This window comes from Molothrus ater, chromosome 3 (assembly GCF_012460135.2).
Source record: "Molothrus ater isolate BHLD 08-10-18 breed brown headed cowbird chromosome 3, BPBGC_Mater_1.1, whole genome shotgun sequence".
In the NCBI taxonomy this organism is placed as follows: domain Eukaryota; kingdom Metazoa; phylum Chordata; class Aves; order Passeriformes; family Icteridae; genus Molothrus; species Molothrus ater.
In genome coordinates, this window is record NC_050480.2 from 17,896,207 (window position 1) to 18,012,462 (window position 116,256).

Here is a 116,256-nt window from a genome sequence, read left to right on the forward strand (position 1 = left end):
TAAAAGTTCTCTCTCCAGTGGGCATATGATTCTAAAGAGAAGTGAAATTAAAAGAAAAAAAACAAAACAAAACAAAACAAAAAAACCCACCAAAAACCACCAAAAAATTTAAAAGAAACCCCACAGAGAATAACTAGAATAACTAATGGGAATAAATTCCACTGCTTTGACCACAGAATTACTTTTGCAAATCCTGGGACCTAATGTGCAACAGAATTATCATAAGACAGGTGGTTCTGTGTAATGGAAATAATTTCAGTTTTGGTATTTCACCCAGCAATACAGCCAGGCCTGTGAAGTGTCCTATCTTAGCTGGAGCACTTACTGAGTCTGACCACTGGTTTATACAGTAGGAGCCAGAAAGTGACAAATTCAACTCTCCAATTCTGAAATTAGGAAAAAGCAGAAACGCCAAGGAAATGAGACACTCAGCAGCTGGTTGGTGACAGAGATGAAAAATGAACAACTTTCAATCACTCACAGCACATGTTATGCAGAAAAAGACTGAGCTCTCAGTTTTGCTTTGGAGGTTGTGTCACTTCCAATCTTTCCTGTTAGACTCAAGCATGGCTTAAGGTGGCGATTTGCATGTGGATGAATGAAACTTCTCCTTTCAGTGATTGTATTTCTGTCATGGTTTTCCCTAGTTGAGAGAGAAAACAGCTTTTGGGAAGATATATTGCCCTTCTAAATATCCCCATTCTGTAAACCATTACACTCAGACTGACATTTTCTTTTCAAAAAAATGGAGGGAAAAGGAAAAGGTAGGGGAGGCAACAGTATTAACACTGATTTGCATTTTCAACTGTCAGCCCAGCGGCTGGAAAATTTGGTTCATACAGTTTAGCTAGCCAGAAGCCACACAGGCCCATGCCAATTTTGGGGATGCTTTTTCTCAACTACCATGAAAATGTCCAGCAAAAGCATAATTTGAATATCCCTTCAAAACATGTCCAGAAAACTTGTCTTGCATAGTACTTTACCCAATCCAGTGGTTCCCCTCACTTTCTTCAGGCATACCAGTAAACAAAAATGTGTAACCAAGAGTAGTTTAGGACAATATTAAGTATCTCATAGGAGATTACTGCAGCAGCATATCAACTAGAATAAAAGTATTCTTCTTTTATTAGTTCAGTTGATCTGTAAAGTAAATCTACCTTCTTTATGAATACTGACCAACACTTTATTCTGCAACAAAAATATGGAACCTGGAGTGCAAGAATTAAGAAAATCACTATTTTTAATGTTCAACTACTTGCTTTGCTGAATATAGGTAAATTTTACATGTTCCAGTTAGCCAAAGTTCTTTATGTTTCCACTTGGTTACTTTGAGGAGTGAGAAAAAAAAAATAAAATCTACATTTGCCCAGACCAAAAGAGGCAGGCTGGTTTAGGGACATCAGGATATTGAATTCCTTTGTAATGGCCCAAGCAGGAAGTTTCCCATGTTCAGAAGTCATCAGCTAATGACAGCTCCAAGACCCATGCATCAGAAAACAAGAGCTTCAGTTAATGGGAATCAGATGACAAGCTCCAGCAATCCCTCTAGATTAAATAAAGCAATAGATGCCACTGAGGTCATGTTCTTCCTCACAAAACTCCTTTCTCTTCCATGAGTGTGTTTTTTTCTCTACTTCACATTAAATCTTGCTGTCTGGGCAAAGGGAGGGGATGTGTTGTGCCACAAGTGGGTAAGAATTCACTCTTAGCCTATTACTTTAATCAGACATATATTGGAACAACAGTAATCAGTGTTTAGTTGTTGAGACAGTTTTTTGGGTCATATTCTGAAACTTCACTCATATTTGCAAAAGCACGTTGTGAGAAAAACATTGTATTCTTTATTGATCTTCAACACTCTGTACCCCAAGATGTCTTTTGTCACTCAAAAAAGTCCATGTCATTTCTGTCAGAGCTTTCTCCACTATCTCCATGTTCCTGTAGATAAACCAGTAAAACATTTATTAAATAAAGGGCAACTAATGTCGGTGTCTTCTGTTAGGAGCACTTAAAAAATTATAATTGTCCCAGTGCTTCCACTGGGACAATTTTTTTTATATTAACCCTAACCCTAACCCTAACCCTTTACCTTGCACTGAGACTCCATCACATAAGGCTGATTTATGGCTGTAGCTTACATGGTGAATAGTGACAAGACATTTGCAGTATCAGAAGCCAGAAAACACTGTTGAAATAAATCTTGAAAAGTAATAGTGTGGAAACACCATCAGCAAATCTGCTGTTACATTTTAGAAATGAACCAGTTTTGCTTTAGCAGCAAAGAGCTGCAAGAAGCTGTATTAGAGCAGGGAGGGTGAGCTGCAATCACCTCTGGCTCATGTTTCAAGAGCCCGAACTCCTGTGCTAGCCTTTTCCTCTCAAGTTACTCTGTCCACTAAGCAAGCCTGCTGTTAAATAGGCTTATGTATCAAAGGTTCAAATTTATGTCTTGTTAAACAGAAATAAGAACAGAATTTTATGGACAAGAATCAAGCTCAGGGGAAAGATCTCAGATTATGCTGCCACAGCTGAGGTCCTGTTCTAAAATTCAGTTGTATCACACCTAAAACTTGGAAAACTACACTGCTAGTTTTAGATATCACTTTTCCAAAGCAGACATTCACTTTAAAGCACAAACTGGCTGAAGCTGACACTTCAGGCTTTCAGGGAAGTTGTGTTGTTGCACCTAAATTGCAAGAGTCCATGTGTGATTCTTCTCTAAAGTTAAACTGGCTAACTTGAACTTCAAATACAGGTTCAGACAGTTTCAAGTTTCCACAACTTTTTGGACCCCTTCATTGATAGGTAATGAAAACTGAATTTAAATTTACAAAGTCCATAAGCTGTTATCTTCACATTAAAAAAAAAAATCCCATCTTTTCTGTAGAATTTTATTGCTAGAAAAACTCTACCACACATTTCATGCATCCTTAGTTAGAAAATTTCACTCAGCTGATCATCCATGAGGTGTTTCCTCAAGAAGTCCTGGGACTTACCTTGGATCATCTGAATGTCCTGTACAGCACCATTGTTGCAACCATCAGTAACCAGTCTAGCAGCATAACAAAGCAGGGCAGGTTGTTTTCTTACTGGCAGGAATAAGTAAAGGGTTAATTGGAGTTACCTCACATTATCCCAACAGCCAACACCACTAATAGAACCAGGAGTGTTGCAACAGAACCACACACTTTAGGGACTTTCAGAGAACTGGTGACAAGAAAAAGGTTTAGAGATGAAAAAGGTTTTGGGAAGAGTTTTGTGTTATCTACATTCCCAAAGGTCCTTTATGGTTAGAAAAAGTTAATCCTGTACAGTGTCATGAAGTTAGTCACCCATCAAAAAACTTTCACCTAACTCTTGGATCAGGCTGAATTTGGGTTATTGCCTATTGCAAAGATGCACATAAAGGCTCAACTATTTTCTGTTTCATGTGGCTTTGTAGTATGTCCAAGGACCCTCAAATGCTCTTCTCTGCACAGCCAGTGTGGTTGTCCTCATTAACTTTCTCTCCACACCATGTCCAGTTTTTTGCCATGGCTGTTGCTGAGGAATGGCACCCCTGCCTCTTCCTGGGCACCATCCTACTGAGAAATCTTGTGGGTTTGTGTCCCTCTCCCCCAACACACACTTGGGCAGGTGCCTGCGACAGCAGAGTGTCCAGGAGCCCCAGGAAGGCCTTATTTGCAATGCAAGGTTAGAACACACCGAGTTTAACTTCACATTCCAGTGTTGTTCATGGAAAGTGGAAATGAGGGGAATAGACCAACATTTATTTATGGCAATCTTGTATCTCACAGGGTGATAGATTTTCATGGTTATATTGAGATTACTTTCTTACAGCCACATTGATTGCCACAGAATAATTTCTTATTTGTATTCCTGTAATCAGGCCAGGAAGAATCAAATGTTCCATTTAAACAATTTTTTTTTCCAGTCAGTGGTAAATTTTTCATGCTCTTCTAGGTCTGAGTTCTGGATTAACTGTAAATGAGTAAAATAAAATTGTGAGGGAAGAGAAAAGAAAAATATCTGCTTTCTTTATATCAACTCATTCACATTAATACCAGTTGTGGCTGAGACTTTTTTGCAACATGCAGGGGGAGCTTTTTCAGGCCAGGTCCCTCAGCAGTTCTGTGCATACTCAGCACTGGTTTCAAAACTTTTCATTGGCATTCAAGAGTCTGTTAAATTTATCTCATTTTATTAGTATTTATTTATTAACAATTTGCAAAATCAATTGTTCCTGCACTCTAACTATGCATTATTTACCTTATCCAAAAGAAAAGCTGGACTGATTAAATCCTAAGGAAGGTTTCCTCCTATAGCACCATTTAAAACTGCAGCCCCAGTGCAGGTTTCAATCTAATGCACTATTTTTCCTTGAAACCTGCCTGCACATACATCCCAACTCTGTGTGGCAGTGAGGAGCAGTCTGAAGGTTATTGCTGTAGCTATGGATTATCAATATCATGGCCACAAATGCAATTTCTGTTTGTTTTTTAAAGCACCCAAACCTCCTTTTACTTAGTTATTATTTCTGTTGTGGTTATCTCTAGACGATATTAAAAACAGACAAAGTGCATCCATTGGGTAGAAAGAGCCAAGTCTGTGTAAAATTGTAAATGAGAACTCCCCACAACTGAACGAGCATAGGGGCACACAATTATTTGTGTTTTGGAATTCCTGCAGTAGGTGGATGCCCTTGGTTACCTCCACAGGCTGTGCTGCCCATGTGCACTTGGTCAGGATGTTTTCTGAGATGATGGAGGGGAAGAGGTGAAACACAGTGACAGTCCTTGATGGCTCATTTCAGATGAGACTGTTACTCACTCAGTAACTGTCATATTTACCTGAAACTCTCTCCAGAAAGTGTTTTCTTACCAAGATTTTTTTCTTTCAGCAGGAGACAGAAGAGATTGTGGAAGCTGCAGGGAGATTTTGTAACTGCCTTGCCAGCAGAAAGGTTTTTCCATTAAGAGTTACAGCATGGAGATTTTTAAAGCTGTGTTGCCAGAAGCAAATGGTTTGAATTTAAATGTGTGGCATTGAGTTCAACATTTTCTCTTTTCTCTGTTCATTAATTTCCTCTTATATTCCTAAGGAGCTACCATGTATTACAGTACTTTTCACAGGAATTCAGGTAATGTGATTTTAAGCTTTATGTGGATTCTTTTTCTGGTCAATTCATTAACATTTAAAAGTTTCTGCAGTTTGAAGGAGCAAGAAAGTCCTTAGTCAGGCTGACTAAACCTGGTGATACATGGCTCAAATTTAAAAAACCTGGCAAGAATGACAACCTTTCTTGGTCCACCCTTGATTAGAATCATCCTATTCTGATTTTTCTGCAAGCGCTTTCTGCCACACTGTTTGCAAACTGTGAAGTTTGCAAACTTCATACCATACCTAACATACCACATATTGCTGTCTATCTGTGTGATAACCATGGTTTTCTGTTGTTTTCATCCACAAAGGCTGCATCTGGGCACGCAAAAGCTCCTTTGTGGGTACAGTAAAATGTAACCTTTGGAAAAAGCTGATGGGCTGATACTGTGCAATGTAGTCTGAATTGTATTGATAGAGTTTGTATCATTTGAACAAAAGAAAATAGCTAATTTTACAAATCATCAAGGGTTGTAAATCCTGGTGATAATCCCTTCAGACACCACCAGTAAGTATTAAAAGAAGGAGAAAAAATAGCTAAGTGCCAGCTTTGTTGCTTGGGTACTGACTGCATTCCAGGTAATCCATCCTTAAAGTAAGTTGATCGATCATATTAAAATTTTTTAAAAAGGAAAGAAAAAACGTTAACTTCCTAAGGAATTAAATTTTTGCAATTCAAACTGTCCCAAACCAGAGATACAGACTCCAACTGTGAACTATGGAAACAAGAAGAAAGCTTTAATTTTGAGCATAAAATCAAGTTAATCTGTGAAGTTGCACCACACACAGTTCTGTACCATTCAGCTTGCTATATGATCTACCACCTTGCAATGAAAACCTGTAGCCTCTTTTAATTGATCTCCTCAGACTGGCCAGACTCAGCTAATATATTCTTCACTTTAAATAATCTTACCATTGGCGGCAGGTTTTGATAGACTAGTTAGTGTATGCAACAGCCATACACTGAGTTGGGTAAGAACCAAGTCTTGGAGATATATCACCTGTGTCCTGTTTGCCAGTTTGCCAAACCAAACAAGACAAAAATGGCAAAGTTCCACGTTTTATCCCACAAATTCACAACTCCATGACTGAGCTCTCCAGATGAACCTCAGTTGTGTCATTAAATGTGGCTAGAGGAAGGCTCACTTGGCAGTCTTTGGGAGTACCACAATTCCTGTATTTGTAACTGTCTCCATTTTTAATATTGATGTTTTCCTGTGTGGAGATTTCTTGTCATACTCGTGATTTTTTCTAAATATCCACAGCTAAAGCTCCTGTTTCCTGCCGCAGTCCTGATCTGCAGATGCTGCTTGTGTCCCATCATTCAGATGTTGTTTGCACAGGGCACTGCTATCATGATTTATTCCTGCTTGGCAGCTCAGCACCACACAGCCACTCACGCACTTCCTAGCCCTGGGGGAGAGAATCAGAAAAGTAAAAACACTGGTGGGTTGAGATAAAAGCAGTTTAACTAAATTAAAACAAAACAAAACTAAAACAAAAACCAACCAAACAAAAAACCCAAACCAAACCAAAAAAAAAAAAAAAAAAAACCCACAAAGAAGAGGGAGAAAAAAACCTTGAAACCCAAGAAAAACAACAAACTGATGCCCAGCCAGTTTCTGAGCCAAGGGAGCTCCTGCCAACCTCCATCCCCATGGTTTGATTGCTGAGCATGGCATCACATGCTGTGGGAAATCCCTCTGGTCACTGGGGGTCAGTTGCTCTGCTGTGTCCCCTCACAGCCTCCTGTGCACCCCCAGCTCGCTGGGACATGCTGGCAGGGCAGTGTGCAGAGGAGAGAAGACTTTGGTTCACATTTCCAGCTGCCCAAGGCCTCATTGTCCACCTCACGGCCTTTTCCCCAAAGCCATGAGCAGGCAGCTGATGGACACAACTTTGGCCAGCAGTGGATCTGTCTTGGGGCTGGCTGGAACAGGCTCTGGCCAAAATGAGGGTAGCTGCTGCTCACAGAAGCTGCCTTCCCACTTCAAATCCTTGCCATAAAAACCCAGCCCACGACCCCGGAGAAACCCCACAGAAATGTAGACAGTTTCTCCTTCCCAAAGGGCAGATGCCCTGGAGAGGCTGTCAGGCCCTGGGACAGAGCAGCTGCTGGGACACAGGGCAAGAGATCTTCTCTGTTTGTCAGTGCTCCTGCTCCATGGCCTTGGTGATGAGCTCAATGGAGAGGTAGCTGTTCTCCTAGTCACAAGCATGCACAGACTCCTGGATGCCCCCCTGTCGTAATTACAGAGATGTTCCACATGAAATGATGTAGAAGATGTAACTTGTGACACCTCTTCCCATTTTAAAACTGCAGTGCTTTCTTGAGTGCACACTGTCTGTGCTGGGCAGCTGTGTGGAAAAACTGCAGGAAAACATGAGGTCTTCTGCCCCTTGGTGGCCATCACTCCAGCAGGGTCCTGTGGGAATTTTTTACCCATTCGAGAGGGCTCTGTTGGTGCTGTTATGCACATTTTGACAATGTTTGGGGAGAAAGTATTAACTAAGTGGTGCTGGCAGAAACTGGGAAAGCACAGCCAGCAGATGAGAGGGTCCGGGTGTCACAGAGGACAAGGTCCTTGACCCTGAGATTTGAGAGCAACTCAACAAAGCAAGGGCAGCCTTACATTCCAGAGGCCATCAACATGGACATTGCAAACGAGTCCTTCTTTGGGAAAGCCAGACAGAAAGACTGGAGGCATGAAACAAAATTATGAAAGACCACCACATGGCTCTGAGAGACAGCTGGGACTCCTGGAGACAGCAGCAGATGCATGTCTGGTTCAGACAGGGAAGACTGAGCCTGTTGTGGTAGAGAGGCTTCATCCAGAATATCAGAGAAGTGATTCCCAAATAACCCCCTTGACATAGTATAATAGAACATCCCACAACGTCACAGACCTTGGCAAGGACTGGGATTTTGGACAGCCATAAGAAATTCTCCCTAATTACTTTCTTTTTTTCTAAACAAGAATTTGGAAAGCCCATCTCCTCTCTTCCTGCCTCAGGACTTCACATGCTTCATTGTAGCTACTACTTCCATAAATATCCAATTCATGGATCTCCCTTATTTAAGTCTTCCTATAAGCAAGGATTAAGTATTCTCTATAATAACAAAGTTGCATTAAATTGCAGAAAGTAATAATCAAGACAGAGCCTCTTTCTTGCTACTCTGTGTAAAATTTTAAATAATGAAATAAACATGATATTTGAAAATTGTTTATTTTAAATGGCATTCTGAAACTTGTGGCTATATACAAATTTTCCAACTATGAAACTTAAGATTGCATGGTGACTGTCTTCAGAAAGTAAGGCTGCTCAGTCAGTGATCTCAGAGCTGATTACATTGAAGTGGGATTACTCGGAATACAGGATGGCTTCTGGAAGCTTGTAATCCATGAAGACATCAACACCAAAGGAGGGAGGCCTTCCATACATAAAAAGCGGATCAAGGATACCCTGGGTTGCCACGGGACCTTTGCAGAATTTGAGAGCATCACCAGCATGGAAAGGTCTGAGACAAGCCAAGGGTCACTGTGGAAAGGCCTCTACACTGCACTCACAACTTGGGAGACAGGTACACACTCCAGAGGCTTTTCCATGCCAGTCTTACTCACTGTGCTTTATTCCTCCCTCAACTGGACCAGTGACAGGAAAAAAACACAGAAAAAGGAAAACCAGCTTATGCTACTATGGTAATTTAAGAGTGATCTTTAGAGACAGAATCTTTTTAGGGCTAATTAACAGGCATGAACAGGATTTATGTTAATGCTGAAACATCAGTTTAGATACCAGACACAGGGGTGGGATGAAATGTTTCACCCCACAGCCAACAGATAGAAAGTCTTCACCTCCTGGAATTACCATGGAAGACAGATGAGCTACTGCCTCCTCTCATGCTCCCCAATACTAAAGGCAGAGATATGCTTCATGAGTTTGAAGCACAGACAGACAATTAAAAATACATTTTAGTAATGTTTCCCATTAAAACCTTACCCATAGCACAGTACTAAAATGTGCAACAAAATGACAGGAGTATTTACAAGCATATTGTATTGTACCAAATTTGCAAGACAAGAAAATTTTAAAGTGCAAAGTTGTCTCTATTCTACTATTCTATTCCACACAGATGCAGGGATCCATTTTCCTGCTCGACAACTACCATTGTTACAGACACAGCATGGCTCCATGCTGAACATCTAAGTGACCAAACACCATCCCTAGGCTGACAGGCAAAACTCCTCTACCAAATCCAGTGAGAGGCAGACATTAGCATCCAAGGGCCAGGTTTAGTCCCTCAGCTGTATGTCACATGCTGGATGGAAAGTAACTACTGAAAACTCAGGAACATGAAACATGGAGGAAGTGTATTTAAATACATGGAGGAAGGTATTTAAGTGGAAATCCTACAAAAAGCTTCATGGTTTGGTTTACAGTATATTAAAGACAATCACTGCTTTCCTTAAAGCACAAAACAGAGGGCCCAGCACTCTGTGTTTTATTAGGCTGCAGTTCTGTCCTGCTTCAGATGGGGCACAAATTTTTAAAGATTATTTACACCAACAAGATTTGCAGGCTTAGCCATGAGAGCCTCTAAAACCAGAGAGAGGCCATAAAAACAGGCTCTTGCAGCAAGAGAATATTAAAAAGTCACCATTCAAAATACTTCACTCATAAAAATTACTAGAGGGAGCTATAATAGAAGGAACATGGCTGCTGGGTTTCCAGATTAACAGAAACTCCCAGTTCATTCACTCATATTCTTAAGCATATTGGACAGTTAATCTACATCTTATTTACAGTAATTCCTGCTACTACCCAACAAAACCAGAAGAGAAAGCTGCTCATTGCCTCACAGCTCTCTCTACTTTGCAAACTAAACAGTCTCCAGCTTCTTATTTTTTGGCAAAACCATCCAATGTTTGCCACAGGATTTCAGCTACAAATAAACAAAGTTTGTCTTGAAAAGCAACACATGTTAAGTGTATTAATTTGTTCCATTATTCTATTTTTAAACTACTACATCATATTTACTGAAACAGCTATGGCACAAGAGATTACACAGCTAGGCTTAAGTAATGTCATCATCTGACACAATTCACTTGGTTATACCCCAAACTATTTACAGTGAACTTGATTCAGACAAACAGCTCGGTTTCAGAAAGCGTGCAAAGAATTCCAAGTCCATAAAATAATATTTCCTACCAAAATGTTTAGGAATGATTTAGTCATGATTTGTTAATTTGATTGTAAGATATTCCTCTAAAGGAACCCACCCATGGGTAAAAGCTGAATTGGAAATGAGTCCCAGGACCTACAAGTGCATTAGCAAATGAGGGTAAGACTGCGCTACAGTTTGTAGCAGGTGGAAGGGAAAATGAAGGGAGGAGGGAAAGCAGAATCTAGTCTGCACAGAAGGAAAACTATTTCAGTTGAAATGTGTATATATTGACAAAGAATTCTGAAAAACAATGAGTAGCTAAAAAAATTGTGATTGTGTAACTGAGTTAACTGTATCTTGATCCTTAAAGGGGGCAGGCTGAACAAATGTTGATGACTACAACTGGAATACAGTTTTAGAATTAAAATCTATATAAGAAAACTAACTCCACACTCTACTCTGGCAAAACCTAGGCTGGTATTTTAACAATGCAAGAAGTCTAATGAGTCAGCCGATCAAGTTAGAAACAGATTTGAGTAACTCTTCATGAAACATACACCAGGTCCCCACGCAGCACCAGAAGAAATGGAGCCATTTCAGGTATGTATTCTTCTTGATACTCATTATCCTCTAGGCCCCTGCAGAACAGTAACTTCTTCCAAAGAAATTCAGCTCACTTTACACTTAGTTTTATGTACAGAACTGACAGAAAGAAAAATCCATCGTGGGACACAAGGAGGTTTGCATTTGATCAACCCATAATAGCCAGCATTAAAAGACTCTTTGCCTTTTGCATCAACAAATTTTGTAATTTGGTCCAGTATCTCAGGAAGAGTCTTGAGTTCCTTATTAATCTCCTTGGCAGCTTTTGTTGCAGAGGCCTTCAAGGAGTTACACACTTGCTCTCTAAGCTAAGTGTCTCCAAGCCCCATTAAGCATTTTAGAAGCAGTGAATCACAGCACAGTATAAGGTGAACAAAGAGTACAAAGCGAGCAATGTGTTCACAGTTTACATCACAGTAAGTGCATTGGCCATCATGTTTGCTGGAAGGGTGAACACTGTCAGGCTGCTCAGTTTCTTTCTCAGGCCAAGAGAGGCGCAGCAACTGGTACCCAGGGATTGCAAGGCTCTAACTTCAACACATGCATCATATACCTTTGCATTTGCAATGAATCAGAAAGATGTTTTTGTTGTCAAGGGCGTTTTGCAGTGCTCAGCACTAAAGAATGCTGTCACATTTTCCACAGCAGGCAGAAATGGAAGCAAGTTCTACAAAATCCTTTCTTTCTCAGCCTTGACTGGGCTTGGCTTCTCACAAGTTTTCTTCAGAAAGAGCTGATTTTAGTGCAATACTGCAAAACCTGAGAAGCACACTGTTTATACAGGGCATAAAAGAAATCTAGAGCTTGGCTTCCCAGCTGTGCCATCAGCTATTCAGCTCATCTTTCCTCCCTGTTCTCCTGATAGCTTCTTATAGACACCACCCAGATGGAAACTGAGCAACTTACTTCCAAATCCATTACCTTATCATGACAGTTTCAGGAATTCCAGTGCCAGGAGATTAGAACTGCCTGCAGCCTTCGAACTTAACAAAGATTTGAAGATTCAGAAACTCTGCACAAATGACACAGGGATGCTTTGCTTTTAAGCACTTCCATATTGCTTGCTGTATTACTTTCACATACACTTTGATACTAAAGGATTTGGATTAAAGGACAGACAAAGCTAAGGTACTTTACTACAAATTCTGATATAAAACCCCTAATCTATAGAGGAAAGAACAGAGACTAATAGTTTCAGAACATAAATTGTGCTCCTGTTATGCAGAACTTGAGGTTTCTCAAGTCCTGTGCAAGTCCTGTGAAATACCATACGACTGTTATAATCCAAACCCAGATTTTCTTCTCTCACTACAATTCGGTGAATTCAGACACAACAAAGGGCTAAGCCTGAATGACAAAACTTGAATAAATATAACTGTTCATGCAAACTTCTGTTTGCAGAATTGGACATGATACAGCATATAAGGTAATGGAAAAACCCTCAAGCATTACAATCATGATACTTCCTTTGCTATTTGTGGGTAAAACTAAACCCACAAAAAGAAACTCCCTAGAGGCACAATAGGAACATTTAAGCTCACTAATTCTATGATGTCCTACTGAAACCAAAAATAAGTCAGATATAAATAACCACCTAGAAATCCACCACAATCTTAAGGAAGATAGACACATATTAACAAAGGTAAATTCAATTAGCCTTGTAAATGAAAAGAGGAGAATCAAAAAAAGGAGATCAGAACAAAAGCCCCAGAGTCCTATGAATAGAGTTTCAAAGTGAATTCAAAGCACTTATGGCATTTAAGAAATCTGGCATCCACTGTCTTTTTGAGGTTTTATATTTGGTTCCTTCAGAGGTTTTACTTCTTCATCTGGTTTTGGTTTAGCCTGCAAACAAGAAGAAAAAAAAACCCAACTAAATACCAGAAGTACAAACCACTGTGTCTGCACAGTATTTATGCACAGCTAACTTTACATGTTATAATCTAATAGTCTCCTCTCTTTTCAAGGCTGAAGACTTTGAGTAAGCGCCAAGCAAGAGGGAAATGACAATTGTTCTCTGTTTCAGCATATTTAAATGAATCCTTTTCTAAAATATAATCTTTCTCTAGCATGCTGCAACGTTACAGGACTTGGTAAAAAATGAGCTGATTTTCCAGATGCTGGCAGTGTGGCAGAGGTTAATTGACTTGCCCCTGCCACAACAGAAGGATGAGTTTAGGTGGTAGCCTTATGTCTGCTTCCTACACTGAGCTGGAGAATGTTATGGAAGAGCCAAACTAACTCTGTATGATACACAGAATAAGGCCAGAGGGAAAGAACAGCACATGGGATTATCTTACAATGTCCTCCTTTGGCCTCTTGGTGAGATCAAATGCTGCAACTGTTTCAGGAGTCCAGTGTGTGTTTAAAGCTGGAAACTCAAAAGGAACAGGCTCTACTAAGCCATAGTTTGCTTTCAATTCCAGCTGGGGAGCCTCTGCTGGCACCTTCTGGAAATAGCTGGAACAGAATACAGAAATGTATTTAAAATACAGTGCACCATCTCTGCAAGTCTTGTTTGCAATTCTAAACAAAACAATCTGGGTTTTCACAGTGGCAAGCACTGCTGCTCTCTTCCATTTCATTAAGGCACTGCCTAACATGCATTCTGCCAGCAAGGTTCACAAGAACAAAAGAAACTCCTTGCTAGTATCGTTGTTTGTTCCCTAATCGTGTGGTGTGTTTTCTCCGACTTATTATCCATTATTCCCAGTGCTTTAATGAGAAGAGCATCTTTAGTCCAAAAAAACCCTTCAAAATAAAAATGAGGATTTAAAGTACTTTCCAAAGACGAAGAGGACACTTCTTTTCCTAAACAGTCCTAATGTGCCATAGTGGATGATGGCAACACAGCAGCCCCCCAAAGACTGGCTACAGGGCAAAGCCTGACTCAGGGTGTCCCTCTGCCCTTGGCAGGGTAGCAGGAGCTCACACACTGACACACTCTACCTCACTTCCTGTGCTGCCAGAACTCTTCCAAAACAGTCACTGCTTTCTCTTTCCAAGTTTTGTTCTAGAGGGACAGGGACGTGCTGAAATCTCCAGTATGCTTTTGTTGTAAGCTCTGACAAGGGGTATTTGAACCAGAGCAGAGCATTTCTATTTCTATTTGCAGTTCACTGTACTTGATCATCCTTTCCATTTAGTCAGTTGCCCTACTATGTAGGTCTTTAAATATTATAAAAATTAAAATAACAAACCTATTATGAAAGGCTAAATCGTAATAGGATGGGAGAAATAAATGAGGAAAAGAACTCTAATGTCAAACTAATCTTGATTATTTTCAACTGAAATAAAAAATTGGTATTTCCAAACCCTTTTTGGAAGGACATTAATGAACAGAAAGCCCTATTCACAATATTAACTATACTTGGACTGGTAAAGCTCCTAGCACCCTAAGCATGATCTTCACTGAAGGCAGTACTGTGTTTTGACTTCCCTGCTTGCAAAGCAGAATTGGCTACTGGTCTTCTCTACTTGCCCCTCTGTCCTCTTTTGCCTACTAGATCTCAGGAGACAGGAAGAGAGCATTAGAGCAACACAGCAACTTCTGCAGATTTTGTCCTGTGCAGAAGGAAAAGTTACCAGGTGCCTGAGGAATGAGGGAAGAAAACTGCTCAACCTCTCCATATGTCAGTCCAGCCCAACTTGCTGAACCGGCACAGGACACAGAGTGGGACAGCACAGACCCACTGCAAATCTGCCAAGAGAAAATTATAGAATTGCAAATTTATCTTTAAGTTACATGCCATGCTCTAAAGGAATATAACAACCGGAGAGTAAAATTTACCATCCCATCCTGAAATTAAGGCAAAAGAGGTAATAACACTTCATGTAGAGTGCTGTACCAACCACGAATTACTTACATAAATCCATTCTCTCTCTGGCATTTTTCTAATGTGCTCTTAATCAAACTTCCTAATTTCCTAAAGAAAAGATGTCCAGAAGGTTTGGCAGTAGTCCCAGGCCCTTTGGTTTCTCCATATTCTTTGCACAATGCTTCAGCCTTGGTAAAAACTTTGCAAGAAAGAAAGGAAATAAAAATTATTTACATGACCCTCTTAAATCATGGTTCTCCCCTACAGTGCTTCACTCTTAGAAGACACCAGAATCCAGTCAGGCCTCTTTCTTCTTAGAAACAAAACCAAACCAGTTCAAAGACAGCCAAGATTTACTGCATCCAACAAGTGACTAGGAACAGGAAAAGAAAAAGATAGTTTTTTGGGTGGGAAGATGCAGGAAAGCATTCTTATGTGTGGGGCAAAATGCAACAATAAGCCTAAGAACTGTGCCACATGGTAGGGAAAAACAGAGGGCATGAAGGTGTCCACACACAGCTGATGCCCCAAACCAAACAAGAATAACTGATATGGAGTGGGAGAAGAAGCACTCTTCTCTGAACAGCTGAACAGTATTTGTTTTACTCCAAGAAATCCAACTTAGTTTGTTCTTAATAATTTTCCAATTTATTTTTAAAACTAATATTAAAGTTTCCACTTTGAAGATTTGAGCATTTTTTATACATTGCAGTAAAGTTATGCAGTGCAGGCCAATGGGGTTCAAATAGCTTTGAAGAGAGAAGACTGGGCAGAAGACCTTGAACTACTGCAAACTTCCCTGAATATACCTTTCAAATGAATAGAAAATAAATAAGTTACTGAAATCTGTTTAAAAATAAACAAGCAAGATCTAGATTTACTATTTAACCTCCAAAGCAGAAATGGCTGCACTACTCTAACATATAGACCACAAAACAGGATGACCAGATCCTTATGGGTTTTTATACTGTATACTGCAGGCAGCTCAAAGCCAGTCTTTAAGCCAGGCTAAGAAGTGAAGATGAAAATTTCCTGCAGAAATGTTATGAAAGACAGTATTTGGTAAGACCATTAAAAAAAAATAAAAATACACTGTCTCTATTCAAAGATGTGCTGGATTTCCATCAGGTGACAGATAAAATCTTTATGGGAGAGCAAATTAACACAATACAGCAAAACAGAACAGGCATGGCACCATCAGACCCTGTACTCCAGTCTCAACCACACTTACATTTTTCTGATTCCTGCAGAGATCTGATTGCTTCCCCACATTTATCACTCGCCAGTAAAGTCTGGCCATGGTAACAGTATGCCTGATGGAAGAGGACAAAATCATTACCAACATCCCTGGGCACTTCCTGCACCAATCCCCTCCTCCTGCTCCCTACAGGAGCTGCAGCTCTTTGAAGCTGCCATTCCCTGCAAATAGGTGACAGCTGGGGAATCCAAGTCAAAGCAGCATTCGCTGAGCCATTAATGCAGTTCAACATGAACACTGCAAACCAGAACCATGAACACTTAGTATGAAAGGAGCTGTCTCAGCTCTAGCCAAGAGTAACTGAGCTGCACAGAGCTGTTTGACCTGAAGCACTGCTACACAGGCCATTCCAAGCTCTCACCGCAGCAGTGTGCAGCATCAAGCCCCAGCACAGAAAGAGAATGAACCCCAGGCAAGTTTACAAAGCTAAGACTGAAAACTAAAACTACCTGAACACCCAAAAACTCCATCTGCAACAAACATCACTGAATCTGGTGAGGTGATGAGGTGTTCTGCTGTCCGAGATATTTTGTCATAGTCCAAATAACTTTTCCACCCCCAAAAAGTCGATTGTGCTTGAAGGTGGTATTGTATTCCAGTGAAAACTGAATTGCCTATTATCTATTATCAGGAGCTGAGTTTAACTAGTACACACAACAGGAGAAGGAACAATCCCATCAACAAATGCCCATCTTGCCCCCCTTCCTTTAGTGTCTGTTCTCACACTACAAATCTATCTAAATCTACCACTGCCCAGATCACTCAAATTTAAAAAAAGGAGAAGTACCACAACTCTTACCCTCCCTCACCTCTCAAACCTGCTAATAAGGCAAGCAGATTTTAGTTACAGGTTCAGCCTAAGAGAAAGACAAATATGTAAACTGCTTAGCTTGGGCCTTTTGTACAGTATAAAAAAGATTACATGCTGTGGCAGGCTACAAGACACGGCAAATTGAGCAGCTGAGGATCTCAAGGGCACTGCAGTACTTGCCAGAAGATCCATCAGGCAAATAGGGACAGCTCTTGGAATGGTACCTTTTGGTACTTAATGCAGTTTCATTCAGGGCCTTCATAAAGATTCTCAGCTCTGAACTGCGCCTAGGATCAGACTGTGATGTAGATAACAGAGAGCACCATTATGCTCAACCTGAATGGCTTCAATTAAAGATCTGTGATCAGAACAAATCCACACTGCTGCAATTTCATTTGGCTCCACAAAAACAGTTCAAATGTCACTGACACTGCACAATTCCTCTTCACAGTATGCAAAGAAAGCCAAGGCAATACTTAGCCCCCATTCCCTATGCAGCCCTTGGCAGCCAGACAACAAGCTGTGACTGCTGCCACCCAAAGTACTTACGTAGGCCATATAGAAACAGCTCTTCAAGTTTAAGTACTTCCTCCATTTACCTGCATAGGTTGGATCTAAACTAGATAATGTTTGATCTGTGAACACATAGGTAAATAATTCTTAAGACATTTCCTAAAAGAAAAACCCCAAACACATTAAAAGACCAGAATTCTTGAACTTAGCACTAGATCCTAACTCTAAAGTATCCAGAAACAAGGGACAAAAATTCCTCCTGCAAAAGCACAGAAAAACCCTGAGAAAACCACCAAAAATATATAGCTATCATGCAGTTGTCCCTAGAATTCCTGAAACTGCTGTCCACTAAGTCTGAATGGCTAATTCTCTAAGTATATTTATGCAGCATTTCAAAACTTGTTCCTAGTTTAAGTTCCAGTAGTGACTCCCATACTTCTGCACTTCTCCCACTTACCTCAGTAAGCCCAGAGATCATCTTAGTCATCTGGAAGGTGGTACATAATGAACTCACTCCACTCTCCATGCTCTGCATCATGACATGCGGCCCAAAGGCAGCTGGAACATACTCCACTGACATCAGGCCATTAGTATGCTGCTAGTCTGTTTTCCTTCACTAATGTTTCCTACCATCAGCCACCATTTCCTATCATAGAACAAGATTCCCACAAAACCAAAAAGCTTTATCATAATACATGCTGATAACTGAAGCCTTAAATGTGCTAAATAGAAGCTAAATACACACTCCACATCCACTGAGAACAGCATAAATATTGCAATTTATGGGTAGGTGAAGTGTATCTGCTGGCAAGAGTGTATAAATTTAGTCACTAAGGATACAAAACAAGACACTCACCAGCTTTTTGGTAGAAGTTGGCTGTTTCATAAGCAAGAGCAGCTATTAGGCCTGGATTATGTTTCAGCTCAATAGCCCGAGCAATTGTCACTGAAAAATAGTTCCACACCAGGATTTAAGTTTAATTGAAATGTCCCATCACATCAAATCAGCAGAGGCATTTAGGGTTTTAAAACCCCTGCATGAACAGAAAATAGATGTTGTGCAGTCAAGCAAACAGCAGAATAGAGACAGATTGTTTCTTGGATAGAATGATTCCAATTTAATATAAAAACGGAAGGAATGTTAGCCTTAAGAGTAGCTAATAAACAGAAGCTGCACATATTTTAAAGTAAAAGAGCTGGGAATGTCTGTTAGGCAAGCATGGTGGTGAAAGGGTTGCATGAAAGGAAGAAATAAGAAAAAGGAATAGTGCCACACACAAGTTCTTCCCAAGTGAAAGATATTCCATATTACAATTCTAATATCAGACTGATTTTTGGCATTTCGCAACCTGCCCCACTATGCCACATTACTTTAGGAGAATAAAAAACCCATGGCCTTGCTGCCAAGCAGAATTCATGAGACAGCAGTGACCCACAAAGAGTCATTTCCCACAGCCAACCAATGTATATTTGAAGATACCTTCTTGAGCTTCAGCTTGACACTGTATGATGTAGGACTCTGTAAGTCGAGCTTCTAAATCTCTTCCCTTTTCCACAGGTGTAATCAATTTTGGAATGTGACTTTCCTGAATACAAAGCAAGTCTCAGAGTTAGTTTAGGCCCAAAACCAGTGCAAAACAAGAAAACAAGTGCTTCATGCCCAAATGGATGGGACACACTGAGTGAAGGTCCCAAGACAGCACATGACAGCACATGTAGCACATGATATGGGCCAACAGACAAACCACTCTTCCAGTGCCACTGGGAATGAGTTCCAGGGATTGAGGGGTACCACAACATATTAACACCCTTCTGTTTCCTGCATCATTCAGGTGCTCTCAGGTATGTGTGTACAGCAAAGGCCTCTAAGACAAAAAGTCAAGTATTTGGAGACACCTTGAAGAACAGACAGCAAAGAAAGCCCTTCTACCTTGAGGTGTTTAAAAATCCCAGCTGCTATCTTCAAGCTGCGGTGAACGTCTTTTGCTTCATCCTCTGTTATACTGAGAAAATAGAATGAATTGGTAAAATTATAGTTAGAAAGGGACTCTAAGTGTCATTTAGTGCCACCTCCTGCTTTGGGGCACCACATTTTGCAACAGCAGATCAGGTCAGTTATGGCTTTGTCTAGATGAACCTTAAATCCTTCAAGAATCAAGAGTCCACTAATTCCCTAAGTGACCTATCCCACGGCTGTGCTACCCTCAGAATAAAAAAGTTTCTTACAATGTCCAATCATGAAATAATCATATAGAGCTTGCTTGAAAGAAAAGAAATGTAAGATCCTGTGATGACTCTCAAGTAAAAGCCAACCTCAGTGTTAGAAGCCAAGGATTTAGAGGTCTGTAGGGTTAAACGTCAGCAGAGCTGTGATGTTAAGAATCTCAGTTTTCTACTTGGACATTTAGAGAGGGATTGATGAAGGGTTCATTCACAACTAACACTTTGTCTGTATCACAGTCATGTAGTACTACTGCACTCGGTTTACAGAGGCAAGAAGGGATTGAAGTGCTTGTGTGAAAAGACCAACTGCCTCCGGGAACTCCTCTGCCTGAGCTGGACATTTCTGATAGCAGGCAACCCCCAGAACCTGCTAAATCTTTGGTGGAGTATTGCTACAGCAGAATTGTTAAGAAAAGAAAACCACTTACTCTTCTTTTCCAGCAAGTCTTGATGCATATTTTGTGTACCATAGAGCTACATTAAATCCCATGGAAACCAGTTCAAACACTGCATCCTGCTGGGCACTACAGAAAGACAGACAAAATCCCCCCGAAAACTTAATGCATTCAGTTTTGTTCTCACATCTCTCTCTGCTGATAGTTCACGTAGCAAAAGTTAACACTTCTCTCTATAAAACATTTTTCATTTATCATGTCAACAATTTCCAATTCTGAACCTCCTACTTTTCTGAACTGCGTAAGAGACATTTTTTTTTTTACTTATTCCCTTTAAGAACTCATAATTAGACTCTACCACATTCAGATTCCCACCCTTCCCTTTTGGGAACTTTTATTTTAAAACTGTAACTTGAGATTTGTTTAGCTTTGGGTGTGGCTGACATTTTGCTATCTCTTTTTTTTTTTTCAGTCACACATCTTTGGAAAGCCTTGCCCTGGAATGTCCACTTTCAAGTTGTACTGCTAAGTTAATAAGTCAGAGTCTATTACAACTCTCTCAAATGAATGTTATTGCAATTATTTATGCAACTGCAGACAAACAGCAGGATTTTTTCCTGCAAATAGGTCTTTGAAAAGACTGAACTTGCAATCACAAGCTCAGTTTAGTTTAGGAACTAGCAAATCTTTTAAAAAGAAAGATGTGGGAGAGGGAAGAGTAATGTTGGCACAAGTACAAGTGTGCATGACCATGAGAAAATTAGAATAAAGTCCTAATCAACAAATTTTCTTCCATGGGGAATTAAAGCTTTGAGGAGGTCAAACACTTCTAGCGAAAGCTTGACAAATTTGTAGGCATGATTATACAACACAATTACCTCCAATAGCAAGAGACAAGTGAGTAATTCAGAAGGTTACAGATCTGTATTCCTCCTGGAAACAGAAGATTTGTTTGTTTGAACCAAGAGGACATGTATTCAGAGCTTCAGAGGACAAGAACAAAAACAGATCTTCAGCAACACTGGAACCTCCAAACACACAGAAGTTCCTGGTCAGGCAATAGTGCCAAATTAAGTTTTAAACTGCAGTGTGCTTTGTTACCATGCTCAACTCACCAATATCCTCAAGGCTCTTCTTTATACTGCTCTAGCTAACTGCAGGTTCAGTTTGTAGATCAACTGAGACCTAACAGACCCTTCTACCATTATTGTGCATTCTCACTGCTTAACATAAAGGCCACCAGGCACACTTCAGAACACCTAACACAATACAGCAGTTACCAAAAACACAGCAACACCTTTTTAGAAACTACTTTGTGTTCAAGACTTTGCTGCATTTCTGTTTCCCTTCAGGCCTGTGCATGTGTGTAACAGAGCAGCAGAGAGCAGCTGCATACCCCGCACCCAGAAAAGCACACGCACCTCGGGACTTGTCCTTGTAACGTGTCTGTCCACTTGAAATTCTGAATATATCTCAACTTGCACTCTTGGGAAGAGTCATCCAATGAAAGGATAAAACCTATGAAATAATAAAACAGGCAATCTCAAAGTAAGAAGCAGAAATTAGTAATGAAGGAGATGGATCAATATGAATATAGATATAGATAAAGGAATGTTTCTTGCTGAAACCCTCAAAACCCCATGTTACTTCCTGGGATTTTTATTCCTCAGTATCTTGAGAACAAAATGTGCAAAAAACCAACTAGCTACTCCAGGAAACTACTTGCCCAGCATGTTACCAACTCAATTCTGAGAATCTTGACTGCTCAAAGAAAACCTGGCAGACTTCTGCACGCCCCATATGGTGACAAGTTGGGAGTGGGACTAGCCCAGGTACAGGATGGCTGAGGGTGTTCAAGGTGAGTGAGTGGCTGTCACTGCCACCATACTGCCAACCAGGAAATTCCAGGAAAAGCTGCCTGGTCAACAGGGAGAGGGAAAAGGGCTTCTAAGCATGGGCTCACCTAGTCATCATCTATCTTCAGGGCTACAGGAAATTCGTTCTTTATGTCCAGTAGCCCAGAAAACAGCAGTTAGTGGGATGAGGCTCATGCTATGGGATATTCAAATCCTAGCATATGCAGGCCCAGGAAATTTTAGTGAGGCTGAAGAAGGGCCCTGGTCTGATCAGGTCTTACAGACTTTAAGAGGTCAAGAGCCTGCCATAGCAGCTACTGGGGCTATACCTGTCAGTGTGTCACATGTTTATAAAATCAGAAAATACTTGTTCCTTTCACATGCAGAAGATTTTAGTGGCCAAGCATGATATTTTCCTGAAGAAACTATCTAAATCTTGGCTGTTGCAACAGGGACTCTAATCTGACCTTTAGATCTGACATTAGCCTACACCCTCCCAGGGGTTCATTAAACCAATGTTTACTTCCCACAGACTGAAAGACCCCACTTTCCACAAATCAGCTGATTCCTGAAAACTCAGTCCTAAGAAACCTGGCTGAGCGCCTGACTGCTAAGAGAGAGTTACCCAAATATTGGCAGAAGGAAGGTTTCAAAGGAATGTGTCAGCACAGCTGAACCATCTACTGAAAATGCAGATACCATGCTAATGAGCACCTACATATATATACACACCTAAGATAAGCAGCAGTAGAAGGTAAACTTGCAACAAGTCTATGGTCTAGTATTAGACAAACCAGCAGTTTACACTGAATACTAAATGGAATATACAAATAAATAGACTCAATTGATACTTAGGGAGCAACTCACCACCACCTAGAAGACAAATACGTTTTCTCCTCCAACAGGAAGCAGAATTAGGTTAAAGGTAGGAGGGCAGGGCTGCCAGCACTTAGTATTGGCAGGGTCACAAAGGATACTGAAACTTGGAGAAGGGGCCTGGTGAGCAGCCAGCACTGGTATCAAGCACAGAACCCATGAAGATACATGAAAATACTCTCCTTCCTGAGAAGCGCAAAGCTTCCTTATGGGAGATCAGCACAATTAACATTCTGAGAAATGCCATTAAAATTGAACTGATACTTCTCTTGATAAATTAATAGTACTGCTAATAAATCTCCCTACCTTGCAGGAGTGAGAAGTAGAAGTCAGCTGCATTCTTCATCATTTCTGGATTACAACTTGAGTCTGTAAACAGCTCCAATAGCTGTGTTCGAGACAACCGCAAGTCACTAAATGAAAGAAGAAAAAAAAAAAACCCTAAGAAATCCTATTAAAAATGTACCAATAAAGAAAAATCTTCCTTTCTCCTCTGGATACATATGACTGGACCCACAGGAGTGAATAATCAGTACTCAATCTACTGTTCTAACACTAACTAAAATAACTGTGCCTTTACCTACCAAGAGGTTGGGTGCACAGAGAGGAAAGGGAAGCAACAAGCAGGAACATTCTTTGACATTAGAATGGGATGATGAGATGAAGAGATAAGAATAGATCAGCAAAATAGGCTGAGATCCCTTTTCATTACATTCCTATCCACAACAGAACAGTCGGGCCCTATCCACTTATGGAAATTAAGCAATCCTCTACAGAGGAATGCACAGTCATCAGAAAGACAATGAAGTGTTTAGTCTTTTGCCTCTGCATTGTTGTAATTGGCCTTGCTATGCACTCAGAGACTGGAGAATTCATTCTCTGTAAGCAAACGTTCTGTGTTAGCAGTGTCTTACTGCCTCCCTGCCTACACATCTCTAGTCATCTTCAGCTCAAAAACTGAAGAGCAACCATTACTTTGAAGGATGTTCCACAAACTGCAAGAGGCAGAGTGAAGCTAGTCCCAAGTACACTTACTTGCAAACCTTTGTTGCAGCTGGAGTGGTGGCTACCCCATAAAAATTAAATGAAACGGGAGCTGTAGCCTTCAGAGGGTTGCGATGGAACCAGTGGGTCATTTTCTTCCTGCAGTGGTGTTTATGCCAAATCTAAGGAGTGGAAAGGAAAGAACAGCTGCAGGAACAGGTACATCTGAGGTGCTGCACATGTCCTGGTCCTCTGCTTGCAAAAAGATATTCCAAATGTAAATAATTTGAAATTAATTTCTTTTTTTTTCCCCATTTGAAATGCCAAGCTTCCACATGCCTCGTGCTCATTATCCATGTGCTTTGTGTGAGAATTACACTCTCTTGAAATACAAATGCTTTCTGAGGCAACAATTTTAAGTTAGGCAAAAAGCTACCACCTACTTTGCTCTATGTGAGCACACACATTGCTAGGAAAAAAACCTCCACATTTGTTACCTCCTGCATAAGGCTGAACATATCTGTAAATTACATGAGAAATATCTCAGAATCACAGAATCAATTGGGTTGGAAAATACCCTCAGATTAATAAGCCCAACCTTTGTGAGAACATTACCATGACAACTAGAGCATGACATGTCCAGCCTTTCCTTAAAGCCCTCCAGCTCCCTGGGCAGCCCATTCCAATGTTTAACAACCCCTTCTGTGAAGAAATCCTTCTTAATATAAAACCTGAACCTCCCTTGGCAGAGCCCTCCAATCCTGTCACTTGATACCTGGAAGAAGAGGCTGATCCCCAGCTTGCCACAACCTCCTTTCAGGGAATTGTAGGGAGTGATAAGGTCACCTGTGAGACTCCTTCCTCCTTTCCAGGCTAAATCTCAATTCACTGAGATCATTATACTGTGCCTGATCCATCTGTGAATAGCTTATGTGGCAGCCTTTGGTATACATGAACCTGCAACCACAAACCCTGACTAAAAACATGGATCTATTTATACACGTGTATCAGACCGGGAAGGCTGGGAGGGCAGAGATAAAGCCGACTCTCTCTTTTCTTTCGCTTCAATTTCAGCAGCCAAATATAACACAAGCATTGCAGTGAGTTTTACAACAGCAGTGCGGGGTGATGGAACATATTGGACACACCCTGAACATGGGAGGTAAAACGTCACCATGAGGACAGAAAAACTGAGAAGCAAGTTGTGTACTCTCCATCTCAAAGGTTTTCCAGACCTCATGGGACAAAGCCCCGAGCTCCTGGTGTGAACTCGGAGCTGTATCTGCCCTGAGCAGGACGCTGGAACAGAGGCCCCCTAGGACCTCCATCATCCCCTGGTCCTTTTGGAATCCCTTCAGTTCATCCCTATAAAAACACTCTACAGCTTTGCTGAGAAACAAACAAACAAAACCAAAAGAGACCCAAGAAGATCTGCCAAGCACAGATTCCCCGGCACAGCCCAGATCCCCCAGACCGAGCAGGGGGTTCGTTCATCACGCCGGCATCTATCGCGCCACGCTTACCGCCGGCACCTCTCGGGGTTTGTCCGTCAGGCCAGCGGCCGTCGCGCCGTGCCCACCCACCTGCGCAGCACTGCTGTCCCCGCGGTGTCACGGCCCGGCCCGGAACGGTCCCTGAGTGGATCTCGAGGCCGCGGGACCCCGGCCCGGCCCCGCCGCTCCCAGCGGTGCGTCACGCGCACGCTGCCGCAGGCAGCGCCAGCCGAGAGCCGACGGCACTGCCCCATCACGGCCGATCGCATCGATCACGGCCGATCGCATCGATCACGGCCGATCGCATCGATCACGGCCGATCGCATCGATCACGGCCGATCGCATCGATCACGGCCGATCGCATCGACCCCGCCGCTCGCCCTGGGCCGCCGCCAACAACAGCCCTACGGGTGTAGGGCGTCCCCCCAGGACAGCGGCCGCCGGCGCGGCCGGGGCCCACAGTCCTCCCGCGGGGAGGACCCTCGAACGCCACCAACACCGACAGGAGCCGGGACGCCAGCAAACCAGCAACAGCACCGGCCCTCCCGAGAGGCGAAAGTCGCCTGCAGTGCGGCAGGGGGGGCGCCGGGGCTTACCTGGGGGCGGGCCTGTGGTGGCGGCTCGGCCGGGAGTAGAGGGAGGAGCGAAGGGAGGAACGGAGCGACCCCGCCCGGGCCCCGCCCGTGCGCACGTGACCGGCGCCATGACAGGTACCGGGGCGGAAGTAGCGCCCTCGCCTCGATAGTGATGGCGCGGGCGGGCGCGGCCGGCGCCGCCTCCGCCGCCTCCGCGGCCTCCGCGGCTGGGCGGTGCAGGCGGGAGGCGCCGCCGCGCTCGGGTGTCCCGGGGCCGCGCTCGGGTGTCCCGGGGCCGTGCCGTGCCGTGCCGTGCCGTGCCGTGCCGTGCCGGTGGCGCGGGACTGGCGGGAGCGGCTGTACGGCGCTGTGGGTGCCCCGGCGCGGGGTGAGCATGGTGCCCTAGCGCTGGGGCTATGTCGGAGGCGGCCCGTAGCCTCCTGCAGCGCTGGGGCGCCAGCTTCAGGAAGGGTACCGACTTCGACTCCTGGGGGCAGCTGGTGGAGGCGATCGACGAGTATCAGATGTGAGTGCGGGCCCGGCACGGCCCCGGAGTCCCGGGCGAGGCGCTGGGGTGAAGGAGCGGCCCCGGCGCAGGGCAGGGCGGGGCGAGGCAGGGCAGGGCAGGGAGCCCCGCCGTACTCAGGCCGCGGCCCCCTCGCCCCTGGGGCCCCGCTGGCGGCTTTGGCCCTTCCCCAAGGCGCGGGGCCAGGAGCCGAGGAGTTCCCTCGGGGGGTGCCTGGCCGGGGGGCGAGGCGGGAGCCGGCCGTCCCGCTCTCTTGGGAGGTCGGCAGCGGCCGGCGTGGAGCTTGGAGCAACCTGCTTTGGTAGAAGGTGTGTCCCTGCCCGTGGCAGTGGATAGAACAAGGTGACCTTTAGTGTCCCTTCTACCCCAAACCAGGCTGTGATTTTGAGAGCGCGGGCTGCCGGAATGGTTCGTTGATGGAGCCTCCGATGCACCACTGGACCGGGATGCTCCCATCCCATCATCGTGTTGCCCTGGCACCTTGCTTGTGGCAATGGAGTGACCTGGTAAATGGGCTGCCTAAGTATCAGCCTTAACCAAAAAAACTCCACACAACCGGTCAGAATGAAAAGGGGTCCATTGCATGCTTGTGCATTGTGTCCCTGATGGAACCAGGTTGGGAGAGATGGAACCAGGTTGGGGAACTTGGCAGCCCCAGTCAGGTTGGCTGGCACAGGGTGTGACTGCACCATCCATTGGCTACAGGGCACTGATGATGGACTCCTTGGCAATGCACCTGGTACCTTTAGTCAGATGTTCTTCCCTACTACTCCATTTGCCATGACAATGAAAATTATTTCTTTGTGATTGCAGTATTTCAGGCCAGGCTTCTCATGGTGAATTTTCTGGAAGTTGACAAGAGGGTTCACACTTGTTTGCCCAGAGAAAGTCAGCTGAAGAGATCTCCCTGCATCTTTTAGCACTGTTCAGGACAAGTTGGGTTCTAACCACGTTGGTTGCCAGTTCAGTTGTCATTCAGAGTAACTGGTCTGCTGGCCACGTACCGGGTGGTCAGGAGAGGCTGTAATCTCATCATTTCATTCACTCACCAGGAAGAATTAAGTGTTACTTCTCACTGCAAGTTCACTGATATGCAGTTTGCTGATGGCCTTTAGAGTAGGGCAGGCTGTTACTCTACAAACCTTGGCAGAGAGATGAAAAGAAGTTCTCTTCCAGATCTGTATCTCAGCAGACAAAAAGAATCATCAAAAGTAAAATAAGATATTTTTACTAACTGCCCTTATGTGGATGTCAATCATTTAGGTGATTATTCATGCAGGAAACCTTCGAGCTGTCAGCAGTGGCTTTCCTGTTAAATGTCCCCATCATGGAATTTGGTCTCATGTAACTTTGAATGAACTTCAAGGGGAATGCCAGATGCATTCATTTGGGTTAGGGTGGATTTTTTGTATTAGTGACAAATGGAAAGAGGATTGTGTTAGTGATGCTTGCAGAAATGTTAATGCTGTGATGCTGCCTGTTGTGGGTGGCATATTGCTGCTATGGTAATCTGTTTTCTTAAATCATTACTTTACAATGCTCTTTCTCTGTGCCCTGTGTATCATAGGGCAGGGCAGTAGGCAAGGAGTGTACTTTTGGGTTCAAGTATGTTTATGCTTTTTGTCTTTTCTCAGCCCCAGTCTTTCTCCATTTTTGAAGTGGGACAATACCACCAAGTTGTGCAGTTACCTCATCCTGTTTGGTTGTGTTTTTCCTGGTAAGAGTTAAAAGCTACAGTGGCCTCAGTCAGTATGGGAATTTTTTGTGAGCTGATTTTGAGGAAGAGCAAAGAAATTGAATTCTGATTTTTGTTCCTGTGGCTTTGACAACAATTTGTTCTGCCGGATGCATCTTGGTGTATATATTTTATAAACCCCTCCTACAGCTGGGCCAATGCCCACAGCAGTGGTGGAGGGAAGCAGAGTCCCTTTCACAGTGCAAACTTGTGGGGTTCCAGGAGGAAGCCTATTGTGATGTCCCTGGGTTTCCCCTCAACCCCTGTCCTCCCTCTCCCTCTGCTTGTAAAAAATTATTTACAAGGAATGGCAACAATTGCCCAGAGGTTTTGCTTGTTTAATATTCTCCTTCCTCTCAGGATGGAAACTGTAACTCTTCCCATAGCTTTCCTCTAGCTTCTTTTTGCTTTCTTGAGCTGTTTGCTTACTATTACTTTCCAAACCCCTTGGTATTCCTGCCTTGGTGATGACAAGGGGTGAGGTTTGTGCTCCGCCTGTGATGCTGACAGGCATAAATGTGAGTAGATCCACCCCAGTAGCCCAGGCCAAGCTGCCCTGTGCCTGGCTTCCAGTGCTGGGAGAGTGTGTGCCATGGCTTAGGGTGTACTCACCTGAGCCCCCTGGCATCTCACTTGCCTCAGCCTCTCCCGGAAAATGCGCGTGGGATTGCACCACAGTGGGTCTTCACAGGGGCTGTGGTTTGTTATCGTAAAATAAGGGGTTTGTGAGAGGAAAAAAGTCAGTGCCTGTAAAAGGGGCTGTTGGCTATAATGACCGTCTTACCTGTTCTCCTTTCATGATGCATTAGTCTTTCCTGCCTAATGTTGCACACTTTGTCCACCTTCTGGGGTTTTTTCTTAAGTATGAACTACCATGGCTACAGAAAACTTTGATTCAAAAGACAAAAACAAAGTAAAAACACAACTGCAAAACCAACTCAAACCTCTTTGGAGCAGCAGTCTGTGAACCTTTTGGCTGACACATTTTCTGGAGCTGGGGTGTGTGTGTTTGTGTTGTGTTCCTACTTTACAATTTTCTTTTCCCCCATCCAGATTAGCCAGGCACCTCCAGAAAGAGGCACAGTCTCAGCACAACAACTCGGAATTCACAGAAGATCAAAAGGTGAGTACTGCTGTTTGTTCAGACAAGGAGCTTGACTCATAGATGTTGATGTGTGTTATGTTTTTTTATCTTGCAGGCTGGAGCCTTAAGAGACCTTTTTTCCTCCCTCAATGTACACAAACAGCAGCAGAGCCCAGCGTGGCTAAAACGGTTGCTGTCATTAGATGTGAGGGGTGCTCTGCTGTGCTATCGAATGTCAGGAATGCTGGCCAGTGTCTTTCATAACCTGGGTGTTTCTTTTTTTTTGGATTCATGTTTGATAACTTACTTATTCAACATTAGCACAATTTACGTCGAATTCTGAATGCAAAACATCTTGAACTGCAGACACTGAGGGTGTGTGAGGGGGATGAAAGCTTCACATGTAACACCTGACAGGGAAGGGTCCTGGCAGAATACTCCCTAGCAATCTCTTAGAATGTTATTTGTTTATAATCTTTCAAAATATTGAAATTACTTTACTCCTCCCTCTCTCCCCTCAGTTGAAAAGGCTGTTTCTTGTCTCAGCAACATACTACTGCAGTTCTGTGATGGGATTTAAGTGGACTCATGCACTCAAGCATTTACTGCAAAATAAAATCTTTTGAGATATGAGGCCCTATTAAAGTTCCTTGTCTTCTATAAAGGCACGTTTTTCTTAGGAATAAAAAACTAGAGATGTATATTTCCAGATTTTCATTTTAAAAAATCACTTGTTTGAGCAATGCTGTTACCTGAAAATTGACATTTGCTAGCTCAGAGTCTCACCAATGGTAATAGGATGCAAGAGCAATGGAAGCTGTGCTTAGGAATGTAAGTCCTGAAAACAGGTGCTGGCTACAGAAATTAGAGATGAACTTGATGTGTGTAAAGAAGCTCAAAGAAATGCATCTTTACATAGACTCTGAGAGAGGTTTGTAGCTGTTTCCTTTATGTGTATCAACATGAAAAGCAAAGACCTGGTCTTCCATGTTCTGCTTACCTTCTGCAAAGATGATAAAGCTCACGATTGCTTTAAATGGAGCCATAATTTTGGAGAAGAATTTAGCCCACTTTTCGTGATTTGTAAGCCATGAGAACCTTGTTAATGTTGGATAGCTGTTTATTCCTTGAATGCTTCTGCTCTCCCTCCCTTGCTGGTAACTTTCTCCATCATTCTCAGATAGAGTCATCTTTAGTGTGTGTTTCCCCCCTGTGGAGACTTTTGAAAATGTAGTTACTTCATGAAGGTGAAGCTGTTAATCTCACTTCTGGAGACATCATCTCCTGTGAGTATGGGAACCATAACCGCACAGGGCTTTGCCTCCAGATGTTCCCTGAGTCTTATGAAAAAGACCTTGAACCAGATTGTGGAAGTGAATGAGGTCAGCCATGAGGGAAGGCCTGGGGGGCTCAGGAAGTGGAGATGTTTCATGCCCAAGTGCTGTCATGTCTTAAGGCAACAGTCTTCTGAAAAGAAAAAAGTAATGGGTGGTGGTTTTACATCCTAGCAGAGTGATACCTGTTTCTAAAGCTGAAATAATTTTTAAAAGAGGATGGCATTTTTATCACTTGCTGGTTTTTGCCAGTCATTATGTGCCTGATGCACTGAATCTTTGAGTCTGTTTATCAAGTAGCAGTGCCTGTTTCATTAGCCACGTGCACAAACCAATTCCCCAACATTTTGTTGAAAGAACACTTTATCTCCTCTACCATGAGGAATGCTAGTCACAAAAAAAAAAAAAAAAAGAGAATATGAGTGGAGTTTTGCTGTTGCTTAAAAAAAGCACTTAAAACTCTGCACAGCAAAATCTCTGATGTAAAGCTCCTTGCTGTGCTTGTCTTCCCTGTTTCTGCAGGAGCTCGTCCAGTATATCATATCTAGTCAGTATGACTAATTACTGTCATCACTAATATCATTCACATGGCATGTGGCTGGAGGGCTTGGTGCGTACTGGGTTTCTAAGCATTTTGATTAAATAGAAATCTATCTTCTTTCCCCCTGCCCTTCTAAAAATCAGCTACAAATCAGTAACTTTTGCTCAGCTGTTCTCCTGCCAGTGCACCCACCAGCATGCTGAGGCTCTGTATGTTATACAAGAGACACTTTTTTTTATTTTTAATTTTACTGTGGAAGACTCTGTAACCTTCAGGGTTTGCTTACCTGATGTAACTGGCCAAGGCTACATGCAGAATTTTGTAGATTGAAAGGCCATGAAGCTGATTATGATTTCCACTTGCTTGATCTACCCTCAGTGCAGTTTTTTTGGTAGATTTTCAGTCAGCTGTTTTCCAAAGGACCATAAATACTGCCGAGAATTGTTGTGAGGCCATCGTTTCTTACATGACCTACCCTGGGGGAGAAGGTGGGTTTCAGCAGTGATTCCTCTGTAGCTAGGGGATGCTACTTTCTGTACAGCTGCAGGGAAAGGACAAGACTAGGTTCAAATCCTCATCCTTATCTGTCTGTATGAACTTTTACCACATTTGGGTTTATTTCATGCATCACAGGTGGTGCTTCAGTGCAGATATGGCCACACAAAAATTGATGGTGTGTTACTTGCTAATGTGATCATACAATCTGTTAATCTAAGAATACTTGACAGATACCACCAGTTTCTTTCCTGGTCATCCTGTGAGCCAGTTATCATTTATCTTCTAATGCATGTATTGTTTATGGTAAGAATTCAGGCTTTTAAATAGTTGCATCTCCCATTTTTGCTCCTAAAGAATCAGATTTGAAACACTATATGCTACTTGCCTTGAAAGAGCAGACTACAGATTTTGTTGTTCTCTCCTGTATTTTCAAATTGTGATGGGTTGTCATCTTATAACTATTGCTGGACTTAATTCCATATTTTTCGTTCTCTGTCTTGACTTGGGTAATTGACAGTGCTGGACTCTTCATTAGTGATTGTGAATTTTATTGAAGCATTTCTCTGCAGATCCTGTGTTTACAGGATCACCCAGCAAATCATTTTCTTTTGTCTCCTTTCAACAGCTATAAAGAGGCTGTGCAACAGTTTTATCACTGAGAGGCAGCATGTGTGGAATACTAAGAGATGCAGCTCCTGGTGAATTTACCTCAGTCATAACATTTTGAACACTGCTGTTCACTGTTTTACCTCCATTCTCTAAAATTCATGATCAACCACTGTGTTTTGTGATAGGAGTTGTTCCAGTTAGGTTTGGCTATGTCTATCAGCTTGCGTCCAGCTACAGTTACTCTCACCCAGTTCTCTGTGCAATAAATGTGACCTTTAAACCCCTCTTCCAACCACAGTTGTTGCTTCTTGTGTAACTGTTTCTGTGCTAGGCTGATTTTTCGTCAGTGTTAGAAAATCCTGCTTTTGAAGCAACGATAACTTGCAGAAATACAAGCACTGTTGAACAGTCTTAGCATGATTCATTAAACTACTGGTCTTCTAACAGCCTAAACTCTGGTTAAAGCCAAGCTCTGCTCTGGCTCTGTGTTTGTGCAAACATATTTGCCTCCATTACAGTTAGCACAGTCCTTACGCAACTCCTCTGAAGAAACCTTGACTACGAGATCAACTGACTTTTCCCCATTCTAATCATGAGTTTACAATAAACTGAATCTAAACTATTTTAAACTAGCTAAGTTAATTATGGCTTCAGTCTTTCTAATGAGATGCAGAATGCTTTCCCTGCTGCAAAAAGGAGCCTTTGCAGCAGGGATAGTTGCAGCTGAAAATGATAACAGTGTTTAGCTGCATTTTTAACTTTTGGGTTGGGTGTGGTCCCTTAAAGAAATAGTTATGAATAATGCCTGCTGGGAGCCTGCCATATTTCAATAGATTCCATATAAAACCTATTCTTTATTATTTAAGACTCCCAAACTCTCTTAAATTAATCTATTTCTAGAGCCATTATTGCACTTCAGCTCCCAGGAGCCAGAGGACACATATTTTGTACTGCTCTTTGTTCTGTGAGGGGGTTGCTAGTCCAGGCAGTTTTCAGAACACACAGTTATGAATCTGCAGGATAGGGAATAGTGGAGTTGTTGAATTTACTGGTGAATTGACATAGGAGATAGGGGCTGAGCAGTGCTTCTGAGACCTCATTTATGGTGTGCGCTTTGCAAGATACCAGGAGGGGCAGAGCCAGGTGAAAATCTGTTTACATGTTCTGGTTCTGTGGTGGGGCATGGAGACTGTGTGCTGGTACCCTGCAAACTCATACCCCTCTTGTGCAAGTGGAGGAGTTTTGATCTCACAGAGAATGGGCATGCTTTTTGCTCAGCAGTCAACACTCAAACCATTGGAACAGCTGGACTTTTGCAAATGCTGGAGCTATAGTCAAACCTCAGAGATTCCTGTCCCTTCCCTAGGGAACTTGTGGACTCCTTTCTTTTACCCATTATTTCACACCTTCATCTTTAAGAATCTACCTTTGCAGATATGTTTTTCCAGATGTTCACAAATAAAAAAAGGAATTCCTTTTGTTATACTACAGCTGATGGCTGTAGTGTGTTCTCATTCTAGAGACTGAGAATCTGCTTCTGCAGTACTACTTGGTGTCCTCCCACCCAGCCTGGCAGTACATGTAAACAAATCCACAACACCCACGTATGCAGTGTGGGTCTGAAAGTCTCAAAGTGAGCTCAGGACTCTATGTGCTCTTTTCCGTTTCCAAATACCTGTGTTTTTTCAAGCTGTGCTGGAGATCCAGTCATGGGTCTCTGTTGTATAGCAGAATTTATTTTGGGGAGGAGTGAGTTTGTTGACTGTCCTGTGTTAATAGGCATCACTCGCTGCTTTTTGGGAAGGTGCTCATAAGAACTAAAGTTTTGAAAGGCTGCCATACAATGGGCAGTAATAAAAAAATATGAAGATGAAAAGTCTGGCCTAGTGCCATGTTGTAACAATGTTAAGGGGAGATGCCAGCTGGGGAGAAATGGCTTCAGAAACTTTGAGCCTGTGGTGGCAGATGAAAATCAGATACCTGAGGCTTTTGCATGCTGCAGCTGTTGGCTCTGCCCTTCAGGTATTGATGTGTGACCTATTTAAGATTCAGCTCCTGAACTCTTTCAACTTTCAATGTGGCCTAAGGTGAACTGAAACTGCAGTCACTTAGTTTGTTGGAATTACTGGGGGCACTTAGTTTCTTGGAATTAGTGGGGGCCTAGGAGCAGATTGAGAAGGATTTGTGATACTACTTTGCAGGAGAGCCAGAACAGGTGATGGGGGAGGCACCTTTTCTGCTGTTACCAGCCTCTTGGAGTCCAAAAAATATAACCCTCCTTTTGGACTTGACTGACCCTGCATAGATTGCCAGGTGCCTATACTCTTGAAGTTCTTTGATGCTAGAATTGTGCTCTTGGAAATCTTTTCCTCCCCTTGCATCCAGCTTGTGGAGAAGCTGTTTTTATATTGCCTGATTTAAAAGGAGAGAATGAGTTACAGTTGTGTATTTCAACTTTAGTCTTCCTTCTGGGGGAAAATTTAATTTTAAAATAAGCCTCTTTTCTTTGTAGCTTCATTGTTGCTGGTTTTCCTGCCCTATAAATGTTCCATGGAGTATTTTGAATTTATATCTGGCACTTATTTTTCTGCACATCATCTGAGTTTTTCTTCTCAAAAAGGTTTTAGTCAACGAACAAATTTGTGATGGTCAGGAATAATACACTGGGCAGTTGTGTCCTCTTCATGTCACTAATGGAAGTCTTAACTCCTCATTTCAGCTGGTAGTAACAGAAACAAATGTGACTTGCTGGAGCATCTTACTTTATGAGACATAAAAGCTTAAAACTGTCTTCAAAGCAAGACTCCTTGCAATGTGCTGTTCTGAAGCCCTTCCCTCTCTTCTGCAGTTTTAAATGAAAATGAGAAATTACTTCACAGTTCTGCTTACAGATATTTTAGATTGCTGACAAGTTTGAATTCAGGCATATATTCCATGATTCACTCACAGTTTAAATCTCTTAAAATCACAAAAATAGAGAGTTAGAAAAATAATCTACCTTTAGACTTCCTCTCTCACCAAAACCCACAGGAGTGGGCTGTGGTTTTTTTAGGGCTGAGATACTGGGTTGCTGTAATGTCTGATGTGGGTGGACTTGGTCTGCTGAGGTTGGGAGCTGTAGGCCTGGCTCCTAAAAGGGCAAATCAGCACAAACCACTCAGGTTCTCAGGAGGTAATAGGCTGCTTGGCTTGGATTTTTTTTTTTTAGTTCTCTATCACCTGAGAGCAGTTGAATTTATAAACAGTTTATGATGTGGTAGGCATTACTACAGTTTCTGCAGAGTGAATGACCCCCATCTGTGTTGTTGGGCTGTGGGAGGGGAGTTAAGTGGCAGATGTCTTTCATCTATTGTGCTTTCAGTAAATCCTGCTTGTCTATAAAAAAAGCTTCTGATGCTCAGTGGTCTGGTACTGAACAATAGACCTGAAACCTTTGCAAAAAAAAAAACCAAAAAAAACCTAACTGTTTCTGTTTACATTCTTTACATTCTTTAAAAGCGTCAATGTGGACAAATACTATTTTCAGTACTAAATTTTTCTTTTTCCATTTCAGAAAACCATAGCTAAAATTGCAACATGCTTGGAACTGAGGAGTGCAGCTTTACAGGTATAGCTCTTTTTCCTATCTGACTTCATACTTTAGCAGTAAATGACTGTAGAGCTTTTTAAAACTTGTTTACTGTCTTCAGAAATACCCAAACTTCTGTAAATGGAGTGAACATTTGGAATTTCCAGGCTGTTGTCATGATGGCCCAGGTGACTGCCTTAAGAAAGGCTGAGAGTGCTTATATGAGCATCTCTTGGTGCTTGTACAGGAATTTAACTCCACATTTTGTGTCTTTGGTTCTCTGCCTCATTTTCATCCTCCCGAACTGTTTCGTTTCTCTTCCTAACCTGTGTGCAATGTTAAAAAGATCACCAGAATGACCCTTAGACTTATTCAGCTGCTTCACAAATCATAATAGACCACAAAGAAGAATATGTGTGTAGAATAGAAGTTACTTTTTAGCAGTCATGAAAACTGGCAGAGCTCTAGGAAAATGTGGGAAAACCATAATTTGTAAATTTCTCTTTGGGCTTTTTTTCTGGACTGAAAGTAGATATCATGGGAGTGGATGTCATTTTTTCTCAGCACATGCTTATCCTCAAAACAAAAAACAAGTGAGAGAAATTTCCAAAAGACCATGGATGGGGAAGGGATAAATCAAAGGCTGAGTTAGTGGATTACCTCTTTGCCAAGAAAGAGTGATGACCAGCAAATTTTGCATCAAGTTACTCCCAGCAGCACTACCAAGTACTTTGTGTTGCTGGGCAAGGTGCTGCCTTCAATTGTCTGAAAGGCTGGGATACAGCATGCTGGACTCATGAGGTTGGGGCTGACTAGTCTCAAGGCTGTGTAGAATTTGAGGAATTATTTGGTTACCTCTACCTGTCATTCTATTTTGATCTAACCTGGGGTGTTTGAAGAATGTTTTATTTGCTTGGAGTCACTGTGACTTTGGGGAGAAGCCTGCATGTTCCACTATGGAATAGCTTTGTGGGTCAGGTCACATCTGGGAGCAGCAGCAGAAGCTGCAGCCATGTCATAACCTGCCAAGCTGGAGAGGTGGATGTTATGCAAGACCAGCCTTCCCTGCTGTTGATTCCCTAGCAGTAAGTCAAGGATTTTGTAACCTTTTGAGAGGATACAAGAACTTCTTGCCCACTTCACTTTGGGGAGGTTATGGTTTCTTGGCAGAGGTTAAAGCAGTTAGTGAGTGTTCTCACCTTTTTCCATTCTCCTAACACTAAGGGTATAGCTGCTTTAGTATCCTTACACAGTCTTGCAGAAGGTACCTATTCCCTCTTGGACAAAATCAAGAAAAAAATCTCATTGGACCTTAAATGTTGAAAACAATGGGCAATCCTAAGGGGTGCTAAGGGTGCAATGACATAATAGGTAAGATCTGACCATCCACTCAGAAGTGAATGTCCAGTGTCAATCCTCTTATTTCCACTTCTTTTTATGCCAGCTCTGCCACTTGTCTCAGAAAAAACTAATCTTACCTAACTGTTGGTAAGCTACCTCAGAATTAAAAATTAAGAACTTCTCTGTTGAGTTAGTAAGTCAGATAGGCTTACTGAGAACTGTACATGTATGTGCCACAGACAGAGGAGGAAACCATCATCAGAGCTGGAGAAAAGAAAGATGGGAATTCCTCTTCTATTTTCAGTGAGTTCTTGGCTGAGTTTTTCAAGCTATCCTGTGTACTGTAATTTCTGCTAGTGTCACAATGCTGGACATGTGTCTTGAGATGTGAATTTTCCTGTGTGCAGTAAGGAAGAATTTACAACAAGTTGGTTTAAAAATATTTACCTTTCATTAGAGCTTGGAAGATTGGATAAGTTTGTTCTTAATAAGTGAGAAGTAATGTAGTCTCTGCCTCACCTGTGAACCTGCCTTTTGTTGGGGAGATTTTCTGGGGGGATGTAGCTTTGTAGTAACTTGGTGTGCTTGAACAAAGGAAGCACCTTGCATCTTATTCTGAGATGAGGAGGGTGCATCTGAAGATCTGACTCTTTCTTTGTACTGTCCTAGTCCACCCAGTCGCAGGATGAGTTTAAGCTTGAGGATCTGAAGAAGTTGGAACCAAGTAAGTGGTATCTTTGTATTTTGAGTGCCATTTATCATGACAGGGGAAAACGTGACAGCAGCAGGACTACTGACTAACCAACACTGCAGTTCAACAGTGATGCTGGGTTTAGGTGCTTTTCCAAGTGTCTGTTACCACACAGAGAAAACTTGATGTGAATTAAGGAATGTAATGTCAGTAATTTAAAAGTACAGTAACCCAAATGTTTTAGATAATATATTCATCTTCATTTTCAAATAAGCAATTTGGGCCTTGCTAATTTTTGCACAAAATTGTATTTTAAGCTATCCGTAGTACATTGTATAATTTACCTGCACATTTCTTATTTGAGCTGTATTTCACCACTTTGTGGTCTTCCTTCTTGCAGCATGACATTTATTTTTTTCTTCTGAAAATATTTAACTTGTGCTCATGTTAGCCAATCACCTATCACCTCCCACTGTAATGCACCAGACCAGAGAAGGTGAGAGTCAAAGTGAGGATGTGAGTCAGTCTATGAAGAGTTTTGTGTAATATTATTTTTTTCCAACTGATCCTGGGTCAGGTCTTGATATGTCAATCCAGAAATAACTTTTTCATATAGGAAGTGTCTATTTATCTGCTTCATTTTCCTTCCTGTAACACTGGCTGCTTTGTTCTCAAAGCATCCTTATGATTAGAGCTTACACATCTAAGCAATATTATCCTGAATGTTAATGTTTCTGCATTTCTCAGGGAACAGGAAATGTGGAAGGACTACTTTCATGCTGATTGAAGTTGGTTTTATTTTGCTTATGACACAATTGTTACATTGAGCAATATGTTGGGGATAAATAGGATTGGCAGGCAAGTGTTTCCCCTTCATGAATAGGCTGAGCTTCTCTGCACAGGATCCTACAGAGGAGCTTGTTAAGAAGTGGAGCATTGAGCTAAGCTTCCTTATATCTCTACCAAAACATAGAGTCCAAATGCTTTTAAACTGTTCCTTGAAAGTGCAAAGTGAAGGTGTGTTACAAAACTGCTTGGTCCTATGGGTGAAGATCATAACTCAGGAAGGGATTTAACTGTGTGTTGGAATATTTGGTCTTCCTCACACTACATGTTGCATGTCTGGCCTCTGAATTCTGACTTGGGATTTTTCTCTATAGATTTTGCTGCTCTCTGTTTACAATGTATTTAAAATGTTGTAATCATTGAATGACTGTGGATTTCAGACTCCATTGTGCAAATGCCCTATGAGTGACTGAATGATGGAAGAGAGATGGGAATCTTGTCCAAAATTTCAATTATGGTGCAACAGTCCTGTTGTTTATCTTGCCCTCCATCACAGAATTGATTTTTAGCTGTCAAAAAAACTGCTTAGCAGTGTGAAGTGCATTCAGCCCACACCTCATACAACAAGCAACTATATTAAAACTGAGGAAGAGTGTGTGGCCATCAGTTTTCAAATACGCTGAGTTATTTTCCTTGGAGGAGAATGGGTGCTTCTACAACAACAATTGAACATTGATGTTCCTAATGCTGCTGTCTTACTTGGATGGTTCTGGCCTCTTTCTTTCTGAATTATGCCTTTGTTTCACGGTTTTTAAGTGTATCTCAAATAGAGTAAACCTTAATCAGGCCAATACCAGCTATTTCATAAAATCCACTGTGAAATGTTTTAATTCGCATGTTGTCAATTTTCTTTTGCATCCCACCAGAAAAAGCTGAAAAATCTGGGCTGGCAATATAAAGAAGTGATTCCTTCGTTAGGTCAAGCTATTCCATTAGGGTGGAACAAAACAGCTATTCATACAAAACAGCTATTTGCACAATTTGGCTTGTTTTAATTACTTTTGTGCCTGAAGCTGTCAGAATGGTTTTGGTGTTGTTCTAACAGCCAGGACCCTTAGAATTACTTTTTTCTTTTCCCTTAATCTTCTGCTGTTGAGTTCTAGCTTTTCCTACTTGAGCTTCCATTTCATGCAGATTGGAAAGTGAAGCAGTTGGCTACTTCTGTTTGTTTATAGGATTTGTCACTGAATAATTTGTGCTGGAATAATGCTACAGGAGGTTCCATACAAACAAATGGCTCTTTTGAGTTTGCGCTGTGTGAAGTCATTGTTAACACACTGGATTTCAAATCCTTTTCTTTGTGGAAGCTTATACCAGTCTTAGAATGCACAGTACAAATGGATGGGCTGGGGCATCCCTTGTGCCTGGGTGATAATTATAAGACAAGTGGATACTGGGTTGTACTGGGGAGTGTGGTGTCTGAATTATTTTATGTTGTTTATTAAAAAAAAAAAGTATAAGTATCAGAAAAAATCACTGTCACAGAAAATCTAAATGGACAGTGGTCTTTACCAAGTTAATGTGTCCTGTTCTTCTGACTTATGTTGGTAATTTCTTTTGAAATATTTCAAGAAAGAGCCAAGTGCTGATAAAATCAGACTGTGAGGATGGTGAAGGGCCTCAAGGGGTAGCCTTACGAGGAGTGGCTGTGGTCACTTGATCTGTTCAGGTTGGAGGAGACTGAGGGGGAGACATCACTGCTGTTACAACTTTCTCATGAGGGGCAGAGGGAGGGGCAGGCACTGATCTGTGCTCTGTGATGACAGTGACAGGACCTGAGGGAATGGCCTGGCCTTGTCAGGGGAGATTTAGGTTGGGGATCAGGAAAAGGTGCTACACCCAGAGGGTGGTTGGGCACTGGAAAAGGATCCCCAGGGAAGTGGTCACAGCACCCACCTGACAGAGTTCAAGAAGTGTTGGGACAATGCTCTAAGGCTCATGGTATGATCCTCGGGGTGTTCTGTACAGAGCCAAGAACTGGACTGTGATGATCCTTGAGGGTCCATTCCAGCTCAGGCAATTCTGTGATTCTATGCAAATCAAAGTGACACTGTCCAAAGTCACAAAAGAAAAGGCAACTTCTGTACAAGAGCCTGCAGAACACTATTTAAAAAAAGATTTCTGTTGGAAATACAGCACAGATGGAGGCCATGATGCTGGGATCTACCCATTAGTTGCACTTGTGGAGAATTCTCTGGGACTTATTTTCTCAAGCAGCAGCATTACAGAGGGGAAAGGCTCTTTTTCCCAGAAGTGAATTGTGTTTTTGAAAATGAAACAGAGATCCAAAAAAGCCCAAATCAACCTTTTAAAGCTTGGATGTCTTACACAGCATTACAAGGGAGATTCCTGTTCGTATTAACATAATTTTTTTTCCTGTGGTCTGGTATTTTTATTTGAATTAACTGAAGCTCATACTTGTGGCAGATGCAAAGAGGATTTTCCTTTCCTCAAAGTTTTATTGCTTAGCTTTTTCTCAGTGGCTTTGAATAAGTATTTCACCAGGCTGAGTGCAGTGGACCTGTTGCTTATCCTGTTCATCTTTAAAGGAGCACTTATATTGCTGTGTTACAACTTTGCAAAATTATTTGCTATTGGTGGTGAGACAAGATTTGAAAGCTTTTTAAAAACTTGAGCCACAGCTTTGTGCAGCAAAAGGCAGGAGGTCCTGCTTCTGAGCTGAATATTCAGCACCACATTTGTTCCTGGCAGGACAGGGGTGCTCAGCCTCTGGCAGTAGCAGCATGATTTTAGGTGCTGTAGAGCTGTTTGCCTCTTGCCTGGGCTCATGTCAGTAGAGCTCTTTGGGCCCTCTAGTGATGCCTGAAGTGAATAAGGGGGAGGGTTTTTTTACTTTTAAGGGGACGTGGTTACTAGAAGAGGGGAGTCCAGCACTTATGAACCTTTGGAAAGTGGGAGGAGACCCACTGTGACACCTGTCCGTTCTGTTTAATGTGCCTTCGATCTGTAAAAGATCTCACTTCACTGAGGTTTTCCTCCTGGGAATACCCTTTCTGTTTCTGGTGTAATGTATCTTTCTGAGAGCTGGGGAATTATGAGAGTAATAAAAATCCCCTTCTTTTCCTGAACCTCAGCAGCATTGGAAGATGACTGTCAGCTGTTGATCAGCTGCTTTTCTGGTTGAAAGTAGCTGTGATTCTTCAGATTCATGTTGAGATCTGTGTTACTGGTCCCTCAGAGCAGAAGTCTTTGGAGAGAGAGACATGGCATCAGTTTGTTCTCTCATCAAAGCTCTGACTGAAGGCACTTTAAACCTTTCTCTGTATTTATGTATTGTGACTGGCTGGGATTAGGCACTGATTAACCTCTCATGTTGTAGAACAAAAATCAAAAAAAAAAAAATCAGTATGAGTAAAGACTGGAAAGACTTTTTGGTTTCTTTATAGTTTCCCAGAGGAATAATTTATTCTTAGAGCATTCAGATGGTGTCTGGTAAGCTAATGCAGGAGCCCAGACTGGGTGATGGGAATGTGAAGGCAGACAGGGAAGCTCTCCTGCACTGGCAGAGTTATAGTGTGCTCAGAGGGGCCTGGCAATGGCTTCTTAAGCATAACTGGTATTTAAGTACCTCTTGATATTTGTGTCATCTGAATGTTGTTTGAAAAGAGTTTTGTTTTCATTCAGAAGTCTTCAGGGGAGAATTCCTCTGCTCTGAGAGTGCTTATGGTGAAGTGAAGCTCTCTGAGGAGAGTCAGGGATTTTTCTCTCTGCTCCCCCTACCAGTGTGCGATATTCATTGTCTGGTAAGAGAGTGCCTCTCCCTGCAGGTGTCCTCTTGTAAATTTTTAGGCCCTTTAGCCATCATTAAATACTTATTTCTTTCACATGTCTTTGGAAGTTTCACTGGTAGTTGTGTTTGGAAATGGCAGCTAAAGTTGGGATTACTAAAATGTGAGGAAATTTCCAATATAAACAGCAAAGTCATTTTGCATGAAATTCTGAAAGTATACGTGATGTCTTTGGGGTTTGGTGCCCAGATATTGTACTTTATCTCTCCTGAATTTCACCAATCCGCCCAGACATATGAGGGCAGATAGAAAGAAAACACAAACAAAGGCATCACCACCACCAAACAAAACCCTCAAAACACATGACTGAAGAAGTAGAAAATCTCACCAAAGCATTGTGCTAGCAGCACACTTGCTCTTCCATGGTGGCTGCCTGAATGTGCACCCACATGTGTCAGCTCTGGAGATCTCATCTGTTAGGAGCTGATGCCAGTAACGCCACCACCCTGCTCTCAATAGCCACCAAAGATTGCTACCCTCACCCCAGGGGCTGTAGCTTTTTCTCATGACGATTTTGGTTATTGCCACATTTATCTTCTCTGTCTGTGTGGGTGTGGTAGTAGTAATCTTATACTGCAGTTGCAGTTCACCTGTCTGAATGTTACAGTGATATAGGTTTGATCATAGCTGTGCTGGTGTTTAAAATATGAGAGAAGAGGGATGGTTTTTGTATGATCTGATTACTTTAAGAATTTTATTATTATTATTTGTGTGTGAAGATGCTGTCAGAATGGACATAGGTGTGCAAAGTAGTAGAATTAATGCTGGTTTATGATTTCTCTGCAGTCTTAAAGAATATCCTCACTTACAATAAGGAGTTCCCCTTTGATGTTCAGCCTGTCCCACTCAGGTAAGAGATAACTTCTTGCACATCACTTCATGTACAGATACGTACTTGAAAGGGAGTACGGCCTGGGCCTGGTGTGTACCTAAAACACATTTCCAGAGCCATCTGCTTGCCAGACTGCTTTGTATAAACTGGTTAATAAAAGAACTTTAAAACTCTGTTTGTCTCGGTACCACTAAAAATCAAGACCGTACTTTCGGTAAAATCAGTATTTGGTACATCCCTACATCTCTCTGAGATTTCCAGTATCATATCCTGGCTTTAGGCTCTGTGCTTTCTATTGGTCTAAACTCCTGCAATCTCTGTCAAAGTCTGTAGGTAGAGGTAGAAGTTAAGAAGTATGAAATGACATTAAAGAGTATTCATGCTCAGGTGCTGGCTTGTGAATTGACAGCCAGGTGATGAGTGAGTGTTGGTCTCATTTCTTCTTCCTTGTGTTTTACAGGAAGATTTTAGCACCCGGAGAAGAGGAACACTTGGACTTTGAAGAGGATGACGAGGAAGGAGGAGCTGGAGCAGGGTCTCCAAACTCTTTTCCTGCTAGAGTTCCAGGTAGGGGCACTAGCCTTGCCATGCCAGCCTCTGTAGCATCTCTGAGCTCTGGCTCTAAAAAGCTTCTTTTTCCACCTTTCAAATCAATGGTGATTTGAAAAGTTTGGGTGGGAAGCTCCAGGTTCACGTAAACAAACCCTAATGCTGTACTGGAGAGCCACAAGGGTGGCCAGTGAATTTTTTTCCAGCAAATAGTATCTTACTGTGAAACAGTTGTATGAAGAACCTGTGAGGGTGGTACCATCTACCTCAAATAATTAGCCTTAATACCGAGTCTGAGTCAGGAGTATTCATCCTGGTGCACATTAACTATGTGAAGCATTTCAAACGTGTTCAAATGTAAATTGTGGCAATGTTTCTCCTGAAAGGAGCAGCACATGTTTCTAGAGATGTGAGAAGTTGTAGCTGCTTATCTTTGTGTTGCATTGTTTGGTGAGATAGTGGCTTAGAGTGAAGCCAGGCTGTGAGAGGAGAAAGAGGGGGTTTTGATTTTCATAGCTGAAGTCCTTGTCCATGTGAAAGTATTTTGTAGAACCAACAGATTCTAGAGAAGGGCTTCCTGAAACTTCAGGTTTTGACAATTTAGATGTTGTATCAGAGGTTCTTTAGTGTTCCTGGTTCCTTTAGTTAATGGTGTAATTTCTTTGCAGAAGAAGCAAGTTTCTAGTTTCAGAGCTGGCTGGCAAACTTTGTATTTCAGGAATGAGATAACAAGTACAGAAACCAGTACTGGAATAATGATCAAAAGAGCCGGGGTGTTGTATTACTTATGCCTGGAGAAAACAGATGATATTCAGATGTGATCCCAAGCACAGTGCTGAATATGGCCCCTGCAGGCTGACCTGATGTGGACATGCACAGTCTACAGCTATTCATGCCAAGCTCCTAAAAAGGCTATAATATATTGTGATGTTGATGGCTAACATTTGCTGTCTTGATCCTTGTTATTCACGATGATAAATCCATTTATGGAGATGCCTTCTGTCTGTCCCAAGTACAGCAGGAAGACTCAGACAAAAGCAGTTTGCAGCCCTGGGGTGAGCCTTATGAGTAAAGTGAATTTCCCTGTCTGAAGCTGACAGAGTTGTGTTGCACTCCTTGCTTTGATGTGCCCTTAATCCATCCAGTACTGTCTAACTGACCATGGTCTTGTCTTCTCCATGCATGACTTCATCGTTATCACATTGCCCCATTCATCTAACCCAGGAGCCAACAAAGGTATGAGAACCTTTTAGTATGTACAGTAATTTCTGTGCTCACGTTCATGTAGCTGTGGTCTTCTTCATCCAGCACTTAGTGCCAATCCTCACAACACAATTTTTGGTAACAATCACACTACTGGGCACCTATCTGTTGGTCTTCATTTGCCTTCAGTAAGGAGAAAAGGGAAGGTCATGTTTGTTGATTCAAACAGCTCTTTAGAGGTCCTGCTGTACTAATTAAGGCGTTCTGGGTTGTGTAGCCAAGGGTAGGTGTAGCTGGGTTTTATTTACTGGAATACACATTTTATGGGAAATGTTACACAAAGAGTATTTGCATAGTTAGACTTCTGTGCTGTGTGGAGCTTAACTGACCAATAGCTTGCTGCCTCTAACAGCAAAGGTTTCCTGCCTTTCTCCTGGTTATATATGATTTTATTCCAGTGCTGTGCTCTTTTATAAACCATTTCACTTTGTGAGCCCAGCAGGAGACTTAGCACTTTTTTCCCCTTTCTCTGAACTAGGATTTGGGAGTGGAGAGCCTGAATGCCTGTGTCTTGGTGGCAGTGGGGTGCTGGGCTGGCTCACTGTCCCTGAAACCCACTTGGAGGAGGACACTTTTCATTTGCAGATGCTCCCATCCCTCTCTGGCAGAGATGCCCTGTGGTTGTGTCTGGTGTGGCTGCAGCTTTATCCTGAAAGCCCTCAGTGTGAGCCTGCTCAGGGGCCCAGGCCGTGGTGGTTGACAGGGGGGTGGTGCCCAGCCCAGGAAAGCTGTACCACAGAGAGGGCACTGTCATCTACTCTGGCTGCAGAGGCTTCAGCATAGGCCTGCCTGAAGCTGTGGCTCACGTGAGACAGGTTACAGTCAGCTGCTCTAGTCCACTGTTGGCTCCTGCTAGGGCAGGAAGGAAACAGCATTCCTTGGATACTGTCTGTCCTACTGTTCTCTTGTCTCCTGGAAGTGACTTTGACCCTTCTGTCCATTGCAACTCTGCAATTTCATACATTCTGGAAAGCATTTTTCAAGAACAGAAAAATTTCTCTTAAGCCAGAAGTTTTATAATAAAAACCAGGCTGAGGCATCTTTCAGGTGATTTTTCTGTCAAGTGGATGGAGTGATGGACAGGAAAGCTGAAGGCTGCAGTTATTCCTGGCTCTTGGGGGCCATGCTGCTTTTAGGAGACAACTGACATATGATGGAGCAAAGGTTTGTGCCAAAAAGAAGACAGGCTTGCTTCTTCCTTCACTTAGATTGAAATAAGAACTCTATATTTGAACATATCTTCGGGAAAGAAACAGAAAGATTAACTAGAGCATGAGCTGCTTTGCAGAAATGAGGGCTCTCTACTAAGTTTGCTCTCTAACATTTGTCCCATTCCATGCAGAAGCCTTTCCTGTTGCTCCAAACCCTGGAGCACAGCTCTGCTGTGCTGTGTTGAGAGGTGTGGACATGGTGCTTTTGAGGCCCTGAATCTCCTCAGGACGGGAAATACAGAAACACACAGGATCAGAGATAGAAATTCAAGTCTTGCACTTGATTCTGAGAGGGGGATTGGATGCAGGAATGCTCATGAAATCTTGCTGAAGTTGAGCCTGTAGTTCTCAGAGCAGAATGCAAGGTCCCTCTTGCAAAGCCAGTCTCTCATAAGACAAAATCTTTGTGGTTCCACAGCTCCTCAAGCAGATGAGAGGAAAAAATTGTGTCAAGAAAACACCCGTGTTGGACTTGTGAAAGGAAATTATTACATTGTTTAGATCTAAAGCCTTAGGATAACTTCTTTTTTTCATTAGAAAACCAAAACTGTAACTCAAACTTGTTAATGAGTCTGAGTATTTTCTATCCTGGTGCTTCTTTATCCAGTAGGGGAGAGGGGCTTGAAGTGTGCCAGTTTTTGCTAAATTCAGCATGAAGTAACCTCCATGTTTGATGACAGAATATTATGACTTTTAGTGAGTTTGAACAGTCTGGACAGCTGCACTGTCTTCCTCAACACTGTGAGGATTCATTTATACTGACCATCAAGTTTTGATGCTAAATATTCTTAATGCAGAGCTGGGGACCCTTCCTTTAGCCAGAAGGAAACTTGGGGGATGCAAACACTTTTTCCCCCTGCTTTAAGTAGAGGCCAGTAGCACTTACTTAAGAATCAATTTTCTGGTTCCCTTATGTTCTGTGTGATTTGCAACAATGCCATTTTCCTCCCTAATTTCCCAGTCTAAATGTTAAATGTGAAGCCAAGTCATGTTCAGTGGAGTTGGACTCCTGATCAAGTGTCTAAACTTCCTGGAACTGCAGATTTAATCCTCAAATTTGCTCCCAAATTTAATCCTCAAAAATACTATCAAGTGAGTTCCATGAATGGTTATTCTGTGAAATAACACTTTAAACAATGCTCCCCTCTATTTTTATTGCATTAGTTTTTTATCAGTTGATTTGACTTGAGGCAGTCCTGGGTTTTTTCTGGGGGGCTTTAAAATCTGTCAGAGGAGGTTGTGTGTCTGTGCACAGACATTCCCATAGTGGTGTGTACTACTGGGATAGGACTCTTTGGACAGCATTAGAACAGACCTTAAGAACAGCATCTTCCATGAGAGAAGATGGGACAAGTGAGACCTCTGCTGTGAGATGACACCATGGGTTAATAATATGCTTTACTCTTTCCAGGTACTTTATTGCCCAGATTGCCATCTGAACCCGGGATGACGTTACTCACCATCACCATAGAGAAAATTGGTCTGAAAGATGCTGGGCAGTGCATTGATCCTTACATCACAGTCAGTGTAAAGGGTAATGATTTCTGTTCTGCCTCCTTGATGCTGCTTTGGAGAGAGTGCATTTTCTGAAAGGTCTATGGATTTTTCAGCCTGCTGGAAAAAACATTTGTTGTCACTTCTGTTGTGGATGTAGGGCTTCTGCTTTAATCAAGGGCGAAAAATTCTGTATTTGACAGCTACTGGGAGGTGAATATCTGCAAGATACACTTCTCTCTGTGCACTCAGGGGTGGCTTGTCCATGCTGACAGCTGAGTGACTTTGCCCTACTTCTCCATCATGGCTTCTACAGCTGACTCCTAAGTACAGATCTGCTTGGACTGTGTGTACTCCCCACACTTACTGGTCTCTGGGCTTTCTGGAGGTGGGGAACCACTGACTCCATTCTTGCCCTCTCATTAAACTAATTTTGTAATAATATAAATATAATCTTACCAGGGCTTGAGGTTTAGAGGGATGAGTATGAAGCTGGGAAAGAAAGCTTGCAAGTGAAATAAAATAAAAAATGTGTTAGTCTGGCTTGTGAAATGCTTCAGCCAAAACCTGATGGGCTGAAAGGCTCCATAAATCTGGAAGAACCTCTCTCTCTGTCAGTCCGGGATAGGCAACATGAGGATTTCTCTGTTTCAGATGGTAACATAATTGGTATCTTTTGAGGCTAAGATTTTTCATATTCACACTCTTTCTAATGAGAGTATCAATATCCCCATTTTGCACTTAGCAGGAAGCCTCTGTAGTCAAACCTGCTTGCCCTTCCCTTGTGTTCTGCTTTACTTTGGGTTCTCTTTACAATTTTTAAATGTAGGCAGAGGATTTTTTTTGTTTCTCATGTAAAAATCTGTAGCTGAGCCTCTTGTTATTTTTAGTTGTGATAATGACCTTGTATGTGTCCTCTTGAGATATGCTATTGGATACTAAATATAGGTTGAAACACTTGTTAGATGTGTGATCAGTGCTTCTTCCACCAGACATCCTCTGGCAGGAGGAAGGTTCACAGCATCAAATATCCCTTGAATACATACCAGGGCTTGTAAAGCAAACATTCCTTGTTCATTGCCACTGAAGTGTTTGTCTCATTGTACATTGCTAAAACTGCTGCTGTAGCTCTCCTTTCCCTTCCGGAGCTAAGGGAGACACTCTCTATTGCTGGGCTTGCTTTCCCAACAAGTCTCTGTTAACATGATGCTCCCTGTTTCCAAACTCATTTACCTATAAATGGTGGCTGCCAAGTAATGACGTAGAAAATAGGATCAAAAAGTGAGAGTGTGGGCAGTGTATGGATGAGTCTGCTAATGGTGTCTTTTGATACTTTTATTTCCTGAGATTTTTGGTTAGGCAAAGTAACTCTGAGGACTCAATTTTTTCACTGTAGGACTCTGAAGACACTTAGTAGCTGATTTCCTTGGTTTTAAACCAAGCTGCTCTTCTGCAGGTTTGGAGTGAGGTTTGTTCCTAATGCAGCATTGGCAATCCCAGCCCGTATCATGGATGAAGGGAATCACTGGTGCTCCAGGGCCTCAGCCTGAGCTCCAAGCACAACATGTGCACTCCATACCTGTAATCTTGGCCACATTGTTAGCAACTTCCTCTGCCTGAGGGAAAGGGATCAGGAATAAGAGGAAAGACAGGACAAATATACCTCTGGAAACAGCAGAGGCTTAGTGAGAAACAATATTGGCTATGCCAGAGCAGCAAAACCAGGGCTGGTGCTGAGAGCTGGAGTCAACCCAAAGCCCTACAATGCCTCTGTGGAAAACCCAAGCGGAATAGTCCTTGTGTCTAGGGACAAAGCAGGGCACACACAGGATGTGTGAGTTGTGCCACTTGTGCCCTGCAGACTCTGTGTGGACAGCTGTCTTTGGTGTGTATCCCACTTGGCCTGGAGCTCTTCTAGAGTCCTTTGTGCACAGGGAATGGAATCTTTTGCTGACAGCAGAAAGAAATGCACTCTTAAAAATATAAAGAGGGATAACTACAATTTTTTATCTGAAATACTGCTAGAACTTTAGCTGCTTTCGTGTTGTACTCAAAAAGAAAATTGATTGTGAAGGGCTATGATTGCCCCTTTTTTCACTGATTGTGAAGGGCTATGATTGCCCCTTTTTTAGGTTTTGTGGAAACATCCAGGTGTGGATTAACTTTGTGTGGCAGGATTTGGTGAAACTTTTAAATCTCTTAAAGCTGAACCTTGAAGTCTGAGAAGCTTCTGCTATTCTCATACTGTTTCTTTCCTGCAGATTTGAATGGGATAGATCTGACTCCTGTGCAGGATACTCCTGTGGCTTTGAGGAAGGAGGACACATATGTCCATTTTAATGTGGACATTGAGATTCAGAAACACATTGAAAGACTAACAAAAGGTATGTGGTACCATGTCGGCAATGGAGAGAGACAGGGAGACTGACTTGGTGATCAGAATCTGATTTCATTGTGGGATACAAACGCTTATATACAATTTCAGGGAGACTAGTAATGTGTACTACAATGATTAGGTTAAAATCACATACACAAACTTATGCATATAACAACATCCCTTGCTTGCAGAATTTAATGGAATTTTCTTTTTCCGGTAAACCCATTTGATTTAATTTTCTTGCAGTCTAGGTCTAATTTTTAAAGTTCCGTTTGTTTTTGCCAAGGCATCCTGTTATCAAATCTCTTATGTTAACCAGGTCCAAAGTCCATCATCTTTCTTGTGTCGCCCAAGACAGATGTTTCCTTTTGACCAAAAATACTCTTTTAATGGCCTTATTAATTAATCTCTGCACATTGAAAGGTATCATGATTAATACAATTATTATCAAAATTACCATATACACACCTATCCTAAAAAGAATATTTTAGTTAAAAACTCCAGCCACTAAAAGGCTCAGGCTTGATCTTTATAAACGTTCCTGATGGCAGCCGCATTACTGGATTTAGAAAGGCTGCCAGAAGTGTAATTGTACCAAAAGGCTTGATTCTTATAGATGGAGTGATAGGGAGAAACATCCCAAGCTTTAGACTGATTTCTTCCCATGTATTTAAAATTAACACAAAAATCCAATTTTAAAGAACCCAGGAACTCTAATTCTTGGAGTTCCAAAGGTGTTTCAGGAAGGTGTGGGATTCAATTTGATATGATTTAATTTGCTTTCAAAAAAAAATTTTTTTAGTGTCAAGTTCTGGAGGAGCTATCTTCCCCCCTGATTTTTTGTTTTTAATAACATGTATGTTTCTTGTTATGAACATGAAGGTAACATAAAAACAAAACAATATGTAACATAACAATAAACTTAAACTAAGTAAAAATAAATCAGATAATAGATACAATTAGTGGCATATGAAAACCAGAATGGTGATTTAAAACAATGCCTTATAAATTTCTTTACTATTGTACTATTACTTAGAGTCTGTAATATTTGGCAAGCCTTATTTTTTAAAGTGAGGGCTTGGAAAATCATTCCCGGGTAAGACTTCCAAGTTCACCTTAAAAGGAGGTTTGGCTATTATAGGTCCAAATTTGGTAAGTCAGAATTACTTGAAGATAATTTTGGTGCAGAAAATTTTCTCTACTAGTTACGGCCAGGACTTGGCTGGGGTCCAGGCTCTTAACTGGAAGAGTCTTTTTAATATATTTTAGAAACCTCTTAGTAGTTAGAAAAATAATATATGTCTTATGAATAGCTATACAACAATAAGTGAAGGTTTGTAAAGTAGCTGACTTTCTCATTTATAGTTAGTCAATGGTACCATAGACAAAAGTAATGCTTGTTATGGTAAATTCAGTGAATTCACATCATGAAATTAACAGCATAATCAGCGCCACTTAATATATCAGTAGAAATTCTCTTAAGAAGTTGGGATTATATTTTCCTAGTCATATATGACATTAAAGCAAAAAAGTAAAAGAAAGCATTAAATAACTCATAACTAATTACAGTCATAAAAAGGAGACTCATTCTTCAGTACTGAAGCGATAAGCGGAATGAATAGGCTCCACAACATGATGTAGTTATGAAGTGGGTATGTATTGTCAGTGCCCAGCACAAGTGAGATAGCTCTAGTGAAAACTTGTGCCCTGAGCTCCGATCTGGGCCACATCTTTATTCACAAAGGTGTTCCATATACATTACATTGTACAACCTTTTCATGCATATTCAATCCCTGGCCCCGCCTGTCCTTGCCTCGTATGGTTATTAAATCCATGCCCTTCTTCACAGTGGTGGTTGCACAGGGGTCTTTCAGTGGTTTTTGAGGCTGAAGGCCATGGTCTTCCTCACGGTTGAACTTTTGAACTTCTTTGCTCGTGCACTGTGGTCCCTTGGTGCCTATCTGAGTACGTCTGTTGATGTTGAACAGCTTGGAGACAGAGGAGCTCCTTTATCTAGGTTTCTTGCATTCCTTGGTCTTCTCCCAGTATTGTTCTTTATTGCAAGAAGCTTCAGAAATTTTCCTATGCCCTTTGTACCATGGCAGAGGTTTCTTAAGTAAAAGGTTAAAATTTAACACATCATTCTACAAGCTAAAATTTAAATGCTTAATTTATATTGCTAACTTAAGTGAACCTCCATTTCAGTACTACTTCTGATATATAAAATAGCAAAACCTGTTCTTATTTCTATAGCAAAATAGGTGTATCTTGTAATTTAAATGAGGAAATTTTAATAAAAATTCACTCAATCTTTATGCCATTCACTTATATAGCAAAGGAATTATATCTTATACCTCAAACAGTTATACTTCTACAATATTTAAAATCAACGTTACTAAAACTTAACCTTAATAAATATATCTAAAAGAACTTAAAGTTAACATCACCGAGACTAAACAAAAATCAGTCTTAATAAGAATTAACATTTTTAAACTCTATTATTACAAAAAGGTTACTGAAAATTTGTCATATAATAGTTAAACATCAAAATAAACAACATGCAAGTAAACAACTGTACTGAAATCTTTACAATATAATTACCTTGTTAGAACTATGGAGTAAAAAGCAAGCAATCAATAAAGCTGACAGTGAGTTTATATATTAATTATAGTTAAATCTCAAAATAATGACTGCAGATATAGTTCAAGGTTTGTCTTGAATGTAAGCTAAAGAGTTGTGAATTTATGACTTATCTAATTACTCTCAGTGAATTATGCAGTTTTGCTATGTTAATAATAGGTAAAAAGACACCACCTTGTTATAGATGATCAGCCAGAAATCCAAATTAATAAATGCGAAAGATTTTATTTTCACAACCAAATTACAGTCCTCAAAAACCCACAGCCAAAGAGACAGTGTCGAGCCTGGGATCGGCGCTGGGTGAGCCTCAATCCGACCTATATCACATTGGATCTCCCTCTGTTCACAAATGCAGCGAGGCTATTTTATACAGTTTTTTATGCCTGAGGCAGAGGTGCCCCGATTTCTTTTGTAACCCTGCATATGTATGAACGTTTCTTTCACTGTTCAGGGCTGGACAATTGCTGTTTCCTGGGTAATGGCAGGTGCTGATCATGTCAGGGGAAATTGCATATTCAGATGGATCTTCCTCAGTGACTTTGGTTATCTTGATTGATGGTATCTATCAAGCGATGATCACCCTTGGGTGTGTCCTGATGGCCCCACAAGATGATTCCACAATCATCACGCTGGCCATGTCTATTGATTGGTAAACAAAGCATTATTCTCCTGCTGCCTTCAGGAGTTTCGAAATTCCAGAGTGGTTACATGTCCCTGGGCTGCTTGAGGTCAGAGACTCATTGTATTTTATAATTTTATAACATACATTCTCTTTGTAAGCATGAATTACTTTATAACATATATTGCAATCCCTCCCCTTCTATATAAACACATTAATTGATGCTTCCCACTACAACCCTTATATCTATTTTCTATATTTTATCTACATCTACCCTTCACCTTCAAGGATCTCCTACAAAGAAAGGGGGATTTATTCAAACCCTTTGCATGCCCTGGTCTCCTTGTGAGACTCCCTGATATAAATTGTAGCCATTCCCGTCACTTCTTATTAGTTTTTCAAATTTTGCCAAGACTTCTGCTGCTTTGCTCTCATGTCCACCTTCCCCCAGGCTAATGATTTTGGATATTTGGTGTCCAGAAGCCAGCTCCGGGTCCATGGGTACTACTGCTATTTGCATACCCTGTACCACGGAGTGTATCAGCCTAATAAGGCAAGGTATGAGACATGGCAGGAATATGACCCCAGCTACTGAACAGATTACAAAGAATATCACTTTGTTCCACCAGGCTCCATTAAATAGTCTGTCCCCACCAAGTCACCTGTAGGATGGAATTCCATTTCTGGACTGGGACATGAGCCACCTTTTTGATTTATGCTGCCAAACCCCTGATGTCAATCTCAATGCAGCATTCTGACTCATTGAATCTTCCACACACTCCCCCTTCTTTGGCCAACAAATAGTCTAGTTCTATTCTGTTCTGTTACACAAAAGCCCGCATTTGAGTGTGCTGCCAGCTTAACAAGTCCAGGGCCTCCGAGGTGTGATTAGAGACTATTTCTACCACTGCCTGTAGTGTGATCAATCAGTTCAGTAGGTAAACCGGGGTCCTATATCCCCAGCTTCCGTCTTGAGCCCAAGTGGCCGGCCCGTAATAATCAATTATTCTTTCTGCTGGCCATTCTTCCTCTCCCCATGTCTGCCTGCCACCTATGATAGGAAGTATCTTTTTCAGACTCCTCTTTTCCCTGTTCAGAGTCTCATAGAAAGGAACTGCTAACAGGTTTCTTTTTGTTCGGGGGAGAGTAAAGAACACGGGTCGTATCATGCCTAGAGTGCATGATCCTTTCCACTTTGGGGGTAACTCGCTATATGCTTTCTTCCCACAAATCCAGTAAATCCTATCTGGGGCTTTCCACCTTATATTTGTTTTTCTTGGTTCCCTCCAGCATTCTCTCAATTCCCCCAAGGATTGGTAGGGATTAACTCCAGAGCCCTTGACCCACCAAAGTCCAATTTGGTCATTCCATTCGCAATTTGTTTCATTTTTCTGACTCCAATATCCCATAGGAGGCTCTGGTTGCCAGACCTTGCTCCTACCACTTGAATTCACTGCCAGCGTGGATATACACGGGGTATATCCCACCATCTCGGTATGTTCCATTCCCTCTCAGCTGATGCAAATGATCCCAATCACTCACTGATCCAACACCCACCCCTCAGGCCTCTGTGCCAATTTGGAGACCCGTGTGTTGTTCCATTTCAGCAGTTGCTCTGGAGTTAAACTCTCACCTTTCCAGCACCATTTCTCGGCGGATTTCAGCCCCCCACAAATCCAACAATTCGACAATCCTAGTTCTGTCGCGATCTCCTGGACAAGATCAATGAATAGGTCCTGATTAGGGGCAGGTAGCCCCCAGTCAGTATATAGTTTCTCCAGTTGTTCATATTGTTCGCTGAACGTTCTTAATCTTTCTTTCTCCACCCTCTTTTTCCTCACTTCTGACTCCTGTCTTTTCAATTCCTGAGTTATTTGTTTAATTTTGCCCTCGGGATCTACCCCTTCCTTATTCTTTGAAAAACAGAAAACGCTATCATACTGCAAACGAGCCCTGGCATCATTTGCCTGGACGAGGTCCAAAATGACAGGCTCCTGGTTCAGGGTGAGCTTATTTTCATATTTCAAATTTTTCCCGACCCAGTACGTTTTCCCATTCATCATACACATTCCCAAGTCATCATAACATAATCTGATAATATGCTACAAAAACCAATTCAGCCTTTCCCCTGACCCACACAGTCCAATTACATTGGTTACAAACGGGTATTGACATTCATCCCACATCCCTGTTTGCATTTTGTGGCCGAACTCATCTGACCTCCTGTCCTTAACTCTCACCTTTGGTTTGAAACACAACATTTCTTTGCCCAATCTGCATAATTTCAATTGAGTGTCGTTTATCGTGCAATACCTGCCTTGCTCCATGATGCAATCCTCCAGGGCTCGGTATGCTGAGACTCCCCCTCCTCCTTGTCCCTTCAGGATAAACTGAGTGCACCTGCTGCACTCATCCCCAGGGCTTAGTTCCCCTGCGTGAGATGGGATCTCAGTGTGCAGACTAGATGTCCCGCACACGACTAGGCTCAGGCCCATCAGGATTTCCGATAGGCGTACTTCTCTGGCTTTGCATGTGCCCCCTGGGGTGCCAGCGAGGAAGACCATCTTCTCGGCAGCAGGAGTATTCTTTCGGGAATATGTTTTCGGACTGAACCACATACCTCCTCTTAAAGGCACTCCATCTGGATAACATTATCGCATCTGAGCTGCATGGTACTTTGATCGACTTCCGACACTCAGTGTCTAAGACCTTTGCCTTTGAATTAAATTTTCCCTGTACACTGTTCTGGAATATCTGAAACCACTCTTGAGAATTCTGTTCAATGATCCCTAAATTTGTGGCAAGAGTCAAGATTCGGTCAGTCAGCTCGAGTTCTTCTTTTAAACACTGAGTACACAACCCCTTCGGCTGCTGTCCACTTCTACAATGTATAACAAAAACTTCCAGACAGTACTCGCACTTGAAGTGCACAAAAGGATAGCATACACAACTCAACAGTATACAACTTATCTGCTCTCTGTCGGTCATTTACTTGGACGGCGTAGCTTTATCTCTGAATCTCCAGGGGAAGAAGTGATCCTCCACTCGGGAGCTTCCTCTGATGTTCGACCTTTTTCACCCACGACACGTGTGTCCAGCCTTTTTCCACTGTCTGAATGGCCATGTCTGTTATCAGAAGGACAAGAAAGGGACCTTCCCAGTGAGGGTAGAGGGGAACATCTTTCCATACCTTCACAAGCACTTTGTCTCCCAGCTGAATTTTGTGGATAGCAAATCCCAGAGGAGCACTCTGAGATACTATCCCATGTTTCCTTAATTCCTGTAAATTCTTGTTTATCGCAATCAAGTAAGGATGAATCTGACTATTCTCTAACCTGGGGTGTCCCACAGGTATTCCATGTTTATATGGCATTCCATGTTTATATGGCATTCCATATAACATTTCGAACGGTGAGAGCCCCATCTCAGAGTGAGGCATAGTCCTGATATTAAGCAAGGCTAGAGGGAGGCACTTCAGCCAGGACATCTGGGTCTCCAATATTAATTTCACTAATTGTGCCTCTAAGGTCTGATTCATTCTTTCGACTTGTCCGGAACTCTGGGGATGCCAGAGTGTGGTATTCCCACCAGATGCCTAGAGCCTCTGCCAACCGCTTTATAATCTTTGAGGTAAATTGAGTTCCCTGGTGCGAATCTATGTAAATCACCACCCCATATCGGGGCACAATTTCCTCTGGAAGTCTTTTCGAAACAGTTTGAGCCGTTGCTCTTGAACTCAGAAAAGCTTCTACCCAATGGGTCAATTTGTCTACTATCACTAGCACGAATTTGTACCTTCCCATCTTGGGCAGCTTGGTAAAATCAACTTGAATCCTTTTGAAAGGTCGGTACACAATGGGGAGACTCCCCAGGACTGCCTGTCGTGCCTTAGACTTGTTAACTTTCTGGCAGATCAAGCATCCTTGTACCTCCTGTTTGGCCAATTTGTAAATCCCTCTGCACCCAAAGAATTTTAGAAATTGTTCTGCTAGGGCCTGAGCCCCCCAATGTGTTTGCTGGTGCAGTCTCCTCAAAATTCTCCTGGTATAACCTTTTGATACCAACTCTCTCCCCTCTGGTAATTTCCACTTACCTTCCTCCAATTTTCTCCCCGTTTTCTCATAGCTTTTGATTTCTTTCTGGGAGGGCTGTGGGGGATGTTCTGGAGCCTTGGTTCCTTCGACTTACCATCCTCAACACCGCATTCTTGGCTTTCCTATCTGCCAGGTTGTTTCCCTGGATTCGAAACTGCATTCCCACCTGGTGCCCTTTGACATGCACGACTGAAATTCCCTCTGGCTCCCTAATCGCTTCCGAAATTTGCCTTATCAATTCTCCATGCGTCAGTCCCCGTCCTTGAGTGTTGATCAGCCCTCTCTCTTCCCAAATCTTCCCGAATGTGTGGATCACTGCAAAAGCATATTTGGAGTCTGTAAAAATTGTCCCCCTTTTTTCTTTCATCATTTTTAAAGCCCTCAAAACTGCGTACAGCTCGCATGTCTGTGCCGACCATCCTGCGTTCAGTGGACCTGCTTCTATCACTTTTCCTGTCCTCCCATCCACAACTGCGTATCCTGATTTTCTTTTCCCTTCAATCACTCTGCTTGACCCATCCACAAACCATTTTTCTCCCTTTTCCAATTCCTCCTCCTCTAAATCTGGTCTTATCTTGGTCTGCAGCTCCACCACTTCCGTGCAGTTATGAATGAGCTTTTCCAAGACCTCCCCGAACAAAAATTGGGCTGGATTTTGTGCTGTGTTTGTTAGCAGTTCCAAATCAGGCGAGTGGATCAAAATGTCCTCATACTTTAGCAACCTAGTATCTGTGAGCTATTTATCTGCTGTTTGCTGTATTACACTCGGCATGTTACGCAGCGCAAATACTATCAGCAGGGCCCCAAAAGTTACTTTCTTGGCTTCTTCCACCAACAATGCCACTGCTACGATTGCTTGCAAGCAGGTGGGCCAACCCCTGCTTACAGGGTCCAGAAGCCTAGACAAGTAACCTACCAGTTTCCTGGCCTCTGCCCATTCCTGCGTTAGCACACCATGGGCAGTGTGACTGCTGACATCCATGAACAGCTGGAATGGCCTTTTCACATCGGGGAGACTCAGCAGTGGTGCTGCCATGAGTGCTTCCTTTACTTCCTTAAATTCACCCTCGTCTTTCTCTGTCCATTTTATCTTGTCCGTTGTGAGTTTCTCATATAAAAATTTCACCTTTTCACTGTATCCTTCAATCCACTGCCGGCAATATCCCAAAAGCCCCAATAACTGTCTCACCTCCCTTTTTGTCCGTGGAGGGGGCAGGGCAGTAATCCCCACCACCCTCTCAGGGTCTAATTTCTTCTTTCTCTTGGTTAACAAATGTCCCCAGTACCTGACGTCAGGCTCTGTGAACGGAAGCTTTTACTTAGACACTTTCAATCCTTTGTCCCCCAAGAGATTCAAGATCAATACAGTGCTCATCCTTACATCTTCATCCCTTGGATCAGCAATCAACAAATCATCCACGTACAATATCCATCCACGTAACATACACGTGTTACAAACAATTTTGTTCCTTCCATTGGTACAAAGTGACTCAGCACTTGCTCAAGTGCTTGACCAAATAGGTTTGGGGAATCTACGAAGCCCTGAGGCAAGGATGTCCACCTGAATTGCTGCTTTCTGTTGGTTTCTGGGTCTTCCCATTGAAATGCAAAATAGTCTCTGCTGTCCTTTGCTAAAGGACAAGACCAGAAAGCATCTTTCAAATTGATCACACTATACTATGTATGCTCAGGAGAGACATTATTTAACAAAGTGTAAGGATTCGAAACCGTGGGGAACAGTGTCTTAGTCCTTTAATTCACAGCCCTCAAATCCTGTACCAATCTATAACTTCCATCTGTTTTCCGCACCGCCAAAATTGGGGTATTGTGTCTGGACATGCATGGCTCCAACGTTCCTTTCTTTACTAATTCCTCTATCACTGGTTTCAGCCCCTTGCTCCCTTCCAATGGGAATGGGGTACTGTTTTACCCTAATAGGGTCTTCAGGTCTCAATTTCAATGTGAATTGGCTCTATGTCCAACCTCCCAGCCTCCCCTTGCTTGTACCAAACCTTAGGGTCTATTTTCTCCTCATCCTTGGCAGTGAGTCGGTATAACTTCACCATGAGCTGGGAATTCTGCACCACTAGGCTAATTTCTAGTGTCACCATCAAATCCCTTCCCAGCAGATTATATTCTGCTTCCTTGAACAACAACATATTTCCAATACAACGCTTATTTTCTGATTCTATTTCAACTGTTTTTTTTTATAATTGGTTATAACCTTCAAAGGTTCCCCCTTTGCCCCTATTACCATCATAGTATCGTCACTTATAGAACATCCTCGTGGTAATTGCTGCACTGTGGTTCGTTCGGCTCCAGAGTCTACTAAAAACAATACTTCCTGCCTGTGGGGTCCTAGTCTCAATTTTATCAAGGGCTCCTTAGATGTCCCGGACCCCAAACTGAAAAGCCTCTTACACCTCTCATCTTCCTGAAACATTTTCTTGTCCTTGTCTTTCTTCGGGCAATTTCTCCGAATGTGTTCCTTTTGCTTGCAGTAATAACACTCTATGTCCTTTTTCTGATTATCTGAGCCCTTACCTTGGGAAGGGTTCTGTTTCTTTGGTGGTGCTGGCTTTGCCGAGTCTCGGACCTGCTCCTGCTTCTGAGTTTCCCTTACTGCAGCTACTAACACTTTCACTTGAATTTTCTGCCTTTCCTCATCTCTCCTCATGTAGACTTTCTGAGCTTCTTGAAGCAAGTCCTGTAACTCTCTGTCTTGCTCATCCCTCTATATTTTCCAATTTCTTTCTTACGTCTTCCCGTGATTTTGCCACTAATGAATGTTTTGTCCTTTCGGCACCGCCTCCCATATACCCTGTATCACCATGTTCCTGAGATTTATCATCTTTTGTCTGCCTTCTTCTGTCTGGGCACTTCAAGATGGTTTCTGGTCCAGCCACCTCTGGTGTCCCTGCTCCGCCTGTGGGTTCCTATTTTCCCAATCCCTGATCGCAGCTTGCCTGATCATTTCTCTTTCCTTGTTGTTGAACAGTGACCTTAATATCACATTAAGGTCCTCGTAGGTGTACATGCTAGTCCCCAGGAACTCATCTAATCTTTCTGCCACCCCCAACAGGTCCTCCACTAATTTTCCCATTTCTTTCTTGAAAGCTTTGACGTCCCCGGTATTGATTGGCACATTTACAACGCCGATAATTCCCAGAGCCATTGGCACCTCCTGTAAAGGGAAGAGGTTGGGCTTTTCTTCCTCGTCCTCGCTATCATCCGTGGTCGTTCTCCTTGTCCTTCGCCTTGTTCAGCGGGCTGGGGGAGAGTCGACTCCGCTTGTGGGGAGGACTTGCTTCTCTTCTGATTTGGGCAGTGGTGGGGCCTGAGGCTGCTCACATGGGAGCAAAGGTGCCGAAGCCTGCTCCTGTAGGAGCAGAGGTGCCGAAGCCTGTCCCTGTGGGAGCAACGCTTCTGGAAGCGGCGCAGGCACTGGAGGTACCTGGGCTTGAGTGGGTTGGGGTGGAGGGACCAAATAGGGAGGTGGAAGGTTCTCCAGCAGCTCCCATTCCCTGCCCCAAGTTGCGGAACATCTGTGGGCTTTTATCAGATACAATGCCGAACAAGCATTTTTCCACATTCCAGCATACTCTGTTTCTTCTAAGTCTTGCGGGTACTGGCTGACCACATGGTCGTATTAAGGTTTGGCACATCCACATCTCAAAGGTGCCGAAAACTGGCCAGACCACGTACTTCCCAATCTCCTTCCCTCCCCATTTTTCAACGCAAAAATGGACCATCTTTTCCTTATATCTTCCCACCCATGCCAGACCACGTACCTCCCAATCTCCTTCCCTCCCCATTTTTCAATGCAAAAATGGACCATCTTTTCCTTAGATCTTCCCACCCTCCTGGGATTGGCCTCCCAATGTTCTAGCATCCATCCCAACGGGCTTTCCCTTGGGATTTCAGGCAAAACCTTTTCAGGAACCTGTGAGGATTTTTCTTGGGATTTTCTCTGACACTTGCTCTTTTTCTGTCGCATCTTTCGGAAACTCCTTTTCTCAATCTTTCTTACCTTAAGTCCTTTTTGGCTGGGATTCTCGACATGAACCCTGAGTCTCTGTTCGGTACTGGTTTTTGTCTATGAAAAAACTACCAGCTTACTTAGCCTCACAGAGAACCGTTCCACGGGCTTTTTGACTGGTAATGAGCTCTCTTACCTGATTTTCTGGATCAGAAGGTTTACCAGCTCCCAAACCCTTTGGGAACGTCCCTTCCCTCCTGATCCAAACCATGATCGAACCCCTGAACTCCCCCGAGTTTCATGCTTCAGATGTGTGATAAGGAACAAGCAAGCATCCACTTCCCCCGCGACCGACCACTTCCCTCATGGGAGAGTGGAACTGCAGTCTTGGGGTCCACACTCGCTTCATGATAGAATCATGTCTCACACACACGCTCGATCACACCCCACTCAACCACATGGTACTCATGGTTCCTTTTCCTGCGTGAATTCTTCGTGCATGTAGATTTTCTGAGTGGGAAAGAACTGTGCTTTGGAGATACCTCTCTGGAACGCTCCAAGGTCCTAAGAGCTCTGGGCCCATTTTTATCCTCTCTTTGGCTGTGGTTCTGGCTTTGGTTTGGTGTCTTATCGGTTCTGCCGGTCCCCAATCCTGTCAGGCCACTGAAATAACCGGGGTGCCTCCTGACCAGAGAGGGGGTCCCTGGACCCCAAATTTGGATCATGTCACGGTCACCAGAATTGTTATAAATGATCAGCCAGAAATCCAAATTAATAAATGCGAAAGATTTTATTTTCACAACCAAATTACAGTCCTCAAAAACCCACAGCCAAAGAGACAGTGTCGAGCCTGGGATCGGCGCTGGGTGAGCCTCAATCCGACCTATTGGATCTCCCTCTGTTCACAAATGCAGCGAGGCTATTTTATACAGTTTTTTATGCCTGAGGCAGAGGTGCCCCGATTTCTTTTGTAACCCTGTATATGTATGAACGTTTCTTTCACTGTTCAGGGCTGGACAATTGCTGTTTCCTGGGTAATGGCAGGTGCTGATCATGTCAGGGGAAATTGCATATTCAGATGGATCTTCCTCAGTGACTTTGGTTATCTTGATTGATGGTATCTATCAAGCGATGATCACCCTTGGGTGTGTCCTGATGGCCCCACAAGATGATTCCACAATCATCACGCTGGCCATGTCTATTGATTGGTAAACAAAGCATTATTCTCCTGCTGCCTTCAGGAGTTTCAAAATTTCAGAGTGGTTACACGTCCCTGGGCTGCTTGAGGTCAGAGACTCGTTGGATTTTATAATTTTATAACATACGTTCTCTTTCTAAGCATGAATTACTTTATAACATATATTATAACCTCTTTACCAACACCTTTGATTTTTTCTAGTAACAATCATGTTAAAAATCACAATTCACAAGTTAGAAGGTAAATCTCAACACTGGCTGGTGCCAGGCAGGGCCACACCCCCTGCAGCAGCTTTTAAAGATTGCTTATAGGATAGATTTAAATTTGGCTTAATATGAGTAGTGGGATATAAACATTGAAGGCTGAAACAAAATAAGATTTAGTTATATAGTACTAAATAGCTGTACCAAAAAATTCACAACAAAATACTTTGTTTAAAAAAAAAGGCAAGTAACTGGAAATTTGATCAGGGCTAGATGTTTCTCAGGGCTTTAGATATGTATGAACTGTGGCTTTTGATAGCTGGGCTGCTCCTTCCAATGCTTGAAAGTGCCTGGGGCACTTCGGCCAGGGACCATTGTGGGGGTGTTGAGTGTCCCCAGTGACTCCTGTACAAAATATGAATGCATAAAAATTCTCGATTGTGTTAACACATGTCTCCCCCACAAAACCAGGGGACAGAAATCACAGAAAGTTTAACTGTGGCGATCCACCCATCAGTACGTAGTTATTTGCACGTAGTGTTGGCTTTGCAGGCTTTCACTCCTTCCACCCATGCCCAGGAGTACCTGAGGCACAGTCATAAGTGGTCACTCACTGGGCCTTTGGCTCTTTGAGATAATAGTCACATCAGCTCCTGTATCAATGAGTCCTGTTAGGAGTGCCTCTGCCTTTGAGAGTCACTTTGGCATGTAGGATGCTCAGATGTAATGCGTTGTGTCTATAAAATCTGTGGGACCCCTGTGGAATCAAAACCCCCCCTCCCTCTTCTCAGTTATTGGGGATGCAGATAGGAGTGCTGCTGCAGAAGATATGAGTTGAACTACATGGCTCCCCGCCGGGACTACACAGGGCGGCTGGGGGGTCCATGCCATGAGTCAGAGTCAACAGTTCCAGGGAGAACAAACAAAGTATGCATATGCTGTCCAGGTGGTCTGAAAACTCCTGTGGGAATGAAATGAACACATGAATGAATTAACGTTACTATGGTATTGATTGATATGTCCAGTCCTGTGCTGCCTGGTGTGGCTGGGTCATTTGTCAGCCACAATGGTCTGGCCAGGGCTGCCTGTGGTCCAGTGAAGGCTGCTTGGGGAGACTGAGCTGAGGCTTGCGGCAGTCCACTCTGAGGCATCAGCTGGGGCATCTGTGTCTTTGAGTTGTGAGAGACAACTGCTCACTTTGAAAATTTAAAGATGCTCATTAAACTTTAACAAAGATGCTTTAAAGATGCTTATTAAACTTTAACAAAAATACATATACTTTAACAAAATAACAATACTACATAAGGAAAAAGCTGCAGTACTGAGAACTGACTCTCATGCATACCACGTGGCCACTTCATCTTCAAGATGGATGCTCAGTCTTTTATACCCCTGGGGTTGCATCAGCCAGCCATGGCGCTTCCCAAAGTCTGTCAGTCAGCTCTTCTTTGCCATTTATCGGTGGAGACTGCTTTCTTGTAACTTGATTGGAGGTCAGGTGTTGCCATGCTGCACCCTCTAAGCAAGAAGCTTTTCCATTCCCAACTGCCCCATGCAAGGGGCACATGTGCAAACCTTCTTTTTACCTGTCCTAAACAATTTAGGCTGTCTGATGGCAACAGTACAGGGGGTAAAAGGGAACTGTGGGGAAAACAGAGGACATCTAAACCACAATAACATAACTATACATCACTAAAGCTTTTGTTAATACTCACACAATACTTATCCCTTAATTGCGAGAGCCAATCATCTCACTATCCATCTAATAACAGAGTGGTGCCACTCTGTGCTTCGGCTCCAGTTTCCCGATATCAGACGCCCTTCAAAATCATACTTGGACCAACACTGATTACGGCACTGACGGCAAATACCAGGAGGTTTGGATCTGGCCTCCCCCTTTTCAAAACAGTCCTTTTTCAAATGCTGAGATTTCCCACAAGTTTGGGGGTCCCCCTCCTTAAGGGCCTTTTTCTATAGTAGCATCCATTTTTCACAAGGGTTAGGAGGGAATGGATCAGTCTCATAATCTGAATCTATCGGCCCTGGATAGAAAGGCTCCCCCTCTTCCTTACTGCTAGAGCTGCGGTCAGCGATATAAACTGCTAATGACCGTTAGAAAGGATGCCTCTCCCTCCTTTGTCTGGGCAGGGTTGATGGCTGTGGCTGCTCTTCAGTCTGAGAGGTGCCAGCCTCAAGCGGGCAGGGAGAGTCAAGAGTGAGGAGAGCCAGAGCAGGGTAGGGGGCTGGCAGCATCCAGCCGCTCTCGCTTTTTCAACATCTTAAAAAGTATTCTCCAGGACCTTATACCTCCAGTATTCTTGAGGTCCTCCTTTAGGATGGGGGAGTCATGCTTGTCCAGAAGGGTGAGCATGGTTTCATAGATTTCTCTCTCTCTTTGGACATTTCCTTTCCCATTTTTAGTTCCTTTTTTAGTTCCCCTGGCTCACCTGTCAGTGGCAGCAGATAGGCAGTTCTGGGCCCTGATTGTCACTGTCATGATCAGTTCCAGGGGCTTGTTGACTGCTGCCAGTCAGGCCAGTTCATTCCCCCACACGGAGGCACCAATTGTTGGCGATGGAGAGAGACAGGGAGACTGACTCGGTGATCAGAATCTGATTTCATTGTGGGATACAAACGCTTATATACAATTTCAGGGAGACTAGTAATATGTACTACAATGATTAGGTTAAAATCACATACACAAACTTATGCATATAACAACCTCTCTTGCTTGCAGAGTTTAATGGGATTTTCTTTTTCCAGTAAACACGTTTGATTTTATTTGCTTGCAGCCTAGGTCTAATTTTCAAAGTTCCGTTTGTTTTTGCCAAGGCATCCTGTTATCAAATCTCTTATATTAACCAGGTCCAAAGTCCATCATCTGTCTTGTGTCCTCCAACATTCCAACAGTACCAGAGACCCGAAACAGGGCCCAGGAGCTTTGGGAGCACAGACACTGGGCTGCTCCTGAGCTGCTGCTGCAGGGCTCAAGATCCAGACAAGGATAAAAATAGACCTTTGCATCCTGTCCCTTTGAAATTGGTCATTGGGATGGCTTGCAGGCAAGGGAGAAATGAAAAGAGATAAAAACAGCAGTCTGCTGTGCTACACAGTATTGAGCTGCTTTATCAACTGCTTAGTCATTGGTACCTGGGTGTGAGAAATAGAGTGAAGAGTTTGAATAGTGGAGTGTGATGAGCATTGTAAGAACACGGGTGTAGCTTTTGAGTAAATAACAGAAGTGTGGGAGATAATTCCCTTCAATTTAAGTAGAGCAGCTTAATGGCAGATAAATTTTTCAGATAACTCTTAGCTATAATTGCTAACTTTTCTATTCATTTTCCCTCCAGGTGCAGCTATTTTCTTTGAATTCAAACACTACAAGCCTAAGAAAAGGTTTACTAGCACCAAGTGCTTTGCTTTCATGGAGATGGATGAAATTAAACCTGGGGCAATTGTTATAGAACTGTAAGTGACTCACAATTATGGATGACAATGATAGAGGAAATGAACCAGCTTTCAGTTACTATGTGTGGCTTGTTGTATTAAGGAAGGTTTCTTGGACTCATTAGATTTGCTTCCATGAGGAATATTTTATTTTCAATGAAGGGGGGAAGACAAAATGCTTTTAGGCAAGTAAGATGGTTAGAGACTCTCCTCAGAAACTAGACCAGTTTCCAAATAAAATACTGGTGTTTGTAATTTAATTTTGTTTGAATTTAATGAAGTCTGTAGGGGAGATTTTAATTTGGAGCTTAGCCTGACTGTCAGATTGGCTATATTTTAAAAAAATAATCAACTCAGTCTTTTGGTACAGAACTTCTGCAAAGGAAATCTGATTTGAGGCATGAGATACCAATTTGCAATTAACTTTGTGAACGTTTCAAAGCAGTATTGAGTGGTTATGGTGTGCATCCTCTCCTTGCTGAGTGGCTGAAGGTGTGAGGGAGGGGTTTGAGGACTGGGGTTTGGTTTTTTATTCCAGAAGGAGGTGAATCTCGCAGTTCTTGGAAGAGTACTTAGTCTGTGCTAGCTGGAGTACTTCTGAAGTACTGAGTTACTGATACTGGGTCTCTTCTACAATCCAGAGTATTACGTTGGGAATCTCCTTACAAAAATACTACGTTCACTTAGATATTGAAATCTTACTTCTGTAAAAATAATCATCCAGAGAAAATACCGTTTCTTCCTGTAAACCTACTCATTACTGTTGCTTACAGCAAGCCTTGTCAGATCTATTTAAAAGGTGAGGGTAACAAGATCTGTACAGGATGAGCTTTCTAGTTTGCTTTCATCTTCCTGCACAGCCATTAGCGCTTGGATTTAATGCACTTTCTTGTGGTTACAGGTACAAAAAACCCACTGACTTTAAAAGGAAGAAATTGCAACTGTTGACCAAGAAACCACTTTACCTTCACCTCCATCAAACATTGCACAAGGAATGACCCCAGTTGTGAGACCTCTGTGAACTGAACCACAAATCCTGGTAGCTGTGTAGTAGCCTTAGGCTCCGAGGGGCAGGAAGATGACTCTGTTCATGCCAGTAGGTCACACGAGACCATCTCCCACTGCACAGCACTACTTCAGGGGCAGGAACAAGACCACCATGCAAATGCAAGATTTTTTTCAGTAACTTCCAGCTACAGGTTTTTTTAAGAGCCTTGATATAGGTTGACTGCTTTTCCTAAGTTTGCTGTTCATCACTTTTTATCTTTAACCATTCTTCTCCTTTTGCCTCAAGCTCCCTCTGAGGATGCAGAGTGCCCTTTGTCAAACCTGCAGCAATAAAGATGTGGCAGGTCTACTAACTGTTTACACTGCTGTGCTATTGTAGTTCCTCTCATCTGCATTTCAGAGTCCTCTGGAGTGGGCAGGGTGACAGAAGACTGGAGAGAAGGACAAGGTGGGCTGGGAAGGAGCTTGAGGTACTGCAAGTGCTTTGAAGTGAGGGAGTGGAGGATGCAGGTCAGATGGGTGGCCATGAGTCCCTGTGGTCAGGTCAGGAGGAGGACAAGTGCAGATGAGAACACTGAACATGTTTTGAATACATGTTACAATCTTTTCAGTCACTGTTACTCCCTAATAGAACTATTCTTTTTTGGATCTTGTCACAGAGTGGTTTGCAAAGGCAGATGGGGGATAAAGAGGCCTTCTCGAGGGCTTTGTCCTGGTTGCAGTGGGCGTTTTGCCATTTCAGTGACAGCAGGACTGGCCCTCAGTGCTGAAGTTTCAATTTTCCAGAGCTTTATATAAAGTAGGTCTGGCTAGCAGGCTGATCCACGTTCTACATGAAACTGCTGTTCTTATGGAAACTGATTGTATGCAGTTTTCTGCATATTTTGTGCAAATCTGGAAACTTACTCAAAAATTGCCTTTTTATGTAAGTAGGTAGGATTATCATTTATTTTCTGTATTTTTTATTTGGTGCATAATAAGCTGCAGGACATTGGCTTATTATGACACACTTGCATTCACCTTTTGACCTGAAAAAGGGAAAGAAGTAGAACCCAGTCAAATCTTTCATATATTTGCGTGGATATTTAATATGATACTTTATGGTTTGATAAACTTCTTGCATATCTAACTAGTGCCTGAATACTCTGCTATGCTAACTACAGAGCCAGCTCCCAAAATAGCATCAATTATTTTAAACAGCCTGGATGCAGGTGAATCATCCATTCCTCTTTTCTGTCACTTCACCCAAGATGTTCCATCATGTGTTAAGGGATGTTACTTTTCCTCATGCCATTTGTCTGTCTCTACTCAGCTGTTCAGCATTTTTGGCTTTATCATAATGATTAGGATGAAAAGCTGGTTTTGAATGTCCTAATCTTCTTGCCTTTCTTTGCTCTGGTATAACTAGGAATGACATTATTTAGGTGTTACAACAGAAGTCAGCAATACTTTCCCAAATTCCACTGCTGGTTGGAGGGGAAAAAGGGCAGTTGAATTGTCCTGTTTATGGATCTTTACAATATCCCACTGGTTTTAAAGCTGATGGGAGATGATCAAGATACCCCTGTGAGTTATGGAAACTCCTCTGAATGGAGCATTCTGGACACCAGACTAAAGGAGAATACTACACTGCTAAAAACCAAATACAAATCATCCTCTGAACTCTGCAAAAGGACAAAGCAAAACATTAGTCTGTGGTTGCAACTAATCCGAGCTTGGCTCATATACCTGTCAGTGGTCCCTGGCTAGCTCAGCACTTGTTCTGACCAAGGAATTGCAGGATCTGAGCATCCCTGAAAGGTGGAAGGGCTGGTTCTGGAGTTCGGTCCAGCTGCCATCCAGGGTAAGCACTGCAGTTGGGTGTGTGTGTCAAAGGTGAATGCTGCTGCATCCAGAGGGAGATTCCATCCAACTTTAGTTACTGTTAGCTAGGATGGGCAAGGGGAGAGACACTGAGTATCACAAAGGTTTGTATGGGGAAGGAAAGATCCTGGATTTGGAGAACTTGACTTTTAATCATGGATGTTCATCAATGTATGTATCATCAGCCAGCCACCCTGCAAACTGAAATACTGTCCCTTGAAGTATAAACCCATCGTTTCTGCTGCTTACCTGGACCCTTCCCCAGCTTGTAGATGTCTGTATTAATGCCAGTTTTATGAAATGTCAACTTGGAAGTATTTTTGTTAAATACACAAGTAGAGCTTTGTATTTAACTGATTGTGAATTAATGTCTGTTGAGTGTGAAATACCATTTTTAAAGTTGCTTCTATCCCTTGCCTTCTTTCTGTGAACTCAGTGCCAGGACTGCTGCTGCACACACCACAGGCTTGGGGATTGTTTTATGCTTCAGTGATGTTCCAGCTTGTCTTTCATCTGAAATCTAAAGCTTTACACTTGTACTGTAAGAATGTAATACCTAGGTGGCAACTTTAATGGCTGCTTGTACTCTGGCAGTAAAGCTGTAATGGCCTCCCAGTGGAGTTTTTTATTATTCTGCATTGTTTTCCTTTTTTCCTCCCTCAGGCTGCCTTTTGGACAGTGCAATGCACTTGTGAGAAACCTTACTCACTGAGACAGTCAAAAGCCTGCTATTCCAAATGCTTGCACTAACACTTGACCTGCCAATGTATGGTGTGCTTTGAAAGTTGTTCAGTGGCGGTAGCTGCAGTAGATGTTTACATGGTTGACATACTCCCAACTCTGCTTTACAGAAAGCTGCTTTCTTTTCTGATGGAAGTAAAAAAGGTTCTCCAAATCTAGCCTTCCTTTTAAAGAGGCTGAATTGCTCTTAACCCTGAGGAAGATGAAAACTCAGTTCTCAAACTTCACTTGATGCTGCAAGGTGCTCTGGAAAGCAGAAAGCAATTAGGGAAATTCTAAGTTTCTCTACTGGAGAGGCACTGTAGAAACACAGGTCAACTCCACAACCTCATTAAGGTTTCCAACTCTGGAAGCTGTAGCCCTCATGGTCCTGATTACATGAAGCAAGTCCATATTCTGTCAGAGTAGATCAGCGTGAGGGTAAACATGGTCATTACCCTGCAGCAGCATTAATTTGGCCTTGATTCAATTCTTGTTCTCAGAACTGTAGCATTCTCTGTCACATTACTGAACCAATATCCTTTCTGAACAAAACATGGCACTGAAACAAAGCCTTTGGGGTTTAGCAAAAGGAATTTTGCTTTTTATTATAACTTTCCTTTGAATACAGTGTCATTTGTGCTTCTGATCTCTGACCAGACATCTTTTGAAAAAAACCCCAGAACCTCAGAGTCCTCATGTAAACCCCTGGCCTACAGTAACTGCAGCTCAATGATGGGATGGAGAAGGCAGGTTGGATAGCATTTTACTTAAAAAATTATTTCCACAGGAAATGATTTGATATATGTTTTTAACTAAATTAGTTCATTCGCCAACTGGTTACAAAGGCTACATTGAATTAAAACTCTCCACACAGGTACTTCCTTCCTATTGCACTTGTAGAGTAGGTTCAAGTCCATCACAGAAAGGTTCTTGCAGCCCAAATGGATGGATGAGTTTGTGATCATAAATGCGTGTAAGACATCTGTAGCAACGGGATAAAAATTAATCCTGCAAAAGCTGAGATATACTGAAATGAGACCAATATCTTCAAACCAAGAGCCATTTCCTAGAGTTGTGCACACAGGAACCGGGTCTGTGGGGCCAGCTGGGTGCTGCAGGCATGGATTCTGCACTGGGGAGGCACATAGTCCTTGGGGCCAGCTGCCCTCAGTCCCTGGGTGCTGGCGGAGGCAAGTCTCTGTTGGGAGAAGGAGCATAGTCCCTGGAAGCCTGCGGGGGTAGCCGAGGGCCTGGAGGATAATCCCGGGGGCCAGGAGGGCCGAGGGGGCGGAAGGGAGGGTGCCCACATGTGTAGCCTCTGGGATCAGGGGGAGGCGGGAGTGGGCCAGGAGGCAAACGTGAACTAGGTAAGAAATCTCTTCCAGCTGGAGGTGGCAAGGGAGGACCACAACCTAGAAGGAAAGGAAATGATGGAGTTAAATGAAATCTTGCTTTAACCTAAACAGAGAAACTCCTGATTAGTTCCTAGTTTGTCATTTTCTGGAGCAGCTCTGGAGTGGATCACTGTTGCATGCAGGACTTCAAAGCCCATAAATTATTCTAGGGACTTTTGGCTGCTGGTTTCCATTTCAGAGTAAACAAGGAAAAATACCTTGGCATTAAGTAGCCTTGAGAAAGCCCACCCAATCCAAGCTTACTGAGCCAGCTAAAGCCCATGAAGCATGAGGAAGCCATGTGCTTAGGAAAAGCAGCTCTGGGTCCTGCAGTCAGGCTCCAGGAAGTGAAGTGTCAGCACAGGGCACTGCAGCCATACCTGGGGGCCCAGGGAGAGGCCGAGGCCCAAAGTGCCCCCGCAGAGGAGGAGGCGGTGGTCCGTAGCGAATGGGTGGCGGTGGCGGAGGCCCCATCACTGGGGAGCTCATCAGAGGTGTCCCAGGGAAAGGAGAGGGGCCTTTGGCACCAGCATTACCCTGGGCAAGATGAGGTTACACTTCAGTGAGTTACTGCAGCAGACAAGCACTGACACTGCTGAACAACCCAACCATTTACCCAGAGGCAAACAGGTACAAGGGGGAGAGGAAAGAAAGAAAAATTACCCCAACACACTCCAAACCACATTAACCAGGCAGAAAACAGGGACAGCTACTGCACCATCATCATCCCTTCTCCCAGAACACTGCTGGCACTACCCAAGAGTGAGCGATTTATAGAGACAAGTTTGTTAAGATGAAGATGTACCAAAGAAAAGTTCAAGCACTGTTGAGGTTGTCCAAGGGTGGACAACCCTTTGGTAAAGGACCTGGAACTTTGAATGATATATGGAATTGTGCTTAAACACCACAAGTAAGTCAGCTATAGGATTATTGTTGTAGTCACTCCAAAGAGTTTGCCCACAGTCCTTAAGAAACATCTTATTGCCTCAATCCCACAAAAACCAGAGAGCAACTACTCATCATTAGAGAAGCCCTTTGAGACAGAGGGACAAGCCCTTGGTTAGTTCCATAGAGCAGCTGTTACTCAGCAGTTCAGAACACCGAGTCTGTTACTCCTCTCCATCAAGGCAGCATCACCACCTCCTGCCTTGGAATACTCACTGCAACTAGTTCCATGGAGGAAGGTGAATCTGTAGTTACACTGAGGATTTCAGACTCTTTGGGAGAGGGTTGCTTTTGGGGGTTTTTTGAACAGCAAAAAGGGTAGTGACAGGATACAGACAAGAAAGAACATGATACAGTTAAAGAAGCAGGAGGAAGTACAGTGAATCACATATTAAAAAGGTTTCCTGATGGCTGAGGTGTTCTCAACTCACCACTCCATCAATTGCTGTGGAAGGGGAAGAGGTTCTTGGCTCACTGCTAATTACGGATGCCACAGCAGGCCCAATATCTAAAAAGAGAGCCATGAGTAAGTGTCCTACATTGCCTTTTTGAAGGGAAAGAGTAATGAATAAGTTGCAGTTGGTTGCAGACCCCACAACTTACCAGGAACAGACATCCTTCCAGGCAGCTCTGGAGGCCTTCGTGGGGCAGAGGGGCCATCCACCATTGTACCTTAACAGAAACAAGAACCCAGAGACCCTAAGTAACACAAGCCTGAGCTATTTCTTATTAATAAAACCCTACCACCAACCACTCATTAGTGTATTAATAAAGCAGTTATCAATATCAACATTCCTAGAACCAATATCTGACCTTAGTGTTCCTGGGTTTGTAGCCTAAGAGGTAATTGTCAAAAAAGGGGAGTTTCGCTGCTTACCAAATTCACCCCTCACACCTTCCCTTCGAGGAGCAGAGAGGGGCCGGGCAGGGACATCAATCATCTGTGTAGGGGATGGATTTCCTCCACTCACAGGTGATGGGCCAGAAGAGCCATCTCTGCTTAATGGCCCTGTGCCAAAGAAATAAAACCACTTGATTTACTTTTCTACAATTTAGCACAGCCCTATGTTTTTATGATGTACTGACTCCAAGACCAAAGGTTTTGGGAGAAACAGCAGCATTTACCTCGTCGTGGTGGGATCTGGCGGTCAGGTCTGCCTGGAGTTGGCTTTACAATGACTGGTCTTTGAAGCATGATGATTTTTTGGTTTACCTCTATTAATCTGATTTTGGAAAATAAAGGTCTCATTATTATTCAAACAACACATATGAGTTGAATCTATTATAATGTAACAAGACAAACTGCAGTATAAAATGTTATAGCTTTCACCAAGAAATGTTATTTTAGCCATCAAAACAGTTTAACAGTAGTTAAAATTAGTAACTTAAAAATGCACTGCACATTCTGGGCTTCCCCCTAAGGCAACTCCCAGCATGTTCAAAGAGCAATAGAGTGGGTCTGTTCTGTACTTACTTCTGTCTCAGGTTGGCTGCTTCTCTTTTCTCTTCAGCCAGAGCTCTCTCAGCAGAGCGGGCAATGAGCTGGTAGGGAAAATTTTGTCAACTACATTAATGGCACCAATGTGACATCAAATATAAACTGTTGGCATCAGAAAAGGACAAACATTCTTACCCAGTTGTCATGTGCCTTTTTCTCATGAGCAGCAATCTGAGAAGGAAAGAAGCCATTCAGTTTTTATCCAACTACCAGTATTTTCAATAACTCACCACAGAGCACTGGAATGATGCAGAAAAAGATGGCACAACAACCAGCAAGCAAGAAGTTTACCTGGTTTTTGTAAGATCGCTCTGTTTTTTGCAATTCTTCTTCCATATCTTGGATCCTTTGCCTGTACAAAAGGAAAAAGAGGGGAAGGAAAGATGTTGGAATAAATTTTCCTCAGTAGCTGAAATAAATGGAAAATCATAATCTTCAGAAATTCAAGTTACTTGTAAACTTTCACTTCCTCGATGGCCAGCACGGCTTTTTCATCTGCAGCACACAATTTCTGCTCCTTCTCCTGACGCTCATACTCTTCCTGGGTTAGTTTTCTGCATAGGGAAAAAAATGCACCATACAGTCCAGCATTCTCCATCTATTACAACTCAAAATCCTGCCAACAACAGCAATATCAAAATCTACAATAATGTGTGAAATCACAGAGACAAAAAAGAGATTTTTTTAGAAAGAGAGACAGAAATCCTGTCTTTTGAAACCAACAGACAAACCCTTTGTGTATAAAACCTTAAAATTACAGAGTTGACTAGAAAGATTTGTCAGCTTCTGAAGATCTGTCAGAATCTATCAACTCCAGACAGTTCACCCCTTCAGATCCTGCAGTTTTCCTAGCAATGCCACAGACTGCAATCCAGATTTACAAAGGAACAAATAAGGAAATCCACTGGACTGACACCAACCATAGGAAATGAAGAAATGGATGTGTGGTGAGAAGGGGCAAATTTAGGGCCCAGGTGACAAACACATTCAATAGTTATTAACCATGTGGGAAGCTTTTCCCGAGTATTCTCCATACCAATTCACTGCACAACCAATTTCCAAAGTCTTTTTATAACCTCATGGTTCATAATTTTTTGATTTTTGATATTTTTCTGGAAGTATTTAAGAAGTCTATAGTGTGTTCCTAACTTACAAGAGCTACCCCACAAAGCTGGAAACATTTAACTAATATCAAGTTAATTATTGCTAATAGCCAGTTCAACATAATCCATTTCCTTGGCTAAAAGTCAAAGCAGTTTTGCAGAAAAAAAATAAATTGCAAGATTGCAAGAAGTTCTTCATTCTAATAAAGAAGTACTAACAGGCAGTGTAACAGTCTCCTGTATGTTTTGGAAAGAACAGAAATTCTTCACAGAAGTCAAGATGAAGTTTTCCCTGAAAGATGGGTTACCCTCCACCTCTCCATTCTAAGTTTATTACACATAGATCCATGGAAGTTACAAGGTCAGGCAGTTTCACTACAGCCTCATTCCCACCCTGTGCTTCCCCCAGCCCACACACTTAAACCATAGGAACTTCAACTGCTTCTCCATCATAATTTCAGTTTTTCTACAGAATTTAGCTGAGAATGTCCCTGAATCCTATTTTCAAAATTTCCCCACAAAACTGAGATGGTATTACAGACATTTCAGTAAGTAAACAAATTAATGAGAAATGAACACATACAGAACAGATCCTTACCACTGGCAATTCATTCCTCTCAACTGCCATCACCAATTCAGCCTTCATTTAGCCCTTTGAGAATGCAAGAAGCTCACAAGGCTGAAATACTGAAGTTTCTACATTATGAGAATTAGACTCACTGAATCTTAACGGCCCCTATGTTCCCCTTGACACTTCTGGATGATGTAACAGAGGAACCGCAGAATTTGCTTGGCCACCCACCCACCCTCTCCAGAAGTTTAAAAGTAGAAGGCAATATGTTGTATGCATACTGACAGTCTTTTTAGAATCTCTGGAATGGTGGCAAAAAGAAAGGATGCCAGCTTCAGCTGTATTAAAAGAGTTGCTATCACTCATTCCAACCACAACTTCCAAGTTCTCTGAGCCTTCTGAGCAAACAGCATTTGGGCAGTGCCCAAGATACAACAGACAGAGTAAGGAAAGGCTTACTTCTGGAGTGCCATCTCCTTCTGCTGGTACAGTTCACCAAGTATCTCCACTTTCTGCCGAAGAGTTTTGCATTCATTTTCCAGTTGAGTTTTGGCTGTATGCAGTGAAGAGGAATCGTGTTCCAATGTTTTTATCTTCTCTGTTGGAGAAGCAGTTGCAGTGAGAACTATGATGGCCACTTACATGCTCTGGTTTTTTTTAAGCCACCAACAGCACTTCATCCTAAGCGGTTATTTTGCTAGACCTACCTTCCAGCTCATGCCTTGCTGTTACTTCATCATTCAGTTTGGACTGCAGAAGATTTCTGTCCTCTTCAACTATGGATAACATTGTTTTGACCTGAAAACAGGAATAGAGAATTTATGATCATAAGAATAGCAGTAATGTGACTGCAATAATTAGATACTTGTGCAACATACCCTGGAGACATCCATCATCTGCTTAATCTGAGTCCTCATCTTCTCACTCTCAGTATCTAGAAGAGGAAAAGATCTTTGTTTTCCCTGTTTTTTAATCATGAACAAGTCTGTGGACAACTGTTAAAAGTAATACTCACTACACTTCAATCCCTACATCCTCATATGGTCAAAAGAAAACCCAAAAATCAAGAAGTGGGAATTTCCAACCTACATACACTTTAAGTAGAAAAAAGGACCAAAATAAAAAACAATACCAAAAAAGGATTTCAATACTAGAGATGCAGCAAATACGTGTGCAACATCACAAATAACAAACTGCCTCAATAGCTTTGAAAACATCTATTTTGGTCTTTCAGATTTAAAAAATGTGATTACTTAAATTAGTTATTTATCTGGAGGCAAGCAGAAAGCTCATTAAGAATTTATCTCAAAAATAAATGTACCAGAACCACAAAACTGAGACTCTCAGCTTTAGGAATGCTCTTAATTACCAACCTTTATACAGAGTCTTTACAACTGTGTCACTACACTCATGGATTACCTAAAAGGTAATTTAAAAGCAATTATTGACCTTGTAGCCAGTTCCTCCCTTCAGTGAGCGATATTTTTGTGTTTGACGATTCAAGCTGGCAGCTCTATATGCATGGATCCCTCTTGTTCCCTCTCTAATATGCCATGAGCACAGCACCACATGATCCTCAGGTGGGATAAACGTACCTGGCAACTCTCCATTGGCCAGATCATCTTCTGGGCTCCACTCATGCCCTCTGTCATCCTTCTTGGCCTCTGAATCCATGTCCAACTGCTTCAGCTGCATAATGCAATTGGTTAAAACCTAGTAAAGAAATCAAAGGTTCAATTGTCCTGCATTTTGTGAAGTCTGACAGAGTATTTTATGATGCATAATATGGAAAGCAAGCTGATTATAGAGAACCTACTTCAATTTCATTTTCTTTGTAGGCAAGTGTCTCTTCTATGTCCTTCTGAGATTTCTGATACAGTTGAATCTGCTCATGGATCTCAGAATGCCTCTCACTCCAACCTTCAGCTTCTTTTAGCAGCTGTATGAAGCACCAAGGCAAGATGATTATTTGCTGTATTTTTAGTGCATGGTGTATGCAATTAAAGTCTACTTTACTACCAGCTCTGATGATAACTGATCACCATGGGTTTACCCTTTATCACAGATAAAGGGTAAACTTCAATTATCAGGCTCATTGCTGATCCACTGGCAGAACTGGATGCTGGGAATCTTTCTGCAGTTTATTATTAGGTAGCTTTAGAAATTTGACATTTTCTCAGCTAACATCCCAACATCAAACTGCTCACACACCTCAAAATATGAGGAAATTAATTGCCGTCCAGAGGTAATCACAACACATTCCTTAAAAAGCCACATACTTCCCATATGAAGAAAGAAAACAGATATTTACAATCATTTGGAAAAGAACTGTCCTGACATTCCAGGGCTAAAACTCCTCCCCATTACCTTTACTTTCTGAAATACTTTCTTGTCGCAGACATCTTTTATGAAAAATCCTTTCCTTAGGATTTTTCCTCCTGAGAAGCTGAGAGGCCTCAGGGACAAAATGTAAACAATCGTTATCTGCTGCTGTGGAATGCAACAGGTGGATCTGTGATTGGCTCATGTTGGATGTTTGTAATTAATGGCCAATCACGGCCCAGATGGCTCAGAGCTCAGACAGAGAGCCGAGCCACAAACCTTTGTTATCATTCTTTGCTATTCTATTCTTAGCTAGCCTTCTGATGATATCCTTTCTTCTATTCTTTTAGTATAGTTTTAATGTAATATATATCATAAAATAATAAATCAAGCCTTCTGAAACATGGAGTCAGATCCTCATCTCTTCCCTCATCCTGGGACCCCTGTGAACACAGTCACACTTTCTGGCAATTCTTCACCGTTACCTCCTTGAGCCTGGATCCCAAGTGGCAATATTTCCATCATGCCTTGATAACCACCTCAGCACAGACTTTCTGTGACTTTGCTGACAAAAACTGCATCAGGGGAACTGGCAAAGCCTTCATACCAGAGATGTGGCTCAGCTGCACAAACAGCGTGTGCAAGCAGGCACAAAGCATTTGAATTTTATCATGGCAACAGAAAACATGGAATTCTGCCATGTTAAGAAAACAGAGATCTGCTGAGGCTACACTCAAAAAACTAGGAATAAAAGCCAGATATTTTGTTTGAAAGACAAGATTGCCTGGCCCAGGCATAACTTACCTGCTCCTTGCTCTTTTTCAGTCTAGCATTCTCTTCCTGCACATGATGAAGCTCAGATTTCACCTTTTCTTCACTAAGTTTAGCTTCATTAAGGGCTATCTGCACCTACACACAAAACAAAAAGGAAAAGAAGACAAAGTCAAACTATAGTGGAGCAACAGCTACAAAAAACCTGGTTAAATGGAAAAGAAAAAGGTACATATGCACAAACAACCTGCAATCTGCCAAGCCAGCATTTTCTATTCCATAGGTAAGAATTTTCCTGGTACAAAAACTTGTGACTCTTGAGAGGGTGTAAATAATTCTTTACCTCTGAAAGCTCTGCAGAATGCATAGTGATAGCTTCCTGAAGCTTCTCCAAGGACTTCTGGGTTTCAGAGAGCTAAGAAAAAGATGAGCAGTGATTTACTGTTATCCTGGCACAAACCTCAGCCTGAGTAATGATTTAACCTATGTCTTTTGGAAGCATAAAAGCAAAGTCAAAACAGGAACAAACTTCCATTTCAAGCATCCATTTGCTAGCAGCAACATAGCACTACCTTATTGACAAGGTAAGGAATAGAAACACTCAGCAAATTCAAATGAACTTCTTCCCCTAACTCTGCCTGTCTGTGGCCAAGAAGTTTCCTGTGCAGTCCACAACGAGAGGAACTGCTATCATTAGCAGCAACCTTTGACCAAAACAAGACCAAAGAGCTTGTTGATACAGGAAATCGGGCTTTAAAATGAAGAAAGAGAAAATATCTCTGGACAACAAGAAAGAGAGACAGTTCAGAGATCTTCACACTTACTGTAGAACTAAATGCTGCTCTGAGTACAAGAAAATTTCTCTTCCCAAATCGAAGCCTTCAGCTTATATTGCCAAGGAACTTCCTGGCCAGCTAGGAAGTATTAGACTAGCCCATGACTTGAATGAATCTGTTTGTATGTGAAAGCACATAACCACACAAGTCCATCAAGATCTTAAAAAAAACCCCACCAAACCCCAAAAAACCCCAAACAAAATAAATCAACAGATTAATCCTTTGATCTTGGGATAAACCTAAAATTTCATTTAATCTCTCTTTTTGTAGGTGGGTCACCTTGTTTGTTCTTCCTCTATCTAACCCATCAGGTCATGACCGGCTTTTAGGGCGTGTCAAGCTAATGACAACGTAAGACACAAGTGTAATTGTTCTAACCTTTTTCTGCTTCTTCTCATTCTTTTTTCTCTCTGTTTCAAGCATGGTGTGCAGATTTTTCACTTTGTTATCTAGCTGCTGATTTGCTTCTTCCAATTCTTTTACAGTGTCCTTAAAAAAAAAAAAAGTGTAAAAGACCCACCTAAAGCAAACTATTTTTATTTGTATTGCTGCTTTCAGTACAGAGACAGTTAACTTTCTCTTACCTTAAGCCCTGCAGTTTCATCTGAGAGAATGTCTTTTTGTTCTTGGGTCACTTTCACAGATTCCTTCGCTTCCTTTATCTAAACACAAACAACCACACACAACTGAGGAAATTGTCAACATAATATAAGATGTTGCATTGACTGTGTAATTAAAGCAATAATAGAAAATTAAGAAACAAAGGACAACTTAGAGCAATACCTTTTGATCATATTCTGACAGCTTTTCTAAGATTTCTGTTTTTTCTTGCAGAAGGTTTTTAATCTTTTCAGCAAGTTGTTCTTCAGTCACTAGGAAGAAAAAGAAAGCTTAAAGTAACTATACTTCATACCCTGGGGAAAAAAACCCAGCTATCATTACTACCACTTCAAGGAATGTTTTCAAGTAATAACTAAAGAATAAATCAGGAGAGTATTAACTCCTTGGCAGTCAGCCCTTTCTGCATCTCCAGCTTTCACTTCAAGTTAGAATTTAAAACAAGACAGTAAAGCTAACACAAAGCACAAAGTTCCTGCATCCACTTCACAGAGGCTGCTCCCAGAACCCAGAGCAAAGTGAGGTGCTGGCTACACAGACCTGAGGTGTGTTGACAGTGAAGATCTCAGAGCAGTCTCAGACAGGGAGATCCAACACCTTCCCTAACAACCACCTTTCTGCTCTATTGAAGCTGAATGTTTCATCAGCAACAGTAAGAGGATGAAAGCTCTGAAAGATCTACTAGGAACAGAACAGAGACAACTGGGAGACAGCACCAGTAGGTCTTAAGGAGCTGCTCTGCTTAGACCTCAAAAGGGCTGTGACCAAGCAGCAGCCTTCAGGCATGCATTAGCTTTTCACCCTAAACAAGCCACCAACCAACTCTTAGGATTAAATGAAAATCATTAACATACTTCAATTATTTTATTGCAAGTTATTTAAAAAACACCCGGTTGTTGTTGTTTTTCAAGTCCTAAGCCACCTTGACCTGGATCTGACTGCCTCAAGCACCATTTGCTTCACAGCAATCTCTGCAGCACAACAAGGAGTACTGGTTGTTCCAACTGCATCCCACAGAGTTCAATGGCAACTGCTACTCCTCCTTTCCCTCCCACATGAGGGCTCCTAGGACAGTGAATTCCAGGCCTTTCCCACTCTGGGAAAAGAGAGACAGCAAGTGGCTGCCAAGGTTCAAGATAGCTCTCAGTAGTTTAAGGGAAGCAGCAATCCCTGCATTAGCTTGGCCTCCCAATTTTACTACTGTCATTAAGAGAGCATAATACATTTTTATCCTTGGGACTCCAAATGTAAGTTAGGAGTTTAAAACCATTTTTGCTATGTTTTGTTTGTTTGGAGTTTTTGCTATGTTTGGAGTTTAAAAGCATTATGCTATGTTTTAAAGCATTTTTGTCACTGTTAGCATTCCTCTATTTTGGATAAAGATGTTAATAACAATGTGGCCTGTATCACGCTTGAAGAATATCTACTGGTTCTGATCTTTAGTAGTTTCTATACAGCATCAAAGAGAAGAGTATTTGGGTGGTGGAATTAAATCCATGTTCCTTGATTTTTTAGGGAAGGCTGCTAAGTAATTTCTGCACCACCGATACCAATATTCTTCCTGCACTACAGAAATCACCTCAGAGATCTAAGATGGGCTTTTTTCAGCTCATTAATTCTACGCTGTATTGAAGGAAACTGCAGTATAACCACAATGAAACTAGAGAGAAATGACTGGTAAGTAAAATGTGAGGGAGGAAGAGACAGACTTTCTATGAAGACAACTCTTCCAATTTGCATTTTTTATTCAATTATGAATTCCAACAATCACCCTACTTTGAATTTTTTTTTTCTATTCAGTACACTTAATTTTATAAACCTGAAGCCAGAGAAAAACTCATGTAAAAAGTGATGTGCTGGCCACAGGAATGCCTGCATATTCAGATCTACATTTAAGAGTGTCTCTTTGCAACTGCACAACAGCCAGTTTCAGGCTCCCCTCAATCCAAAAAACAAAAGGAACCAGCTCCTACTTTCTGAGCAAACAGCAAGCAAAGGCAGACCCAGTTCTGGTCAGAAAGTCAAAACAAATTCTGCCCCATGAACCAGTCGTTCACATTTATGTTGAGCAAAGTGGAGATTTTCCTTGACCTTTATTTTACAGGTGCAAATTGCATTGTTTCTCCTGATCAAAGCATTATAAAAGGCAAAATTTAAACCCTCAGATTCAACTAAGTATCATTTACTGGCCAAGTTTACAGTGTAACCTTGGACTGAGCATTCTCCTTGAAAGGGAGTGAAGATGGATACCGGGTCCTCTGAAACAGTATAAATATTCAAAACTAATGCCCAAGCATCAACTACGCTGAAGAAACTTACCTTGATATATCCTACTCTTTACCTACAGAAGAGAACAAACAAAAAGATTAGCCATAAAAAGTGATAAGTGAAAAATGTTATTAATATTCCCTATGGAAAAAAGTGACCACTTCCATGCAGGTTAAAGCAGCATATGGAAAACACATCTATCACTGCCAATGAGTGTTGAGTAACACTACAAACGAGCTTAAGCTGCTTTCTAATAAAAGCTCCCAGGCTAAAGCCCTGCTCAGAGCCTTAGTAAAGGTCTGTTTACTCACTCACTAAAGGGACACCAGTAACTGCCCACCGATAATTTGCGCAGAAAATGAAGCCATTTTGTATTAAGCCATTTTGCATCAAACCACAAACTGGCAAGCGGGAAAAAAAAACCCTTGCAAACACACACACAAAAAAAAAAAAAACCTTGAATCCCAGTTGTGTACCCTCTAAAGCACGTGACAGGTGCTTGTTTCGAAATTAACCTCCATAAGAGATGACTTTCAGAAGATTTTGTACACTGTTCTATTAACACTGGTTTTTGCATTTGAAACTGACCCAGTGTACTCAATACCAAAACTAAGCAAGGGAAAAAAAAACTATCGTTACAGAAAAGATGCAGTTTTAGTTTATTTGTGTCAGGCAAATATGAAGCATTCCACAGATTTCTAGAGCATATCATGACTAAACTGTACAGCTGTAAAATAAATTTGCCTATTTGATTCTCATCTCTCAGCTCCCAAGGAAAAGCACTGCTATAGTTGAGAATTGGTGATAGACTTTTTGTTGCACAGAAAATTATCCATGTAGGAATGAGGACAAATGGAAGAGGCTCTCCAATGAGAATTAATATCATGTTTTTAGGTTTCTAAATGCACTACCTGCAAGCAGCTGGACAACATGAAGTGGGGAGGATTAACTATTTGTTTTGGATATAGCCAACAACACATTTATGCACCTTCTCATTTCAAAGATATGCTGACCCCTTCCACAGCATTCTTTATTTACATCATACTCCTCTATGTTGCTTTTGAAATTACGTCTTACTAAGCAATCTTCAATTACCAGCTTATAGAAAATGCTTCTTAGTACTGCAACTTACTTTAGCTATTCAGCCCAGCATTTAGCTCCCATCAATGCTCTAAACAGAAAAAGTAAAACACAAAAGACTACATATTGCTTTGACTTCAGTAATGCTGAAACAGTTTAACCATACAAAGGACCATTCAGATGGTGAAACATCAGCGGGCTTGCAAGCATGAAGTATACTCACTGAAAGGCAGGTTCTCCAGAAAAATATAGCAAGTGTGACAATTCCCACTAAGGCAGTTATAATAACGGGTTCCCATGGAAGTCCATGGAAATCAGGCCCAGGACGCATTTCCTCAGGCAGCGTGGCGACCAACTGCAAACCAACAGCAGTGACAGCTATGAGTGCGTTTTCATTAAATAGGGGGGTAAAACAAGCAGTCTGACAGGTGCTTTTGTTCCCCTCATAAAACCAGAGAACTATCTGAAGGTTTCTTGCCATTTCTCTGCAAACTGAAAATTAAGAAAACCTCAGAGCAGCCTAGTGCTCATATTTCAGTGCAAAACTCTCAAGTACCAGGACACCTGATAGTGACAGTCTGCTGGCAAAAAAGAGCTGCACCAAAATAAGTACACACTGATGTGCAAATTTGCGTTAGATAGTACTGGTAGTTATTTGACCTGTTTCCAAATAAAGCTATATGGATGGAAAACTATAGAAAAAAAACCCAAACAGTTTTACATCTGGATGTCTGTACCAATGCAGTGCAAATAGCTCAGATCTTCTCCCAGCTGCTGCCCCTGTCAGAGTGTCATATGCCGTGAGTCTCCTCCTCTATCTGGAGGTCAGAGAGCACCTGGGGAAGGTGCAAATGCTTGGTACAGGTTAAGGGGCTCACAGTGACATGGCATGGCGCTCAGGGAACAAACTGTGCGAGCCACACGTAAGCCGCTGCCTTCTCCCTTCCTTTCCTCCTACTTACCCTCTCTCTCCCTACCTTCTCCACAGCCGGCAGAGGAGGGAACAGAAAGGAGAACGCACACCTGCCCCTGCAGAGTCCGGCCGGGGGGCGAGCTCTCCCCGCCATCCGGGGAGGCCGGCAGCGATCCCTGACGCCAGCGGCCGCCTCCTCTCCCGCGGGATTGCCCCACATTACGGGCTGGGGGCGCGGAATGCCAGCCGCCCTCACGGCGCGGTACGCCGGGGTGACCGCCTCAGGGACCCGCCCCCAGGTGTGTCACCGCCCGGGTCGGGCCGCCGAAACACCTCCGCCGCGCCCGCCGCCGTTTCCCTGCCCTCACCTGCAACAGCCTCCGCCGCCCCGAGGGCTCCTCCACCGGCCACCCGCTGCCGCCCGCGGGATCCATGGCGGCCCAGGAGCACCAGGCACACGTCAGCCCTCCCTCCCTCAGGCCCCACCCCTCGCGGCTTCCCCGCCTTCGCCTGCGTCACAAGGCGCGCGCCGCCGCCACTCACCCGCCGCAGCAGCTCCCGCGCCTCGCCCAGGGTCCCCCGCCAGGCGGCGCCCGCATCGGCACCTGCAGGGTGAAAGGGGAGCGGCGTCACCTCACGGGCCGCACGGGAGCCTCCTCGGCCACCGCGCTGGAGGACGGCCCCCGGTGCGCCGGAGCACTGGGGAAAGAGGCAGCGAGCCCTTGGGAAGTGCGCTGATATTCCACCGGCCGCGTTAGGAGGGGTGCCGCAGGACAGGACACGTCTGTGCGGTGACACGGTGCCCAGCCTGCCCCAGGCAGAGCACAACACCCAGCTCCTCCAGCCGTGAATCAGAGCAGCAGACACTCTTAAATTCCTAACCGCGAATCCTTCCGATTAGTTCCCAGCAGTGTTCACAGAACCACAGAATATTCTAAGTTAGAAGGGACCCACAAAGGACTGTCAAGTCCAACTCCTGGCCCTGCACAGGACATCCCCAAGAATGACACCACGTCAAACACTCCTGAACTCTGTCAGTACTCTGTAAGTATGGCAAAAGCTTTAAACCATCTCCAGGTCTGCCCTGGCCTGAATACTGCCCTCTCCTCTTGCTCCTTCTGCCACACATCTGGGCCAGCAGATTCCACAGCCACCTGCCCAGCTTGTTGTCACACCACGGAACAGCAGTTGTGACCAGCCATTCTACCATTGTCCACCTTGTTACTTCCCAACACTTCTACCAGCCCTCCTAAGAATTCCTGCCAAGCAGCATTTAACTACATTTAAGGAAAAAATGGAAAATGGTCTAAAATACAGCTGAACATCTGACTGCTTAACCAATAGGTTATCCACTAGCCATTTAAAATTCCTTAATTTTCTTGGCATTCAACCTAGAGCTTCCTTCAGATCTTAGAAGCTGCTCAAAAGCACTTGGCCCTGGAGATGATACAGCACCTCAGCAATGTACAAAAGCTAAAGAAGATGTGCCTGGATTTTTCCTAAATGCTCAGTGGAGAGAGAATTATTAAGCATAATCAGAAGTGAAGGCAGAACAGCAAACTGAGAGTAGCACTGAGAATACAGTCAAAGATTGTTTCATACCAAAACAGATCCAGGAAAGATGACAGTAACAGGATCCCTCCTTGGCATAATGATGAGACAGCACTCTAGCTCCAGAGGGGTAAGGCCTCAGCCAGAGGGAGCCAAACATTTCTCCTACTCTAACACACAGAGTAATTATTGAGCTGCCTGAGGGGGAAGCTACACACCACCTTTCCTGGAAAGTAATATGGCCCAGAGACATGGGCTAAAAAAGAGGGCACACTATTTTGTGGGCTGTCCTGTCTATAGAAAGTGACCTTTAGGCTGTCAATCTCTGCAAAAGAGGATGAAACCTGGGCTGATGGTGTGCCTCCAGGGATTTCTGCTCTTTCTCCACTACCATCCTGAGACACAGTCCACAAGCCAGTCATACTGAGACACAGTCCAAAGAGCTCTAACTCTGACACTCACAAGAGCACTTTCCTTTTTCCTGCATTGCAAATCATAGTAGAAAACTGCTGTGCTAAATCTGTACAGTAATTGTACATAATATTGTACAGCAATACAGTACTGCCACTAGAGGGACTGTCACCAATCAGGGAAAGCCATGAGGATTACAGCAACATAAAATGAAAGTACCAATGAAAACTCCTGCTATTTGCCTAAAAATCCTTTAAACCATGCATGTCTTCAAGAGCAAAAGAACAAAATAAGCCAATCCCAAATGGTTACCTTCAGCAATGTGTTCGCTGGCACTCTCTCCTGAATCAACTGACCCAAAGGAAGTATCTTCCAGGAGTGATCCTCTTTCACTATCATACCCTTCTTCAGCTTCTCCATTATCTGAGAAGTTGGCCTCTTCATGCTCAGGTGGAACACTGACAGCCCTCTCCTCCTCCTCCTCAATAGGCTGCTCTGGCCTCTTATCTTCAATGAGCTGCTGAGTAGGAAATTCCTGATTGCCCTCATCAATGGTATTTGGGTTTCTGGTGGAAACACTATCATATTCAGCCTCTTTTGCACCATCTGTGACAGACAAGGAGATATGAATTAAGCACTGAGATAATGTGTATTACTTACTCACAGCTACCTTCAGTGAAATGCTGCATGTAACCAAGCTTTCTTGACACTTTTTAAATATTTCAGCTTGTATATTGCTTCCAGTATATTCTCAATCAACTTTCAGTAACATCTAATTAAATGTCTGTATGAAATTCATGCAAGATATCAACCACTGATCTTGCAGTGAAACACTGCAAGGTGAAATATTTGCATCATTCGTAACCTTATCAAAAATCGCATACTTAACATGTATTACTGTAAGAGGAGCCTGACTAAAAGTGTATCTTAACCTCTTGCACACTAATAGAAAACCCAGTAAGTTTGCAAAAGACCCTACCTCTGGTTCTTGCCCAATCAAAAGATGTTTGTTTGTTATTGCTACTTATGCACTCTTTTATGAATGTGGGCAAAAATATGATTATAAGGACATACAAGACTTTAGGTGCCTGGATTTAATACCTGAACTTTGCATTAATCTCCAGATCTCTCACAATCAGGTGATAATTAGTTCAGGGGAAAAAAAAGCCCTCCAGAAAATTCTGCAGATTAGTATATGTGAATCCCTGTTTCTTAAGGAGGTACAGACTTGTCCTGAATGGCTCCTTATGACCATATCCATGCATGGATCTCACTTATCTTACACAGAACTCGGTCCATAAGAACAAGTAGGCTGAACTCAATACCTTCCCTTAGGATTTGTCCCTGAGCCACTCTCATCACAATGCTAAAAATATGCATTAAAAATAAGCAAAATCCCAGGTTATTGCACAAGACCTCTTTAGATTCTACTCACTCACCCTCTTCTTAAAGTTTCTCTGTGTTAGTGTTGCTTGAGACAGGGTTTTACTTCCATTTCATCTATTTATTAACTGGTTTAACATCCTACCTTCAATGTGCAGCTGGTCATCTTCCTGTTCTGGAGGAGAAGCAAGTGCAACACTCTCACCAGCAGATGAATATTTACTTCTTAATGAATATATTAACTCTTGAATATCATCCATCAGTGCACTCTCCTCATCATACAAATCCATCTCCTTCACCACCTCCTCCTTATTTTCTGCTACCCTGGAATCCAGAACTTTTCCTACAACATCCATAATGCTCGATTCTGAAAACTCCAGTATCTCATCCAGAGCTTTCTCTATATCTTCATTATTCTGGCTCGACTTCCGAGCAAGCTCCATCTCCACTTTCATGTCGTGGAACATGGCTTCAACCCTTACCACGTGTTGGAGCCCAAGGTACTTCTGTAGGCGCATCACGCGCTTTTCATCCAGGAACTCTCTCATTATTGAGAGCCGCTTCACAGACTCACTGAAGTCTGTTACCATGTCACTGGTGGCTTCTGAGCTGTCTGCAGGGCTGGGGACAGATGCAGATTGCTGGTGGTCATTTCTTGTTTGCCCTAAATTTTGCACCTCCTTTGAGTCTTTCTGTGAAATGCCCTCTGGGAGATGATCTGTCCTTTGGTCAAGGTCATTGCTCTCTTCTGTGTGAGGAGATTGGAAATTATGTTCGTCCACAGCTGATAGTTCCTCAGGTTCAGAAGACTCCTCATCAGCTTCCGTGACATGTTGCATCTCATCCAATTTAGCATCTTTTCTTACTGATATGTCAACTTCTTTGTTCCAAATCCCACTTGCATTTTGCATGCTGATTGTTTTATCCTCCTTAGGGAATGAGTTTGTTTCTTCTCCTGTTTTGTAAGTAGGATTTGGGGTTCCTGAAACAGCTTCACTGAGTCTTTCTAATTCAGGATTTGTATTTTCACCACCTAGTGTATTACCCTGGGCATTTGCAGCCCTTGCTTGTGACAACTTTGCACTTGCTGCATTCTCATCTTCCAGTAGCTCATCATCCACTTGTTTCAGGTCAGGGTCATCTTCAGCATGTGGCTCTTCAGATTGCAATTCTGCTCTTTGTGTTGTTTCGTTAGCCAAATCTTTGCCAAGATTTCTGTCTGATCCTGCACCCTCAGGATGAGCAGTTCCTTGACGAGTAAGATTATCTGTATTAGTGTTCTCTGTGGCGCTTTTTGATTTTTCTTCAGGGGAACTTTTCTCAGTGCTTTCTTTAAACACTGGCATCTTGCCAGGATTTCTTGAAAGTTTTTCATTCACATCTGCCTCTGAATACTCAGTCTCATTTTCCCATGGCCTAGGTTGCTCAACAGCTCCACTATAGCTTGGGTCTCCTTCCTCTGCAGGGGTTTCTTTCAGCTTTCTCTTTTTTATTTCCAGTTCTTTGTTAGAAGAGGAAGGATTTTTACTTTCATGATCAATTTTCCCTATTTGTTTTAAATCTTCTTCATGTTTGAGAAGTTGTTTTTCCACAACAGGCATTTCATGCTCCACTTTCTGTCTCAAGAGGTCAGTATCCCCTAGGTCATCTTGAGATAGATTTTTTACTTCTTCCACTGGTCTGGCTGAAACATCAACTGGAGGCTTGTTCTCAGCTTCTCCCTTCTCCATTGTTTTCTCCCATGGTCTTTTGTACTTTAAATCACTTTCCAAGGACTCCTCCGAGGTATTGTCCTCAAACTGTTTCTCACTTTTCTCTATTGAAGCAAGTGGAACTCTTTCAGGACTTTTATTGATATCATCGTCAAATGGTTCTGAAGCATCTTCCTTGTTTTTAAGAAATGATTTGGACTCCAGAGCACTGCCTGGACTAGGCAAAGCGTGAGGATCAGGCACAGCTATACCTTTCAGTGCTGCAGAATGTGACTCTGTTCCATCAGTGAGCTGCTCTTCCAACTGTTCAGTTTTGTTGGCCTTTTCTTTTGAACCCGTACCCACAGGTTCCTTTCCAAGGAGTTGTTTGGAGAGATCCTCAGGCTGAGTTGTTGCTGGTGCTTCTCTTTTACTAATTAGCACCACCTCCTCCTGTTTCTCTTCTGTTTGTTTAGATTCAGATCTGTCTACACTTACACTGCCACCCGAGTTCCTGCTCTCACTGAAGGCATCCTTAAGAATTAATGCGTCTGAATCACATTCCTCCCCATTGTCTCCTTGGTTATTTAGCTTTGTAGCACCCTTTGCATCTTCATCGGGTTTGTGATATTGTGACTCCACGTCATTGTTTCCATCATCTTCTAAATCCACAGGGGATGTAATTTCATCCTCTGCCATAAAAGACAGCACAGGGATTTCTGCAGACTGATCTGCAAACTCTGGCTCCTTCTCTTCATTGTGAGGATTAATGCTCAAATCTTCATTTAAATCATCTTCCAGTGATGTTACAAGGTGAGTCACTTCATCATCTGATACAATAGCATCAGCAGTTGAACCAAATTTTGTTTTTAAGTTCACAGAGAGCTCTTTGTTTAAAAGGGTATAGGCATTGACTTCATTCTCTTGGTCAAGTTGGCTGGTTTCACCCTGAGGAATACTAGTGTTTTTTGTATTTTCACTTTCTAGCCCTTTTAATTTTCCATGTAGCATTCCTTTCAAGTGCTCATGTGCAATTTGATCTCCCTGAGAGTTTTCTTTGTGACTACTGACACTGGAGTCTTCCCCAGTATTTTCAGTTCCTTCTGTATGAGAATTGTCAACTTTGTCTGTCAAAACAAGGTTTTCCTTTTCTTCTTCATCGCTTTGCTCAAGATTGTCTGTCTCCAAAGCACCAAGGGACTTTCCTCTATCAGTCTGTTCAGCCTCCTTATCCTTCTTCTCAATTCCTTCAGCTGGTTTTGTCTCTGGATCATTCGATTCAGTTTCCCCTTCATTTGCTATTGTCTCTTGCAATGACTTCAGAAGTTCATCCACATTATAATTATCAAAGTCATCCCTTCCTCCATCAAAGCAAACAAAGTCTGTTTCCTGAAATGAAAAACAACATGCAGTCAAAAAATATAATTTTATTTATAGCAGTAATGAGACCAAAAACATTTACCTACTTAAAGAGAGATGCAGCAGCAAAGTAAATTATGTTAATCACATAAAATTAACCCCTTGACTCCTTAACCAAAGCTCTAATTGAAATCAGTGGAGGTTTTGCCCAAGGGCTCATAAAAAAACCTAAATAAAGAGGTTTTGCAGGAACAAAGTGTAAGGCAGCAATGGAGGTGGCAGTTTTACACTACACTCATCACCATATGCACTGAATGAAGAACAAGTCTATTGCTGAATGCCAGTGAACAGAAGAACACAAATGTTGCTAAGCTTGTGTGTCACAACCTCTGTTAACTGGTGTCCCCTTAAAGGACCAAGTCCTCCAAGCAGGAGCTCCCTGTCTGTCACACAGTTTCTGAAAAATAAATAGAAGCAGTGTGAGACACAATTTCATAGAACCATAGAATGGCCTTGGGTTGAAAAGGGTTTAAAGGTCATCAAGGTCCAACCCCCTGCCATGGGCAGGGACATCTTCCACTAGACCAGGTAGCTCAGAGCCCCATCCATCCTGCCCGTGAACACTTCCAGGGATGGGGCATCCACGACTTCTCTGGGCAAATTATTTCAGTACCTCCAAAGAATTTCTTCCTAATATCTAATCTAAACCTGCTCTCTTTCAGTTTGAAGCCATTCCCCCTTATAGTACTGTCACTACATGCTCTTATAAGAAGTCCCTCTCCATCTTTCTTATAGGCTCCCTTCAGGTACTGGAAGGCTGCAATTAGGTCTCTTTGGAGCCTTCTCTTTTCCAGGCTAAACAATCCCGTATCTCTCAGCCTTTCCTCATAGGAAAGGTGCTCCATCCTTCAAATCACCTTGGTGGCCTCCTCTGGACTCATTCCAAGACGCTGATGTCCTTCCTGTGCTGGGGACCCCAGAGCCAGATGCAACACTGCAGGTGGGGTCTTACCAGAGCAGAGCAGAGGGGCAGAATACCCTCCCTTGCCCTGCTACCTTGGATGCAGGATTCACTCGGCTTTCTGTGCTGCAAGCACGCCTAAAGCTACAGCCTCAAAAAGGCTTTACTGACACAACTCTAGAGTTGCTGCTATTAGTGCATGAAGGCCAGTCGTGTGAAAGGGTTGCAGGACCAATTCCAGAATCAAAGGGCTGAGTGTACCCAGTTTTGTTTGCTTCTGACAGTATTTTAAACTTGGAAAGTTTGGGAAAAGGAGCCATTTTGATTACACACCAGAAGGCCTATGCACAAGCCAGCTATCAGGATGCATAGAGTTCAATCCAAACAGATTTCTTTAGAAGAAAACCATAACATTTGAGAAAAGAAAGGTCAACGCCCACATTTTGGGTTGATGCTTTCACACCCATCCACATACAGAGCTGCACAAACATTCTACCCCCCATACATACATGTGCACCTCTGCAAGTATGTAGCTGCTTACTAACAAAAAGTACTAAAAATCACTAGTATTCCAAATTTCTTTCTTGGGAATTTTACTGAATGCCGAGGTAAGAAACAGTAAAACCCCAACTGAAGAAAAAAAACCAAAACAAGTAAGACTTACATCTGTTGGTAATTCTAGCTCCTCATTGGAATAGTTATGATTTATTTCAAGTAAATCTTTTGGAAAATATCCAAAATCACTTCCAACCTGCAAAAGAACAAACATGAATGAAAAACAGTAAAGAAGGTTTAGAAATGACATGACTATGTAAAAAACTGCAGACACCACTAGCAAATATGTTGAACTGACTCTCAAGTATTCTAAATGAAGTTTAACGCAGTGAATAAAAGAAGACCAGTGATGCTTGGTTTATGCCAGAGTTTTCACTGAGGTTTTACATTTCACAACAGCCTTGTGAAGCTAGTTTAAGTTTCACTGTTCATGTTTTAAAGCCTGACTTATAACAAATTATTAGGAGAGCTGGGAATAAATCCCAGGCCTTCTGACTCAATTGCTTTAACTGCTATTGTGCAGGCACCAGAGGCACCACACACACCTCAAGGATTTTCTCAAGTAGCAAGCAGAAGAGGATCTTTGACGAATAAGATTTACATCCACGCACAATGTTATAGCCCAAAATACGCTCACCTTGTAACTTATGGAAAAAAATTCTTAAAGCAGATTGTAGGGAAATGCAAAATTGCATCATTATAAAATGCACAATTAATCATTTAAAAACCTGTGTGGAAAATATACCCCCCCCCTCCTCTGTGAATGCATTGTTTCTCTTCAGTGCCTGACACAAGCAAAAAAATCAGTCACAGAATGGTGATTTTCAATGTGCTAAGGCAAGGCAAACAGTGGAAGACAAGAATCTTTTTTATCACTCACCAGATATGATCTACACAGAGTAATGCTCACACTTAAGAGTTCTGAGAATGGCTGTCAGGAAGCCAATATTAATAGCATGCAATCACTACACTGATTAGATAATTGAGGTAATTAGAGTCTGGTGGAAACATCTAGAAAGGTACAAAGTTCCTAGACAACCAAAATATCTGGGAAAAAAAAAGTGGTATTAAAAAAAAAGAAAAAAAAAGAAGAAATTAGTATCTAGTAAATAATATGTCCTAATAATTTTTGGAGGTGTTTGTTTTGATATGCAAAACAAAGTACAAACTGATACATTACAGGACTTCCTTTTTAAACTACTTCTCATTCAGATCTTACCTTGCATAGTTGATACCTCTGAAGTTAGTTACACATGTATTAAGAAACCCCACACTGTTCCCTCCCCACCTTTTGTAAACACATATTGCTCTCTTACTGAAAACAGATCATGTATGCATGATTATTACTGGGAATTATGTTTACTATTGGGAGTTACCAATGGGAATGGGAAATTCATTTAGACAAGTAACATCAAAAGCTTGTCTTTGAGTTGTACCCTAGAGTTTAATTATAAATTGGCTTATTTCTCTCTCTAAACTTCAACTCTAGTTTTTAATTATCTTACTGAAAACAAAAGTTAAGAGCTTCAAAGCCACCTTACAGACTAATATCTGTAACAACCATTATAATCAGGGATCACAATTTGAAACTCCTTTATTGCAATCCAAGCTGCTGACCATTCACATCCTCTGTAGTGACCCAGTTTGCCACTTCTGTGGTTTATAAGCCACATGGGATCTGCCTGCCCAAAATTTCATCTGCTTCTCTCCTTACAAGTCCTCTCTTGTGAGGGGAAAAAAATGCCTCATTGTGCAAATAAAACAAACATTCATTCTCTACAGACACGACAGAGGAAAGGCACTATCAATGCCGAGTGTATAAGGGAGAAATAACCACTCTCTTCCCAACTAAAAAGTTGTGCATGGACAAAACACGTGGCTGTGTGTACAGCATCTGCCCCCCCGGTGCCCACATGTCACAGGCAGCTGCTGCAGATTCACTAACCAAGAAGCGACACTCTCACATTATCTATCAGAAAACAGACAGCTGGGGAAGATGATGTTCAAATCTTTTTAATTTTAAAGCCCACATCCCTAAAGCACAGGTAACTAAAACTTCAGAACACAGGGCAAAGAAGAGCTGGTTTGCACCTGCTGAGCATTGGCAGTGGTAAGAAAACACAGTATTGCCCTGACCCTCTGAGTTCTCCAGAAATATTGTCTTCCTGTTTTACTTAATTTTATCCATCCTGTCTTCTTTTCTACTAACCTATATACAAGGTTTGAAAACAAACAAACAAAACCAAAACCAAAAACAACACAAAGAAGCCACAATCTGCAGTTAAGTCCATTCCTTGTAATATGAGGCCAGAAATGTTTTTTTCAACCTTGAATCAAAAGTATTAAGTTCATCCCTTTGCCGTAAGATAAAATAACAACCTTAAAGTGTCTTTGACAAAATGTTCTGTGAAAAAGCAGCAGGTTTTACTTTGAATGATCTGAAGTACTTCTGGAGTTTTGGACCCTGCTAAAGTGAGGTCAAAATACAGGAAAAATGCACAGGAGTCTATACAACAACTTGGTGGTGTAAGCAACACAACATTGATACTGAAGAGGAGACTGATTTACAGCAGAACACTGTGCAGAGAACAAGAGCACCTGATATGCTCTATCTTTTGGCTTTGGGGGGAAAAAATCAAGCATTTTCTTGCAACTGATGTATTAATGAAATTCATAACATAAAATGACTATTAAATAATGGTCATAGAGTATTTTCCAAGCATTTGGCTTTGCTTTACTATTGAGGTTTAGAGAGCTCTGCTAAAAACTACAGGCCATATAATGCACAGTATATTTATTACAGCTGAGTTCCAGAATTTCTTCACATGTAAAATATCCAGTGAACACAGTGGGTGCTCTGTAAGCAATTTAGTATTCAAGACTGGCATCACAAAATAAAGGAGCTATTTTGTCAAAATACAATATGTTTGCTGGCACGAGGAAAAAAAAAATCAACAATGGCTCGGAAAGGGTGGAGTGAATTAGAAAAGCAAAGGCAAATAAAGCCTAGTCCCAACTGCTATAGATTTTTCAGCCTTGGTGAAAGGCTCCTCTTCTTATCAGTTCATCTCCCTTCAGGTCAGAAATACTATTGTATTTCTCATGGCTCCTTCAAATTGATTTTGGAATTAGAATCTGTATTTACAACTTGTTTGAAATAAGCCCCAGGTTGCATTAGTTGAAGCTTCTCATACACATATTCCCCCGACCTCTGCTCACAACTGACAATCAGAACTCCAGTTAGCCCTTGATTTCATAGCTTCTACTCCGCACTAATAAATCCTCTCCCAAAAAAACTTTGGGGAATGGAAAAAGGCAGCATGGTACATGGATGGGATCAAATAATGCACACAAAGCCCACATGAAGTCATGCAATGAGATCCCAAAAGGGCCATGGCAGAAGGAGTATGCCTTCCATGGCATTGGAATTCTTTTGATGGCAGACCTCACTAGGTAGCCTGGTTTTAATTAGCAAGCAGCAGCTTCCCCCTGGCTCCAAGACTTCACACAGCAGGCATGGCTGGCCTGCATAAATCAAGCTGCCCAGCCAAACCTGGCATGAGAAATCAGGCTGCCCAGCCAAATCTGACACAGGAAATCAGGCTGCCCAGCCAAATCTGACACAGAAAGTCACGACACAGGAGAGACCCCAGTGCTATACGTGAGTCAGGGGCAGCTGTGCCAGTGCCCTACTCAAAATGGAAAGGCAGGCACCTCTGACCCTGCTGCAGTGCTTCCATGCTGGTTGTTGCAGTGTTATGATTAATGCAGCAGCAGTCAATCCAAGAGGGATAAAAGAAATAAAGGTTATAGCCACCAACCAAAAGGAATCAGTCTGGCAGCACTGCCCTAAAAGGAGCACGGAAAATCGTGTAACACAGTTGAAAAATGACAACAAATAAAATGGAGCTTGGCAATTCTTTCCAACCTGCCAACTGCAGCTTTTACTTTAAACTCAAAGCAAACATCCTTTTAACTTGGAGACACACCTAACTGTTGCATGAGCTGCCTATCAGTGAATAATTAAACTGAATATTAACTCAGCAATTACCTTAACCTGTTGTCTGATCTTGCAGCCCACATTATGCCTTGTTAGAGGATGCAAAATTAGCCCCATGCTGCTACTCTGCATCTCAAGAACTGGCAGCCCTGGAAACCTGTACCAACTAATTACCCAGATTATTTATGGTACAGTACATGTCAGAAGGGAATTACCAGCATGATAGAATTATTAACTCTTTTTTAACCATGCGCTTCAGTTTTTCTGTTCACTTCTGCATTGTTTTAATTGGATTCAGCTCCCACTGAGAGCTTGGCCGTCCACGCCCAGCCTGAAATGGTTACAGATACATCCTGATTTTCACTAAACCACTGGCCCCACAGTCAACACCCAGGCGTGGTTTCAAGCACCCGAGACCACTGTCAAAATTGTTTATCCTTTGTAGAAAACTAGACTAAGAAAAGAGGTTGAAGTAAACAATTTAGACACTAAAAAGGATGTAGGGGAAACATGAGGAGGAAGCAACATTGACTAGGTCTAAGCAACTTCTGGATTGCCAACACTTTCAATGGGAGCCCAGAGAAACTGCTCTTCCTCCATGATATCTCAGTTCTGCCTCTGCCAGGCAAATAAGGTGCTTATGAAAGTCGAGAGGAGCTCGACTGTAACTGCAAGTATGGGGATGTTCCTTCCCCATTAGCAGAAGCCTCTCAGATTGTCCAAGGATGATGACTCAGGCAAGGCCACTACTCTGCAAGCTACAGCAGAGCTAAGAGAGACAGACTTTTTAGAAATCAAATTTACCCTAATCCTTTCTAGTTTTACTACTTATTTTTCCTCCAACTCTGCATGCAGCATAGATAAAAAGGGGAAGAAGTCAGAAGAATATTAGGATGAGAAGCACTATTAAATCATGCACATGCAGTGATCTTTAGCAGGATTACAGAGTGCAGGATGAGACCACGTCATGGGAAAACACAAGCACAGGCTTAAGCCTCCCTAAATGGGAAGGGAGGCTTAGCTTCCAGGTGGCCCTGTAGCCACCACCACTGACAGTGATGCAATAGGAGGTTTTCAACACAAAGGCAGTTTTCTAACAGTTTTTAGACACATTAGAGTTGCCCATTTTTCACAGCACTCAGGTTTGATCAAACCTCATCCTATTTCCCACCGGCCTCATGACAAAGCAGCATTCTCTGTGTTACTTAGCCATGTTCAAAACTCCAAGCATTCTCTTACAAGGCAAAACGAATGAAAACAGATTACCAAGAAGAGCAAACAGAAGAAATGCTCTACAGTACTTACGCTTCCAGCCCAAAGCTCAGTGGATTCTCCTATTAGTTTATAATATACATACACTGCTTCTCCCTTCTTAAAATTTACAAAGCGACAATCCGGACCTTTAAAATCCCGCATGGCCTTCCCTCGGCACATTAACACTGTCCAAAGAAAACAAAGAGAAGAGTATGACTTTAAAAATAATTTACATGAAAAGTGTCTTTGCTAACTGGCAGTAAACAAGACCTCACATGCATCACTTTGCTATTTTCTAGATTGGGTCAAGAGATAAGAAAGTAAATTGAAAGTATAACTAATAAATTAATAAATTAATAAAAATATAACTAAATTGAAAATACAACTAAGAAATTTTTAGCTATAACTAACACAAACAAGCCAAGTTATAACTAAAAAAAAAGGAAAAAAAAAGGCAAGCTATAGCTAAAAAAGTAAAGCAAGCATTCTAGTCAAGACAAGGTTTGACAAAGCACGGGAGAACTACACGTCAGGGGTGAGCTATGAAGCTCATTATTGATGTTAAATCAGAAAGACGACATCTGTGTCCCAGCGAACCGGTCCTGAAATTATCCCAGAGAACACCCAGACAGCGGGTTTATCACGAGAGGGCTCTGCAGGCGGGGGAGAAAACCACACAGGGAGCAGCGGGGATCTGAAAACTTGGCCGAGTAGAGAGGGACGGCGCGCGTGGGCGTCGCGTTCCCGTTTCCCCGATTCCCCCCAGTTTCTGTGCCAGAGCCGGCGGAAGGAAGGAGCTTCGGGAAGAGCCTCCGGGAGGCATCTTCCCCCACAACTCCCTCGCCGGGGCCGTGCCCGCCGCCCCCACTCACTGCTGCACTCGAGATCGGCGCAGCGCTTGCGCTCGGCGAAGCGGCGGCCCAGGTCGGGCGCGGTGGCGGCGGCGCAGCGCGGGCTCGGAGGCGGCGGCGGCAGCAGCAGCAGCAGCAGCAGCAGCAGCAGCAGGGCGAGCAGCAGCCGGGGCTCCGGCAGCGCGGCTGCAGCCATGTCGGCGAGCGCCGCGGAGGGAGGGAGCCGGGTTGGGAAGGAGGGAGTAGACACGTCAGCAGCGCCAGCGGGAGGACGATGTGGCGGGGGAGGGACAAGCCCAGCCCCGCCGCGGGAGGAGGGTAGCGCACGGACTCTCCCTCACTCCCTGCCGGCGGCAGGATCCCGATCCGGAGGCGGCAGCACCACCGACCGCTGCGCCGAGCAGGAGTCCGGCTACCTTTCCCGCTTCGCAGGCCAGAAAATAAGGAAGGTCCTGCCCCTTATTTGTGCGGGTTTCTCCAGATGAGGATCGCAGGAGTAGCAAGAACCTACAGAAAGGTTGTAGCTGCCGCCCTGTAAGGACACGACACATCCGAACAAGCACTTGGCTGCTCTCCTTCCTGCCCCGCCGAGCAGTTCTTATCTCTGCTGGGGAGAAGCAGCCGCCACTTTCCTGGTGACCTCCGACAGTTTGAGGTTACACCTGCGGTGCAGCGGACGGAGGAGCTCATTCAGCCGTGATCCCACTGGGGAAAGTGCGGGTTTCACAGCGAGCAGCCAAAAGCGCAGGATTCCCCGACAGGCCTATCCTTGCCCTTCTGTAGCTGCAGCTTCCACTTAATGGTACATTTTAAGTGTTGAGTGTTTGCAAGCCGAAATATGTGCTGCTTACAAGTATTTACCTTTTCTTCACATCCATCACCTTAATATTGCCTTAGAGATCTAAAATGGCAAAATGACAGCAGAAGTCTCAATGCAGATGAACAAAACCTCTCTTTTCTTTTTCAGACCCATGTTATTTGTTCAGCACGGTAGCCTGAGTATACAAAAAGAATAAAAGATGCAGGTAAGAAAGGACAGGTGACATAAGGGAATCCTCTTGCTGGTGAATCAAATGACTACATTTTTTGTATTTTTTTCTACTTTTCAGAGCAAATTCTGAAGCTGCTCCCAACATGAATAGGCACTCACAGAACTGATAGTCAAGGTAAATTTTTTTTGATGCTTGTCAAAGCAACTGAGGGTTTTTTCCAAGAGCTGTTAAAGAGCCCTTTTAAATGCTATATCTCAAGACTTAGCAATTGCTGTTGCTAATTGCATGTGTTCCTCTTGCATCTTCATGCCTATTGATTTTTGCTCCAGACTCTCATTTCCACAGTCACATTGTACAAGGCCTTAGATCCAGGCTTAGTTACTGCTGTGAATTCACTGAAAAATATGGGTTTCATTTTCAGCCCCCACCTAGAGCAGTTTTATATTTTAATAACACTATGAAAAAGTGTCAAGGTAGTTGGTACCAAACAGGTGTTGGTACCTCTTTGCCCAGCATCCCACAGACACCCTGGCATTTCTTACAGTCCTGTGTATCCCCAGGAACCACATGCTACAGGAATGCAATGATTCATTCACCCAGTGCTCATGTGTGTTCTCCAGGCCTAGCGCAGTATAGCAGCTGTCGCCCTCCTGCAATTTTGTTGACATTTTTGTGTTTCACATTTTAGAGAATGAGGTGATACCTATTTGCCATCACTGATGTTGGCTAAAAGCTCTTAGGAAAGCCTAACTCAGAAAATCTAGAAGTTTGTCACATAAAATATGGAAGCAAATTCAATCAAGTCACATTTTAGGATAATTGTATGAGTGAAAGATAAGCATTCTTTCCTCAACATTAATATTTCCTGTTGTGTAATGCTCACAGTATTAGGTCCAATTTCTTATGAAGAAAGAGCTGTTTGGTTATTTTCCATCAATATAATTTATCAAGCTTATCTTTATAAAAGACCAAGATAAAAGGTAGTGGTGTCTGTGGTTGTAAAGACAAGGGCAAGAAAGGGAAATGTGAAGAAAAACAAAATCACATACTTCTTGTATAAGTCACTGCCTTTATTGTACAATAATGAGCACCTTGCAGTTGATACATATACACAAGTTTACCACTGCAACTGTCAAGTATTTCCTACAATTTCAAATACTTCAGGGTAATAAGGTAGCCACTTATTAACATACCTAGCTTCCCTCAATGTGTGAAAGAAAATAAAAATATTTCACTTAGTTCAATTAAGATATTTCAGGGAAAATTTCCTTCAAGTTTTCAGCCCCAGTCTTGGAAATAGGTATTCAGCTATGAGTGTAGTCCCACTGTACATGAGGTATCTAACATTAACCTACTCTTAAAAAGCAGTTCTCCTATCTCTTCTGTGCTAAAATATCTACTAAAGTAGGTGATACCCATTGAAAAGATCAGTTGGACAAGTTTATCTAAGGATCAGGAAACACTCACTTATGTATGACACAGAAAAATAAAAATAACAAGCCAAAAGTAAATGTTCTTGCGGGCAAACATGAGAACTTTTACCAAAAAGTGGGGGCTAAGTTGGATTCTGAAATTTGAATACTAAACTAACACAAGATCAGGAGTGTTGTAGGAAGTGACATCAAACTTGGGGAACACCAGTGATCAGAGAGGCACTCACACAAGGTACAAATTATAAAGGACAGTCAAAGAAAATGGCACTGATAAAGATGTGGTGTTATATAACATTTTATTGTCATCAATCAAGTAAGTTAATTATCCATTAATAACAATACTTACGAACTGAAATGCTGACCTTTATTGGAAGAACACAGGATTAAAAATAAAGAAAAAAAGCAAAGGGAGACTTCTGTTTTCCTCACATTGATTTATTAAATACCATATTAAGATATGATATTGAGGTTTAAGTGTTTAAATGCTGTACACAACTGTTCTGCCTTGCACTATTTCCAACACTGCTTATTGATCACAGCTGAACCAAGACACTGCATCACAGGAACCTTTAATCTGAGACAGTTTATTATTTACTCACTTTCCCGTGCCAGGACAGTTCTGAAAAAAAAAACAACTCTGTGGGATCTTATGCGGTAAACTGGACTTTATACACATCAAAACAGTCCAGGGCAAACTTAGTTCCAAAGTGGTTTAAAGAAACAAGTTCCAGCACAGATTTGTATAAACCAGATACTGTGGCTAAGGCAGACGAGTTCCCAAAATCCAGCTGGAGCGCAGGCAACATCATTGCTCTACAATGCACAGGATTTTAATTCGGAATCTCTTCCTTCTGTAGAACGTTATGAGTTACAAAGGAACAGGAAAGTAGCAATACAGCTAATGGAAAGAGTGACAGAAGGAGCTCGCTAATTTATCTTTGGAATAACCAGCGCATTAGCCACGGTTCTAGTCATGCTCTGATTGAGGAATAAACACCTCTCCGCTACACCCCTGCACACACCCAGCTACCCCTCGTGCTCCATCTCATCCCTCCTCCTTTACCTTCGGCCCGCATCCCGCATTTCCCCATACGCAAAGGAAAGCAGGGAAACGCTGCGGAGGCACCTCCCCTCACGGCGGCCGCACCGCCCGCCCCCCTCGACGCGCACGCGCAGGGGCCGCTCACGCCCCGCGCTTCCCGGGACGCGGCGCCTGCCGGGATCTCCCGCCCCTGCTGTATGCGGGGAGGTGCCGGCCTGAGGGGGCGGCCCGGCCGCTGCCCGCCCGGCTCGGACTGAGCCTCCGCGTTCGGCTCGGCCGGCGGCTCCCGCCCCCTTGAGCTGCAAGGTCGGAGCCCGGCTGTCCGCGGCGCCATGGACAGCTTCCTGGAGGATTATAAGGAGGCACCGGCGGTGGTAGTGGGGGGGAAGAGAAGGAGGAGGAGCTCCGCCACTCAGGCGGTCTTGCAGCCGCTCCTGCACCTGCCCTTCCTGCCGCCGCAGCCGGGTAAGGGCGGAGCGTTTGTGCGTTCTCTTTATGAACTCCTTCGTGCTGCCCTGGGAATGGTGGCAGAGTTTCAGCTTTTATCCGCCAAATCGTCTGCTAGCGCCGGGAAAGAGGTTTGAAATAACCGTAGTTATTTTGTGAGCCGGCGGTATGCCCTTGCGGGCAGCAAGGCACGTGGTATCATCGGGAAGAGCAGTGTCAGCAGGTCGAGGGAGGTGATCGTGCCCCTTTACTTAGCCCTGGTGAGGCACATCTGGAGTGTTGTGTCCATTTCTGGGCTCCTCAAGGCAGGAGAAACATGGAGCTCCTGGAGAGAGTCCAGCGGAGGGCACCAAGGATGATTCGGGATCTGGAGTATCTCTTATAAGGAGAGACTGAGGGAGCTAGGCCTCTAGTGTGGAGAAGACCGAGAGGGGATTTCATTAATGCATGTAAATATCTCAAAGAGAAGTACTAAGGGGATGATGCCAGACTTTTCAGTGGTGCCCAGCAGCAGGACATAGTGCAGTGACCATAAACTAAAGCACAAGAAGTTTCACCTCAGCATGAAGGAGATCTTTACATTGAGGGTGGCAGAGCACTGGAACAGCTGCCCATGGAGTTTGTGGAGTCTTCCCTCTCTGGAGACTTTTTCACATCCCACGTGGACACCTTCCTGTGTCACCTGCTCCAGGTGACTGCCTTGGCAGCTGGTTGGATTGGATAATCTCCAGAGGTCCCTTCTAATTCTGATGGTTCTGTGATTACCTGACTTAGCCATTGTTTGAGTTATTCCTCTGCCTACAGCATCCAGATAGGAGATGTTTTGGTGAGCTCTTCATGTGCTTTGCAGGTGACTTTTTCTGGATGAGGATTGTTGTAGGGTCATACAGCTGTGAGCTTTAAACACACTTCATAGGAATGAAGTTTCAGTTTCATGCTGGTTTCAGAATAAATTGAACTACTATTGATGTAAAAAGACCAAGAGGCCTCTTTGCAGCCTTGTACTCAAATGAGAATAGTTGTCTATGTTTATCTTTGTGGGAATTGTTTAGCCTTTGGTACTGGAACAGTCTGTTTGTTTGTGTACATGCAAATATGGTAGCACTGTGGCATCACAAACTTGGGTGATGACTAATAAGTGAAGAGAGCAGTCCCCAAAATGAGACAAAATGTACTGTGAAGTTACCAAAGCACCATGGCTCCCTGATTCTAGTAGGGCAGTAGTGTAACATAATTGGCTAATCACAGTTTCAAGTGAATGGAAATTTCAAGCACAGCTATGTGCTGCTTATGGAAAATGTCATTCCATATCACATTTCCAGCTTGTCCCATAGTCTTGCTTCCCTGTTTATCTTCAAAACAACAGAGCTTAATATGACTTTCTGTAGTGTCCATACAAGAAAGATTCTGAAAGGGAGAGCATGTGGCTATCTGAATAAGGGCTGTGACTGCTGTGGGCTCAGTTGATTATTTTTTGTTTGTTTGTTTGGGTTTTTTTGTTGTTTACTTAGTATCTTCCAATGAATACAAGTTAAACTTCAAGAAGAGCAAGGAAGCATGTTTAAGTTACATTCAGGATGCCTTGCTCCAAAAGCAGTGGAAAAGAGCTGCAGAGTTCCTGACCTGCTATGTTGAGTCACTAGAGAAGGACTATTCCAGAGAACACATAGGTCCATCAGAGGTAAGCCCATGTTCCTTATCTGAGTTCTTTTGCAGTTGAAAAAATACTTGCAAAGCAGCATCCATATACTTCAGGACCAACATCTGTCTTAATTAGCTAATCACAGGCTTGATTTTTTTTTTTTTAATAGATCCTTGTCACAACAGAAGAAGACTTGGCTTGGTATAAGTTCACTCTATCAGCAGTGTATCTGAAAAATCAAAGTAGTCCTCTGAAATGGGAAAGCAATAAATGTGGTTGGTTCTAGCATGTCGTCAGTCAGAATCTGTTTGCAAATTGGTATCTTATTTAGGTTGTTACCAGCTTTTCCAGTAGCTGCAAAACTCCTTGCAGATGTTTAGATGGAAGCAGGTGGAAGGAAAAGGATCAGAGTTTTAAATAAATGGAGTACTTGAGTATGGCTAGCTTGCAGACTTTGGAAACAAGTGCATGCAATTGGGGAGCTACATCAAATTGGAAATAATCTTTGCTATTAAGTTCAAAGAGTTGTGTATACCTGGTGTCTTAGTGGGGTCATGTCCAAAAAGAACATAACTTTTCAGTGAGGGGAGGAGGAACCCTCTGGCATGCAGTTTTCATAAACTCTTCTTGAGTGCTGCATTTATAATGAGCAATTCTGAACCACTGAATGACTCTATAAGTCCTACTGGACAAGTAGGTAGGTTACTATAGGAGTAGATAATGCTTTGTAGTATTTTTTGTTTGCAGCTCAAATGTACACTTTTCATGTCCTACAGTAACTATAAGTTTAGTAAGACTATATGTGATGTCTGTTGCCATTTTTGTACTAAGGTTGGTTTTGATTTTCTTTCTCCCTGTTAACAGATGATTTGGAGAATAGGAACTGAAATTTTGTGGCATCATTCCCAAAGCAGGATGAAAGAGTTCAACTGTTTCATGGAACAGATGAAAACTTTAGGAGTAAAAAGGTACTTGAAGGTGAGTGTACTTAAAGCAGCCCTGATGATTTTTCACAGTTATCTGAACGCTTACTTGAATATTAATTTCCAGATCTCTTTTGAAATGTATTACTGACATTAGTGTCAATAAATCTCAAACCCAACATTTGAATTACCAATTGCATGATATTTGGAGGTCATTTTATACCTAACCTTATCTCATTTGGTCTGTATGTTTGATCACAGATGTATGTTCTCAGTCCTTAGGAGTGCTTAAAAATCCTTTAATCTTTGAATTTGAACCAGTCAAATTCATTTTCATACATGTCCCAATGACATGTAAATACAGGTAATTACCTGCCAAGTTTTATTTTCAGTCTTTAATTTGATCACTGTGCTGCTGACTAAACATTTGTACTTAAATTTTGCCTCATTACTTTTTGAGTAGCTCACTTTTTGAGTAGCTAATCTGATTATAAAACTGTATGTTGTGCACACCTGTGTCACACAGCTGGGGGGGGGGGGTTAATGGGTTTTTTCCCTCTGGTGGCTCATTCAAACCTATATTGTTGGTTTCCTTGGCTGTTGTGCACTTGAGATGGTGCTTCTGTCTTTTATTCTGTTTTTAAAGGTCTTCAAAAGAAGTTCCATACAAGGGTTTTCTGGAGCTAACTGAAGGTTTAGGCTTTTATCTTATGATGCCCAATCAACATGGTAGGGTGGAAGGGCATTCCTCTTTCAGGTGCTCTGAAAAGTAAGCAAATGCAGCCCAGCTGGGTTTCCTCAGGTAATTTTTAGATCTTTTAAAATAGGTACAGCACATGTTAAAGACAAGCAGGTTTTTGAGACAACAGAAATAATTTAAATTCTTCATTATGTGTCTTGGCAATATTTTTTATGCATGTCAGCTAGTCTCCTCTTTCTCTGCACATGTGTGTAGAACTTTGCTGTATTGCTTAGAATCTCTACATTTGAGTGTGGAATGCTGTGTTTTGGACTGTTTGGGTTGTAGGTCTGCTTGGAGCATGTCTTCCATCTCCTCTGTAATGGGCAAATAGATGAAGCGTACCAGAACCTGTCCCTGGCAGAAAGCTGGAGGTTTGGAGAGCAAACAGCCATTCAGGATAAGGAAATTAAGCTGATTCAGGCTTACAGGGGACTCTTGGACTACTGTAGCTGGTCTAAGCAGAAGAAAATCCTGTTAGAGCATGGTAAGTGCTTTTTGGATTGAGCTGTAGCTTCAGCTTGCTCATGCAGATGCCATGGTTTGCAATGATGCCTTTTCCTTTACCAGACTTCAGTGTGTGATGATGTGACTCGTACAGAATTCTATATCAGCAGTGATGGTAGTGCCAAAATAGCACTTTCTGAAGTGCCCTGAAATGCTGTTCTGAAACTCTTTCTCCCCACGTCCAGCCAGCATCACCTAAAATAATGATCAAAGGAATGCATTCCCTTAAAGCAGTGGTTTAATAGGTGTGCAAGTGCATGATTGCTGCTGGAATGTTGAGTGACAGCAAAACCCTCAACACTTGTGTTTGAATTTCAGTTTCCTTAAAGATGTGGAAGTTGCTACATGTGTCACATCTGGTTCTATCTATACCTACCGGCAGTGTTTTATCACTTGCACTAGATCTCTGTTTCTCTGAAAACCAGATGTTGAATTTGGCTTATGGACCTTGTGCTGGTAGCATCTTCTCTTGGCATCCTACTCATTGTGCTCCATAAGTTGAAATTGATTATCAATTTGAATGTGGATCAGTGAAAATGTCTTGTTTCAATACTGAGGAGTCTTTTCTTATAAGCTCTCTGGCTGAAGTCCTTGCTCAGCAAAATGTGATCATCCCTAAGGCACTTCAAGATCCCTGTGCTTGGCAGAGTTAATAACTTTGTGACCTTCCTTTGTGTTTTGGTAGGTGAGGATGGATTTGCAGACTTGGCTGTTGAGCAGGAAATGCACGGTTACTTCCGGAAGGCAGCAGTGAACTTGAAGGAGATTATTAAAATACCTGGAGTCTGGGATGTCTTTGTGAAATGCTATGTGGATGTAAGGGCATGTTTACAGATGGCTTTCTTTTGTGTTTCCCCATCTAATTTTCATTAAGATGCCCATATGCAGATTATTTTCTGTGTGTGTGAGTGAAAACAAAGTATTTCAAAAGCAACACATTTGTATGTGCACATCACGGGCTTTGATGTAGAGCACAGCGTACTCCTGGTAGAGCTGCAGAGCCTGAGCACAGTACAAAAAGAACTTTTATCTGTTCATTGTCAAGAAAAAGAAGTAGACAGACAGCTTACATGTTTTGTTTTTGTGGGGCTGCAAAAATTGGAGCATAGCTGCTTTAGTTCAAATTCCTGAAAACACTTGGATTTTTGGCAGGGCACTGTTTTCTCTGGATAGATGAGATGTTAGAGATGCCAAATATGCAGCCCTTCTCTGTTCTGGTTTGGGTTTTTAAATACCTGTTTAGGATTTGTAACCAAGAATTAGTAATTTTAAAGAGATCTTTCACTTTTTGTGAACGCTGATAAGCTCTGACTTCTCTAAGCATGTGTCTTGGTTTGGAAAGACAGGAGTCTGCTAAGGAAGGCAAGAGCCTCCTCTGAAATGGAAAGTGTAAACTCCCTCTCTCCGAATTGTTATAAATTTGAAATTAAAGGGTGTTCTCAGGCAAAGATACGGGAGCAGGAATAACAGTTCTTTATTGGGGAAGAAAATAAAAATAAAATAAACAATGTGGTAAATCAAAACAACACTGACAGAGTGAGAGTACAACCTGACACCCTGTGGGTCCAGGTGTTGGTAGGAGTCCAGTTGGAATTGTGGCTGCAGTCCTGGAGTAGCAGATATGGTTCTGTTGGAGCAGTGATCCTGTAGCAGGGTGTAGTCTTCTGAAGATTGGAAGTGGAAGAGGCAGCTGTTCCTCTGGTAATCCAGTGGAAAGGCTGTTCTGCTGTGCCAGAATCTCAGATTATATCTAGTTAGGAATGCTTGGCTCCTCCCTCTGGGCGGAGCATCTCACAATGGGATGCTGTAATTTTATCAGTCATGCGGTGACAGTCAATGGCCCATTAACAGATGATATCTCTCTGCAGGGAGGATGGGTTGTGGAAGAGATAAGGACAACTGCCTAATTAACAGAAGATAACTGCCACACCTCTAACACCTGGCAAATAGAATACACATTGCTTGGCAATCTAGGACGTTTTAAGAATTTTCCTTGGTGCTGGCATCTGCCAAGTTCTGTCTCTAGAGATATGGCAGGTGCCTTCAGCATCTCTTTCCAGTGAGCAAGGGATGATAATCCTTTGACAATTAAGTAGGTGTTAAGGCATTTTCTCCCAGAGTAGCTTCTGTGTGTGAATTCTTGTCTCTCTGTCCTGAGAGTAGCAAGGAAAATTAAGATGGGCAGGTATGTAATTATCTAATATGCATTAGCTAATACGCTGCACTCTTATATACAGACTGTGCTGCTGGATGGCTCTGTGGCAGTCCAGAATTAATTGTAAGAGTTTGGTTCCCCGTATCTGACAAACTAATGACAGACTTAACTTCCAGTTGCTGGAGTTCTATGGAGAGCACAATGAGGCCCGCCAAGTGTTAAATGAATATGCCTACAACTCAAAGTTCCCTGCTAACCCAAATGCCCATGTCTACCTCTATCAGTTCCTCAAGAGGCAGGGTGAATCCAAGAAATCCCTCATATCTGCACTGAAGGTAGGTATCCCCTAGGAGATACAGTCTGTGTCAGTCAGGGGTGGTCTGACAAGCTTGCTTGAGCTCTGTAACGTTATTTATCCTATTGTATTCTTTGTGGGAAGTGGAGGGTTAGAGGGAAGTTAGTGGGAGGGAGCAGAATCCTTAACTGTCTTTGAATTCCAGTTCTTGTTTTGCCTTTGACTGGTACATCCTATCACTTAAAGGTGGTAAGTAAGCTCAGAGAACATGTTCACATGGTTCCAGAAGTCTGTATCAGCAGACTTGTGCATAGCATGCATTGATTTCTCTTACAGTTTGATCTTTACAATGTGTACAAATCATTAATGCCTTCTCTTTCACCTATTGATCCTATCTAGCAATTAGTTTCTTTGCTTGTTTTTAATGAGCTGTGCATTAAAGCTAAAAGTTAATGTCTGCTGGTTGTTTGGCAGACAAGACCTTGTTGGGTTAAGCTTTTTAATTCCTGCTTTCCTTGCCCTCGGTACTCCTTGCAAACCATGCTTTGCCACTTGATGGCACTAATGTGCTCTTGTTAGTGCAAGTGTTGTTTAAAAACAGCTTTGTAAGGCTGTTTTGTTTGTTTTAGACTTTGAAACTGTAGCAGATTTGCATGAAATTCTCCTCTGCATTTCAGCAGTAGCTTTAGACGTGAGTCTCTTAGAAAACAGAGATAAATCATAGAAATTATTTGGTAAGTCCAGAAACTGACCCAATGCACAGGGCAGTGTACAGGGGGGCTAGAACTGTCCTAGGGAGAAAATTACATTTTGCCTTCAAAAAAGGGGACACTGGATATGGATTTGGGCTGCTCCTTCAGAATGTTGTATTTGCCACAAGCAGTGTTTGTCAGCAGCCATCAAGGTATTTCATCTGTGGTGTCACAGAGCAGTGTCACAAATGTGCAAGAAGGACCTAGAGATCCATTCTTTATATCAAAGCACCAAAGTACCAGAATTGCTTAATTTTCTGAACTAAAAGCACCCAAAGCTCTGAAGCCTGTGCTTTTCTTGGTCAGGTAAAAGTCTTCAAAAGTTTTCACATTAAAATAACCTATCTGGGTTTTATCTTTTATTTTTTAGATCTTGCATGATGTTGTTCCTTCTCATGAACTAATGATAGATTTTAATACCATGCTTCAAAAATCAAGTAAGTCTTTACCTTTGTTCATTTCATTTATGGTAATTTCAGAAAACTATTCTGGATTATCCTACAGCCTTCTTTCTGCTTTTGAAATTAGTTTTGTTTCTTAAGAAATAGTCCCATAAAACCAACTCAAATGCCATCTTTTCAATCACCATAACCTCTTAAGATGGACGTATGAGCAGTCATTTACAAACTTGTGTTACCAAATGCCTTTTTTTTATTTTAAAGGCTGAGCAAAGCAAGCAGTTGTAAGGTACAGGGAGAACCTCAAAAACAACTTAATTTTTTTTTAGGTGCCCTACTCCAAATTCCAAGGTCTTAATTCCATTTTTGGAATCTCTATTTTATTTATTCTTTTCTTTCTTGGAATGTATCTATTCTTTAGTTCATTGTTAATGATCAAACAACAAAATTTTCCTTCTCTTTAAGGGAGCATTATCTTCAAGCTGGTAGAAAAGTCTTCTAATCTGAAGACTATTTTTTTTTCCATGCTGATCAATTGTATTCCAAGCTGTCTGTCTTCTTGTATCTTGGTATGTCTCAGCAGGTCAACAGATTGGTGAAATGTACACATGAATAAAGATTGTTCACTCTTCTGATATGATGAGGATTAATGGCTTCAAACTGACAGGGGGAGGTTTAGAAGAGATTTTGGGAATAAATTCTTGATTGTCAGGATGGTGAGGCACTGGCACAGGTTGCCCAGGGAAGCTGTGGATGCCCCATCCCTGGAAGTGTTCAAGGCCAGGATGGCTGCAGCTCTGAGCAACCTGCTCTAGTGGAAAGTGTCCCTGCCCATGGCAGGGGGTTGTAACTTGATGATTTTTAAGGTTTTCTTCAACTCAAACCCTGATTCTTCTTTGGGAGGGGGAAAAGGAGACCTTTTGTCTGAAACCTCCCTTTTTCAGTTCATGTGTGACACATTTGCCAACTTTTCATAACTAATGAGAACAACCTGGAGTTTTTAAAGAAATTTATACCAATAAACATAACTTATGTTTAAAGTAGTGGCGGGGGGGGGAAGAGTGGAGAACTGTATTTCACTTGTGCCTTACTAACGAGTTCATCCTGATCTGTGTAATTCAGTAATCAGCCTCATCTTTTTCCAGAGAAAAGAAAAAAGCGTCAACTGGGCCTAGAAGTTATTTTTGCAGCCTTGGATTATGCTGGCTGGAAAGAAAATGCAAAAGCATGGAGCTGTTTGGCAAGACAGGTGAAACAAATTGTAATGTAAGTAGCTCTGATGCAATGTGTTGAAACAAATGTGTCAAGTCTCCACCTTTGGGCAGTGAACACAGTGACCCTCTGTGCTCTAACTTTGCCTTCATTTTTACCTTTCATACACAACTTCAGAGTATCTTGAAATACTGGGCAGTTTGATCACTGTATGGGAATGTCACTTCCCCTTTGTAGATAGTTTTATAGAATCCTTGAATAGTTTGGGTAGGAAGGGATCTGAAAGATCACCTTGTTCCAGCCCCCCTTCCATGGACAGGGACACCTCCCACTAGAGCAGTGTAGTGGGCTGATCATGGCTGGATGCCAGGCACCCACCAAAGCTGCTCTATCCCTCCACTCTGCAACTGGATGGGGAGAGAAAATATAAGTATTCATGGGTTGAGAGAAGGACAGGAAGAGACCACTCACCAAATACTATATTGGGCAAAAAAGACCCAGGGCCTCACCATCAAAGTGAAAAATTTTTTCCTAACATTTAATCTAAACCTGTGCTTTTCCAGTTTAAAGCTGTTCCTCCTTGTCCTGTCTCTACCTTCCCTTGCAAAAACTCCCTCTTTGTGTTTCTTGCAGGTTCCCTTGAGGGACTGGAAGGAGTTTGTGTTGCTGAAATGCTTGGTTTAAGAGCATTATTGCCTAACAGTAATAACTGTTGGGGATGAGTTAGTCTTTGAGTATGCCTGGAGTAACACAAACCTTTCCTAAGGATGAAGCAACCCCTTCATACTACTCATTTGTTGACAAAACTGGAGAAACTTCCATATTACTATTGATAAACTGGCAGACAAGTGAAAGGCTTGCTTAATTTCAAACCATAATCTGTGCTATTGCCAAGGCTTAATAAAACTGCTAGAGTTCACTTCCAGCCTCACAAGTGTTGCCAGGGATTAAAAAAGAATTGTTAGTTTTATATAAAAATGCTTGTGTTACTGTTTTGGTATAAAGTCAATGTGTCTATGTTGGCAATTTAGGAGATTTGTAGCAAGCTGATTGTAACATTCACTGTCTCCTAATAATCTTTCCATTATATTTTAACCTCTTCTGTAATTTGTTTACCCTTTTTCCAGCTCCGAGAAGCATCTTGACTGGATCAAGCAAGAGTGGAACTCCAGGAAGGACTGGTGGCCAGACTTCCATTTTAGCCGTTACTTGGCAAAAAGGAATTGGCAGGAAAATAAAAGCCTTTCATACGAAAAAGCTCTGGTGGCTGGAATCCTACTGGGAAAGGGTATAATTTTTTCTTTCTTTTCACTTCATGGAACAGAAATAATATCTAGTTCTAGCCCTAATGACATGGGATGCAGCTCATCTGCTGCCTGGAAGAAATACAGTTTCTTTCTTTTAAAAAAGATTCTTGTCTTTGAAGCTAAACATGAAAGGTATTTAAGTTAGTTTGATATTTAAACAGTGAGGCAGCTGGTCTTATTGTGGTTTAGAATTCAGTTTTATCTAGCTTTGTTGAGCAGCCACAATACTATTTGTCTTGTTTGACCTTCAAACTATAACTCCAAAAATGCACAACACTCTCCTTGGGAATACTGTGAGGACTGCAGGCAGTTTGCTTCCTAGATGCCAGCCTGGGCAGTGTCTCAGCAATACTGGATGTCAGCTGGTCATTAAGGACTATGGGTATGTTGTAATGCAGGAAAGAGGAGGGAGAGTCTGTATGAAAAACATCATCAGTTTGGTAAGAAGGTGAATATCATTACCTCTTTAGTAGCATTATTTGAAATGCTGCCAAAACAAGGGGAGGATCAGGCCAAGAATCAGCTGCTAAATTGAGAATGGGAATATGGTGTGGAGACAATGGCTTGTAGACTGGTTTGAACTTCTCGTTGGTGGGCAACATGTTGATTGTTAGCTTTTCTATAACTTTTTCTTCTGCACTTCATAGAACAACTTCTCATAGAACAAACAGAGCTTCATGTTGGAAGCTCTTTGGATATTTTTTGTTTTGCTTTCAGTAGGATCAGATATCTCCTTTTTATTTCCAGATGGCAAATAAAAGCATTCTAGTTCAGATATTCTTGAATGAAGTTTCAGTACTTACTGACTCAATGTGAGCTTCTGTTTTCATTATCTAGGATAATAAATTAATGTATGATATCAGTGCTGCTTTACACTCTTGAAATTTTACTTTCTGATCTAATTTGCAGAACAAAAATGAAAGAGAAACAGTATTGTGCAAGATAACAGGCATTTAGATACACGTAGAATGTTTGCTGGGCTAAGTGAGGATAGATTATTTAATGCTGCAGTTACGTCTGTAATGAGCATTTTAATACCTTTAATTACTGAAAAGTTTCTTAGCTGTTTGCATATTATTTAAACAATGAAAGCATTTTGTATTTGCTTGTATCATGGTGTAACTTAGTGTTGTTTTTTTTCCTTCCTTAGATTGCAAATACTTCAAATATGTATCACACCAAGGCTGCAAAGCTCGGGTGAAAAGGTTTCGGATGCTGAAGAAGTTTGTGACTAGGCACAATCCTGTCTACCTGAGAATATCTGGTCCTCCAGATTCCTCTGTTCAGCCTTGATGAGGTGTCCCTAAGGTTCTTGGTACTTTTTCCTCTCTGTAAAACTGACTTTTGTGTTGGTGGTACTCCAAAACCTTTAGGCAGACCGTATTGACTCAGTACTAGACTTTTTTTTAATATATTTATGTAAAACCACTTTGGTTGGTATTTATTTTATAATAAAAAGAATATATAAATCAAGTGATAATGTCTGAAGAAAGAATTACAGAAAGAATTTCTGTAATGTTACTCTAATATTTGTGTGAAATGCAAACAGTGTTGATTTCAAATACATCTTAAAAGAGCAGAGGCACAGAAATACTGAGAAATTCTCTATCTCCTGGAAGAGACTTTTTTTTGCAGTCATGCCCATGAGTTGAAATAAGCAGTGTTGCTGTGTTTGGAAAGCAAATGTTCATGTGTTATCGCAAATCAGAATTCCAGTTTCCTTGAAAACAACAACAAAATGGTTTCCAAATACTACTTCTGTTTTAATGCCGTATCTGTAGAATTCTGGAGGGTGAAGTGCTTGAACCTCCCTCTGGGATTTTGGTCTGGGTTCACATGGGTCTTGTGAGAAGTGCCTTAAGACAACGTATCTTAAACATTAAATGAAATACTTGCTGTAACTGTGTTTTGTTAAAGGCAATTACTCATCATTCCCAACCCTAATGCTCGTTTACTTCTGACTCCCTAAGAATGCTGCTTCCTCACTGTGTAATAGTCAGGGGGTGTTAGGTTGCACATGGGGGGCGAGGGGGAAGGAGACAGAGACATGACTCACCCCCGATGTTCAATGTTCATGTGGCACAGAGGAAGTTTATTTTCCCAGGCTACCCTTCATAAAGACTTTTAAAAGACCCGGTCTGGATATTCTCATTGGTCTGAACTCCATGCCCCCTCAGGATCTGGCCAGTGAAATGCTTGCAGCTTCATAAGAGATCTGACTGGGAGAAGCCCTTTGTCAGTTAATCCTGGGACTTGGTAGCAAGCCCATATGTGACATCCGGTAACATATCACCCATCTTTGTTTAATACATTCTGTAATTTGTTTTCGGTTACTCATCTGCAAAGGCCCTTTACAAACAAAACAGCAACAGCATGGCCAAATTTGCATGGAAGCTGCAGCATTTCTGTTCAGAATGCATTGGGGGAGAACTCAGGCCACAGGCACAATGCTTATATGTTACAACTTATAAAAACCAAAACCCATTTAACCTTTAACCCATTTAACCCTTATATTAAAGACAACCTGTAACTCATTTATCTCTTGAAGAACCCAACACCTAGAAAACAATCTGTAAACAGAAAAACAGTTGTAAACAGGAAAATACTTAGTAAACAATTCAAGTCCTTATATTGACTGTCTATGCGGTAGGTAGTCATTTGTAATCCATGGTTCTGTTGAAGAGACTTCAGAATGCTGTCCAGTGTCCTTTACCTTGGATTTCTTAGGAATATTGTACTGTTACATGACTTATTATAAAACATAAGAACATGACACCACCCAAAACTCAAAAAGGGGAGGTATACCTTCCCCCCAACCTTTTTTCCACTTTTTTCTTTGTATAATAAGTAGACATAGAAATAAAACATGCATTTCTTAACAGCATTAATAAGGTAGGGGGTTGCTGAAAGGTCTCTTTCTCATTATGAGCAAACTTCTGGAGGGCTATTCTGGACAAAGCCTCTATGCCTGTCTCAAAAGAAAAAGAGTTAGCCTTTTTGCACAGAATCTTTATCAGCCAGGTTCATAGGTTGATCAGGCCAATGACTTAGTTGGGAGAGATTCCCTGCATAAAACCAAGTTTGTATTAATATCCAGTGCAAAACAAAACGAAATTTTTTTAACATGAATTTCAGTGTAAGCAATACTCTCTTCTTGCCTTGTTAGAAATTTTACTAGTGATTTAATTATTGACTTTGAATTTTTTAGAATGATGGCAAGTGGCAAAACATCAGTTGAAGAACTTTGCAACTGAAATTTGCCTATGATAAATTAATTTTGCTATAGGTATCTTAGTGGACAGCCCCTGGGTCTCAGCCATCCTTCTTGAAATACTGTGACAATAATTAGTAGGAGTATTAAAAAAATAATAATACACACACTAATGCTTCCCTAATATAACACCTTACTGATCATGGGCTTGTTAATTTTGGTTCTAACAAATGCAAACACCCATAATGAATATTGTACCATGAGTTCTAATGTATATTTTTACAAACAGTTGTACCTTATAATAACTTTTGTATGACAACCTTTCAGTGTCTTTATTAGAGTTTTTGTTACATGAAAACCTCAATTTATCTGGAGGTAATGTGGTTGTAATGCTTGTAAGGAAGGAAACTTGGTGACTGCCTCTTCACCATCCATTTGCTAGCAGCTGCTGGCTTCTCACTTGTCTGGGTGACAGTGTGTCTTGACCTCAGCTGCTGTGAGACTTGCAACCCGTGTGTCCAACTCCATCTCTTCGGTCCAACTCCATCTCTTCGGACAGACTTGACCGTCTCTGCCCCTGCATTGCCACACTCCCGCCTGTCTCTCTGCACTGCCTTTTTCCGAGCGGCACCTTTGCAAAGGCTTCTCCCACGCTTTGCTTCTGAATTCTGCGGCCTTCTTTGGAGGCAGGCTCGTTGGGGGGGCTGCTCCCTCCCGAGGTGTGGCTGTGTTCCACGGAGGCTGGAGCAGGGGCAGGTCCATTCCCTCAGGAGGTGGGGCCGGGCGCCACACAACCTGGCTGTGTTCCACAGCTGTATCAGGGGCGGAGCCCCCGCGCCGTGACGTCCGCTGGATGCAGCGGGTGCTGCCTGGCTGGCCGCATCGACCGCCTGGTGCGGAGTGATGGCCGCGGGGCTTCTCCTGCTCCCGGGAGGGGTTGGAGCGGCCGCATGGCACGGCAGCCCTCGGAGCGGGGGGGGGGGGGGCAGAATTATCTACCACGTAGTCTGTTCTCCCAGAGCAGGGCGGCATGGTAGCCCGAAGTGACTGCA

At 42.4% G+C, this 116,256-nt stretch overlaps 4 protein-coding genes across 7 annotated transcripts; 2 read left to right on the forward strand and 2 right to left on the reverse strand.

The window, feature by feature from the left end:
• Positions 1–5,877: 5,877 nt before the first annotated feature.
• BROX (BRO1 domain and CAAX motif containing) lies at positions 5,878–25,825 on the reverse strand. 4 transcript variants are annotated; one of them, XM_054514154.1, is made up of 13 exons: positions 25,754–25,825; positions 23,716–23,846; positions 22,987–23,093; positions 21,370–21,466; positions 19,982–20,077; positions 19,261–19,333; positions 18,811–18,916; positions 18,187–18,276; positions 17,788–17,903; positions 15,980–16,061; positions 14,797–14,947; positions 13,231–13,390; positions 8,370–12,775 (listed from the first exon to the last, which is right to left on the reverse strand). In XM_054514154.1, the coding sequence occupies exons 2-13, from the start codon at positions 23,814–23,816 to the stop codon at positions 12,689–12,691; spliced, it is 1,266 nt and encodes a 421-aa protein (XP_054370129.1). In that variant the 5' UTR covers positions 23,817–23,846; positions 25,754–25,825; the 3' UTR covers positions 8,370–12,688. The 4 variants fall into 4 exon arrangements, with proteins under 4 accessions (XP_054370130.1, XP_054370129.1, XP_036260523.1 ...); XM_036404630.1 differs by lacking the exons at positions 17,788–17,903; positions 25,754–25,825 and adding exons at positions 17,367–17,452; positions 25,248–25,371; XM_054514153.1 differs by lacking the exon at positions 25,754–25,825 and adding an exon at positions 25,248–25,371.
• A 237-nt stretch (positions 25,826–26,062) lies between these two features.
• AIDA (axin interactor, dorsalization associated) lies at positions 26,063–69,706 on the forward strand. The gene is made up of 10 exons (XM_036404629.2): positions 26,063–26,258; positions 29,047–29,116; positions 35,613–35,666; positions 37,638–37,692; positions 43,101–43,164; positions 43,607–43,713; positions 47,581–47,703; positions 49,925–50,047; positions 66,124–66,241; positions 67,122–69,706. Exons 1-10 carry the CDS (start codon positions 26,149–26,151, stop codon positions 67,216–67,218), a joined length of 921 nt encoding a protein of 306 aa, XP_036260522.1. The 5' UTR covers positions 26,063–26,148; the 3' UTR covers positions 67,219–69,706.
• A 680-nt stretch (positions 69,707–70,386) lies between these two features.
• On the reverse strand, positions 70,387–98,345 carry MIA3 (MIA SH3 domain ER export factor 3). The gene is made up of 28 exons (XM_036404628.1): positions 98,171–98,345; positions 97,350–97,483; positions 92,154–92,240; positions 87,624–90,558; positions 86,408–86,701; positions 84,677–84,738; positions 83,444–83,575; positions 82,192–82,213; positions 80,038–80,126; positions 79,839–79,916; positions 79,633–79,743; positions 78,762–78,833; positions 78,452–78,556; positions 77,142–77,264; positions 76,921–77,038; positions 76,204–76,259; positions 76,033–76,123; positions 75,785–75,923; positions 74,104–74,205; positions 73,943–74,003; positions 73,787–73,822; positions 73,628–73,695; positions 73,279–73,376; positions 73,031–73,162; positions 72,757–72,825; positions 72,585–72,661; positions 71,589–71,745; positions 70,387–71,226 (listed from the first exon to the last, which is right to left on the reverse strand). The coding sequence occupies exons 1-28, from the start codon at positions 98,343–98,345 to the stop codon at positions 70,982–70,984; spliced, it is 5,868 nt and encodes a 1,955-aa protein (XP_036260521.1). The 3' UTR covers positions 70,387–70,981.
• A 3,486-nt stretch (positions 98,346–101,831) lies between these two features.
• TAF1A (TATA-box binding protein associated factor, RNA polymerase I subunit A) lies at positions 101,832–113,894 on the forward strand. Its single transcript, XM_036404617.2, has 10 exons — positions 101,832–102,081; positions 103,575–103,744; positions 104,570–104,683; positions 105,656–105,854; positions 106,560–106,690; positions 108,206–108,364; positions 109,447–109,513; positions 110,620–110,740; positions 111,814–111,974; positions 113,144–113,894. Exons 1-10 carry the CDS (start codon positions 101,949–101,951, stop codon positions 113,284–113,286), a joined length of 1,398 nt encoding a protein of 465 aa, XP_036260510.1. The 5' UTR covers positions 101,832–101,948; the 3' UTR covers positions 113,287–113,894.
• Positions 113,895–116,256: the final 2,362 nt, after the last annotated feature.

Excerpts from the sequence above, each read along its gene's own strand:
- BROX (XM_054514154.1), bottom strand. The coding sequence starts at position 23,816 with ATGACCCACTGGTTCCATCGCAACCCTCTGAAGGCTACAGCTCCCGTT. Across the intron at positions 19,334-19,981 it reads AGACTTGCTGGAAAAGAAGA|TATAACAGAGGATGAAGCAA; the intron begins GTAAGTGGTTTT and ends CTATTTTCTCAG. Across the intron at positions 13,391-14,796 it reads CAGAGAGAGAATGGATTTAT|CTATTTCCAGAAGGTGCCAG; the intron begins GTAAGTAATTCG and ends ATTCTGTTCCAG.
- AIDA (XM_036404629.2), top strand. The coding sequence starts at position 26,149 with ATGTCGGAGGCGGCCCGTAGCCTCCTGCAGCGCTGGGGCGCCAGCTTC. Across the intron at positions 26,259-29,046 it reads GCGATCGACGAGTATCAGAT|ATTAGCCAGGCACCTCCAGA; the intron begins GTGAGTGCGGGC and ends TCCCCCATCCAG. Across the intron at positions 29,117-35,612 it reads AATTCACAGAAGATCAAAAG|AAAACCATAGCTAAAATTGC; the intron begins GTGAGTACTGCT and ends TTTCCATTTCAG.
- MIA3 (XM_036404628.1), bottom strand. The coding sequence starts at position 98,345 with ATGGCTGCAGCCGCGCTGCCGGAGCCCCGGCTGCTGCTCGCCCTGCTG. Across the intron at positions 83,576-84,676 it reads CGCGGGAGCTGCTGCGGCGG|TTGGTCGCCACGCTGCCTGA; the intron begins GTGAGTGGCGGC and ends GTTGGTTTGCAG. Across the intron at positions 82,214-83,443 it reads TCTGGAGAACCTGCCTTTCA|GTAAAGAGTAGGATATATCA; the intron begins GTGAGTATACTT and ends TCTCTTCTGTAG.
- TAF1A (XM_036404617.2), top strand. The coding sequence starts at position 101,949 with ATGGACAGCTTCCTGGAGGATTATAAGGAGGCACCGGCGGTGGTAGTG. Across the intron at positions 105,855-106,559 it reads GAAAATCCTGTTAGAGCATG|GTGAGGATGGATTTGCAGAC; the intron begins GTAAGTGCTTTT and ends GTGTTTTGGTAG. Across the intron at positions 110,741-111,813 it reads CAGGTGAAACAAATTGTAAT|CTCCGAGAAGCATCTTGACT; the intron begins GTAAGTAGCTCT and ends CCCTTTTTCCAG.